This window comes from Taudactylus pleione, unplaced genomic scaffold, assembly GCF_031769625.1.
Source record: "Taudactylus pleione unplaced genomic scaffold, aTauple2 ptg000012l, whole genome shotgun sequence".
Taxonomy (NCBI): domain Eukaryota; kingdom Metazoa; phylum Chordata; class Amphibia; order Anura; family Myobatrachidae; genus Taudactylus; species Taudactylus pleione.
In genome coordinates this window covers 8,061,937-8,206,115 of record NW_028284415.1, presented here as the reverse complement: position 1 = coordinate 8,206,115, position 144,179 = coordinate 8,061,937, and the positions used below count along the sequence as shown (strand labels likewise).

Sequence of the window (144,179 nt, the reverse complement as noted above, 5' to 3'; positions counted from 1 at the left end):
TCTGCATAAAGTCACATACTCAAGAGACACCGATGCTGCAGCATCCAACTCAGAATCAGGCCCATTATATTCACAATCAGCAGATTATTCGGTCGTATTCCTGAAGTGATTTATATATATTCTCTGGGCTGTTATGATTGGTGGTATAGATGATCATAATAATAATTATTATTTTTATAATAATAATACTCCCTCTTACATCATTGTTCCATCATCAAATGTTGGACTAACAATATATTTAGTTTGCTATTTATGTTACATGTAAGTCACAATGTGGCAGAATTGAATGAAAGTTGGTTTGTATCGTGCATGTGTTCTCATGGCCTGATTCACTGTGGATGGCTATTGCGATCATAGCTGCGATTATGCACGCAGACCCACTGCGAAAATGTGCTAATGCTTGCAATTGCACTGCAGTCGCAGTCCAACATAAGGACACCCACTTCCCCTTACTCACATCCGTAATACCTTGCAAGTCTGCAAAACCATTGGTAACATCGAGTACAATCGGAGCTACAGGCACAATTACAACAGGTCTGACCTTACTCAGCATTTGCTAACCTCATTGCACGCAGTGAAAGGTCAAGCTGCGTAAGCCATCGCAGTGGCTAATTTATGCACGCCCCTGTAACGGTATTCAAACGCACTGAAACGCCTGCATATCCCCGACCACCCCCCTATCAACACTCCCAAATGATCACTTCCTGTCAATAACTCTGCAATGGGTCTGCGTGGTCACTGGGTCTGTGTGGGTGGTAGCGAGGTGTTCTCACATAGGTAAAGCTCAGTGACGGTGTGTTGGCGGTATTGCAGGCTATGCAGAGTTGGCTCTACGGGTATTTACACCTGTTTCAGATATTTCTTTTTCACCAGGTATAAGGTCAGTGCAAGTGCTCACTGATAATGATGACAGCTACAGTATAAAAAGGTTCATACGGATAGGGGCAGTCCAGCTGCAGAGATGCGCACAGCTCTGCACATACAATGCAGAGCAATTACAGACGAATTGCAGTCAACTCAGCGCCAATGTCTTTACCAGCGCCGGCAATGCTACATTCATAAAACAAAGAGACAAAGGAACAAGACCCATTCTTTTGAAAATACCTTTAACTTGTCAGGAACGTTGTTTCATAACTAAACGCAATAAATATTTAACTGACTATTCTATTGTGTATTGTTTATTATTTTCTCTCTCTCAATTCTCTTTTAAGCTGTCATTATCTGGACATTCATCTTAAGTATTTTCCAGTCCCTGGGGCTAAGGAAGAATGCACAGTTCTACGGGAAATTGCTCTATGTCAGCTTTACCAGTTGAGTTTTAGTTTATATGTAAATAAAAGTCTATTTACTCCAGCAGACTAGCACCATGGGACAAACACAGCCGGAGTCTGGACCGCACACTTCACACCTCGTAAAAATAGGAAAACATGGTAACACAAGCCAGGAAAGAACTGACATCTGGTATAGGCCCCACTGTGGGTTAGGGGAAAGGACAGATTTTTATTCTCTGGCAGTTACTTCATATATTTGTCAACTTTATTAGTGTCCAGAGCTCTGACAAAGGGACAGAATCCTCTAATTCGCTTTCTCTAAAAGGGCAATACATTTGTGAATTGTAGAATCACATTTATTCTTCATGTCTCATAACGTGATATTTCACACTACAAAATAATAAAATAAAGAGAGTGTACATTATACAGGCTTCAAATATGTGTCACATTTACTGACATGGTGCATTATATGTATACATTTCACAATGGAAAAGGGATACATTTTTGGGCATGTGACAGATTTATAAATGTCACATGTGCCAAAGCTCACTGACCACTATGGAAACTGGAAAGTGTCATGAATTCACGAGATTCACCCATTTTTACATACCACCCAACATGACCCATTCCAGGAGGGACACAATGCTCTGTTACTGGACTTCCCTCTTAATTTATGATTGCTATCACCTGTGTTGAACTAGTTAACTGTTAAGTAAGGGGCAATCATAAATTAAGAGGGAAGTCCAGGAACAGAGGGCCTGATTCAAACTCGGTCACTAGCAAGCGTTCGTACATTGCTGCCGATGTTTGCAAATGTGCGTATGCATCGCAGTGCGCGATCTAGTCTGAGCGAACGGGAAGCGCTCGCTCGCCCAGCAAAGACAGCCAAATGGAATGAGTGACAGGAGAGGCCGTTTGTGGATGGTAACAGGGGCAGGCCAGTAGTAACGGGGGAGTGGAGGTGCGAACGCAGGCGTGCCTGAGTGTTTCAACGCTGTTTCAGAGGCATGCATAATTAATAGGCAGCATCATTTGTACACGTCACCTGGCTGGTTTTTACACTGAACTGCTCGCAGTGCTTGTGGTAGGGTAAAGGCAACCACAAGCGCTGCGAATGCTCCCAATGGTACTCAATGTTACCGATGGTTGCATACACTTCCTGGAGATGACGTGCGCAAGTGGGCGTCTTAATACACAAAGTGATTGCATGCCAAGACATAGTGGGTGTGCTTATGCCTTGTCATGTGATCGCCTGCCTTGCTGGGTGTGTTCAGAATTTGCATACACTGGGAGCGAGCGTACGCATCTAGCGACCGGGTCTGAATCAGTTCCAGAGCATTATGTCCCTCCTGGAATGGGTCTTATTGGGAAGAATGTTTTTGTAACTTTCTAATATCATTGTTTAAGACTCCACTTTTCCATATCTTTCACAGTTCCACTGGTAACCCTCTTTTCAACAGGGGGCAATATTTCCAAAATGTTTGTCGTGTTTTGAGGTCTGCATTTTCCCAAACCTTTCATTCAATACAATCATTTTGAATAGCGAATTGACATGTAACTAGAGATGTGCGCCGGACCATTTTTGCTGGTTTTTGTTCTAATTCGTTGGCCGGTTTTGGTTTTGCAAAACCGCCGTGACTGGTTTTGGTTTTAGATTTTTTTTCCAAAAATTTACAAAAAAAAAGCTAAAATCACATACTTTTAGCCTTTTTTTTGTTAAGAGTATTGTTAATCTCAATAACATTCATTTCCACTTATTTGCAGTCAATTCTGACCACCTAAAAATATTGTATTCAATATTCAATTTTGCGACTGGTTGAAAGCTGCCATACTTGCTTCACCTTGCAAAAGATTGTTTCACAGTCAGTTTTTTTTAAATAGTAGTCTTTTTTTTTGTCCCCTTCTGGGGACATGCCTAGTGCTGAAGGATTCTTCTGAGGAATCCTGGATAAGGAAGGAGTCACCTAGCCTTAACAAATTGGATGCAGGACTAGCTCCAATCATTACTGTGGATATTGAGGATGAAGGTGTTGGTGGTAGAGATTGCAGGTGCTGGGATCTAGTTGAACTTGAGAAAAGGGAGCTAGCTAATGCTGCACTGCTTGTTGTTATTCTTTTAACACCAGTTTCTGATGTTGTCGAAAACTTTTTATGAGTTTGTTGCAAATGATGTAACAGGAAGGAGGTTCCTAGATGGTTAACTTCTCTACCTCCTACTTATCGTGGTTTTACAAATGCTACAGAGGGCTTGACAATTGTCAGGATTTGGGTTTAAAAATAATTCCACACAAGAGGAGCATTTGTTGGTCCTTTGCCCAGGCATGACAATGGCCTTCCTCTTATCTTGGCCAAGGGCTGCTTCCACTGGTGCCTGACTTACACAAACAACATCCTCATCCTCATTAGCCCTGGCACCAGCTACACAAATATCCCCCTCATCCTCTTGCACTTCCTCAGTGGCATCCTCAATTTTTATGTCAACATATATATTTGTGCTGCTTATCCCCACATTTGCAAAGGGAGCAGAAATTATGGAAGGCGGCTTCTCTGTAAGTGCAACATAATCGCACTTGTGGAAGCACTTACACTCTCCTCAGGGATTTGTGACATTTCGTTTCTGAACGCACAGTATGTTCTACTGCCTTAGTGGTGATTTTCATTTTTTTTACACCTCTTCTAAACTCTGAGTGATAAGGTCTTGCATCGTCATGAGAGGCAGAGGAAGATGCCTCACTGACACGTGCAAAACCACCACTCATAAATAAAGGCCAAGGCTTTCCTTGCTACTACATGTGGTGAATGACATGTTGGTAATTTTATGTTTTTCTGCACCACACTTTCCCTTTTTTTCTTTAGCACAGTATATATATTTTTTATTTTGGATGCCCTGACTTAGACCATGTATGCCCTTGAGCATCGGCTTTAGTAGATGACGTTGAAGGACTAGCGTCGTCATCATTACTGGTGGCAGCAGCTGCAGGGACAGTATTTGGATGCTCTTTTCTAAACGGAACGTTATCCATTTTTTTTTTTCATGTCACAGCTCTATACCTGCATGGACTGGAGCCACAGGGCTTATACTGTATATGCGCAAGTTAACAAAGTGCACCAAACAGTGCAAACAGCTCTATTCCTGCATGGAGTGGAGCCATGGGACATATATATATATGCATGTGAATAAAGTGCACCAAACAGTAATATATTTCATTTATTTTTTTGATGGCACAGCTCTATTCCTGCGCTGACTGGAGCCACTGACTGAGCTTGCCTTATATATTCACGCGAACAAAGCGCACCAAACAGTAAAATTATTTAATTTATGTTTTGGATGGTGCAGCTCCATTCCTGCCTGGACTGGATCCACAGAGCTTGCCCTATAAATGCACATGACCAAAGCGCACCAAACAGTACAAACAATACAATTTATTTTTTTGATGTCACGGCTCTATTCCTGCATGGACTGGAGCCACTGTGTTTATATATATATAATATGCACGCGAATAAAGCGCACCAAACAGTACAATTATTGAATTTATTTTTTGGATGGTGCAGCTCTATTCCTGCGTGGACTGGAGCCACAGGGGTTATATATGCACTTGAACAAAGCGCACCAAACCGTACAAACAATACAATTATCTTATTTAATTTTTTTATTTTATGATGTCACAGGCGCAGGTCTATACAAACAGCGTGGAATGGAGTCACAGGGCTTATATATATACGTGAATGTCTTACTGATGGACACAGCACTACCAATACAGCAGATTACAGCATACAGCAGCGTGCACCCCCTACACATTGACTAAGCACCACAGCCACTTGTGACTTGACTTGTGAGTCTGGACACAGCCTATACAGCTGAGTACAGCACAGCATACAGAAGCATGCACCCCCTATAGACAGTCATTAACTAAGCAGAACAGCCACTTGTGAGTCTGGACACAGCCTATACAGCAGAGAACAGCACAGCATACAGCAACGTGCACCCCCTATACACAGTCAATGACTAAGCAGCACCACTTGTGAGTGTGGACACAGCACAGCCTATTATTATTATTATTGTTATCCTTTATATATATATGGCACCACAAAGGTTCCATAGTGCCTTACAAAGTACATAAACTAATGAGTACACAAGAAAAACAATTATTAACAGTACAAAACAATGCAGGACAAGAATATGGTTTATAAACATTGCTGCATAACACTGAAATAAGCAGAAGGGCGTCAGCAAACAAGTGCTGTTTGGGGAGTTAGGAGTAAATTATAGTATAAGTAGGGGAAGGAGAAGCATGTGAGGGAAGAGGGCCCTGCTCGTGACAGCTTACATTCTAAAGGGGAGGGGCAGTCAGACAGGGGTGACACAGATGGGGTAGGTAGATAGCAGAGTTAAGCGCAGCATACAGCAGCGTGTCTGACAAGGAAATAACGCCGAGTCCTGTTCGCTGCGCCTTATTTAAAATCCAAAATTGCGATTCAGAGAATCCAACGCCGCAAGGATGATGTTTTGCCTCAAAGTGGAATCCGAGTCAGACATCTTGTAAAAATGAAAGCACCCGATAGCCAGAATAAGTTAATCACCAGACCTATAAAAGCAGAGTTGTGGTACTGCCCTTAACTAAGATGGTTGCAAGCTTAACATATAACTGCATTCCTTTACTAAGAAGGACATTAATGGTAGTTAAGTTAAATTATACACAGGATACACTTTTTGTTGGTGAAATTATTGTAACGTACTCCGGCACACCCGTTCAAATCTTCCTGTGATCTTTGGCAGCTGAGTTTTTTGTAGAATATTTTAAGACAGAAAATGTTGTAAATGAAGGCAGTAACCAGATAACAGCTATTGGAGCTTCTTGTGTTTAACCAACCTTTAAAACAAAACAGAACAAAATAACCTCCTCCTATGTACAGTAACTCGCTAAAGCTTCCAGAAACTGTAGCAACACAAAATAGTTTCCTGAGACAGGTTATCAGTCACATTCTTACACCCAGAAACATTTGAATTAAACATTCACAGACTGTAAAAAGGATAACTATAAAGAATATGGGCAAATTTGCTGTGATATTTTAGACTAATACCCCTTTTCCAGCAAAATTCCGGGTCTGACCCGGAGTTGGAACAGAGTTCCTGTACGGATCAGACCCGGAATTTAGCCGGCGCCGACTCGGGATATTCTCGAGTCTGTGCCGCTCACACCGGAGTTGGGTCTGCATAGACCCGGCTTTCCTGGCGTGAAAGTGGACGCTTGGAGATGACGTCATCTCCTAGTGCCACTGAAGCCGGACCAATCGGCCGGCTAGCAGCGCACTCCAGGTCATCGTGACTCGGAGTGTGCTGTTCTCACAGCAGGATTTCACGGGCTACACCCATGTTAAACTCTGCTATTTACCTGGGTTGGATTGCCGGGTCACTCGACCCGGCGATCCAACCATCTCCCCTTTTACACCAGGGAGCTGCCGGGTTAATCCTGCAATAACCCGGGTTTTAGCTCCGGTGTAAAAGGGGTATTACCAAGTTTCATGGTGGAACAGATCATTATGCTTCTAAATTCCAGTAAAATAATTTTCACATTCCACTTTTGCATTGAATTTGTTACCCAGCTCTGTATTTGTTATTTCCCACTTCACAGAATACGTGAAGCTGGGACAAGTCAATTACTCATGCTGTGTTATGTGATTAGGGGAGGACTAGGAAATGTAAGGTCTAAGTGCACAATATTGTGGTCAAATGTGGAATGAAGCAAATTTCACATAACATTTTTGAACATTTCACTCATATCTAACTGTACAGTACAGTATATACAGTAATGTTTTAACATAATTGTTGGAATTCTTTAATAAACAGTACAAAATACATGTTTCTGTCTCCCCTCTTCCAACACCATCAGTCAACTGAATTTATAAAAGGTGGGCAAGTAATGAATTCAGGCAAGAATCTCATTTACTGAAGAGCCTTAGGAACATGATAACATTGCCTCATTATTAAAGAGGCACTGAAGACTAATGAATGAAGAACTAATGTACACTATAATTTAGCAGCAAGCATGTTGTTTAGATATTCTACATGTATTTAAATCCCTCTATTTAACATGTCTCGAGTCCGAGATACAGCATTTAAAGTCTGTGATTAAAAGAATTAAAGTCCTGTTTAATGGAGCTGACTGTTTATAAAAAAAATCATTGGCTTGCAAAGCCCACTGTCTGCTGGGGTTGGTATCATTACTTGGACTTATCAACTGGCAGGATTTTACGTACTGTGTTATATTATTGCTTAAAAAGGGCAACACTGCAAACCAGGCTATGTTCAATATCAACAACATGGCTATCTCTCAGCCCATTCATATCCCTAAAAATTCCTTTTCACTGAGATATATTAAAATTTTAGGGTAGATTTATCAAAGCTTGGAGGAAGATAAAGTGGAGATAGATAAAGTACTAACCAATTAGCTCCTAACTGCAATTTTACAGGCTGTGTTTGAAAAATGACAATTAGGAGCTGATCGTTTGGTACTTTACCTCTCTCCACTTGGTATGCAATCGGGAAGCCGGCTGACATTATACCGACAGCCGTCATCCCGACTCATATCCCGGCGAGGGTGAAATGACCGGCGTCTAGATGTAGGCGCTGCTCATTTTACCGACGCCGGGAGACCAGCGCCTGGCATCCCGATCGAAGTGATGCCGGGCACCGCTGCGGACAGCCGCGGGGGGGGGAGGGTTAGGTTTAGGGCTCCCGGCGGGGACTTAGGGTTAGGCACCCCACTGGGAGGTTAGGGTTAGGCTAGGGGGAGGGAGGGTTAGGGTTAGGCACCCCGGGTGGGACTTAGGGTTAGGCACCCCACTGGGGACTTAGGTTTAGATGGCGGAGAAGGGGGGGCACTTAGAGGGGGGATTAGGGTTAGGCACTGGGGGAAGGTTAGGGTTAGGCATCCCTAAGTAGGGTTAGGGTTAGGGGGGTTAGGTTAGTTCATACTTACCTTGGGACGATCGGCATTTTCAGCCGTGTCGGCCTGCCTCTGTCCTATGTATTCCCTCCACTTTACCTCTCTCCAAGCTTTGATAAATCTACCCGTTAGCTTTTATGGGATGAGAGCTGAGAAAGGAATTTGAATCACAGAAGACTGCGATAAGCTAGGTATGACTTTAGTTATTCTAGTTAACCTAAAGCTAGTGTTAGTGGTGTGACATTCTTGCTGTAGTTTACGTTCCTGGTGTCAGAATTCAAGGGGCATATTTATCACAATCCGCACTTTTAATGTGGATGTGATAAATTCCTCTTTGCGTAAATTTGCAAAATGAAAATATATATTCTTGTAAATCTACTAACCATCTAACCAGACAATAGCTCGTACTGTTGAGAGCGGCTTGCAGCAATCTGATAGCATAAAGCTATTACACTGCTGCCCAGTTTGGAACCCCTTTGCACACTGCACATGCGCGGCTGGCAGCTTTATCACCAAGGGGGCGACAAGGAGAGAGCGGCTGCTGTTAGAAATGGAGGCAGAATATGGAGCTATCAGTTGCGGAACCTCCATGGTACATTTATGGGATACGTAATATTTGCAGATATGAACATTTTGACCTTTTCAAAATATAGACAGTCAGAATATCGACATTGACAATATATGCATGTCTATATTTTGCATATTGACATTTTGACTAGGGGTGTGCACCGGCCACTTTTCGTGTTTTGTGTTTTGGTTTTGGATCTGGATCTTTCTTCGTGTTTTGGACCTGGATTGGTTTTGCCAAAACCACCCTTCCGTGTTTTGGGTTCTGGGTTTTGTGTTTTGGATCTGTATTTTTTTGAAAAAAAGCATAAAAACAGCTAAAATCACAGAATTTGTAGGTTTTTCTGCTCCTATGCTATTATTAACCTCAATAACCTTAATTTCCACTCATTTCCAGTCTATTCTGAACACCTCACACCTCACAATAGTGTTTTTATGTCCAAAAGGTTGCACCGAGGTAGCTGGATGACTATGCTAAGCGACACGAGTGGGCGGCACAAACACGTGACCCATCTAGGCGTGATACTGCAGTGGCAGACAGGATGGCAGTTTGAAAAACTAGGCCCCAAACTGTACATAATGCAAAGAAAAAAAAGAGGTGCAAGATGGAATTGTCCTTGGGCCCTCCCACCCACCCTTATGTTGTATAAACAGGACATGCACACTTTAACAAACCAATCATTTCAGCGCCAGGGTCTGCCACACAACTGTGGCTGAAATGATTGGTTCGTTTGGGCCCCCACAAAACAAGCTGGCAATTAATGTGTCCCTGCACAAACTGGCTCTACGGAGGCAAGATGTCATCCTCATCCTCCTCATCCACCGATTCCTCACCCTCTTCAGTGTGTACATCCTCATCCTCACAAAGTATTAACTCGTCCCCACTTGAATCCACCACCACAGGTCCCTCTGTACGTTCTGGAGGCTGGTCTCCCTGGAAGAGCTGATAATTCATTTTGATGAACATCATCTTCTCCACATTCTGTGGAAGCAAACTCCTACCCCTTTCGCTGACAAGGTTCCCGGCTGCACTAAACACTCTTTCGGAGTACACACTGGAGGGGGGGCAACTCAGGTAAAATAGAGCCAGTTTGTACAGGGGCCTCCAAATTACCTCTTTTTCCTGCCAGTACAGGTATGGACTGACTGACATGCCTACTTGGATGCTGTCACCGATGTAATCCTCCACCATTCTGTCAATGGTGACAGTATCATATGCAGTGACAGTAGACATGTCAGAAATTGTTGCCAGGTCCTTCAGTCCGGACCAGATTTACAAACTTGGTCTTGCCTGCCCTGCATCACCGCCAGCGGGTTGCTTAGGATACCTAAGTTTTTTCCTGGCAGCCCCAGTTGCGGGAGAAAATGAAGAAGGAGCTGTTGACGTGTCACGTTCCGCTTCAGCTGACAGTGTGTTCACCAGCAGGTCTTTGCACCTCTGCAGGCTTGTGTCGGCCGGAAAGAGAGACACCACATAGGCTTTAAACCTAGGATCGAACTCGGTGGCCAAAATGTAGTGGTCTGATTTCAACAGATTGACCACCCTGGAATCCTGGCAAAGCGAATGAAGGGCTTCATCCACAAGTCCCACATGCCGAGCGGAATCGCTCCGTCTTAGCTCCTCCTTCACTTTCTCCAGCTGCTTCTGCAAAAGCCTGATGAGGGGAATGACCTGACTCAAGCTGGCAGTGTCTGAACTGACTTCACGTGTGGCAAGTTCGAAGGGCTGGAGAACCTTGCACAACACGGAAATCATTCTCCACTGCGCTTGAGTCAGGTGCATACCCCCTCCTTTGCCTATGTCATAGGTGGATGTATAGGCTTGAATGGCCTTTTGCTGCTCCTCCATCCTCTGAAGCATATAGAGGGTTGAGTTCCACCGCGTCACAACCTCTTGCTTCAGGTGATGGCGGGGCAGGTTCAAGAGTGTTTGCTGGCGCTCCAGTCTTCGGCACGCAGTCGCTGAATGGCGAAAGTGGCCAGAAATTTTTCAGGCCACCCAAAGCGTCTCCTGCACGCCCCTGTCGCTTTTCAGAAAATTCTGCACCACCAAGTTTATTGTGTGAGCAAAACATGGGACGTGCTGGAATTTGCCCAGATGTAATGCCCGCACAATATTGGTGGCGTTGTCAGATATCACAAATCCCCAGGAGAGTCTAAGTGGGGTAAGCCACTGGGTGATGATTTCCCTCAGTTCCTCTAAGAGGTTGTCGGTGGTGTGCCTCTTACTGAAACCGGTGATACACAGCGTAGCCTGCCTTGCAAACGAGCTGGCGTTTCTGAGATGCTGCGACTGGTGACGCTGCTGCTGTTGCTGCGTAAGGTGATACATCTACCCAGTGGGCTATCACAGTCATATAGTCCTTAGTCTGCCCTGTTCCACTTGTCCATATGTCCGTGGTTAAGTGGACATTGGGTACAACGGCATTTTTCAGGACACTGAGGACACTTTTTCTGACGTTTCTGTACAGTCTCGGTATCGCCTGCCTAGTGAAGTGGAATCTAGACGGGATTTGGAACCGGGGACACACTACCTCCATCAATTGTCTAAATCCCACTGCACTAATGGCGGATACCGGACGCACGTCTAACACCAACATAGCAGTCAAGGCCTCAGTTATACGTTTTGCTTCAGGATGACTGCTGTCGTACTTCATCCTCCTCGCTAAGGACTGTTGGAGGGTCAATTGTTTAGTAAAAGTAGTGGTGTTCCTACTTCCTCTCTGGGATGATGAACGACTCCCAGCAGCAGCAACAGCAGCAGCGGCAGCAGGAGGCGTAGCAATGCAGGATCCTCCGGAGGAATCCGGGATAGGAGAGTCAGTCATGCCAGTGACATGGCCTGCAGGACTACTTCCGATCCTGACTAAGGAGGAAATTGACGAGGAGGGAGTTGACGGTGTGGTTTGCAGGCGCTTGGATACAACAGGACAACGGGATTTAGGTGTCCCTGGACTGCTTACGGTCTTAGCCAAAGTTTCTGAACTTGACAGTAACTTATTATGAACGCGCTGCAGGTGCCGTATAAGGGAGGATGTTCCTAGGTGGTTAACGTCCCTACCCCTACTTATTCCACCTTTACATAAGGTACATATGGCAAGACAGTTGTTGTCCGGATTTGGATAGAAATATTGCCAGACCAAAGAGGTGGAATGTTTGGTCTTCTGACCAGGCATGACCGTGATGGGCTTTTTCATCCCACGGACAACAACTGTCTCCCCCGGAGCCTGATTTAAACAAACCACATCACCATCAGAATCCTCCTCGCCAACTTCCTCCTCAGCGCCAGCTACACCAGTATCCTCATCCTGTTGTACTTCAACAGTGACATCTTCAATTTGCATATCAGCAAGTGGACTGTGGGTGCTCCTTTCAGCACTTGCAGGGGGCGTGCAAATGGTGGAAAGAGCCACCTCTTCCCGTCCAGTGCTGGGAAGGTCAGGCATCGCAACTACCACCACACTTGGACTCTCCTTGGGGATTTGTGATATCTTCTTAGAAAGCACAGTTCTTTGCTGTGCTTTTGCCAGCTTAACTCTTTTGATTTTTTTAGTGGGAGGAGGGCTTCCATCGTCATGTGAAGCTGAACCACTAGTCATGAACATACTAGGGATCGACCTTAGCCGTTCCTTGCCACTCCGTGTCGTAAATGGCATATTGGCAAGTTTACGTTTCTCTTCAGCTGATTTAAATGTTTTTTTCAAGGTCATTTTCCTGAACTTTGTCATTTGGGATTGTATGCGCCCTCTATTATGACATTGGGCATCGGCCTTGGCAGACGACGTTGATGGCATGTTATCGTCTATGTCATGACTAGTGGCAGCAGCTTCAGCACTAGGAGGAAGTGGTTCTTGATCTTTCTCTATTTTATTTTTATCGGAGAAAGTTTGGTCCTCCATTTATGTTATATCGATTTGATATATACGTGCGGCTAAACACAGAAAATATTTTTTTATTTTTGCTGGAGAGTAGTGCACTTTGTGGGTTACACCACCCTTTAAGAAATGAGCCAGCCGGCTCTTTACTTATGGGACACAGGCGCACTCTTGGCGCTGCTCCTTTGTTGATGCACGTGCGGCTACTGCGCACACAATTCACAAACACACAAAAAATATTATTTTTTGGGTTTGAACTGGAGTGTACTTTGGGGGTTACAGCACCCTTTAACGGTCAAGCCAGCCGGCCCTTTACTTATGACACAGGCGCACGCTTGGCACTACTTTGTTGATGCACGTGCGGCTACTGCGCACACAATTCACATACACAGAAAATAATTTTTTTTTTGGTTTGGACTGGAGTGTACTTTGGGGGTTACAGCACCCTTTAATGGTCAAGCCAGCCGGCCCTTTACTTATGACACAGGCGCACGCTTGGCACTACTTTGTTGATGCACGTGCGGCTACTGCGCACACAATTCACAAACACAGAAAATATATATTTTTTTGGTTTGGACTGGAGTGTACTTTGGGGGTTACAGCACCTTTTAACGGTCAAGCCAGCCGGCCCTTTACTTATGACACAGGCGCACGCTTGACACTACTTTGTTGATGCACGTGCGGCTACTGCGCACACAATTCACAAACACAGAAAACATATATTTTTTTGGTTTGGACTGGAGTGTACTTTGGGGGTTACAGCACCCTTTAACGGTCAAGCCAGCCGGCCCTTTACTTATGACACAGGCGCACGCTTGGCACTACTTTGTTGATGCACGTGCGGCTACTGCGCACACAATTCACAAACACAGAAAATATATATTTTTTTGGTTTGGACTGGAGTGTACTTTGGGGGTTACAGCACCCTTTAACGGTCAAGCCAGCCGGCCCTTTACTTATGACACAGGCGCACGCTTGGCACTACTTTGTTGATGCACGTGTGGCTACTGCGCACACAATTCACAAACACAGAAAATAATTTTTTTTTTGGTTTGGACTGGAGTGTACTTTGGGGGTTACAGCACCCTTTAACGGTCAAGCCAGCCGGCCCTTTACTTATGACACAGGCGCACGCTTGGCACTACTTTGTTGATGCACGTGCGGCTACTGCGCACACAATTCACAAACACAGAAAATATATATTTTTTTGGTTTGGACTGGAGTGTACTTGGGGGTTACAGCACCCTTTAACTGTCAAGCCAGCCGGCCCTTTACTTATGACACAGGCGCACGCTTGGCACTACTTTGTTGATGCACGTGTGGCTACTGCGCACACAATTCACAAACACAGAAAATAATTTTTTTTTTGGTTTGGACTGGAGTGTACTTTGGGGGTTACAGCACCCTTTAATGGTCAAGCCAGCCGGCCCTTTACTTATGACACAGGCGCACGCTTGGCACTACTTTGTTGATGCACGTGCGGCTACTGCGCACACAATTCACAAACACACAAAAAATATTATTTTTTTGGCACTTGGGGGGAGCACCCCTGATGGACAGAGCACCCCCTGGACAACAGAGTGGACACAGCCCCTATGGAGAACTGACTGCACAACACAGTCCAGCCAGCCCCTATGGACTTTGAAGTAGTGGACACAGCCCCTATTAACAACAGCAGCACAGCACAACACAGCCAGCCCCTATGGACTTTGAAGTAGTGGACAACAGCAGCACAGCGCAGCACAGCACAGCACAACACTACTCTGCACTACACTACACTACAATACACAGCCCAGCCAGCCCTAACTCCCACCCTCCCTCTTCACTGTCTACAGCCGAGTGAGAAAATGGCGCCGACGCGGGTACCTTATATAGGTTCCAAAACCCGCGAGACTCGGAAGGCGGGATGATGACGTTTTGCCTCGATTTCAGATCCGAGTTAGGCGGGAAAAGTCGAGCCTGACTCGGTTCTGACTCGGATCGGGGGGGCTCGGGGGGGGTTCGGATTTCAGAAATCCGAACCCGCTCACCCCTAATTTTGACCAATTGAAAATACAGACAGTTAAAATTTTGACATTGGCTATATAAGTCACTGGAAATACTGTAACCTGCAGTCAAAACATAGGTAGGTGTACAGTATATGCTTTGCTTGTTATTTATTTAGTGCAACTAAGCAGGGGATTAGCGCTATTGTTCTTGTCATTTAACATTATTTATTATGAAGGGCATTAACAGCCGCAGCATTTGCGTCTGCGGCAATAAATGTACTGTTTGCTGGTGTGAAACTACACATGCCAGCATTCCCTGCCACAGTTTGAGCAGTACTACCATGATGGGGTTTAGCAGCCGCGACATTTACAGTCACAGCAATTAATGTATGCTGATGTAGAACTACACATGCCAGCATGCCCTGTTTCACAGTTTCATTGTAATGAGCTGCTAATTACAATCAGTATGACATGGCAGTTTACTAGTCACCACTAGTTTTTATTTTAGCTATGTTGACATTTTGGTTGTCGACATGATGATTTGTCTATATTTATATTTAAATGTTGACATTTTAACTGTGTCTACAATTATTTGTCAGTATGTTGACCCTGTCGACATTTCAAACTGTATATATTAAATGACAAAATTATGTCCATCTCTAAATTATGTACCTGTCAACATTTTGACTGTCTACATATTGAGCACACAGCGAAGGCAATCATGCACTGTTTGGGCATTTGTATCAGCGAGAGTACTGTGATGTGCAAATAAATGAGGCGCTCTAAGGCTGGGTACACACCTAAATGACTGGCAATCGTGCCGATGTTCAGGGCGATTTGCCTTCACCCTCGACATCGCATAATTTGACGGTACACACTTAAAAGATGTAATGAACGTCGAAACAATCACAGGAGCTCATTCAGACCCTCTCGCTAGATGCGATCGCTCGCTCCGAGCGTATGGAAATTCGGCTAAGTGACGTCAAGGCAGCCGCTCGCAGGGCAAGGCATTATCACGCCCACTTTGTTTTGGCGAGCGATCACTTTTTGTTTGTAGATGCCTACCAGCCTGTCTAAAGACGCCCACTTGCGTACGTCATCTCCAGGAAGTACATGAAACCACTGGTATATCGAGCACCATCGGTTGCGATCGCAGCGCTTGAAGTTGACTATACCCTTCCGCAAGCACTGCAAGCACTACAGTGTATATTTTTAGCAAGTGGCATGTCCTATGATGCTGGCTGTTAATTATGCATGCCTCTGAAACGGCGTTTAAAAACTTAGGCACGTCTGCGTCCGCAACTCCACTCCCCGGTTACTACTTCCCTGTCCCTGTTACCATCCACAAACGGCCTCTCCTGTCACTCATTCCTCTAGGCTGTCTTTGCAGGGTGAGCGAGCGTATCCCGATCGCTCTTATTAGTTTGCGCACGCGCACTGCGAACTATACGCATGCGCACATTTGCAAACATCGCCAGTAACGAGCGATCGCTTGCTAGTGAGCAGGTCTGAATCAGGTCCACTGTTTCATTCTTCATTAATATGTACAGCCTCACATGCGATATCAAGTGATTGACTGTGCAGTACGGCCAATCACACAATATCGCATGCGACAGCGGGAGCACGCAATTCGGGCATGCACACTGCACGATATGCCCGATTTGTCGTTCCGATTTGGCAAAATCGTGCCGATATTGTCCTGGTGTGTATGCACCCTATGACTGTCCAGCAGGGTTAAGTCATCTGGTTTGTTGGTGGTGCTGGGTTAATTCATCAAGATGGTTACCAAAAATAGATTTGCCTGGGTCTTTTAGAGCTGTGTAGCTTGCACTAGACTCTCTCCACATGATTTTGGTACTTAGGAGCTGATTCAGAGCCGCTCGCACTATGCGATCGCTCACACGATGTGTGTGCAAATTGCGTAGGCAATGCTATCGCACAGCAATGCATTAGCACGCCCAGTATTTCTTAGAGAGCGATCACATAGTGTATGCAGACACCCACCAGCCTGTTTTAAGACGCCCACTTGTTCACATCAAGTCCAGGAAGTGTATGCAACCATCGGTACATTGGGTAACATTGGATGCGATCGCAGCGCTTGAGGTTGACCATACCCTGCCGCAAGCACTACAAGCACTTCAGTGTAAAAACAAGGCAGGTGACGTGTACTATGATGTTGTCTTTTAATTATCCACACCTCTAAAATGCCGCTGAGATGCTCAGGTATGCCTGCGTTTACACTCCCACTCCCCCGTTTTTTATGGCCAGCCTCTGTTACCACCTACAAACGGCTTCTCCTGTCACTCACTCTGCTGGGCTGTCTATGCGCAGCAAGTGAACGCATTGTGAACTTTCACTAAGGCGCATTGCGGTGCATATGCATGCGCACAATGCGTACACAATGCATACACAAAGCAGCAAGCTTTTGCATCTTAGCGAGCGGATCTGAATGAGCTCCGGCGCAGACAAGTTTTCTGTCCCAAAAATCATGCCACTTGGCAGATGGAAAGCAGCTTGTCATAAACACTAAGGGCTCCATATACTAACGAAACATAACCCCTTTAGCGCTCGCTGAAGGGGTTATGCCACCTTTCAGCATTCAATAAACAGCATCGCTCTCACATCTTTTAGATGGCGAGAACGATGCAGTCCCCATTGCCAGCAATGGAGACCCGGCGGTGCCTTTCTGGCTTCAGCGAAGCCTACCAAGCACGGCCGGGTCCCCGTGTCATGCACATGCGCAGACGGACCATCGCGCATGCGCATAACACTGGAGCCTCGTTGCTGGCAGCGTTGGGCTGCCAGCAGCCCAGCGGAGGACCTCGCCGAGGATGAGGACTTCGCGGGACCTTGCCGGAGGGGTAAGTATTAATAAATACTAGTGGCATTTTCATTTGTATCACAGTGATACTAAAGGAAAATTGCTGCTGGTATTTTCGTTCGTTTATAAATGGGGCCCAGTTTTAAATAAGACCAATTGATTTCCTGTTCAATAATGTTGCAGTAGTGTATTGAAGGCCCTACATTGCTCCACAACTCCCCCGCACCCTGCAATGACACACTCATGCAGGGACTCAAGTGTTGGGTTTAACCATAAAAAATTAACATCAATCTAAAAAATGACAATGTGCCGACCATTTTTGTGTCGACCATTCCATAACCAAATATTTTAAAAATATATCACGGCGACCATGTTATTTGTGTCGACCATTTTTGTGTCAACATTTTCATTAACCCCTTAACCAAATAATTATTTTTAAATTAGTGTTGCCCATTTTAGTGTCGCCCATTTTAGTGTTGACTGTTTGACCAAACCCTAACCCTAAAAAAAAAAAATTAGAAAAATAAATAAAAATCATGTGTTGGCCATTTTTGTGTCAACCATGTTTGTGTTGAACTTTTGACCATGTCGGCCATTTGTATCCGTCGATCCATACTGTAAAAGTGGATGCATATCCCTGACCGTGCCGTAACTAGACATTTTGGTGCCGCCCCCCCATCGTAAACAGGGACAGTGCTCGCAAAAAAGGGCATGGTCTCATAGGGAAAGGGCGTGGCCACACCATAGTATCCCCAATTCACATTACACCACGCAGTAGTGCCCTTTATTTACATTGCATTACACTACACACCTGTAGTAGTGTCCCTTATACACATTACACTAAATTGTAGTAATGCCCCTTACACATTACGCCACTCAGTAGTAATGCCCCTTACATATTATGCCACAGAGTACAACTCCCCCCTCCTCCCTTACATATTATGCCACATAGTATAAATTCCCCCCATTACACATTATGCCAAGGCACAGCCCACCCCTGTCTGTAATAGTGTTAACAAGACAGTGGACTCACCTGGCAGCTTCTGTCACTGTCCAGTGTCCTGGTGTCCACACAGCGCAGACGCAGCTCGCTGCTCACTGCCTGACCCACCCAACAGCAGCAGCGAGACTTCACCCACGGAACGGTGGGAGCCATGGGCAGGGAGACGTCATGATGTAATGACTTCTCTCACGTCCCAATAGATACAGGGCTTGTTACCCTTGCTGGGACTCAGGAGGCGGCACCGGAGACTCAGACTGAATGAGTCACACTCTGTCACATGTAGGGGGGGAGCCAGAGGCTGTGGCTATTAACTGTCCTCCTGCTGGGTGCCGTGACCGCGCTTTGCGCTTTAAGCAGTGGCTAACCAGTGCAAGCAGAGACTGGATACTAGAGAGAAAATGAGTTCTGCCCTCAGGACAGTTGCACTCTGTCCGGTGGCACCGGCCACACCACCCTAGCTACGGCCCTGTCCCTGACAATCGGCCTAATCACGTTCGGGATACTTTTGCAGTATGTTTGCATGTCATATGTTCGTACAACCAATCTTTAATAATATTGCAGAAGCTCGTTGAACGGGACACAAATCAGCACACATACTGTACTGTACAGTAGTGCAATTGCCGTGGTGTTATGACGATATACCTGCTACATTAGCAGCTAATGAGTTCACAATAGTGCATCACAACTGCAAATGGTGATTCATTTAGAGACGTGTATGTACAATATACTGTAGTACTGTAGCTTGCTGTAAAAGGGATGCAAATTATTTTTTTTAATAAAAGTAGGTACATTTTTTTACCTTCCCCCAGGAACTTCTCGGATCCATTTACAATCAGCTACATAACTTGTAACTTCAGAGCTGGCTATGCACTACCCCCACCACACCACACATATAAAATTCATGATTACAGTGTACGTCACTGTATTTACCTTCCCCCATCCTCTGTAGGTATCTCGGCACCCAGCGCAGTCCTGTGCTCCCCCTCTGACCCTTCCCTCACTGCACCCTCCACATAAGCTTAAAATAATAATGGTAGTGGGTGGTTGTAAATTTAGGCTGCTCTATGAAACTCTATACATAAATATGCATCTAGGGGCATGGACATTGTAGCAGCATGGAAAACCGAGATACTGTGCTAGCATGGGACATAGCAGTATAGGCCGAAGCACGAGAAGGAAAAAATGGCCACCGACCATTGAATCAGAGGCGAGCAGGGCATAAAAAGTGAAGGTGCTGGTTTATGAGACTAGATACACATATATGCGATTAGGGGCATGGACGTTGTAGCAGCATGGAAAACCGAGATACTGGGCACAACCAGCCAGACCCGTAACTAGACTTTTTGGTGCTCTGTGCCAGAGAGAGCATTGGCGCCCCCTCCCCCCATTATTTAAATAGGGACATAAGATAGTGCACCTGAAAAAGGGCCATGGCCTCATGGGGAAGGGACAAGGAAGAGATAAGGGAGGCCAGGAGATTCTGGGGATAAAAGAAGAGGAAGCTACAAGTGTGAATGATAATTAACACTAAAATTGACAGGCCCGAATAGCACCCTCTGCCCCGCGGTGCCCTGTGCCATGGCACTGGTCACACCACTATAGTTATGGCCCTGCAACCAGCACTGGGCTCAGCTGAGCCGGTCCTGGTTTTAGATATAAAGGAGAAAAAAAGCGTAGGGGTCCCCTGTATTATCCATAACCAGCACCAAGCTCTTTCTAGCGGAGGAGTAATGCCACAACCAGCGGAACCCATTCACCGGGTCCATGGCACCCCAGGTCTGGACTAATAGTCTGGGGCTGTCCCTGGCAACTCCTGGAGTGGTGTGTGCCAGGTTGATTGTGTAAAATCATGTGGTGCAAATGAAAGAAGTAAAAATATTGGGTCTCATTCAGACCCGGTCGCAAGCGCCGATGCGCTCGCAACCAGGTCGATGGTCCCCACAAAGCATGCGCACGACGGAGCCGGCTCCGTCGTGCACATGCGCAAGACCCGGCTAGCGACGGACGCTCCATCGCTAGGGGGTCTCGTAGCAGACAGGTCGAGCTGTCGATGTTGAGTGACAGCTCGCCCTGTTTGCTGGGCGGGCCGGGGGCTTGCCCGGCCAAATGGAGGTGTTCCAGTCGTTTGGGGGCGGCCCCACTGACATCATTGATGATGTCAGTGGGGAACTTCCTGCTCAAACTGAGCAGGAAGTTCCCTGGGGCTTACGAGAGCCCAGACCCAATCTTAGGGTCTGGTCGTAAGACCCCATGGTCGCGATGGTGATGACCATCAGCCTGATCGCAAGCTAATCTGTGGGTGGTAACAGCAAAGAAATATTACAATAAATACAGGACACACACACAACATAATAGAAAGGTTATTAAAGCATACATGCACATCCACACTCACAATTACTCATACTCACCTACAGTACTTCAGGTGCGTTTGAGTCCCTGGACCCCAACACAATGTGCGTGGACAAAAAGTTGTATTACACGCTATGACTTTTTCCAGCGCCACGGTACATACCGTAGCAATTAATACTGAAAGGCACGACTCAAGGCATACTGTGTGGTGCAAGATGCAGGGTGCGCTATATGGCATATGGAGCAACAAACTAGCTGGGCCCCTTCTGTAGTTTTTCCTGTATTTCTTACTTGGGGATAAGCTATTTGCCATTTCTAGTGGGGGTTAAGCGATTTGAATTTTTGCCTGACTAGAAAAACATAATTAGGCTTAAAAAAGATATATATAATGGTCCCTCAGCAATTTTTTTTTACCTATCGCCAAGTTATTGTGTATGTTACTTATTCCCCTGCCCTCCTTTGCACCCCTACCCAACCTTCCCCACCCACCCATTTTTCTAATTCTTCCCTCTTTGTACCTATCTTTGTTTGGACACTGTCTTCAAAATCATATTCTTAAATTAACCCATTCAAACTTACTTACCTTACTTACAATTTTCCTTCTGGCCATTGCACTAGGTATTTTTTTCTGTTGCTTCTGAGGATGTATAGGTTTTTGCCGCTTATTTATTAGATGGCTATGTGGGCCTGCAGCTTCTGATAAATCTGTGTTTCCTTGGCCTTTTGAGTGTCACTCAACTCTAGGTTGTTGGAGTCAAAGGACGGCTTGGTGTGCCCAACGTGTTAGTTATTCATATCGGATGGGAGGACCTAGGTATTTGGACATATGTGGGTTTGAAGCATGTTATCTTTTCATGCTTCTGTTTCATTTTAGATTCTTGGCCTTTCTGTTTAATCTTCTGGTTTCATATAGTTCTCAGACTAGTTTGGAGTATTGTTCATTGTTGGGGCTTTGGACGAAACTAGAAAAAAGGTTAATTGTGCAGTATCTACATTTTTGTTAGCACATGAGGAATTGTGGTAAATACCCGAGATCCATTATTGTTTGTATGACAGTATCTGCAAAATGGGGTTTATTTAATGGAGGCGTGCCTTTCTATTCTGGAAAGCTTGTTTCGGATTATAGGTCAAGCAGTTTAGGTTGGTATATGATGGTGAGGCATGGTTTTGCTATGGCGGGAAAGTACAACTATTCATCAGCCCAGGTGCAGTTGGCTTGTTGGGTGCACTCACCTTCATAGAGATGGTTTGGATTGTCTGGATCACCCTCATGGGGGCAACAAATTTACCTTTCTGACTGGAATAGTTATGGTTCAGTTGGATATCCTAGTTTAATTGGTTAATTAGGCCCATGGGGAGGATACCTGCTGCAACGCTTGTTGTGGTTGGGTTTGCCACTTATCAAGGGCTAGCCGTTCTATTAAATGGTATAGTTTACTGATTCTTTCTTTTTGTGGTCCAATAAGGATCATATGGAATTTCAAGCCATAAAACTCACGGACATCTCAGTCGATAGTCCAGTAATTTAAGATTGCTTGGGTGTTAATGTGGCAGTTATTTGAGAGGAGACACATTACTTACCTCCAGTCCAAAGTATGGAATTCTGTTTGCTGATGCTCCGCTAGTCCTGTACCCAGAAGCTTTGGCATTATATGACATTGTTTCTACGTGATGTGGGTTTTATCCCTTGGAAGCACGAGTTGGAGGTAACAACAGTAATAAACGGCATCACTGGCAGGACTACTGACACTGCAAGCAGTACAGCTGCAATGGGCCAGGTCATCCTCCTAAGGCCCTCGTCTATTCTCAGAAGAGCAAAGGGGAACTTCTTGTGAGAATGCATCAATCCAGTGCATGCAGAGTGAAGCCCTAGATGGAGCTCTTTTGAAGAGGAGATGAGGGCCCAAAAAACTGAATCCTGTGTCCCTGGCCAGCTGCTCAGTGTGCCCATATGCTAAGATGGCCATGTGTATCAACGATGCAGTGCTCCACCCTTGAATGGGGTTGTCCAATATAAGACTAATTTTTAGGAATAAAATTTCTGCATCATATCCGTTCAACATGAATTTTTTAAACATATTTCATTACTAAAATGTGTTATTTATTTATTGCTAGTGAGAATCACTGAATTATGACCCACAGATCAGTCTGTAATCAGGGCAATCCACCATTATTGTCTTTGCAAGTTGCTCCAAAATAAAACAAGGAAAGACCAAGACAGCTGCTCATTTTGTTTTCAGGCTACGACCATGTTGTTGATTTTGTAATGGTTTGCAAGGTAATAACATGATCAATTTATAAGGACTGAATCAATTACATTTAATTTATATGAGCTAACTAGGCTACTGAAACGGGTGTGTGTAAATTTCCTATTTATGAGCTGACAGTAGGCCTGCACTTTGTATAGAGTTTAAATTTATGTTTTGGCAGTAGCAGATGATAGGAGACACGTTCTGGGGCTCAAACAAATGCTTAAACTTTGTAAATAAAGTCTAGAGCGTGGATCATGTACAGGACAGATCTCAGGCTTCTTAGCTGTGTTATAAGTGTGAGTACTCAGGGTGAAAGAAAATGCTTTGTGGCCTGACCATGAGGCACCCCATTAGACATGCATATGTTTCATGTGTCTCTAGTAGCAAAATATTTTATCTAGACGACAGTATGAAAGGACATATTAAGAAACACGATCCTCCCATGGTGGTCTGTGACCCTGAAGTGCGCGTTTTTTGGCAAACCCTTTGATTTTGCAAATTTTAATAATCATAAATCCATATAAAAGGCTGTCATGTTGTTTAAATATTTGCATTGCTTTGGCTAATTTATCAGGCTTTTATTCTCTTCCAGAACTGTACAGAGAACTGTGTCTCTACTGCTGTTTGTTAACAAATCTCCCTTCCATTGGACGGACATTTTAAACCATTATTTACAGGCCTGGATTACAGTTGAACGTCACGTCTGTGATTTGATTCTTGAAGTTAAACTACACTGTACTGAAAGACAGAAACAATGTCCCATGCCAATGCTAAAATATGTAGGTGTGTTTTTCACAGTCATGGCATTCATATCAAGATTGTGGATGACATCAACTGCATCATATAGCATTGTATTATAGAAAAGACTCTAGAAGGCTAAAGTTACACGTCTCTAAAGAAGTTTGTACAGGTTGAGTCTCCCATATCCAAATATTCTGAAAAACGGAATATTACGAAATACGGATTTTTTTTTGGCTTGACTGAGAAAATGAAACCTATGATCTTTGATGGTTCAATGTACACAAACTTTGTCTAAGGCACAAATTATTACAAATATTTAGTTAATATTTACAATTACCTTCAGGCTGTGTGTATAAGGTGTATATAACACATAAATGCATTCTGTGTGTATATTTGGGTCCCATTCCTGAGATATTTCATTATGATATGCAAATATTCCAAAACAAATTATATTCCGTTATCCAAAATACCCCCGGTCCCAAGCATTTTGGATATCGGTGACTCAACCTGTACTATTTCAAAACATAGAAACATATTATTTGAGTCAGAAAAGAACCATTTGGCCCATCTAGTCTGCCCCTTTTTTTACCTTTATGGTAACCTCAACCCTATTTGATCCTTAGTTCTTTTTAAGGATCAAATAGGGTTATCCTATCCCAAGCATGTTTCAATTGCTCTACTATCTTAGCCTCTACCACCTCTGATTGGAAGCTATTCCAGAGGCTATTCCACTTATCCATTACCCTTTCCATTAAGTAATTTTTCCTCAAATTTCCTTTGAACCTATCTGTCTCCATTCAGTGACACGCCCACAACAGTCCCATAACAGGCAGCATCTCAGTGCCATACCCCCATGCAGCGTCTCTTAGCCATACCCCTGTCGCTGCCTAGGAATGCCCAGTACATTTCTAATACATTTCATAAAGCATGCATCTAAATCAGTATTGTGACTAAGATGCATGTGCAGTAGAAAAACATTGCTCCTCTGCATCAGACATCGGCAGTGCATCCAAATCAGCCTCAGGAACCTGTGGTCCATTCTGTACATTTACCTTGGGATCCATTTCAACATGTCAGGAGCTAAACCTGCAACATGACTGCACCTGGTTCTGTAATAAGGGACACTATGGGCCTGGATGAGAGCCGCACTCAGTGCCAATGTTCACGTGGTTGAGTGATTTTTTGCTACTGTAGGTGCACAAAATTTCCTAAAAACTCCCACACAGAGGAGCTCATTCAGACCCGCTCACAAGATGCGATCGCTCGTTGGCAAAAAGGGGCTGTATATTTAAATTAAGCGCTCGCACTGCGTCACGTAAGGACGCCCACTATGTTGTAGCAAGCTACGGCAAAGTGCGCTCGCAAATGTCTGAAGATGCCCCCTTGCCACTCGCAACACACGTCATCTCCGGGAAATGTAGGATTAATCGGGACCATTGCGAGCCATCGGAGCTGCTCGCAGCCCTTGGGGTTGCCTTAGCCTTCAGCAAGCACAGTGATCAGCGCTGGCTGAAATACATGCAGGTGAAGTGTACAATGATGCTACTTTGCTAATTATGCACGCCCTTTAAACTGCGTTTTTGGCGGACAGACACGCCTGCGTTCGCACATCCACTTCCCCATTCACAAGCACCTTCCCCTGTTACCTCCCACAAACGGCACTATCGTCACTCAAAGCAGCGACCTGATAGTGGCTTACGAGTTACCAAAATCATATCGCAATGACTGGCTTGCGCACGCGCAGTGCGAATTAAGCTCATGTGCAGATGGGCGAAAATCACTCAGAGCGAGCGATCACGCCTTAGCGAGCGGGTCTGAATCCGGTCCAGAGTGTACACACAAAGATGCTGTTGTGATCGGGGGGCACAGTATCAGAAATGTCTTGGAAAGATGATATGTGTTCCTGGACAGTTACTGGGTGCAGGCACGGAGATGGTCCATTGTATGGGAGTGTTGCGGACGTGTTGGTGAAAATGGTTACATACACAGACGCTCAACCCTTGACATAGGAGACCATACTCGGATGGAGAAACTGCACTTGCCATAGGACTGGTGCAAGTTTCGATTGTGCATCTTATTGTACATCTAAACACAACAATCTGTAATTCAGTGTCTACGGATGCTGACAGTGGGTGTCAGTCCTCGTTTTTGTGTCCACCTGAATCAGCCCCTATATGATCTAGCTGAGCCTATACTCTCTGCCAGTCATTATGTTCAGTTTGGCTAGAGTCTGCATTTTTCTGGTTCTATTCTGGCTCAGTATTAGGTTAGTCTTTGTGCTGCTGGTGGAGTCCTTGGTCTTGTACTTCATTATTGCAGTCTGCATTGAGACATCGGTCTGTCTGTGGAAGATTCTCTTGTCTTGTACTTTTTTGGTTATGCTCACAGCTTTGCATGCAATTGTTTCATAGTCCTACTTATGTCCTATCACATATAGTTATCACCCCTGCACTGCTGCCCCACGTACTGAGGACACCGTCAGCGACCCCCACACTGCTGACACTCCCACACTGAGGACACCACCAGCATCCCTGCACTGCCGACACTGTCAGCACACAAGCACTGAGGACACCACTGGCACCCCCCACTCTGCCGACACCGCCGGCACCCTGCATTGAAAACACCCCTGCACTGCCAACAGAGTCAGCAAACCTGCACTGAGGACACCGCTGGCACCCCCGCTCTGCCGACACCTGCGCGCACCCTGCATTGAGAACTCCCCTGCATTGTCGACACAGTCAGCAAACCTGCACTAAGGACACCGCTGGCACCCCCGCTCTGCCAACACCTGCGCGCACCCTGCATAGAGAACTCCCCTGCATTGTCGACACAGTCAGCAAACCTGCACTGAGGACACCGCTGGCACCCCCACTCTGCCCACACCGCTGGCACCCTGCATTGAGAACAACCCTGCACTGCCGACACAGTCAGCAAACCTGCACTGAAGACACCGCTGGCACCCCCACTCTGCCGACACCGCCGGTACCCTTCACTGAGAACACTGCCAGCACCGCAGCACTGCCATTCCATGTACTGAGGACACTGCCAGCAACCCCGTTACTGCCGACACTGCTGTCACAGTAAGTGCACTATTGGTGTATCCAACCCACACTGTATCCGTGTTGGAAATTAGAAGCTGAACTGCCACTTGTTAGTGCCGCCCACTGTGTGACTTAGCTTAGTCAGCCAGCTAGCTGGATGCAACCTTTTGGCCTTAACTAGATGAAGCAAATAATATTGTGAGGTGGTCAAAATTGATTGTAAACTACTGGAAATAAATGTTATTGAGGTTAATTATACTGTAGGAACAAAACAGGCTCATTTTATGTGATTTTAGCTGTTTTATGATTTTTTAGGAAAAAAATCCAGATCCGAAAACAAAACACGGAGGTGAGGTTTTGTCAAAACCAATCCAGATCCAAAATCAAAACTAAAACCAAAACACGAGGGTCGGCGCACATCTCTAGTACATACATATGTGTATATGTTAATTTTTAATATACTAATAACTAGGGATGTGCGCCGGACCATTTTTGCCGGATTTGGATTTGGATTTGGTTCTAATTCGTCGTCCGGCTTTGGATTTGGATTTGGATTTGCCAAACTGCGGTGACTGGCTTTGGATTTGGATTTGGATTTGGATTTGGATTTTTTTACAAAAATTTACAAAAAAAGCTAAAATCACATAAATTGGTCATTTTTTTCTTCCTAGAGTATTATTAACCTCAATAACATTAATTTCCAGTCAATTTAGACCATATCACAGCTTATAATATTGTTTTCAACATTATTGGCCAAAGGTTGCAGTGAGCTGACTGGTTACTAAGCGACAAAGCAGCGGCACAACGACACAGACACCACAGTATAAAGCACATCTATGACACATTGCCACACAGCAGTGGCAGAAATGAAAAGTAGTGCACCCACCCAGTGGGGTACGGCCAGCAGAGTCACAGTACTTGTTTACAAAGTGGGCTACGGCCCTAGGAGTCACAGTGCACAATCTTATTAGCATTACACCGCACATAGGGCCTGATTCACATTACACCATAAAGTAGTGTCTCTTATTTATGTTACGACACACAGTAGTGCCCCTTTTACACAATGCCCACAGTAGTGACCCTTTTACACAATGCCCACAGTAGCGGTGTCCCTTACACAATGTCCCCCAGCAGTGGTGCCCCCTATGCAGTCCCCTTAGTAGTACGGTCCACTATGCAGTGCCCCCAGTTGAATGCTCCCCAGTAGTATGCCCCCCATTAGCAGGCCCCCCCAGTAGTATGTCCCCCATTAGCAGGCCCCCCCAGTAGTATGCCCCCCATTAGCATGCCACCCAGTAGTATGCCCCCCCAGTAGTATGGCTTCCCCAGTAGTAGGCTGCCCCAGTAGCAGGCCCCCCCAGTAGTAGGCTGCTCCAGTAGTAGCCCCCCCTGTAGTATGGGCCCCCCCTGTAGTATGGCCCCCCCTGTAGTAGGCCCCCCCTGTAGTATGGCCCCCCCCAGTAGCAGGCCCCTCAGTAGTATGGCCCCCCCAGTAGCAGACCCCCCCCAGTAGTATAGCCCCCCCAGTAGCAGGCCCCTCTGTAGTATGGCCCCCCCAGTAGTATAGCCCTGCCCAGTAGCAGACCCCCCCCAGTAGTGCAGACCCCCCCAGTAGTATAGCCCCCCCCCAGTAGCAGGCCCCTCTGTAGTATGGCCCCCCAATAGTGCAGATCCCCCCCAGTAGTATGGCCCCCCCAGTAGCAGACCCCCCCCAGTAGTATAGCCCCCCCCAGTAGCAGGCCCCTCTGTAGTATGGCCCCCCCAGTAGTATTGCCTCCCCCAGTAGCAGACCCCCCCCCAGTAGTGCAGACCCCCCCCAGTAGTATAGCCCCCCCAGTAGCAGGCCCCTCTGTAGTATGGCCCCCCCAGTAGTATAGCCCCCCCCAGTAGCAGACCCCCCCAGTAGTGCAGACCCCCCCCCCCAGTAGCGCCCCCGGACCTTTGACAAGTAAAAAAATAAAAAAAATAAAACTTACCTGTATCCCCGCTCCCGCGCCGTCCGCTCTGTCACACGCTGAGGAGGGAGCCGGAAGACGGAGCTCATGTGTGAGCTCCAGCCGGCTCCCTCCGTGCAGCAGCCAATGAGAGTCTGTGTGACTCTCATTGGCTGCTGTAACAAACACACAGCTGCCGCTGGCGGCTGTGTGTCTGTGTCTGTGTAGGGCAGAGCGCTATCACTGCGCTCTGCCCTACACGCGAGGAGACCTGATGTCGGATTCTCTAGTGAGAATCCGACATCAGGCGGCCGCCGTTCGGCCCCGAACGGGGATCCGAGTCAGGCGGTGAACACCCGAACAGGGTTCGGGTGGACTCGGATCCCCAATGTTCGGAGCGGTTCGGATTCCACAGAATCCGAACCGCTCATCTCTACTAATAACACTACAATGCATGGCTTTCCCTAGCTCCTATCTTTAATTTTCTGAAGGCAGCACTGGGAGCCTGATGAAACTAGAGGGCAAATGGATGAAGCAATAATGATAACCCCCATTTTTTGTACGTTTTCTAAAAAAAAAACAGGTCATTACCGCTTCTCCGAAATGTATAAAGATGGCCTCTGTTAATAATGCCACCACCAGAGCTAACTATGGTGGTGAAGCATTATGGATATACTCTTTTCACATAACACAAAGAACCATCTGAGGCTGCTGCTATGCAAGTGTGTAGCTATAGTACCTGTGGCTGATACGGGGCGTGGCCCCCCTCCTGCAACTAGTTACACTGCCAGCGGCAGTGCTTTCACCTTCTTAACCCCATCTGCTGTCACAGGCCTGGCTGGGGTCTCTCCTCACTGTGATGAGGCGTGACTGTAAATTTACCCACTCATCTATGTCTCATGTCTGCAAAGAGCATACTACCTGACTGATTTATTAGTAAATCATATCTTTCTTATATACCATGTTATATAATACACAATTAAGATTAGGTGAGACTATATGATATATAACTTTATTTTTCCTTTTTAATACTGACTATATTCTAATCAATCTTTTGTTTAATCATGTTTGTCAGCCAAGGAAGCAGAGGTGCAAATATTAGATCCAGCAACTATAGCCCCAACTGTGTCTCTCCAGCAACCACAGCCCCTCCTGTGTCTCCAAAAACCACAGCCACCATCTGTGTCTCTCCAGCAAATATAGCCCCGTGTCTCTTCAGCAACCACAATAGGAAGATTGGGTCGGAGGTCGCTGTGGCATCAGGGCAACCCTCACTCAACGCTGTCTCTGGTTACGTATTGTAACAATACAAAATATTGCAGACCTTGGTTGTTTTATCTGTAACCAAAACCATGGGAGGATACACAATTTAAACACAACATGACATAACACATTGACATTTTGAAATACACGTCACTGTTAGCCTTCAGGAAGTGTACAGTACATGATTCATCCTTGTAGCATCATCTATGAGCATCCTAAAGTAACGGTTACTGCTCATTAACTCCACTTCCATTGGTGCACACACGTCTGTGTGCACTAGTTCCATTGGTGTTTTTGATCTGGATGCTGACTTTGAAAAGGGGCAACGTGTTTACTTAGGGTTGGATATGGTGAGTATCCTGACAGGGGAAAAGTAAGTATGCTATCCCTCCCCCCTTCCTCATTTCTCTACCCTAACCCTCCCTACCCCACACCCTAACCCACCCTGGGTGCCTAAACATAAGCCTACCCACTCCCCTCCCCCCCACGGCTAACAGCTAAGGCCTCTCACTGTACTTATGATCAGGATGCCGGCTGTCGGAAACCCAGCATTGGCAACTCCAGCTCATGTCGGGATTCTGGCACCAGTCTTCTATCCGCAGTTCAAGATTCTGGTGCCGGGATTTTATCAGCCGGCATCCCGATTGTAGGTTTTTTAACTACATCCCATTTACTTAACCTGGATTGTTTATTAACTGCCCCGACACCATGCCATCTAGAAATGTATGTATTCTGTCAAACCCTAGGTGACCTGGGGCCTGATTCAGAGCCGTTCGCTATTTGCGGTCGTTCGTTCAAAAACAAGGGGTGGCTATTCAAATGATCCGTTTGCAAATTGCAGTCTGTTCACACCTCTAAGTCTGAACGAGCGAGCAAAACATACGCTCGTTTATTTGTTAAAAACGCCCCCTGGCCGCTCGCACCATACGTCATGTCCGCTATTTATTAGATTAATCGAGTACATCGACCAGCGTATGAACTGCTCGCTATTCTTGTGGTTGCTTTTTGCTACCACAATCTTGCGAGCAGTTCTGGCTATAAAATAACCCAGTGACGTGGTCAATGATGCTGCTGTATTAATTATGCACACCCATAAAACGCCCGTTTTGACCTTTAAGCACGCCTGCGTTTGGATCTCCACTCCCCATTTTCAAGCACCTTCCCCTGTTACCACCCACATACGCCTCATTCTGTCACTCAAAATAGCAGGCATTCGCTATATTGCGAGCACATGAATTTCGGCTGCACTGACTGGTTCACGCATGCGTATAACGATCCGTACGCATGCGCAGATGTGCGAACATCGCTCGGAACGAGCGTACTGCCGCTAGCGAGCGGCTCTGAATGAGGGCCCTAGAGTCCCATACCCCGGTTCCATAGACTGGTTGGAATCTAAAGCTCCCATCCCACAGCACTCCTCAGCGTCTCTAGGATATACAATTGTTGACACCGGGTTGCTGTTGCAACTACATTCCCTCTTTTATTGTAATAGCACACTATCCCTCTGTGAATTGGACCTTGTATTGCATTTTCTCCAGTACACTGATGGCAATCAGATTGATCCCTAGCTCAGGCATAAATAGTACTTCTTCTGTGACAACTGTTTTGCCCGAGATCCTCAAGCGCACAGTAATTGTCCTGACTTTCATGGCATTTAGAACTATAAAGTGGATGGTGATAAAGTAACAAACAATCAACTCCTAACTGTCATTTTTCAAACACCTGTAAAGTGATAGTTAGGAACTGATTAGTTGGTACTTTAACTCTGTCCACTTTATCTCTCTCCAAGGCTTAGTTCATAGACCCATTTTCTCCTACTCCCCTGATGATTATAGGATGGCATAACTTTAGTGAATTGAACCAACTTTCATTACAGCTGAAGTGCCTTGTGGATCCTGAGTCCATGTACCAGCAATCTTTGAAGTGACCGTCAGCTACATTTAATGTAGACTAATTATTTCTATCATGCTTGCATGATGAAATACTGTACTGCTTGGCTCAACTGCTCTACATTCTGAGGCCTTATGTACTATCTTATAACACTTGAAGCACTTGTACTTGTACAGAGAAGCTCTCTGGGTTTTACACCCTTTGATAATAGAATAGAATTCTCAGCATTGGTCTCAGCAGATATGCGCTTTTGAAACTGCAGTAGTTTGGCCCATACAATCTCCATTGATAGCTTGATAGTGCATGACTCCAAAGCTACTACTATAAAATCATACTCTGGTGTAAGGTTTTGCAACATCAAAATGGCTACTTCTTCGATGTCTACTTGGATGCCTACTGATGTCAATTTCTGAGAGAGAGACTGCATCTCATCTATATATTCTTTCATATTCGTACACGCACCAAGCTTATTGCCATACAGAGTACGCCCGAGGTTGATTCTTCTCATTAATCCTTTGTCTTCATAAGATATCTGCAATGCTATCCATATTTTGTGTGCTTTCACCTTACCATGAATAAACCAGTACACGTGCTGCATCCTTATCTTGGGGTTATCACCAGGATCGCTGGTGCTCTTGCACAACTTTTCCCACTTTAACTGCATCTGTTTAGTCAATTTCCAAGTAGCATACTGTAGTTCTCTGAGGACGTTAATTTGGAGAAACCTATACTTGCACCTGTACCGTACATTTTCTTGCAGTTGTTTTTCTGGTATCATTATTCTTCTCATGCTAGTGGCCTGGGCCAATTACCTGTTGTCAGAACCTAAAGATGTCGCTATAGGTGTCAGCTGATGAAAGTGTAGGGGTAGCCGCACATACTGACCACCTTCTCTGATAAAATGCTCCTGCGCAATACTGGCATGACTAGTGTTTCATTTCTCAGCTATTGATACCATGACTGACCTGGCATCAGATACTCTACACCCACATGAGTTATTGCGCTTTTTTGACATGTGTTATGGAGGGCCGTTGACAGCTGCGAGGCTTGGGTACTGAAGGGGCATGACCAAATCCAGGAGGCGTGACTATGCCCCTTCTGACAAAAATGATGGTAAATGCTATGTGTGGCATTATGTGCGCTGATACCGCTTCTCCCTGATGTATGATCGGGAGGTTGGGCGGTAAATGACCGAGGTGCTATGCGCCCCTGTCATTATCGGCACTGCTATCTACAAGATAGCACTAGGCTGATGCGATGAGAAGACGATCAAACTTGACTATCTAGAGGAAGTAAAAGTCGTAACAAGGTTTCCGTAGGTGAACCTGCAGAAGGATCAATATAGCGAGTATGGCCAGAGGGGGGAGTTAACGCTCCCCCTCTCCGGCCGATGAGATGTTCATACATCTCATCGGTAGTGCTTCCTGCTTTGCCTCAGTAAAGAGGTGAAGCAGGAAGCGTTAGAGCAGCACTTTAAGTGCCGCTATAATACATCTACCCCAATGTGCCCTAAAACTGTAGTGTGAAGTACCTAAAGGTGATGAATGTAAACGTTGATCAGATCATGATATTAGCAGTGACTCATTATGACCATCCAAAAACGTAGGTTTTTTTAACAACCCAGCTTTGTACCATTTTAGAGCAATATTAAGTTGGAATGTAAAGCACTGCACACAATAAGACTGAGAAAACTTGTAAACTATTATCCTTACAGTAATTTTTCTCCAGCACAGTCTTCATCTACTGTCACCCAACAAGGCATAGGCAGAGGGATAATGGAACTGACTTGGGAACCTGTTACAAAATGGATCAGGAAATGAATCGCAAAGTTCACTAAACGTATCAGTTCACTTCAATGGCTTAAACAATTTGGATTAAATAATGAACCAAAAAAACAAGTTTAACCATGGCAGGTTCTGCTATTTAAACCATGAGCGCTAACTTGAGTTTAGAGTTTTCCATTTCATGTGATATCTCCTTTACTATTTCTTCTCCTGCCAACAGTTAGGCTTTTACGACCTCGTCCTTGAGCTGCTATATAAATAAGAGACATCAGTGTATTATTTCACTGACTTTACTGATTATAATTTTACAGTTTATTACAGCAGACTTTTGTAGTCTTCAATTCCAAATCACTATTTACATTAATAATATTGTGTTGATCTCTAGTCCTGGACTGATTCAGCACGGAAAGAATAGGCGATATCTCCTAGTACAAATAACTCTTTCGATTCCATGTGCATTAGTTCAGCTTATTCACTATTATTGGGTTGTTTAATTGTCATTCAGTTTCTTCTGATGCTCGTATTCTCAGCCCACAGTACTTTCATAATGCAGATGTCTGCAGTAAGGCCTACAAATTACTCCTGGCTATATTCAGATTAAACCAATAGGTTAGTTGGGTCAGATAAATTCGGACATAATGTATGGGGACTGATTCTGACACCCACTTTTAGTGTCCTAGCACACTCTAATACCAATTGGTGCGTACTTAGATGCCACCATTGAAACTTGCACCAGTTCCAAAGCAGGTGCACTTTCTCGGTCTGACCATGACCTTCAAAGCTTGCATGTCCTACAAGCCTCCTCCCAGTCACCGCCCAGGAACACCCATCACTTTTCCACAACATTTCTGTTACTGTCTGTCCCGATTGTAATAGCACCTTTTTGAATACACTCAGTGTAATGACTGCACCTTAGGGATTTTCAGAAATTTGTAGCACAGACACAGTTGAAAAAAAAATTGCTCAACTATGTGAACATCAGAATTGTGTGTGTGTGGATTGTGTGCGGCTCAGAATCAGGCCCATAATCTCTGACTAATGGGTATATTTACTGTCAGTTTTGGCTTTTTGGTGGTTCTCCATCTGCTTTTTGGGATTGCATCTCACTGATTTACTAAAGCCCGACCATTTCCAAACTGCCAAAAAGCCATACTTTAGAACTCATTGAACATCGGTTCACAATCAATGTTTTAATTTTTCAAGTTTAGAAACCCTGTACCTAATAACTGGTGACGTCAGAAAACAATGACGAATCTGCACAAATAATTGACTTTCCACTGAGAGGAAATTTGGTGTGTGCAAACACATTCAATTCGTCAAGGTGTCATCATCACAATGCCTATAGAAAGGGCAGGCATGTGCAATACTGTGGCTGTAGCTAATATGGCATTTCACGGCTTGTCTATGCTCACCATTTACTTCCAGCATCCCACCACCTAACTAGAAGGAAGCAGAAGCTGAGGAGCACTAGCAGCTTAATGAGGTCCTGTGGAGCCTATGCAGGCCTAGGTTTTTTAGGTGGTGGTTAAACCTCAATGCCATATCTGATGGTAAGGTCATTAAGATTTTCTAATTCAGACATACCAATCTAATGAGCCGTATGCCTTCAATAATGAACATCTTGAACCAGACACAGCAATATCTAGATCTATCATAGACCTGCACAAGCTACTGTGTGCTCTTCATTTTTTGTCACTGGTTCCTTCCATCTAGAGTGGTGGGCAGAAGTCAGCCAATGTTCTCCTGACATCTCTCCAAGTGCTGACAGCCCTGAAGACCATCCCAATCTTGTCAATCTGCTTCCCCATCCAGTAGTCACATTGCTTTCTATAGGTGATAGAGTGGCTTTCTATTGGTGATGCACAAAAAAAGTGTTGTAGTAGGCTATCCTGTTACAATGCCTTTATCCTCAGAAAGTCATCCCTACGTACTCCTCTGTTGCTACAGCAGAGTCCTGCTAAGCATAAATATAATGAGGCCCACAAAACCATGGGAACTATAATATAATGCACTTTTGTAGTATTAAAAACTAGGTTCAGGTGCCTTAATAAGTTGGGTGATGTGTTATTATATTGTCCATCTAAGGACTCAGATATTGTGCTTTGTTCTGTCTATTGAATATTCTTGTATTAAACCAACCTGCTCTCTTACAGTAAATTATGTAATAGACAGTGAGCAGATAGGAGTCTTGTTAAAAATTGGCAACTTTCAAAGTACATAGGGTGGGAGGCAGGTGAGGCAGTCTTTGAACTACTTCACATGTAAGTGTACTTACCCTTTATGTTAACTTAAACAGAACATGAGTTTAAATGTACTGCATGTTAAAACATATATAACCTTCTAAACTATAAGTATGTATTACAATTAGACAAACAAGAACCAAGAAAGTACAAACAAAAAAGTTATTTTAATTGGCCAAAAATGCAGTACATAACCAATATTAGCTTTAACCAAGTTTTTTTATGTAAAGGGAAGTCTCATTTTGTACGAAATCAGGCATTTTAAGGCACAACAAAACTATTGTAAATTGGAACCTTAAATGAGTTTAAGGTGATTGTTGGAACAAACAACATTAAACACTATCACATTTTAATTTTAGGAAGTGACCCTAGTGAGTGGTCTTCAGGTTGGCCGTGTGTATGGCTTCGTCTGGTGTGAAGTCCACGCTTGGGCGAAGTTGGTGAGGCAAAACTTGATTGTGCAGTGCTGCTGGATGAATCTCTGGAGGATACTACAGGTAGGCGAGAAAATACATTTGTTGGGGGTTCTTGGCCAGCAAGTATAACTTATATGTAAGAGGTTTGAGCCTCAATAGTTGTGACAAATCTGTATATACTTGCATTAATGATCAAATGTTGTCTCTTCATTTGCCTAATGATGTTGTGATTTTAATGGGTCTATTTGGTCATAAAGTCCACTTGACTTAGCTGAATATCAGCAATAGCCTCAATCTTATTCTGCGTAGGATCTCTTGAAGGCGGGAGGGAGAGGGTGGTGCTGCATGGAGGGGAAGTATGGTTCTTTTGTGTTTCAGATGCTGGCTGCTTCAATGGAAATAGAGGTAGACTGATCTCATTAGAACTTTCCTCCTATTGTGCTGGCTGGATTTGTTGAAGCAAGGAAAGTCTGCTGCAAACAGCACATTGATTGTTATCTCAAATGCTAGTAAAACATTTCTCTCCAACATTTACAAATAAAAAGGTAAATAAGTATTTTATTACCCATGACTACTAAAAATAGCACCAAAAATTTGGCATTTTTGGTAAATAAGTGTCCTTAGCACCAAAAAACCAACAATCATAGGTGAACACAAACCACAACAAAAATAAATATTAATGATCTCCCTTCTGGTTTTGATGTGATAAAAACTGAATTTGCAAAGCTAAGTTAATATTTTTGCTCAAATTTGCTGGGGCATGGGCTTGGATGTGGCCATCTTAATGCGCATGCACAGCCGTCGGGCTACACATGTATCAGTGGAGCCCGGCAGTAAAAAAATTTGTGGAAGAGTAGCCCAAGAATAGCATTCTGCTGCGGTTCCCCACTAAATACAGATGCTTCAAATTTGCGGCTATCACCCAAAAACTGGTATTTTTAGGGGGTTTCCATCTTGATAAAATTCCCCAGAAACTAAGACCAACCTCAAAAATATACAAGAGAACAGAAAATAAGACAACTTACAAAACCAAAAAATCTCTTTGAACACCTCCAACCTTCAACAACCACCAGTCGTCATACCATATCCTTCCAAAGTAATCAGATGGATGGGGGCATTTTATAAGACACTTTTGATGTAAAAATAGCATGAGCGGCGGCGTCCCTCCCAGCTGAGACACTCGGTGTGGGGAGGTCTGTAGTGCTCGTAAAAAGGAGGTGTGGTCTCACAGGCAGGGTTGTGGCTTGTGGGCAGGGGCGTGGCCTCACGGGCCAAACCCCAGCTGCAATTACTACAGTGGTCCCGAAGGTGTGGACTGTCCTCGGGGACCACTCTTTGGGCAGTGCCGGCTCCCTCACTGTGTCAGGAGCCGAGTGCTGCACGTAATGCTACAGTAGTGCAGCACCCGACTCCTGTCACTGAGGAGGAGTCGGCACTTTGTTGTCACCCCTCAGCGGGTGACACCCGGTTGCGGCCTACAACCCCATTTTGATACCACTGAGCATGAAATATGTTAATACTCAATAGAAAAATAAGTGTTTATTGGTTTTTGGTTAGTTTTACAGGTGCATTTGACATAGGCTTCCATCAGGGAAAAAGCAAACCGATGAGGCTTTAGACTTCAAAAACTGATGGGCAAAATTCAATAGACAGTTAAAAATTATGCTTAGTAAATACTGTAACTTTTAAACATTAAAGACAGAGAAACTGCCATTTAGTAAATTTACCCCAAAGAGTCAGATTCCACGGCAGATCTTATTATTACTAGAGATGTGCGCCGACCCCCTAGGCCTGTTGGAGAAGGAAGGAACGAGAAGCCGGAGAGCTGTGTAGATGACTGTGACTCGAGCACGCCTGCCAACAGCACTCACAACCCCATGCTGAGATTCCCACAACCCACCTTGGGTTTGCGTCCCACAGTGATAATCGCTGATCTATGATAATTTTTTATTGCGGAAAAAAAAATTATATTTCAGTACTCCCCAAATCCTATCCAGCAGCAATGTAAACATACGTGATGTGTATGTTATAGCTATCTATTTATCTGTATTGTCAGGGCCGAAACTGGTGTTTTTGGCGCCCCCCTCCCGCTGGTAATTCCCCCGCAGCAGTGCCCCCATTGTAATGCCCCTTCAGTAGTGCACCTATAGTAATGCCCGCTAAGGTAATGCCCCTGTACTAGTGGCCATATGGTAATGTTCCCATAGTAATGCCCCTGTAGTGCCCATATGGTAATGCCCCCATAGTAATGCCCCTGTAGTGCCCAAATAGTTATGCCCCTGTAGTCCTCATATAGTAATGCCCTCTAGTAATGCCCCTGTAGTGCCCATGTAGTAATACCCCTAGTAATGCCCCTGTAGTGCCCATTTAGTAATGCCCCTGTAGTGCCCCCTAGTAATGCCCCTGTAGAGCCTCCTGGTAATGCCCCTGTAGTGCCCATGTAGTAATAACCCTACTTATGCCCCTGTATTGCCCATTTAGTAATGCCCCTGTAGTGCCCATGTACAGCACCTGCTAATGCCTCTGTAGAGCCCCCTAGTAATTCCCCTGTAGTGCCCCCTGGTAATGCCCTGTAGAGCCCCCTGATAATGCCCATGTAGAGCCCCCTGATAATGCCCCTGTAGTGCCCCCTGATAATGCCCATGTAGAGCCCCCTAATAATGCCCCTGTAGTGCCCCCTGTTAATGTCCCTGTAGTGCCCCCTGGTAATGCCCCCGTAGTGCACCCTGGTAATGCCCCCGTAGAGCACCCTGATAATGCCATTGTAGTGCTCCCTGGTAATGCTTCTGTAGTCCCCCTGGTAATGCCCCCACAGTGCCGCTTACACACACACAAAAAAAAAGCAATACTTACCTTAAACCCCGCTCCTGTGACCGCCGCCGTTGGGTCCGCCCGGCTGCTCCTCGGAACTATGGGAGAGACGTCAATACATCTCTCCCATAGTGCCTGTGGGGAGAGCCGGAAGCTGGAGTTCAAGAGAGAACTCCAGCCTCTGGCTAGCGCGGCGTTGCAGAGAAGAGCCAGGCGCCCGCTGGTAATAAAATCTCAGCGGGCGCCTACCTTAGAGTCTCGCTGCGGCGCCGGGCTGGAGGTCACTGACGCACCTGGTTCACGTGCACCTCCAGACCCCCCCTAGTTGTGGCCCTGGTATTGTATAATAGTCTGTTTACCTATTCCACAGTCTAAATACATTTTATTAATATCCATGTCCATTTTACTAGTCACTCGCTATTGGGAGACAGTTTACTTATCTTATGTTACTGTATTCTGTTTAGATGGGATCACAGGTTATTCTAGAAATTGTTATACAATAGCTTAGTTTAACTGCTATCATACATTTTTGTCAAGGGCAGTTTAAGAGAGGAGGGGCTCCATGTGCAGGTTCCAGGTGGGCCTCCTCCTCTCTGGGGCACAGTAGACCCTGGCATTGTGCATAGGTCTCCGGGAACATGGCATCTACACACTGTTCCTGGTGATTTCTCTACTGCATATGCTCAAAACTCTGGGAAATGGTCACTGCCTCATTTTCACTGTGATTTCTGGAGCTGCAGCACAGATGCAGGACTCAATAATCAAAAGCTGACTTTCTTATTTACAGTATTTGTTATCTGCATGCAAGTGTATAATTTTCGTGAGATTAGTGTTACAGTGATTATTTATTCTAAATGTTATATACGTAATAATGAAATCATTTGTTTGCATTCTTGGTGCGGTGGGTTTAATGTATAGTCTGATCAGTAGCGCTCCTCATTTTCTTTTCAAAATGTTTGTATAATGGGGCACATCCATCAGTGATGGATTGCCGCGATCCCCCGATGCGGCAACCAGGCATCGCGGGATCGCAGAAATCCAACATTTGGATTTTCGCGATTTGATGATCGCGATCAAAAAATTATCGTGATCGTCAAATCGCCGACATTTAAAATGGAAAATGTCTGCGATCCGGCAACGGATCGCAGAACATCAATGGTGGGAGGTCGGCGTTTCCATCCGGAAACGCCGGCACTTCCCATTGCAGCGCCGGATCGCAATATCCGGGGTCTGATGTATGGCCACCTTAAGACAAGCAGCCATTCTTGCTATAAGCATCTGTGATCAATAACTGAAGAGAGGTTCTATGGCTGATTCTGAGTCAGAGGCATCCGCTGTCACTCTTGTGTCCAGGCTTACCATTTTATGCTAATGCGGTTATCCGCCTGCCTATCCAAGTATCCGTGCATCTGCATGCGTCTGAGTCACATCACCCACTGTTTTCCATCTGTAACTGTCATCATTAGTATCAGCACTTGCACCCACCACTTGCTGGGTGCAAATTATCTGTCTGAGGGCCTGATTCACTACCGATCACAATGAATGCAATAGCGATTATGCACGCAATTTAACTGCGATAGTATGCTAATTCATTGCGATCGTTATGCCGCCGCAGCACTACAGAAGACGCCCCCTTTACCTTACACACACCTGTAATGTTTAGCAAGACTGCAAAACCATTGGTAAAATCGAGTACCATCGCAGCCTCACGCACACTTGCACAAGGTCTGACCTTACTCAGAAATTGCTATGTTCATCACACGCTATGAGGCCTCAGGCTGCGTATGGCATCGCAGTGGCTAATTTATGCACGCCCCTGCATCGGCGTTCAAACGCACTGGCACGCCTGCGTTTCCCCAACCACCCCCTGTCACCACCCATAAACAGCACTTCCTGTCAATCACTCTAACAAACAATAGAGGTGCTAAAAGTGCAAGAAAGGAAAAATGTGTTTATAATGTGATGCCCTGAAGCAGCCCAACCAAAGCAATCCAAGGGACCCACGCCCCAAAAATCAACCCATAGCTGCACTGCAGTATAAAAATTTGTAGGACTTACCTAGATTGTGCCTCTTACTAAAGTGCAGTCAAAATGCCAGATCCCTGCTTAAAACCAATAGAGGACAGGTGGGAAGGGGTGCTAGCCTAAGCTGTAGGAGTCTCATGAATTCAGGTGTAGAAAAGGGCCCTAGACTGCACGCCCTGAATATATATATATATATATATATGTGTATATATATATATATATATATATATATATATATATATAATATATATATTATATATATATATATATATATTGGGAGGTAAAACCTGTGGAGATTATTGTAGCAAACACAAAAAGAAGAATTACAAGTGCACAACTCCGACATTACTAATTATATATAATACATTTTGCAATAAATAAATAAATAGAGATTTTAGCATAATCATGGCCATGGTTATGGGCCTACCCACCACGTCCAGGTAACCTCCGAGGGTGGGTCACACATTAATCCACACAATAGTAGTGCCCCTTACACATTATGCCACACAGGTAATACCTCTTACAGCAACTCACCTCCACGTGTCCCCCCCAGAAGCCCCTCGCCTCCGGCTGTGTGCATCAGCAGCCGGCAGGTGTGGATTTGGTGCTGGGCCACTATTTACAGCTGGCGCTCCGGCAGGCAGCAGCAGACGTGGACAGACAGTGCCGGCGCCGGTCGCGAACCAATTGGAGCACCGCTGACAGCCGAGTCCCCTTCGGCAGCCCTGACTGGACTGGCCCACCTTGTGTGCGTGACTGGGTGCAGGGGGAGCTGCGAGCCACAAAGGCAGCTCAGGTACCATAGCAGCTGCACACCTTGCACCCACGGTAGTTACGCCACTGTTTGCATGCATGTTGGCAAACAGTGGGGTCCTTTTCATAATCAATGGAATGGGGTTATAGGCGAGGACAATGTAAACAAATATAGGCTGCAAGTGTACATTAGGGTCCAGTGTTCAACAAGGCAACATCGGGTATCCCAACTAGTGGAGATAGTGAGTCATGTATTCTGTGTGAGCGATAGGTGGCAATAGTGAGCCATGTATTCTGTGTGGGGCTAGAGGAACCTGCCTGCATAGGGTAGAAATCGAGGCTGCCTGGTGGACAGAGCTCAGGTGAGGGCTAACGAGGCAGACCAGTCATGCTGCTGGAGGAGACAGTCCAAGTGAAACTGTGGCAGCTACAGAGCACAGTGTGCCTGGAGGCCAGTGGGGGCCAGGCTTGGCCGGTGTCCAGACCTGCAGTCAGGCACGGAGGACCACAAATCTCTAAGACTGTTTGTGTGACTTTGTGGAGGTCATGCCAGGAGGCCAGTGTCCAGACCTGCAAGTCAGGCAGGGTGGACCATAAGAGAGACTCTGGGCCAAATGTAATAGGGTGAGAGTTTAGAAAATGTGAGAGTCCAAGAACAAATCAACAAAGCAAAGTTGCATGTTTTTCAGACTCAAAAATCTCTCACGATTTAAAATCTCATTTGAGAGTTTACTGCTAAACTCTCACATTTTCTAAACTCTCACCCTAGGCTGTATTTATACCTGTAAGAGACAGGACTGGGACTACAAGAGACTGTGTTACATTTGCAGTATAGTCAGGGTTCAGGCAGTGAGGTAGAGCCCTGCAAGGGGGCTAGTTTGTTCCTGAACAGTAAAGCACCATTTATTTTAATTTAAACCTAAAGAGCTGCTTGTGGATCTTACTCACTGCACCACTGACCTCTCTACTGAGCTAATTACCCCAAGTTGTCACAATATATATATATATATATATATATATTGTGATAGGATCACTGGTAAAGTGGTCTGTGACAGGGACATTTATCCCAGATTCCTGTCTTATGTGTTTTAAATCCCCAGGAGAAAGTCTGCAGTGTAGCAGGCTTGAGTCTCGGCTTTTTGAAAAGCCGGTTTGGGACCTGGGGGTTGTGGGTGAGAGGAGAGGGAGGGCTCCACCCACGGCCACTCCAGGTTTTGGTTCTCGCAGCCTGGTAACAGGCTTGATTGGGTTCCCACCTGAGGGTAGCCAATATAAGCCTAGTGTTGTCTCACCTGGGAGAGCAGGCAGGAAGTTTGCTCAGAGACACTTGAAAACCTATTTGTAAGTGTTGTGCTGTGCCTTGGTTGCTGGTGAGGGCATTATTCCCTGCCAGGTTCTGGTAGTGAGGGAACTACCTGTGAAGTTAGTGCCCCGACAGGGCTAGGATTTATGTTTATGTTTTCTTTATGTTGTTTCTGACATTGTACAATAAAGACTGGCACCGACCAGCTTGTACTTGCATCCAGACTGGTGTGCTGCTTCACTGGTGCTGTGGGTGTGTGTAAGAAAGGAGTCCTTCTACCCAGGAGAGGGAACCCCTAATCTGACTGTGTCACAATATATATATATATAGAATCCCCAACCCTAAAAATCCTGCTTTTGCCCTTGCCCAAGGCATTTACTCCTAAATGAAAGTATTGGTACAGCTGTACAGGTGCAATACCCTGCATTGCCTCAGCCATCAGACACCATTACATTCAAAGCACATAGCATCTCATACAAGGCTTGAAAAAAATACATGATAATTATGAGGATTGCGATGGACATGGCAATGTAGGGAGTGTAATGAAATCAGCTAAAACTTCAAATAAAACTCAACACTCATATGTATTAAATACATATGTACTACTAATGTGAATGCTGTCTACACTATATATTATTGATAAATCAGATTAGTGATACATATATATACATTTAGGACCTCATACAGAGCCGCTCGCAAAATGTGAGCGCTCGCTCTGAATGAGGGAGGCCGCATCTAAAAAATGATTCGGCCTCCTGGCCGCTTGCTAGGCTGTGGGTTACCACCCACAGCTTTAACAAGCGGCCAGGATGATGGTCGCGATGGTCAAGACCATCGCGACCATCGGGGCTTGCGACGAGACCCTTGTGGTAGGGTCTCGTCTGTCGTAAGCCCCAGGGAGCTTTCGGCTCTAATAGATGGTGATGTCAGTGGGGCCGCCCACAAATGGCAGGCGTTCTCTTGAGAACGCCTTTGTTTGTGAAGCTACGCCTACAAAATGGGTCGAGCTGTCGATCAACATCGACAGCCGCCCCTTTTGTAGTGAGCCCCGGAGCGAGAGAATCTCTCTCTCGCTCCGGGGCTTGCGCACACGCCATGCGGCCGCTGCGCGTGCACACAGCCAAACATCGACCCGCTTGCGAGCGCTCAAGCGATTGCGAGCGGGTCTGAATGAGACCCTTAGTATGTAGCTATGTGAATCAGGAGGGGGCATCGCGGCAAATGTTTTTTCTGGTTCCAGATTATTTACTCTGACACCAGGGGCACATTAAGATAGGAGGGGGCTGTGTGCACCCTCCTCTCCCCCCGGCGACCGGCTGTGGACTGATCGCAGCAGTAGACTCTGGGCACTAGTCTTTGCCCAGAGTCTACTGCGCATGCGCAAAACGCATTTTCAGGCATTTAGTGCACGGCTGTGACAGCCGAGGCGGGACTTCAGAGAGGTAAGTATGAGTAAATAAGGGTGCAGGATATGCGGAGTGGGTCCCATGTGTGCCACACCCTGCACCTATTATAGATATGCCCCTGCCTGACACCTGTAGTAGCCCTCACAAGGCTTCATCTAACAAACTGCCCCTTATTTCCAGTGATTTCTTCAGAAATATGGCACAGACAAAATCACTGGAAAACTAGTGCCAGCCATAACACAATCAAGCCATGTTCTGAGATATAGGATTTGCAATATTGGTCTCTCTTGACCCAAGGACCTATGTACACCATGCACATATTATGGATATAGTGCCTGATTCAGCAAAGAACGCACGCACCCGTCTGCTGCGAAAATATGCTAATCAATGCATACGCACGGAGACCGCAGCACAAGTTGCAGATGCCCAGCCCATACTAAGTTGCCCATCTTCCTTTACACACAGCACGCAAGATAGCGTAAACATTGGTAACATTGAGAACCATCTGACCCATTAGCATAATAGTGGTTGACCTGACCTGCCGCAGGATTTTGCCTGCTTCCTGTGTACAGCTTACAGTATGGCTGTGTATGCCGCCTCACTGCCTTAATTATACACGTCCCTATAACGGCGTTATAACGCCTGCGTTCGCCTAACCACCCCCCGTCACCACCCACAAACGACACTTCATGTCAATCAATTTCGGAAGGATCTGCGTACACAATCCATGTAGTCTGCGTGCCATAACCCGATTGCTCTGGCTAGTATGCACACGTGCCTTGCAATGCATACGCAGTTAGAAAACATCGGCCAAGTGCGTGCGTTCTCTCCAGTACGTTCCTTGCTGAATCAGGCCCACAGTCCTGGTGTTCATTGCTTGGTACATTTTTATTTATTTATTTTCCTAACAGTTATTTGCCTAGCACCCACATATTCCATAACACTTTACAGAGAATATTTCAGTTATTCACATTACTCCATGCCCTAGTGGAGCTTACAATCTATGGGCCTGATTCAGACCCGCTCGCGAGCGCATATCGCTCGCAAGTGAGTCGATGGTCAGGCAGTGCGCACGCATGAGCCCCAGAACGAGTGAGAAATCACTCACTCCGGGGCTCGCTACAAGACGGGGTGGCTGTCGATGTTGATCTACAGCTCGTCCCGTCTTGTAGGCGGGTCGGGGAGGTGGCTGCACAAACGGAGGCGTTCCCAAAGGAACGCCTGCCATTTGTGGGCGGCCCTACTGACATCGCACTGGGGCTTGCGGTGGACGAGACCCTACCACAAGGGTCTCGTCGCAAGCCCGATGGTCGCGATTATCGCGACCATCGTCAGGCCGCCCGCACAAGCTGTGGGTGGTCACCCACAGCTATGCGAGTGGCCTGGAGGCGGATTTAAAAAGAAAAATCCGCCCTGATTTAGAGCAGGACCTGTATTCCCTATAACCTGGACACACACACAAACATGCGCTATTTTTTTGTCAGCAGCCAATTAACCTACAAGTTTGTTTTTGGATTGTGGGACTAAATAAACAGATTAAAATTTATTAAAGAAAAATATATTTTTTTAAAAATGAAGCATTTTTTTTAAATTGTGCTAATCTAACAGAACAGATATTGCTGTGAAACTGGAAACCTCTCTCTACGATTCCTGCGTTTGCCCCTGGAATTGTGCCAAACGCTTCTTAAACTTTAATTTCAATTGAGCAGGGTCATCTTGCTTCTGTTTCCTGTTATTGTATAATATTTATTTGATTCATGATTCCATCAATGGATGAGTGCTATGTTATACTGTATACTAGCTTCTTATAAATAAAGTACAATAAGAATAATTCAGTTACTAGTAGACCTGGGTTGACAACCTGACAACTCTTCAAGTGGGAGTTTTAGCCCCAATAATCCTAACAGCCTTAATTATTTTAGTTGCAGAGTACAGAGATTGGACTCCATGCTGATGGTCCCCGCTATTATACTAAGCTGACTGTGATGCCAAACGAAAGTAACATTAGCAAGTCTGAGCAGAAATATATTGTAGGTTTAGATATACTGTATACAAGAATTTGGGCTAGTGTGCTTTGTATGACAGAGTATGTCAGACCAGTGCAGTAATAGTGATTTAATGCACCCTGTGCAGGCCCTGCCCCCTTTGCGGTTGACGCCATGATGATGCCCATAGGGGACGGGGCCAGCCAGCACCTAGAAGTGCAGCAATGCATGGAGCATCTAGAAGACGCTCTGTGCAGCTGTATACATGGCAGGGTACCTAAACTTGGCATCCAAAGGATGTTACGGGCGGCACTAACGCAGCTTTACTGGCTGCAGGGTGCCATTCCAGGGCGGCACCAGTCGTACACATCTAGTTACGGCCCTGTGTCAAACTATGACAGTGCTGCTTATAAGTCTCTGTCTGGCTCTGGTAACTACAACTATGATTACAGAAAAGTGGGATCTGAACTACCTAATTAATAATACAATAGTCCATATGCTTATTTTCCAAGGCCACTAGGATGCAGTAACCGTATTATTTTAGCATCACAGTTCATTAGTCCTCGGGACCTCAGTATATGATATAAATTATCAGAATTTGCAATTTCTTTTACTTTTTAGTTAAATTGTTGCTATGCTACTTATTAAAACTCATGTTTCAGTAACAAGTCTTGTCTGTCCAGCTCCGGTCTCTATCAGTAACTGTTTGTTTAGAGCTGCTTGTCTCCCACACTCCAGGGAAACATTTGATTGCCAGGCTCACATATATCTGCCAAGTATATGCCACATAAACTGTGCTTCATGAGACCTGGTTCCCTCTGATGACTTGTACATTTGGGTTCCAGGCAACCGTGTTCAACCTCTCAAAATGTTATATTGCTAATGATTCATAAGTTTACAAACTGTAAATATTTATTGTCTGATAAAATTATCTTAATTAATATTATAGTGAAATCATTCTCATTCCAAAAGAAAGCACTGAAAAAAATGAAGTGACATGATACTGCTTAGATGTCACCAATCAGGGGCGTCGGAACGAGAGGGGCGCACTTCAAAGTCAGCAGGTATGCAGCACCACACGTTTGATTTCCTGAAGAAAAAGGCCTTTGAGAGTTTCCTCTATTGCCAGTATTTATACCGTATATCTAATGCAGTTTTGCATGGATTTACTTCTAATGTTTTATGATGACTTGATTCAGGTCTTCCATGCAACTAATGCTGGGTACACACTGGCCGATATATTGGGCGATCAATTGATCGGCCAATATATCGTGACCCCATCAGCCACTGTGTACAGACGATATGTCTGTGAACGACGTCATTCACAGACATATCGCTTTGGCTGTGCTGCACAGCCGATGAACAGATATTTCTGCAGACATATCTGTCCATCAGCAAGTGTGCACAGGCGATCTGCGCCGAGAGGGGGGGAGCCGCGAGTGGGTACTAACTACTAATTATCTGGGTCTGACACCGCTCCCCATCCCTCTTAGGTCACAGCAGGCCAGCACACGCTGCTGTGTGCTGGGCTGCACTGGGAGACTGTCCGAGGCTGCTAAAGCAGCATCCGGAGAGTCTCCTATGCCAAAGGGTGGGAGCGATCACACTGATCGCGCCCTCCATTGACTGTGCGCTGGGCTGAGGGGCACACAGCGCCCCACTAACCAGCATGCAGCGCCGCAACGCAAATCATTTTCTTCTTTTTTAAGGGGGCGTGGCCAAGCCTTCCGCGATTAGGTCACGTCCCCTACCCGCCCCCAGGCCGGCCCGACCTGCTGCAGCATGCAGATGATGGTCGTTCAGTGTGTATGAACGACCATCATCTGCAGCAGTGGCGGAACTCCCAGAGACAATGGAGTTATTTGCCGCTGGACGCCAGCCCTGAAGGGGGCATCTGGCTCCATTGTCACACGGCCGTTCCGGGCACTGCTGAGGTGGAGCTGCATGGAGAAGGAGCGCCACTGATCGGCGCTCCTTCTCTCTGCTCTCCCCCCCTGGCGCCAGCGGCAGCTGGAGGATGGAGCTCACTCTTGAGCTCTGGCTTCCGGGTCCCGCAGTGCACTTCCATAGTTCTGAGGAGCGAGCGCCGTGGACGGACGGAAGCAAGCACTGGAGCGGGGTTTAAGGTAAGTGTTGTGTGTGTGTGCGTTCGTGCGCGGGGGGGGCTTACTACTGGGGGCACTACAGGGGGTATTACAGGGGCCTTACTACTGGGGGCATCCTATGGGGGCACTACAGCGGCCTTACTACTGGGAGCATCAATAGGGGGCACTATTGGGAGCACTACAACTGGGGGCACTACAGGGGCCCTTACTACTGGGGGCACTTCAAGGGACATTACTACTGGGGCATTGCAGGGAGCATTTCTACTGGGGGCACTACAAGGGCATTACAACTGGGGGCACTACGGGAGCCCTTACTACTGGGAGCACTGCAGGGGGCATTACTACTGGAGGCACTACTACAGGGGGCATTACTTTTAGGGGCATTATTACCAAGGGCATTACTACAGGGGGCATTATTACTACTGGGGGCACTGCATAGGGGGAGCACTACTAAGGGCACTATATATGGGGCACTGCATAGGGGGACCACTACTGGGGGCACTGTATACGGGGACCACTATTGGGGGCACTGCATTTGGGGACCACTACTGGAGGTACTGCATAGGGGGACCACTACTGGAGGCACTGCATAGGGGGACCATTACTGGGGGGCACTACATAGGCGGTTACTGCATAGGGGACCTCTACTGAGGGCACTGCATAGGGGGACCACTAGCGGGGGGCACTGTATAAGAGGAACTGCATAGGGGGGCGGCGGCAGCTGGGGCTGGCACAGGTGCTGGGGGGGTGGTAAATTTTAATTTGGGGGGTGGGGGGGGCACCAACATTTATCTTGCCTCCGGGCACCTGGGATGCAGTTATGCCACTGATCTGCAGATATATCTGCAGATCACTCGATCTGCAGATATATCGCTATAGTGTGTACCCACCTTTAGAGTAGGGGTGTGCACCGGCCACTTTTCGTGTTTTGGTTTTGGATCTGGATCTTTCTTCGTGTTTTGGATCTGGATTGGTTTTGCCAAAACCACACTTCCATGTTTTGGGTTCTGGGTTTTGTGTTTTGGATCTGTATTTTTTTTTTTAAAAAAGCATAAAAACAGCTAAAGTCACAGAATATGTGTGTTTTTCTGCTCCTATGCTATTATTAACCTCAATAACCTTAATTTCCACTCATTTCCAGTCTATTCTGAACACCTCACACCTCACAATAGTGTTTTTATATCCAAAAGGTTGCACCGAGGTAGCTGGATGACAATGCTAAGAGATACGAGTGGGCGGCACAAACACGTGGTCCATCTAGGAGTGACACTGCAGTGGCATACAGGATGGCAGTTTGAAAAACTAGGCCCCAAACAGTACATAATTCAAAGAAAAAAAAGAGGTGCAAGATGGAATTGTCCTTGGGCCCTCCCACCGACCCTTATGTTGTATAAACAGGACATGCACACTTTAACAAACCAATCATTTCAGCACCAGGGTCTGCCACACGACTGTGGCTGAAATGATTGGTTCGTTTGGGCCCCCACAAAACAAGCTGGCAATTAATCTGTCCCTGCACAAACTGGCTCTACGGAGGCAAGATGTCGTCCTCATCCTCCTCATCCACCGATTCCTCACCCTCTTCAGTGTTGTGTACATCCTCATCCTCACAGAGTATTAATTCGTCCCTGCTGGAATCCACAACCACAGGTCCCTCTGTACGTTCTGGAGGCTGGTCTTCCTGGAAGAGTTGATAATTCATTTTATGAACATCATCTTCTCCACATTTTGTGGAAGCAACCTACTACGCCTTTCGCTGATCCCGGCTGCACTAAACACTCTTTCGGAGTACACACTGGAGGGGGGGCAACTCAGATAAAATAGAGCCAGTTTGTACAGGGACCTCCAAATTGCTTCTTTTTCCTGCCAGTACAGGTACGGACTGTCTGACATGCCTACTTGGATGCTGTCACCGATGTAATCCTTTAACAGACAGACGCACGCTTGTCGCTGCTGCTTTAAGGATGCAGGTGCGGCTACAGCCAACACATTTCACAAAGACAGAAAAAAAAAGAAGAATTTTTTTATTGTTTGTGGAGCGCACTTTGAGGGTTACACCACCCTTTAACAGACAGACGCACGCTTGTCGCTGCTTCTTTGAGGACAGTATCATATGCAGTGACAGTAGACTTGTCAGAAATTGTTGGCATGTCCTTCAGTCCGGACCAGATGTCCAAACCGGCCCTTGACTTATGACACAGGCGCACGCTTGTCACTACTTTGTTGATGCACGTGCGGCTACTGCGCACACAATTCACAAACACAGAAAATATTTTTTTATTTGGTTTGGACTGGAGTGTACTTTGGGGGTTACAGCACCCTTTAACGGTCAAGCCAGCCGGCCCTTTACTTATGACACAGGCGCACGCTTGGCACTACTTTGTTGATGCACTTGCGGCTACTGCGCACACAATTCACAAACACAGAAAATATTTTGTTATTTGGTTTGGAGTGTACTTTGGGGGTTACAGCACCCTTTAACGGTCAAGCCAGCCGGCCCTTTACTTATGACACAGGCGCACGCTTGGCACTACTTTGTTGATGCATGTGCGGCTACTGCGCACACAATTCACAAACACAGAAAATATTTTGTTATTTGGTTTGGAGTGTACTTTGGGGGTTACAGCACCCTTTAACGGTCAAGCCAGCCGGCCCTTTACTTATGACACAGGCGCACGCTTGGCACTACTTTGTTGATGCACGTGCGGCTACTGCGCACACAATTCACAAACACAGAAAATATTTTGTTATTTGGTTTGGAGTGTACTTTGGGGGTTACAGCACCCTTTAACGGTCAAGCCAGCCGGCCCTTTACTTATGACACAGTCACACGCTTGGCACTACTTTGTTGATGCACGTGCGGCTACTGCGCACACAATTCACAAACACAGAAAAAATATTTTTTTTCTTAGCACTTAGGGGGAGCTCCCCTGACGGACAGAGCACCCCCTGGACAACACTACAGCACCCCTTTAGGACTGGGACACTGCACAGGACTTTGGAGTGGACACAGCCCCTATGGACAACTGACTGCACAACACAGTCCAGCCAGCCCCTATGGACTTTGAAGTAGTGGACACAGCCCCTATTAACAACAGCAGCACAGCACAACACAGCCAGCCCCTATGGACTTTGAAGTAGTGGACACAGCCCCTATGGACAACAGCAGCACAGCGCAGCACAGCACAGCACAACACTACTCTGCACTACACTACACTACACTACACAGCCCAGCCAGCCCTAACTCCCACCCTCCCTCTTCACTGTCCACAGCCGAGTGAGAAAATGGCGCCGACGCGGGTACCTTATATAGGATCCAAAACCCGCGAGACTCGGAAGGCGGGATGATGATGTTTTGCCTCGATTTCAGAATCCGAGTCAGGCGGGAAAAGTCGAGCCTGACTTGGATCTGCCTCGGATCGGGGGGGCTCGGGGGGGTTCGGATTTCAGAAATCCGAACCCGCTCCCCCCTACTTTAGAGTATATTTTTACCCTGCATGGTAAGCCATGGAATGTCACATGATGATGTCATGGGAATTCCTATTATTTCAGCACTGAGGGCCTGATTCAGGTTGGATCACAAGGCTGCGTTCGCAAGCAGCCAGCCGATGTTCGCATTCTGCACATGCGTATAAGATGCAGTGCATGTGTGTGAACCGGCCACTGCGATCGGGAAGCAATCGCAGTGAGCACACAGAGGGCCTGATTCAGAGCCGGACACTATTTGCACTCGCTCGTTCAGAAAAAGGGTCCGGCTACTTAAATTGAGCGCTCGCTCTTTGCGGTCTGTTGACGCCTCTATGTCTGAACGAGCGAACGAAACATGCGCTCGCTATTTTGTAAAGACGCCCCCTGGCCGCTCGCATCCTACGTCATCTCCGCTATTTATTTGATTAATCGAGTACATCGAAAGGCGTCTAAACTGCTCGCAGTGCTTGTGGTAGGATTTTCCTACCGCAATCATGCGAACAGTTCAGGCTAAGAAACAATCAAGTGACGTGGTCGATGACGCTGCTTTGTTAATTATGCACACCCTTAAAACGCCCGTTTTGACCGTTTGGCACGCCTGCGTTCGGCTCTCCACTCCCTGTTTTCAAGCACCTTCCCCTGTTACCACCCACAAACGCCTCATCCTGTAACTCAAATTAGCAGGCATTCGCTATTTTGCGAGCGCTCGATTTCCGACCGCACTGACTGGTTGGCGCATGTGCATCACAACCCATACGCATGCGCAGATGTGCGAACATCGCTCGGAGCGAATGAGCGGCCGCTTACGAGCGGCTCTGAATCAGGCCCAGAGTCCTCGCACAGTGATTGACAGGAAGTGACTGTATGAGGGTAGTGACGGGGGGTGGTCAGATTAATGCAGCCGTGCCTGGGCGTTTAAACGCCGCTACAGGGACATGCATAATTAAGCCCCTGTGATAGCATACGCTGGCAGAAGTCTAGATGGTGACATGAAGTTTAGCAGTTTGTGCGGTAGGGTCAGGTCAACCACAACTGTGCGGATGGGTCCGATGTTACCGATGTTTTTGCTGACTTTCGGATCATGTAATGGAAAGTGGACGGCTTTATACAGTGGTGGACACCTTCGTATAGTGCTGCGGTTGCCGTGCGATTGCAATGATTAGCATATTTTCGCAGCGAGCGGGGAGCAGCCTTGCGAACCAACCTAAATCAGGCCCTAAGTACACAGCATTCACATTTTATGCCATGTGTAATGATGATGGAACTCTGGGCCTGATTCAGAGCCGCTCGTAAGCGGCCGCTTGTTCGCTCCGAACGATGTTCGCACATCTGCACATGCATATGGGTCGTAATGCGCATGTGCCATCCAGTCAGAGCGGTCGGAAATCGTGTGTTCGCAAAATAGCGAGTGCCTGCTAATTTGAGTGACAGGATGCGGCGTTTGTGGGTGGTAACAGGGGAAGGTGCTTGAAAACGGGGAGTGGAGATCCGAACGCAGGCGTGCCAAACGGTCAAAACGGGCGTTTTAAGGGCGTGCATAATTAACAAAGCAGCGTCATCGGCCACGTCACTTGCACTGCGAGCAGTTCAGACGCCTTTCAATGTACTCGATTAATCCAATAAATAGCGGAGATGACGTATGATGCGAACGGCCAGGGGGCGTCTTTACAAAATAGCAAGCGCATATTTCGTTCACTCGCTCAGACACAGAGGCGTCAACAGACCGCAAAGAGCGAGCGCTCTATTAAAATATCCGGCCCCTTTTTCTGAACGAGCGAGTGCAAATAGCGTCCGGCTCTGAATCAGGCCTTCTGTGTGACCTCCTCCCGGCCTTGTATTGACAGTAGAGGTCAGACATATAGATGGTCTTGTCTGTAAACAAAGGGGGTATATTTACTAAAGTGAGAGTTTTTAGAAGTAGAGATGTTACCCATAGCAACCAATCAGATTCTACTTAACATTTATCTAGCACCTAATAGAAGATAATAGCTAGAATCTGATTGGCTGCTATGGGCAACATCTCCACTTCTAAAAACCCGCACTTTAGTAAATATACCCCATTCACTCTTATAATGCTCGACTACCCTGTTGACAAAATTAGAAACTATGGAACCACTGTTTGGCACCTGATGAAAAACATGGCTGTGACGATTAATCACAAGAATAATCGCCAGAAATAATATTTTGTGAACTATGAAGTCCTTTAATTGAACTGTGTGTGTCTAGAAGGGCTGAGGTATTACCCCACCTCTTTTAAAGATGAAGAGGGTTGATAATGATCTATGTCCTGTGATTTGAGGAGTGTTATATAACTGTGTGTCCTTTAGCTCTATAGACTGTATAAACATGGTATGTCCATTGCTATTTGGTGTGCAGGTCAGAAAGGGCTGGAATTAGCAAGTGAATGGCTTTCAGGTAACCAAATGATGTATATCCCTCACAGTGTGAGGCCATGTGTGACCAACTCTCCCTTTTTATGACCCATGAAGTCAGTGTCCTAGATCATAATCCCAGAACCAGACCTCCTGATACTTCAGTGCCCTACTTCAAAAGATTCATGTTATGCTATCGAGGCTGAGATAAGGATTCTGGTATTTACTATAGGTCTAGAAGGTGGAAGTTGAAGAGTGAGTTATATCATCACTTATCTTTAAAGCAGGGACCCTGTTAGTTTGGCCAGGTAACCCTGTATTGGAAATCTATTAATCTTAAACCCTGCTGACCTGATTGTGAGACCCTGTTAAGTATGAACAAAGAATTAGGGATGTATAAAAAGAGAATACCATCCAACATTCAATGTCCACTCCTTGGGGTTCAGACAGTCAGGTCTGGGAGTGCATCAGGATATTCCTGTGGGTGAGATCCCCCACCCCATCAGCAGTGCTAAGAACTTTAGTGTAAGTTGTCTTAGGGACTCTGAATTATTTCTCCCTTTTATTTTGTAAGAGAATATTTGCATTATAATCTGTTTGTCATTTTATTCATATTTTTGTAACTAAGCCTTGAAAATATTTTTTGGATTAAACACATTTAATCTAGCATATTCTCCGTGATTCTTGTTGAACTTGCGTGCCTGGATAAGCCCATGCTACATATTTGTGTGTCATTTGAATGTGATTTATTATTAATCTGTTGGGAGATCGCAGACCTCCGGAGAACAGTCTGCGTGGTGGCAGAAGAACCGTGTATTTTGGTAAGTGACCGCGGTGCGCCGGCATCACAACCAGCTGATCCAGATTGTTGTATCTGCGAGTCAGCCCGGGTTCGTGACAATGGCCTAACTTTGTATAATAAGCAACTAGACAATGATTTCATCAAGGTAAAAATAATGAGAGCATTAACATCTTAATATATACATAACTTTATGAACATGTCAAGCTTGTCATCTAGAGATCATTATTAAATGTGCCTAGATTTACATGCTAACATTCACAGTGAAAATACTACAGCTTTCACTGCAAAGCATTGTTACATTCCTTCCTGAATTACGATGCTACAGTATGAAGAATGTAAACCACTCACTCGTCATGTCCTCCATTGACTCTTGTAACCTCTTTATTTGCCATTCATTCATTAATTGACATCCTGACATCATACTAAGCCACCTGTCCCCATTCCAATCTATACAGCATACTGCCAATCAGTCCCTATGTCCCTTCATGTTGCAATTCAAATTTAGCACCATCCACTCACCTCATTATTTTTTTCTAAACCAGAATACATTAATTAAATGCAATTACCAAAATACATGAAAATATATATATTTTTTTTCTTAAAGAGAAACTCTGCCTTTTGATAGAAATGATTGGTTCTTCCTGTTGCCCATAGTTACAACAGCATATCTTCTATATAGTTAAAATTCTATCTAATCCATTGACTCATGATGAGTAACAGGCAGCTTGGTGGGATTTCGTCTGCTCCCCCAGCTCCAGGTTTATGTCCTTTTTTAAGTCAAATCTGGGGCCACATTTAGGACCTCATTCAGAGTCGGTCGTTGCGGCCGCACGGTCGTACGCCACCGATGATCGCTATACTGCGCATGCGTAAAGTTCGCAATGCGCGTGCGCAAACTAGCCGCTACGATCAGAAATTTCTCTCTCCTTGAACACAGCCAGGTCGGTAGTTTGCGTAACAGAATGAGGCGTTTGTGGGTGGTAACAGGGGAAGGTGCTTGAAAACGGGGGAGTGGAGATCCGAACGCAGGCGTGCCTAATTATGCGAACGGTGTTTTATGGGAGTGCATACGGTTTATGGGAGTGCATAATTAACAAAGTAGCGTCATGGCACATGTGACATGGGAGGTTTTTACACTGACATGATCGTAGAGCTTAAGAGAGGGTATGGTCAACCTTAAGCTCTACGACCAGTTTCGATGGTTCCCGATGGTCTCGATTAATCCTTATATGCCCGGAGATTACGTGCAATGCGTACGAGAAGGGGGCGTATTTTTTTTTTAATTCCGACCGCTTCCTCCCCTTGGTCGGCCAGCTACCGATCCGAACTTAGGGACACAACTTGCGAGGGAATCATTTGAATATCCGGCCCCTTTTCCCGTACGACCGTGCGGCCGCTTCGACCGACTCTGAATGAGGTCCTCAAACTCTGCATCATGTGATCAGAGCAGTTGTTTGTGCATCACATGACCGCACACTGCAGAAGGAGGAAGAGGAGAGTAGGGCAGAAGAGAAGTAGGGACTGTAGGGCAGTGAGCTCCCTATTTCATCTGCAGAAAAGATCACGATCCACCACCCAGACAGACGAGCGAGGAGCAGTCTTCGGGTAGGCTGTTAATTAGGGTCTATTAGTTGTTAGTTAGGGGTCATTAATGAACTGGTAGTGAGTGAGTGGGTACGGTATAAATGGGACAATGGCCCTCATTCAGAGGCGGTCGCAAGAAGCGATCACTCTCTCTGAATGAGGGCGTCCGCTTCCTTTTTTTAGTGCGGCCTCCTGGTCGCTAGCTAAGCTGTGGGTTACCACCCACAGCTTAGCGACCGACCACGTTGATGGTCGCGATGGTGATCACCATCGCGACCATCCGGGCTTGCGACGAGACCCTAAGGTTGGGTCTCGGCAACCGCAAGCCCCAGGGAGCTTCCTGCTCTGATCGAGCAGGAAGCTCCCCACTGACATCACTGCTGATGTCAGTGCGGCCACCCACAAAACGGTAGGAGTTCCTTAGAGAGCTCCTGAGCGAGAGAGTTTCTCTCCCGTTCCGGGGCTTGCGCACGCGCTCTGCGGCCGCTGCGCGTGTGTGCAGGGCTAACCATCGACCAGGTTGCGAGCGCATCGGCGCTTGCGACCAGATCTGAATGAAACCCAATATGTGTAGAAATCTGCTGGGAACCTTTTAGTATATATGGAATCTGAGCATGTGGGGAATTTTGTGACAAGTGCAGGTCTGAGGACATGTGAGAATGACAAGGTAATTTTGGTCATTTTTACCACCAGTGACTCTTATCCTGTCTGTATAACCACTTAATGGGTACGGGCTCATTGAGTATCCCTTCTCACCTTCACCCCTACTGTGTTACTCATTATTTCTTCTACAAGCCATAATATGTCCTACCATCTATTTTCCAATCTCTTCACTTTCTTTGTTTTATCATTATGTTTATGGTTATCTTATGTATCTATGTAATATTCTTGTAGTTGTGTTTTCGTAATTGTACCAGTGATGTATGTAGGGGGGATTTCTGAGTATCCACAGAACCCCACTAGACTGAATTTTTTTTCTGGAAATGGAGTCCCTCCCCCTCACGGCATAGAGCTGCGATTTGTGGGTCTATGGTGTGCAGGGTCGGCGCTACTACTAGGCTAGCTTAGGCCGCTACCGAGGGACGCCGGCCACTAGAGGGCGCTTCCGAGTCTGCCTAACTACAGAGGGTGCAGGGGGTGCGGTTGCTATTGGGCCCGGCGGCTTAAGGATCCCGCCAGCCCAGCGATCGCACCTCCTGCACCCTCCATTTGCCGGCCTCCCACTGAGATTGTGTTACCAGCGGGCGCACGGCTCCTTCTCTCCTCCCTGCGCCTGCGGCAGCCGGAGGACAGAGCTCACTCCTGAGCTCCGGCTTCCGCAGTGCACTATGGCAGTGACGTCATGATGTCACTTCCATAGTTCCGAGGAGCAGGCGCGGGGACGGACGGAAGCTGGCACTGGAGTGGGGTTTAAGGTAAGTGTTGTGTGTGTGTGCGTGCGCGCGGCCTTACTACTGGGGGCACTACAGGGGGCATTACAGGGGCCATACTACTGGGGGCATCCTATGGGGGCACTACAGCAGCCTTACTACTGGGGGCATCCTATGGGGGCACTATTGGGAGCACTACAACTGGGGGCACTACAGGGGCCCTTACTACTGGGGGCATCATATCTGTGAGCTGGGCAGAGGGTTTGGGAGAAAACAGGGGCGGCATTGTGAACCTTTGCCTAGGACACCCTGAAACCTTGCACCGGCCCTGATGGTGTGTGTGGTACTTATGCAATAAGTGTGTGTGCATGTTATAAACTAAACCATGCCCCAAAAATCCTTAATTTGCACCTGTGTACGGCACTGTGGACACCATGTTACATCCTATAAATAGGATTACACAACATTAATTAGTAATGTGATAGCAGCACTGTGACGTAACTTCTGTAGACATGCACATTTCAATCTCAGACCAAGGAGTCTATTTACTAAGCAGTGTTAGGAGACAGAGTGAAAAGTGATAAGAAAGTGATAAGGTGCCAGCCAATCAGCTCCCAACTGTCATTTTTGCAAACACAGCCTGTGAGATGACAGTCGGGAGATGATTGGCTGGCATCTCATCACTTTCTTATCACTTTTCACTCGGTCTCCTAACAATTCTTAGTAAATAGACCCTCAGATTTTGTAAAATGTCAAGGCCTCTATGCAGGTGTTCATCAAAAGCAGAATGTATGCAAATAGTGCAAAACAATCTCAGTATGCTCAAAATGGATGATGGGAGTGGGTTTGTGGGGTGTGTTTAATTACTAAGTGCAGTGCCGAATAGATTGAGAGTTGGTTATTTTTCATGAGAAAGAAAATGCCAATTCTTAGTTCTTACACACTGTTTATTTATAATGGTTTGGAGGGCAATATAAATACATGTTTTACTGGTTCCCTCTTGCAGTCAAGGTTAGATATACAGTTGTGTCTTAAAATTTACACATCTTATGTAGTGAATGATATTTATAAAGTGTAAATTAGCTCCTACGTTTATTGGTTCCTCTGAGCCTTACCAGGTGGTTTCTGCTGAGTAAAAAAAGGGACTGATTTGTCCACTTCTGAAATGTTACTGAAATTCAGAAATTTGCAATTTAATTTACAAATTCAATCTTCATTTACCCAAAAATTTAAAGTATAATTTAGGGGTGTGCACCGGCCACTTTTCGTGTTTTGGTTTTGGATCTGGATCTTTCTTCGTGTTTTGGATCTGGATTGGTTTTGCCAAAACCACCCTTCCGTGTTTTGGGTTCTGGGTTTTGTGTTTTGGATCTGTATTTTTTCTTTAAAAAAAGCATAAAAACAGCTAAAATCACAGAATGTGTTGGTTTTTCTGCTCCTATGCTATTATTAACCTCAATAACCTTAATTTACACTAATTTCCAGTCTATTCTGAACACCTCACACCTCAATAGTGTTTTTATGTCCAAAAGGTTGCACCGAGGTAGCTGGATGACTATGCTAAGTGACACGAGTGGGCGGCACAAACACTTGACCCATCTAGGAGTGATACTGCAGTGGCAGACAGGATGGCAGTTTGAAAAACTAGGCCCCAAACTGTACATAATGCAAAGAAAAAAAAGAGGCGCAAGATGGAATTGTCCTTGGGCCCTCCCACCCACCCTTATGTTGTATAAACAGGACATGCACACTTTAACAAAGCAATCATTTCAGCGCCAGGGTCTGCCACACAACTGTGGCTGAAATGATTGGTTCGTTTGGGCCCCCACAAAACAAGCTGGCAATTAATCTGTCCCTGCAGAAACTGGCTCTACGGAGGCAAGATGTCGTCCTCATCCACCGATTCCTCACCCTCTTCAGTGTTGTGTACATCCTCATCCTCACAGAGTATTAACTCGTCCCCACTGGAATCCACCACCACAGGTCCCTCTGTACATTCTGGAGGCTGGTATTCCTGGAAGAGTTGATAATTCATTTTTATGAACATCATCTTCTCCACATTTTGTGGAAGCAACCTCCTACACCTTTCGCTGACAAGGTTCCCGGCTGCACTAAACAGAGTCTTTCGGAGTACACACTGGAGGGGGGGCAACTCAGGTAAAATAGAGCCAGTTTGTACAGGGGCCTCCAAATTGCCTCTTTTTCCTGCCAGTACAGGTATGGACTGTCTGACATGCCTACTTGGATGCTGTCACCGATGTAATCCTCCACCATTCTGTAAATGGTGACAGTATCATATGCAGTGACAGTAGACATGTCAGAAATTGTTGCCAGGTCCTTCAGTCCGAACCAGATGTCCAAACTTGGTCCTGCCTGCCCTGCATCACCGCCAGCGGGTTGCTTAGGATACCTAAGTTTTTTCCTGGCATCCCCAGTTGCGGGAGAAAATGAAGAAGGAGCTGTTGACGTGTCACGTTCCGCTTCAGCTGACAGTGTTTTCAACAGCAGGTCTTTGCACCTCTGCAGGCTTGTGTCGGCCGGAAAGAGAGACACTACATAGGCTTTAAACCTAGGATCGAGCACGGTGGCCAAAATGTAGTGGTCTGATTTCAACGGATTGACCACCCTGGAATCCTGGCAAAGCAAATGAAGGGCTTCATCCACAAGTCCCACATGCCGAGCGGAATCGCTCCGTGTTAGCTCCTCCTTCACTTTCTCCAGCTGCTTCTGCAAAAGCCTGATGAGGGGAATGACCTGACTCAAGCTGGCAGTGTCTGAACTGACTTCACGTGTGGCAAGTTCGAAGGGCTGGAGAACCTTGCACAACACGGAAATCATTCTCCACTGTGCTTGAGTCAGGTGCATACCCCCTCCTTTGCCTATGTCATAGGTGGATGTATAGGCTTGAATGGCCTTTTGCTGCTCCTCCATCCTCTGAAGCATATAGAGGGTTGAGTTCCACCGCGTCACAACCTCTTGCTTCAGGTGATGGCGGGGCAGGTTCAAGAGTGTTTGCTAGCGCTCTAGTCTTCGGCACGCAGTCGCTGAATGGCGAAAGTGGCCAGAAATTTTTCGGGACACCCAAAGCGTCTCCTGCACGCCCCTGTCGCTTTTCAGAAAATTCTGCACCACCAAGTTTATTGTGTGAGCAAAACATGGGACGTGCTGGAATTTGCCCAGATGTAATGCCCGCACAATATTGATGGCGTTGTCAGATATCACAAATCCCCAGGAGAGTCTAAGTGGGGTAAGCCACTGGGCGAAGATTTCCCTCAGTTTCTCTAAGAGGTTTTCGGCGGTGTGCCTCTTACTGAAACCGGTGATACACAGCGTAGCCTGCCTTGGAACGAGCTGGCGTTTCTGAGATGCTGCTACAGGTGACGCTGCTGCTGTTGCTGCGTAAGGTGATACATCTACCCAGTGGGCTATCACAGTCATATAGTCCTTAGTCTGCCCTGTTTAAGTGGACATTGGGTACAAGGGCATTTTTCAGGACACTGAGGACACTTTTTCTGATGTTTCTGTACAGTTTCAGTATCGCCTGCCTAGTGAAGTGGAATCTAGACGGGATTTGGAACCGGGGACACACTACCTCCATCAATTGTCTAAATCCCACTGCACTAATGGCGGATACCGGACGCACGTCTAACACCAACATAGCAGTCAAGGCCTCAGTTATACGTTTTGCTTCAGGATGACTGCTGTCGTACTTCATCCTCCTCGCTAAGGACTGTTGGAGGGTCAATTGTTTAGTAAAAGTAGTGGTGTTCCTACTTCCTCTCTGGGATGATGAACGACTCCCAGCAGCAGCATCAGCAGCAGCGGCAGCAGGAGGCGTAGCAATGCAAGATCCTCCGGAGGAATCCCGGATAGGAGAGTCAGTCATGCCAGTGACATGGCCTGCAGGACTACTTCCGATCCTGACTAAGGAGGAAATTGACGAGGAGGGAGTTGACGGTGTGGTTTGCAGGCGCTTGGATACAACAGAACAACGGGATTTAGGTGTCCCTGGACTGCTTACGGTCTTAGCCAAAGTTTCTGAACTTGCCAGTAACTTTTTATGAATGCGCTGCAGGTGCCGTATAAGGGAGGATGTTCCTAGGTGGTTAACGTCCCTACCCCTACTTATTTCACCTTTACATATGGTACATATGACAAGACAGTTGTTGTCCGGATTTGGATAGAAAAATGGCATGACCGTGATGGGCTTTTTCATCCCACGGACAACAACTGTCTCCCCCAGAGCTTGATTTAAACAAACCACATCACCATCAGAATCCTCCTCGCCAACTTCCTCCTCAGCGCCAGCTACACCAGTATCCTCATCCTGTGGTACTTCAACAGTGACATCTTCAATCTGCATATCAGCAAGTGGACTGTGGGTGCTCCTTTCAGCACTTGCAGGGGGCGTGCAAATGGTGGAAAGAGCCACCTCTTCCCGTCCAGTGCTGGGAAGGTCAGGCATCGCAACCACCACCACACTTGGACTCTCCTTGGGGATTTGTGATATCTCCTTAGAACGCACAGTTCTTCGCTGTGCTTTTGCCAGATTAACTCGTTTGATTTTTTTAGTGGGAGGAGGGCTTCCATCGTCATGTGTAGCTGAACCACTAGTCATGAACATAGGGAAAGACCTTAGCCATTCCTTGCCACTCCGTGTCGTAAATGGCATATTGGCAAGTTTACGTTTCTCTTCAGATGATTTAAATGTTTTTTTCAAGGTCATTTACCTGAACTTTTTCATTTGGGATTGTATGTGCCCTCTACTATGACATTGGGCATCGGCCTTGGAAGACGACGTTAATGGCATGTTATCGTCTATGTCATGACTAGTGGCAGCAGCTTCAGCACTAGGAGGAAGTGGTTCTTGATCTTTCCCTATTTAATTTTTATCGGAGAAAGTTTGGTCCTCCATTTAAGTTATATTGATATATACGTGCGACTAAGGCGCACACAAACACAGAAAATATTTTTTTATTTTGTTTGGAGTGTACTTTGGGGGTTACAGCACCCTTTAACGGTCAAGCCAGCCCGCCCTTTACTTATGACACAGGCGCACGCTTGGCACTACTTTGTTGATGCACGTGCGGCTACTGCGTACACAATTCACAAACACAGAAAATATTTTTTTATTTTGTTTGGAGTGTACTTTGGGGGTTACAGCACCCTTTAACGGTCAAGCCAGCCGGCCCTTTACTTATGACACATGCGCACGCTTGGCACTACTTTGCTGATGCACGTGCGGCTACTGCGCACACAATTCACAAACACAGAAAATATAAAAAAAAATTTGCACTTGGGGGGAGCACCCCTCATGGACAGAGCACCCCCTGGACAACACTACAGCACCCCTTTAGGACTGGGACTCTGCACAGGACTTTGGAGTGGACACAGCCCCTATGGACAACTGACTGCACACCACAGTCCAGCCAGCCCCTATGGACTTTGGAGGAGTGGACACAGCCCCTATGGACAACAGCAGCACAGCACAACACAGCCCCTATGGACTTTGGAGGAGTGGACACAGCCCCTATGGACAACAGCAGCACAGCACAACACAGCCAGCCTCTATGGACTTTGGAGGAGTGGACACAGCCCCTATGCACAACAGCAGCACAGCACAACACAGCCATCCCCTATGGACTTTGGAGGAGTGGACACAGCCCCTATGGACAACAGCAGCACAGCACAGCACAACACTACACTGCACTACACTACACTACACAGCCCAGCCAGCCCTAACTCCCACCCTCCCTCTTCACTGTCCACAGCCGAGTGAGAAAATGGCGCTGACGCGGGTACCTTATATAGGATCCAAAACCCGCGAGACCCGGAAGGCGGGATGATGACGTTTTGCCTCGATTTGAGATCCGAGCCAGGCGGGAAAAGTCGAGCCTCTCGGATTGGCCTCGGATCGGGGGGGCTCGGGGGGGGTTCGGTTTCAGAAATCCGAACCCGCTCACCCCTAGTATAATTATATTATTGCAATTGCAGTGTATGGAGCATGAAGAAGCCGATCCGCAAGGATCAACAAGTCACATGTCTTATAAAAGAAGCTGGCAGCCCTCAGACACTCATTCTTCCTTGACTGTATTAGGGGAAATGTTCTGTGTGACAGTCTATAGTACACTTGTGTGTGCACAACAGTCACTTATTAGCTGTGTGAACAGTATTGCAGCATTGCTTGCTTTATATTTCCCTTGATTTTCATACACATTTTATGCCCTCGCTACAATGCACTGACCACAACAATACTCAGCGTCATTATCTATCTAGGTGTAAAAATACACAGTCAAATAACTGTGATATGAAATAATGCATTTGTCAAAATGCTAAAAGAAAAAGTTGATTATTATTTGTAACAAATTAAAAGATAGAATGAACCAGCCACTGTGTGTAATGAATGCAGTGGTGTAACTAAGGGAGGTCGAGCAGGGCGTGTGCCCTGTGCGCCATCGGACCTGCGGCGCTGGGGGCACAGCCGTCCAGGACACTGAGGTTCGGTCAGCACTACAAACAGTACAAAAACACCGCCGCCGGCCAGCGGCTGTGTGTTTGTTTTAATTAGCAGCAGGACCAGTGCACCCGCGCACGCAGGGGGGGTTTTCGAGTACCTAGAAACCCCCCCTGCCCGTTGCTCCATCACCGCCGGCCCGGGGAGCAGCTGAACAAAATAACTATTTTTTTCTTTAAAGAAGAGACACTGCCTGGGCTGGCTGTAGGGGGAGCTGCTGCAAGCTCCTCCCAGTCAGTTCCCATAGCGGCACCGTCACCAGAGTGGATGAGAGCGCTTATCACTGGGACACTGTTTGTGTCCAGTACTGCCAGCGCTGACGAGTCCTGGAGCAGCACAACGTAGGTGGGGATGCCGGGGGGGGGGGGGGGGAGGATTATGTTTAATAAATTATGGCAGATCACTGGAGGATAGTATTTAATAAATGATGTCAGAAGAGCGCTGCATTTGCTTTTGGGAGGGTGGGACAATGATGCCAGAGGACTGCTGCATTTGTGGGGGGGCGGGGGGAGAAGGATGATTATACTTAATAAATGATGATAGAAGACTGCTTTATTTGTGGGGGGGGGTGGATAATATTTAATAAATGATGCCAGAGAGACTGCTTTTGGCTCTGCATTCGTGTTTTTTAGGTGAGCGCTGCGGTGTGTGTATGAGTGTGTCTTGTCAGTGTGTGTATATGTGTGTGTGTGCGTGTATATGAGTGTGTCGGTCAGTGTGTGTATATGAGTGTGTCGGTCAGTGTGTGTGTATGAGTATGTCGGTCAGTGTGTGTGTATGAGTTTGTCGGTCAGTGTGTGTATGAGTGTGTCGGTCTGTGTGTATGAGTGTGTCGGCCAGAGTGTGTGTGTATGAGTGTGTCAGTCAGTGTGTATGAGTGTGTCGGTCAGTGTGTATGAGTGTGTCAGTCAGTGTGTGTGTGAGTATGTCTGTCAGTGTGTGTGTGTGTGTGTATGAGTGTGTCTGTCAGTTACGTTTAGTTCAAATGTTGAAATTGCACTGGTAGTTTAAATTTTGTTCGTACATACAGTTACACATTGTACATAAGCAAGTTTTACGCCTTGTTATTTATATTATTTATTGTTATTTATATTAGAACACTTGAAGTACACAATAAAGTGTATGTTGCAGGCTTATTCTGGTTAGACTTTTTTGTCATTGGTTCTGTAACCATTTATTTGGAAACCCCCTTTTCAAAATCCTGCGTTTGCCACTGCGGTGCTAGGCTTCCATGCGCCCAGCGCCATCCTGTGCTGCTTGGCCGCACCTCTTCCCTCCCCTTGAGCGCTTACCCAATAGCACTAGCGGGAGGGTAGAGGGCAGGTTCAGGCAGGGAGCAGGGCTGTGCTCCGGGTGACGGACCTCCTAGTCCGTGCTTAGAGTCGGTGCCCGCCACTGATTAGCGGTCAATGACTTTCAGACAGACTCTCATTGACAGCTGCGCCCATTGCCGGAGCCGGGCTGGAGCTCACTCATGAACTCCATCTTCCGGCTCCTGCAGTGGGTAATGGGAGAGACATCATGACGTCATGACATCTCTCCCATAATGCAGAGCGGGCCGGCCCGGGAGGACAGAAGAGCGGGGATTCAGGTAAGTGTTTTTTTTCTTTTTTTATGCTATACGCAACTAAACCCTGTGCTTTTGGGCACACGCGAGGCACGTGCTCCCAAACAGAGCAACAGTTGAAGTGCTCTATTGGGTGCACATTGCATTTGGGTGCTCAAAAAACATTTGAATCGGCCCTTCTGCGTCAAAATTTGCTCTACATCTCCTGTCGGCAACCATCAGAACTCATGACCAGTGCGACTCGCATGCATGCGCAGACTGAAAACAATGTCCGCTTGCGTGCAGCATTGACACTATGTGCAGCTCTGAATCAGGTTCTGTGTGGCATAATGTGAACTGGGGGCAATATATCGTGTTTAACACATTTGTGGTGCTAGGAGTATTTGCACTTTTTAATAACATCACCAGTATCATTTTAATAATTTTATTGCTAGGGACCTCAACAAGTTAGTTGTCCTGGAGCCCAAACAAAGCTTACTCCGGTCCTGTCTGACAACTGTGTTTTTAGGGGCCTGTTTGTGGCATAGCCGCAAATATTAAGTATCACCAGTGATGTGCAGTGAGGTCATTGGCTGGGGAGGCACACATGGAGATGGATTTGAGTGCTGGGGCCAAAGCCGTAACTAGACTTTTTGATGCCCTGTGCCAGAGAGAACATTGGCGCCCCCCCTGCCCATTTTTTAAATAGGGACACAAGATAGTGCACCTGGAAAAGGGCCATGGCCTCATGGGGAAGGGCCAGGGAATAGATAGGGGAGGCCAGGAGATGCTGGGTATAAAAGAAGAGGAAGCTACAAGTGAGAATGATAATAAACAGGAAAATTGACAGACCCAAACAGCACCTCCTGCCCTGTGCCATGGCACTGGTTGCACTACCCTAGTTACGGCCCTGCTGGGAGCCTGTCTCACCCACTACTACTCACTGTAACTCTCTCCTCACTAGACTAAGCTTCAGTGTCCATTGATTCTCCTACCTGCATCACTGTTTCTTCTCTTGCTGCTGCTGACTGAGCTGAGCTCAGATCTCTAAACACTGGTCATATGACACATTCAAGGTGTCCATCAGTGCTCAAAACACGCCCTGCATACTCAGAGGCCTCTGTTAGCTCTCTTTCTGTGCAGCTTACTGCCCGTTGTGTGGCCCTGCCCCCAGCTCTGCAAGCACTGTCTGACTATAACGAAGTGAGGCTGAGCTGTTGCTGCCTCATCTCTTATCTCCCTGCAGTCCCAGGGAGCTCCACAAAGCTGGTGAGTGTTTACTATAAAAATGATTACAATAAACCAAGATGTTTATAAGTATCTTTTTTGTATTATTCTAATAATTTTCGTATCAAATCTCAGGAATATGACAAGGGAGGCTCTGCCTCCCCTGCCTACCCTGACTGCACATCCCCGAGTATCGCCCCAATGTATGAAGGAGGGAACGCAGCAGATATCGACAATATTTGCTGCGATCCCTGCATTTCCGACAGCAGCCACAACCCTTATAGGTTTCTATGGGGATTGCAAAGCTGTCTGGTTTACCAAGCTCTGGCATGCAAAGCACTCCAGAGTTTGACCTCCGCAGCTGACGGCATCTGAAGAACCCTCCCCGGCAATGGCTGCCGCACATGTATTGTCAGTAGACCTCGCATGGCCATCAGTCTGGAAAGAGTAGTGTAGAGACCGCTAATGTAGTCACTTCACTCTGAGCACTTCGCAGGAACGGGCTACTTTCGGAGTCCCTGGCCTCGCATGTGCTATTTGATATATTCGAACTGTATTATCACATATGGCATTGCAATTTAGGGCGCTAATATTGCGCCCACATTGCATTGAGAATGTGATTATTGATAAATGGGCCCCTTATTTTATCTCCCTATGAAGCACTTAAATTGCCATGCAGTTGGTAGAGATGGCTACTGAGTGAGTGTCTCGACACAATGACTTGAATCATTTAGATGTTCGAATGATTCGAGTCAATGTTTGAAGTGTCGAGACAGCCACCCCTTTAGCCTCTCTGTCAGACACAGAGGGAGCCGCTACCGCCGGGCCTGGGGTGACTCAGTGAAGTAGCCAGTAGAATGTATAGTGGCGCGTGTGGGTTTGGCGGGGGGCGGAGCTAGCAGCAACTCACACTGCTACGCTGGGGGGATCAGGTCTGTGCTTGTGCAATGATCTGCAGTGCTGGGCTGCGAGGGGGGCGGAGCTCAGTACGAGTCAGCGGCTCACTGCGAGTCAGTGGCTCACTGCCGGAGCCCTGTAGGATATTCTGCAGTGTGTGGGTCTGGCGGGGGGAGCAGCTGGCAGACTCACTCGGAGTCGCGCTGCTAATGCCGGTAGAGGTTGAGTCTGTGATTGTGCACTGATCTGCAGTGCGGGGGGGGTGGAGCTCACTTCGAGTCAGCGGCTCTCCTTCTTCCTATTGCTCCACTGTATGTAAATGAGCCGTGTCTCGAGACACTTGACTGAGCTGAGCCATGTGGCTCAACTCAGAACACTGAGTCACTCTGCCTATGACAGTTAGTACTGTTTAACCAAACATTGGCTTATTTTTTTCTATTCATAAAATTGTATAAATAATAGATAACTCAGTAGTGCATCCCCTTATTATACTTATTTGCAAGAACAGTCAGTGTATTACTGTATAAGTTTAACAGAATATTTTGATACATGTTTAAATTAGAATTGGATATTAGACTACAAAGACCTGTTTTTTTTAGTTGGACTTGGTTACTAGGTGGGCACAGTGCCACATTAGCTGTAATTATTTGGGTGCTCAGAATGTGCTGGTAATAAGGATTTATCTCTATAGTTTTCATGAATTTTGTAAATATTCAATGCAGATAGGTGTGTTTATATGTGTTAAAGCAAATAAACAATAAAAATATACAAACACATAAAAGAGATAAGTAATTTAATTCCGATGATTCTCGTTTTCATGTTTTAGGATATACAGTAAATGAATTTACAGAAAATGGTCATAAAAGAAATTTGAAGATATTTTTTTATATTTCCTATTTGCCTGATGTACACTTCCAAGCAAGGGGCTTATCCAGAGATGTATGCTAAAGTATCGCACTAGCAATCCAGTATGCAGCTGCTGTGTGAAAACATGCTAATGCTGTAGCCGGCTGGAAGTATTTTGAGACACCCACCGTTGGCTTTGCAGATCCCAGCGAGTGCGTACAAATACGCAGTCTCCGTCGGAGAACATTCGATAAACGGTCATCTGATTAGCCCTATGGTCAATGCGAATGAGCGTCTGAACTGAGACATCGGAACCACTTTATCTACGTACAGAATCGCAGATGCAGGCTATGGCACGCCCCTCGAAAACGTACGGGATGGACCTGCATTGTTTGCCACCTATTTCCATTACTTCCCCCCCAAACAGACCCTGCCTATCAATCACTTTGCAAAGTAAAGCAGTACCGCAAAGGTACCTTGGCTGCATATACGCAGTGTGACCGTGACAACTGTGTAAATATCAAATATTGTATGTCTCTGAATCAGGCCCCATATCTGAAACCCTGCAGAATAAGTAGCATCCCTGTTTTATAGAAGCAGCTCAGCACAGCAGAATGCGGTGTGTAGTATGGTTTATATTAGGTGGACAAACAGACACATTTATTGCACTTATACAAATTAACTTTGGTCTCTGATTCAAGCAATGTTTGAGCTAGATGATTATATCTACAGTCTTATTGGGTAAACTATAATAAGAAATAATAGCATATAACAATACAATAATGACTTAAAATCTTCCCCAAGTTCTGTATACAGTATATCATGGTTTAGCATTAAAAATATGGGGCTTGTGCATGGCTTAATAAAACTGCGTACTGGAAATAAATAAAGAGGCTTATCTGAACTTTGGCTACAGTATGTAAACAAATCTCTAATTCCATTGGGTGTTTCTACTGGGAATGGACTAGTTTATAAAGTCCTTGAGTACTTAGTCCTGATTTAAACACCTTACAAAGAAACAGACGCCAATATAGGGCTGTCCTTGTGTCGTGTGTAATACTTAGAAAATGATATCCTCACATCGGGATCACACTGGCTATTATTGCAGTAGAAAGTGCTTGTGGAGTCCTCACTGTAGGCATCCTTGTTGCAGGACAAAATATTTGGAGAATACCACTCTGCGCTTATTCAAGATATAATGGTTACTTATCTTAATTGTATAATATCCCGATTTATATGGACCGGATTATTCTTCACAACAAATGCTTTTTGCAGTGGATAGGTGATTTGTTCTTCCGTTGGAATAAACATGTAATGGAATAAAACATAAAACAATCTAGTGCAGACGTTTTAGCAAAAATATCTTAATACATGTAGCCCACTCAGGTATACATTATTCCAAAGTCTGTAATAGTTTAAAACCAAAAGATGGAAAAGCACCGTCCTCCCCTGGTCTGGTCTAAACAAGCCGCTTTACACCTTTGCCGCCAAAGGTGGCAAAGGCGGTAAAGGAGTAAAGCGGCTTGTTTTGACCAGACCAGGGGAGGACGGTGCTTTTCCATCTGTGAGACTGGAGTATGACTGCGGGCAGTGACACTATCTATCGGGTCCTTACATTCACTATAAACCACTGGATTCTGGTAGGAGGCCACCTTCACCCTTTTTGGATGTATCAGCTGTGAAAGTTGTTAAATTCATTTGAAATTTCTGGATTTTACCATTTGGAATATACTTTATTAAAATTTCTTGCTTTGGAAAATTATCCTTTTGGTTCAAGTGTGACTTTTGGTTTTAAACTATTACAGACTTTGGAATAATGTATATCTGAGTGGGCTACATGTATTAAGATATTTTTTGCTAAAACGTCTGCACTAGATTGTTTTATGTTTTATATCATTACATGTTTATTTCCACTGGAGCACACATCACCTATCCACTGCAAAAAGCATTTATTGTGAAGAATAATCTGGTCCATATAAATCGGGATATTATACAATTAAGATAAGTAACCATTATATCTTGAATAAGCGCAGAGTGGTATTCTCCAAATATTTTGTCTTTTAACGTTTTCTGGTGAGGATAACATCAGGGAGTTTAATACCCTTTTCAGCAGCTTTACAGCGCAATTATTGGCTGATATCAACCTTGTATTTCTGTGTATCCTTGTTGCAGGGTTCTGGACTGGAAGTGACGGCACTAGCCAATTCCCACTTAAACAAGAAATGTATAACGGATAAATATGGTTCAGGCCATCCTACATGTGTCAACCTCAAACTTCATCAGGGTTATGGCCACCAGTGCCTGATGAAAAGTATATATTTCCCAGCAATAGGACCTCTCTGAGAACATATTTTGAATTAGAGCTTGGGCTGTACTGAACAACCTGGATTGGCTGTTTGTAATCCTGTGTACTAGAGTCTGATTGGAGGATCAACTTAAACTGTGCTACAAATCACTAGTCCTTAACATCTAGTCAACAGAGAGAATACAATTGTGTTTGAATTGCTGTGTCTGCCGCAGGCCTAAAAAAAAAAACTTAGATTTGACTCGTTATGCAAACTGACTGATTCCATAGCCCAAGCGAAAGATCTTCATGGGAATAACTAGATGTTGAGGACCACATAGAGATCTGGAAGCGTAAACCTTTCAGCCTTGTTTGTTGGAAATTTTAAGTAAATGCATAAAAAGGTGCTAAACTGTCGGTACTATTTCTCAGTCAAGCATTTTGTATGATACAATGGACAGGTGTTTATGTTAATGTGTGGCGTCCAGTTCGGCTTACACATTTGGTGGAAATATCTAAAACTTTTTAGTCATTTTGTTCAATTGTAAAAGACTTAATATACTCAATTTTACAATATGAGTTTCAGCTTACCTTCAAATACTATCACCTTCCCTTACCATACCTTCCTTCATATCATGCACGTAATCTCTACCACCACTTGCCAGCTGATAATTGGAAATTGCCAACAGTCCTGGTTATTTCAGCAGTTATTAAAATAATCTGGTACATCTATGGAATGTGGAATCTTGGATCATTAACCACTAGTCATATACTTTCTATAAAACCTGGGAATCATCGACCATCCATTTAAACTAATTTTGCCCAATACAACAAAGAGTTGCCATTAGCGGTAACATTGACTTTGCATTGGGAAAGCTATTTAACAAGTATTGCGGCAGATGGTGCTAACAGAGGAAAGTTTTTTAAAATGATTTCTTCTTTGAATAAAGAATTTGTAATGTTAAGAGGTTTTTAAAAATAAATATATGTATATTTTTTATTTAATATATATTTTTTATTTTTATTAGTGCTACTAGAAGCCCAAATTTGAGCCGGCTGTCTGCAAATATATACAGTGGAGTGGTAAGTTAACCCTTGCTGCTCCATCCACTATCGTCCAGCTGCTCTGGTGATATTAGTTTTGTAGATAAACATCCTTTTTGCCCACCTGTAAATACTTTTATTTTTCAGTTATGGCATAAGCTTGCCCATTATGTGACTACAATATCTAGCAGACATGGGGGCATTGTCATAATAACTTAAATGGCCCGTTACACATGCGGAAATACTAGTTTCTACATATTTAAGGTAACAGACCATTCATCATCAGGGGTCCGATAGGACCACCTAATATTCAACAAACTCTGAAAACTTAAAGTTTTCAGAGTTTGCCTGCGAGAACAAACACCATCTTCAGTCGCTAGTTATTATTTAGAGCTGCAAGTTGCTTAAGAAAATATTGCTTTCCAGTCCAATCGTTTGGTTCCAAAGCACAAAAACTTATTTATGTAAACAGAGAAAGATTTAACAATTAGAATAAAAAGCAATAAGATATATATATATATATATAAGTACATCCAATACATACGCATGCGCTACTGGTCCCAGTATGCAGTATTTCAATCCTGAACTCTGTGGGCACTGTGACCCAAAGGAATGGAGAAATGACTGAACACTGAGACCAGCTCACAGCATATATTCAATATAGGTTACAGAGAGAACAAAGAGACAAGTTGGCAGGTTTCCATTGGTTTTTGCATCTGGTCACTCTGGTCAATGGTTAGTTCATACGGTGTCATCAAGGGCATGACTCAGTTCTCCAACGGTCTATTTGTGTAGTTTTCCCGCCGAACAACTGGTTAATACTAGCTACAACACTGCATATAGATACTAACATTCAATGCAATAACTCCCTAACATCCAGAACTAGCGGACGCAAGATGCGACTCCTTTGCTGATAGGAACGGGAGTCTGCAAATTAACAGGGATTTAGTATGATACCAAACATGACATGTCCACTATGCTCTAAACCTTAGATCTCATTTAAGCACATATTATATCATAATTATTAATTAAAAATACCTTTAATAATTCTGGTTAGCAACTATTATGTGTGGAAATCATCTTGCACATATGCGTCTGCGTGTTGAAATAGCAACTATATACAAATGAGCGTCCATGTGTGAGTATTGTGCGTATGCATAAGAGCATCTATGTGTACGTATGTGGATACACATACGAGCGTCTATGTGTATGCATATATGTTTATGTGTTTGCGTTATGTGCATCAGTGTATGTGTAATGGATTAATATATATATATATATATATATACCCCTAACTTTATCCATTAACTGACATATTTAATATTATATTTGCCTGAACCAAATTCCAAGGTGTCATAGACAATAAGGTTGTTCTGCTCAGAGGTGACCAGCAGATGTTTGCTGGAGTCATAAAGTCAGATAGCTCATGAAAGGTTTTCCTCTGCTTATTTGGAGTGTAAATGTCAGTTTCTCTTAACTACAGTAGCATTGAACAAAAGGCATACAATTGCTAAAGATATTCAGACTTCTGACAATGGTCTTTAACTCTGCATTTAAAACACTCCTCTGCGCATACCAGTATCTGTGTGCATTTTAATTATTTGTTACAGACATACACACAGAACCTGTTTCCCATACACTGACTAAACCTTGCATTAATATATATATATATATATATATATATATATATATATGAATTTGTGCGCATCGGATTGCTGCCGACGCAGAGTAGTGTCCATTTTACTCGCCATCAGACAATAGACGACTAGATCGTCAGATAATAATTGTACAGCGATCATAACCAATTATTTGACTTTGACAGTGGGTAATGGGTGCTGACATATATTGGAGAACAGATGTGTGGCATAATGTATTGGAAACACAGCTGTATGGTATATAAAGAATTTGGGACACATGTGTGGCATATGTATTGGGGGCATTGTTTGGCATAATTCACAGCTATGTGGCATGCAATAAATTCAGGGCACAGCTGTGTGGCATATGTATGGGGGGCACAAATGTTTGGCTTATCTTTTGGGGGAACAAATGTGTGGTAAGTCTTCTGTATTGGAGGCATTGATGTGTTGCATAATTATGAAGTGAGGATACAGGTCTGTGGCATATCATGAATTTGCAACACTGATGTGTAGCATATTATTAATTGAGGACAGTGTTATGAGGTACACTATGATTTGGGGCTCTGCTGTGTGGTGAATTAGTTTGGGTCTTGTTTATGAAGTGTATTAATAATTTGGGACACTGCTGTGTGGCATATTATAAATTGGGGTCACTAATGCATGGCATATTATGAATTCAAGGGAGCAGGGGTGGTGGGTAAAATGTTGCCTAGGGTTCCCAAAATCCTTGCCCGGTCTCTGGGCTTGATTCAGACCCTCTCACTAGGATGCATCCACTCGTAGCTCACTGATTATCGCATTCCGCACATGCGTACACATCACAGTGCGCGTGCGCGAACCAGTGCGGGAGATCGGGAAGTGTTCGCTCACTGCGCATAGACAGCCCAGCAGAGTGAGTGACAGGAGAAGCCGTTTGTGGTTGGTGACAGCGGCTGGCCACTAGAAACAGGGGAGTAGAGATGCGAATGCAGGCCTGAGTGTCTCAATGCCATTTCAGGGGCATGCATATTTAAGAGGCAGTGTCATTGTACACGTCACCTGGCTGATTTTTACACTCAAGTGAATGCAGTGCTTGCGGTAGGGTATAGTCAACCTCAAGTGCTGCGTGCGCTTCCAATGATACCTGATGTACCGATGGTTGCATACACTTCCTGGAGATGACGTGCACAGGTGGGCGTCTTAAGACAGGCTGGTGGGCGTTTGCATACATAAAGCGATCTCACACCAAGACATAGTGGGCGTGCTTATACCTTGCCGTGCGATCGCCTGCCTCGCCATCACTTAGCCGAATTTTCATACGCTGGTTGCGAGCATATGCATCTAGCGAGCAGGCCTGAATGAGCTCCTCAGATCCAAGAGGGATTGAGGTACACAGCATCAAAGGGTGACCTAAGAGCCCACAATCTTTCTACAATGCTGATGGGCTTGGACCTGTGTTGTTTATCCCTCCCTCATTATCTGATAGTAATAATACTGATGGTAATAATAGCAATATGACTTTGGAATTGTACATTTGTAAGGACCCTGCGGACTTGCTGCATACAAGTTTTTAAACAATTTCTATAAACTCCCCATAGTGAGGTTTGGTTAAGTGAACTCCTGGCTTCTCAAGTAGCTCATGAAATTTCAATTCCACACAAAATTTGTAGTGGAACAAAATTTGATCAGGTATCAGAGTATGAATGAAAAGCTTAACATCTTTTACTATGTTTAAGGTTAAGGTAGTTTGTAAGTAATTGTTTATTCATTTATGGACTTTAACCATAAAATATTTATTCCAGGCCACCTCTGTGTCTCTGGCTCCCCAGAATTTGATTAGAAAGTTTAAGATATTTGAGTGTTTAATGTTTTCTTCTAAAACCCCAAAAGGACGCTGTGTTCTTTATTTTTCTTATCCACACTGGCAACCCTACAAAGACGCCAATAAATCCTGAATTTGTATCAAAAGCTGTTGTATGATCTATTACATAGAAAACAGGTCTCCTAACCAGCGCAACCATTGCTCAAATTATATATAACACGTACCAGATGGATACATTTTGTTTTATTTCCCTTTTTTTTCTTTTTGTGCAGCATATTGTACATATGTGTTAGAAACAGGATTATGTCACCATTAACAGGATGATACTGACAATAACCAGGAAATTTTATAAAGCTGAGAGGGATACAGGACCTTATTCAGAGGCGGTCGGAGGATGCAAGCGGTCGCTCAGAAACTGGGCGGCCGCTTACATCCTGACCGCCCGCCTCTGTTTCGGTCGTTAGGCTGTGGGTTTACACCCACAGCTCTAACGACCGCTCAGGTGATGGTCGCGATGGTCAGAGACCATCGCGACTATCGGGGCTTACGACGAGACCCTAGGGTAGGGTCTCACTTGTCGTAAGCCCCGGAGAGCTTCTGGCACTAGTGATGTCAGTGGGGCCTCCCCCAAACGGCAGGCGTTCCCATGGGAACGCCTCCGTTTGGGCTGCCACCCCCCCGGCCCGCCTTCCAAACGGGGCGAGCTGTCAATCAACATCGACAGCTTGCCCCCTTGACCAGCGCTGTCGGTCGTAGCGGGTCTCACGCATGCGCACGAGGGAGCCGGCTCCCTCGTGCGCATGCGCACTGGCCAAACATCGAGGCGGCCGTGCGGTCGTAGACCGTACGGCCGCCTCTGAATAAGGTCCACAGTATCCCTGTGTCCTAGGGATTCATAGGCTACAATCTAATTCACATTGGTTCAGTAAATAGAATGTCTGTCTCTGCTGCATTTTAATGACAGGTGGTCTCTTTTTAATTTCTTTTTTTTTTCTCCAAAACATATCTGTACCCATTGTTTTGTTTTTAAATATATAATGATTGCCTAGGCACATATATGGTATGGTGCACAAATACCTCTGATCTCTGTATATACTGTATACTGTTGGACGCAGCACTACTAAAACTGGACACAGCCAATACAACTGAGCTAATGCTTTTGTACTAGTAATAGCACCTTATCGATTTGATTCCAACACCATGAGTAGTTGTAGTTGGCGTCCCGACAATCAGGATGCCGACTCCAGAATCCCAACCGCTGACATCCCGACGGTGAGTATTAGGGTTAGGTTTAGGAGTCAGTGATAAGCACTAGGGTAGGGTAGGGTTAGGCTATGGGGGGGAGGGTTAGGCTGTGGGAGGGGAGGGTTAGGCTGCAGGAAAGGTGGGTTAGGGTGAGGGTTAGCGTAATGGTTATAACACTTGCAAAATTATATTGGTATTCTGACTGTCGGCATCCTGACCGCTGGGTCCCGTACCCAACTCTGAGCATCAACACACAGGAGGTCCCAAAGCACAAAACTGCAGAATCAGAGCACAAAGCTGTGTTTGGAAGAGCTATGAGTCACCATAGGACCTGTTGGGTGGAATGAGAATGCGAATGGACTGAGGGTGGATTGTGGATTATAACAGAGGGTGGGTGGAGCATTCGGGATCTGACAGGAGATATTATCCTTTCATATTTTTCATATTTTTTTCTTGCAAGTAGATGAAACAGTCCTGGATTATGAGGGAAAAAGGGGCAGGTGGTGAGATAAAGGTAGCAAAAAAGTATCGGGATAGAAGAATCAGGTGATATTGAAACAAAAGGTTAAAGGGCATTGTTGTAAAAGGAAAGGATGAATGTGTAGTGGTAATACTTGTGGTGCACAGGAGTGCAGGACAGAGCAATTCTGCAGGAAGCATGCAGCTGCTTTGTCTAGAGATGTAGGGCTATATTTATAAAAAGGAATAAAGACATAGGGGCCTATTGATCAACACTAAATTAACGTTTTTAAGGACATTTTCCTTAAATAACGTTATTTTAGTATTCATGAAGCCACTTAGCACAGGAGATATCACTGATATCTCCTTGCTAAGTCCCCCTGCGTTAATTTCCACACTCCCCATACATTAGTATGGGGATGTGGAAATTATGGTATTCATCAAATTCCAAAAACTATGAATTTTCGGAATTTGATGGCGGTACTATCTGCCACTGTGAGGTGGCGAATAGGTGAAACTTACCTGCTTCCAGCTGGACAGGTCCCCCGTTGTCTTCCTCCGGCGGTCTGGTGCGTCCTCTGGCTCCGGAGGCTGGTCGGACACTGTGTTCTCCCAGCAGAACACAATAAAGATTAGAAAAAAAAATATATATATTTTTTTCTAATCTGTACTGTGGTGTGCTGGGAGATCATGTGACTGACCAGCAGGACGGAGCCGGAGGCTGCTGCGCGGACAGGTAAGTGCTGAATGGGGGGGCAGGTGAGCGGAGGGAGGGGGACACAAACTTGCCGCATCTGTAGGTAGTGCAGCGCATGCGCTGTGTTAACAAATTTAACAGTGCATGTGCAGCACTGTTTCCAGCTGCGGTAAGTTAGTTTAGACAGGGATAACTATCTATTTCCTTAAAAGCTGTCATCGCAAAAATGACAGCTTTTCGGAATAGACAGTTATGGAGAGAAGGAATGATGAATTCCTCTGGTAATTAGGTAGAACTCCATGCGAGTTCTAAACCTAATTACCTCCAGGAAAAGTTTAGTAATGATGAATAGGCCCCATATTCTCCTGCTTTTTAGCAGGAGGAAACGGTTCCAAAACAGAAACAGCTGAGAATATTTTTAACCGCTTTTTGCTATTCTTGTTAAATAAAGCCCACAATGAGAGTGCTGTTGGAGAACAAAGGCAGCGGATCAGTTCAGGAAAGGGCAGATTTAGAAGAGTAGTATTAGTGATGAAGAGTGGATTTGGTAGAGAGTATCTAGGTGACAATCTGTGCGTTTTGGATTTGGATGCATGGGTCGGACAATATGTACAATTAGTCTGATAGGAGGATTTGTCACAAAGCGAGAAGGAGAAACTAGACTTGGAGCAGGAGCACAAGATGAGGCCAAGGTATTGTCCATTATAGTGGATGGGAAATAAAACCACTAGGTGAGAGCAAAGGAGAAGTAAGTGAAACAAGTTGGGTGGTGACAGAGGCAGTGAGGTTGTCAATGGGAATGTTTATTTATTTATTAAGCATTGGTTTGGGGTTTTTGGGTGGATCCAGGCGGGTTTGCAATCAGCAGATTACTAATCAGATGGGAATCCGCTGGGAACACTGACTTTACAACACAATAGAACATTGGATCACTGTAGATGTTTTTTAATTAGAAGAATAGAAACTCTGGATTTACTAAGCATTGGGTTTACAAACCGACCAAAATCCAATGGGAAACCCACCCAAAAAACTCTGGCAGTTGGTGTGAAGCACAGCACAGATCATTGTGATCTGTGAGAATCACTAAAATACAGCCGTATGAGCCATAAATACGGTAGGTCAGACTGCAGTGTAGAGATAGCACAGAGGGCATGATTCAGCAAGGAACGCAGTTGCTAATACGCACGCAATCGGCTGATTGTTGCGTTCTGAGCATGCATATGTATCACATGTGTGCATGGGTGGACTAGCCATTGCAATTGGGACTGCGATCACAGTGACTACGTAGACCCAACGCAGAGTGATTGACAGGAAGTGCCGATTGTGGGTGATGACGGGGGGTGGTTTGGGAAACGCAGGCGTGCCAGTGCGCTTGAACGCTGTTACAGGGGTGTGCATAAATTAGCCACTGCGATGCCTGTACGCAGCCTGAGGCCTCATAGCGTGCAATGAAGTTATCAATTCCTGAGTAAGGTCAGAGCTTGTCCAGGTGTGTGTGAGGCGGCGATGGTACTCTATTGTACCAATATTTTTGCAGTCTTGCTAAAAATTACGGATGTGTGTAAGGTAAAGTGGACGTCCTTATGTAGTGCTGTGGCGGCATTGCGTTCTCAATGAATTAGCATACTATCGCAGTTGAACTGCGTGCATAATCGCTATTGCATTTGCAGTTGTGTTCCATAATGAATCAGGCCCAGAGTAATGTAAGTAGTAAATACTAATAATTCTTTTGCATGTATGCGCTGTATAGAAATGTCTAAAAACAGATGTAAATCCATTTCTAAGTGAGCCCTAATTAGCACTCCCTCAGAACGCCATTATATTTTACTGAATGATAACACTTCTTTATGCTGCAGTCAATTTTGCAAATGACACTTTAGCATTTTAATATTCTTTAGGAAGGCAGGTTCAATGCTTAAAATGGATGTACATGTCCAGTGTTTGGATGTCAGAAACATTTTAGCATGAAATTAGCAGGCATTCTGAGACTTGTAGTCCCACCACAGCAGGAGAGCCACAGGTTGAATAACTCTTCTTAAAACTCATGTTGTGTTATAAACATCACTCTGAAGCCAACAGACACTAATCTCCAATGAACCATGCGGCTGTATGGCCTTGAACTTCGCAGCTCAATCAGGCTTGTTCTAATGCCACTTAAATCAGGATGTAAGAACAAGCAGGAGAATTCCAGGAATTCCATGATATAAACGATATTTTTAGAACTGTGAATGACTAGCGAGAGAACAGTGCTGTAGTATCTAAAGATAGGACACACAAGTCTTTTTCCACTGCTTATCACATTAACCTAACTGCACATTGGAATAACATATATACACACTTCCTAATCCTCTGTGACATTTTCTTGGTTCATTTATAACTTTTAGGCTAATTAATCAGCCCCAGTCATCACTTAGCTAATGAACTGCTGATGTTCCCTGCAGGAATTCAGTGGGGAATATTAAGTCAAATGTGTTCCACTTTTAAGTGTATCGTTGTGTGTGCTCTCATTGTGCCACCTTTATGCACAAATCATACATTAGGCTAATAATAACCAGAACCACTTAATTGTCCATTTACTTTGAAGGGGTATATTTACTAAAGTGAGAGTTTTTAGAAGTGTAGATGTTGTCAATAGCAACCAATCAGATTCTACTTAACATTTAACTAGCACATTCTAGAAGATAATAGCTAGAATCTCATTGGTTGCTATGGACAACATCTCCACTTCTAAAAACTATCACCTTGGTAAATATACCCTCTGAGACTTTTGAATTTTATAATTGTTACATAATTGTTACAATAAGTTGAAAATAATAAATCCGATCACAGCCCCATCTCCTTAATTTAAGCTTCTCAAATTTTCTTTAAAATTACTTTACTCTCTTTTACAACATTTTGTGTGTTGTAGGTGGTCTCTTTACTTGTACGTACTGTACCTTGCTTAGAGCTTCTCCAGGGTAACAAAAATTCTCTTGTATACCTGGGCTCTGCGGGTAAAGGGAGAAAAGGGGCCCTTGTACTGTACATGCAATCTGCTGATTGTTGCAAACCAGTTTAGTTGTTAGTGACACATGTTAACTTTGCAGTACAGTTCTTACAATAAATGGGTTTCCGGATATCTCTCAATAAACTTCTCCTTTGTTGAAGTCTTGAAGTACACACATTCCTTGCATTGAGGATATTCCCTCTAAATCAAGGTCAGATTTAGTGGTCAAGCAGCCCCTAGGCACAATAATATTGGGCGCTTGCTCCCATCGCCCTGGATTCTGAAGAGACTCTGCCCCATCCAGCTACCTGAGTCTTTTTTGGCCTTTTGTGTGCTAAGAACTCTTCCGCGGGCTCCAGTATTGCATATACAAATGTTCCCAGACTCTCTCTGTAAGGAATCTAATCTTCCAGGCTCCTTGACTGCACATGTGCCCACTCCTCCTTACACACTTCCTGATCTATCATGGAGAATGTAGTCTTTGTTCTGTGTACAAATACCAACAGCTGAATTGGGGTGCTGCAAAGCTCTGATGTAAGGGGACTGCTGTGCCACCCCAGCTAGCGGCACCCCTAGACATGTGCCTCATGTGTTCTCCAGGCACGTGCCAGTGTGTCTCTAATCAGTAATTTTCTCATTGTCCCCACTGTCAGTGCTTGAATTAGGTTACTTTAGGCAATGTCAGTACTACTATAAATCGAAGTGCTTGATCTAAAACATGGTCACTTGACATACTCAAATGTATGCCCCTCTCGGTCGAGGTGAGATCCCTCAGACTCATTAGATCCGCGGTCGCCAACCCGTCGCTCGCTTTGGCCTGCGCATTCTATCATGCAGCCCCCTGCTCCCCGCTGACAGTTCTCAGGCATCAGAGGTAGAGTCAGGCGCTTTGCAAGGGGGTGTTGGGCCTGTCCATCCACTGTCCCGACTGGACAAACCATCCAGCAGCCCCCTGCTTCCCACTGACAGCTCTTTACAATTTATGTTTGAAAACTAAAATCTGACTAATAACCAAATTTTCATAGAAAAACAACAATGCATTTATTAATACAGTGATATTTATTTATCACTGTGTTACTAAATGCATTGTTGTTTTTCTATGAAAAATTTGGTCATTAGCCAGATTTTAGTTTTCAAAAATAAAATGTGGAGAGCTGTCAGCGGGAAGCTGGGGGCTATTAACCAGATTTTAGTTTTCAAAATTAAAATGTGGCTCTTTAATACCCCTTTTACACCGGAGCTAAAACCCGGGTTTTTTAAGGGTTAACCCGGGCAGCTCCCTGGTGTAAAAGGGCAGGGGGTTGGATCGCCGGGTCAAGTGACCCGGCAATCCAACCCAGGTAACTAGCAGGGTTTAACACGGGCGTAGCCCGTGAAACCCTGCTATGGGAACAGCGCACTCCGGGTCACGAAGACCTGGAGTGCGCTGCTAGCCGGCCGATTGGTCCGGCTTCAGTGGCGCTTGGAGATGAAGTCATCTCCAAGCGTCCACTTTCACTCTGCAAAAGCCGTGTCTATGCAGACCCGACTGCGGTGTGAGCGGCGCTGACTCGGGAATATCCCGAGTCAGCGCCGGCAAAATTCCGGGTCTGATCCGGATAGGAACTTTGTTCCAACTCCGGGTCAGACCCGGAATTTAGGTGGAAAAGGGGTATAAGATGTCTCATTTTTCTCAAGTAGCTCCCACCCCAATTAAGGTTGGAGACCACTGCATTAGATCCTATCCAAGCCAACTAATGCCTCAAACTGATATCAGAAAAGGTACTTTATAAACTCTGACCACACACTCTCAATCTGGTCATGGGTCTCACCCCTGTGCCCTCTTTCCACCGCCAAACTATGGAGCCTGAAGGTGAGGTGGCACAAAAATGCTGGAGGCACTCATCTGAATAATTAAACATTATTATTATTTATTAAATGCTTTGTAATATGTGGGTGCTACATAAATAAATAATATTAATAATAACAATAAGTGTGTTGGATATTGTTCAAACACTACAAAACCTGCCAAATTGGAATGTTCACTGGAACGCAGGTAAGTATTATTATCCATCCAAGTTGAATTTTCATTTCTGCTTGTAGCAATCATTTAATCAAATCTTTGTAAAATTGTTTTATTTTACTACTATAACATTATCTGTAACCATCTTCGTTCCACATAATTTTTTAATTAATTTGCAAAGGTCTGTCTTATTTTAGCCCACAGCTCCTACAAGTTTCAGATCTCCGTAGCAGAAAACAATTCAGCTTCCATGCATATAAAATAAATGAATTCAACATTAGACATGGCTGATGCCATACCTCTGTGCTTAGCGTTTGCCTTTGAAATCTTTAATTTTGTACCTTTAATGTTATCATCATCAAAATCTGGTGTATAAATATTTTTTATGAAATCCACCTCTATCAGAGTTGATGTGAAATTGATGCTGACTCCTGGCTGGAAGTCAGCCTGACATGTGTTTTGACTACTAGTCCTAAAAACTCCCTACTCTATTTCTATTACACTTCCCCACTGAACTATGTTCCGATGCACAGTAGTACTTGGTTACAGGGACTAATCCTAACTTTTTACCCTATTTATTTATTTATTTATTTTCATTAAGGAATGACTGATAAAATAGTTTCTGTAAAGGTGCTAGTTAGTGGAAAGATGACTCTCCCACAAGAGCTGGGAGATTAGCATAATAGTAAGGGATATGTGACATATTTGGGGATGTTGTCATTGTGGGTGTGGTCTAGTCCAGAAAGGGCTGAAATATTTACAGTGGCAGGCACAGCCTCCTGAGTCTGCTCATAGGGCTCAATCCAACTAGTTGCGAAATGCGAGCAGCGAGTTTGTTTCTTGAAACTCGCACACTTCGCAGCGAAGCACGCTCCCGAGAATTCTTCAAACCAATGAAACATGCCTATTCGCACTACTCCCAGCGGAGGGGTGCGAATTGACTGCCAAATGAGATTTGCGAGAAATGCTCTAAAATGTTGGGAGATCATCCTGGACCCCCAAAACTGGATAATTTCGTTAGCAGGACTGTATAGAAGGCTGTTTGTGGGCATTAGGAAGTTAATGTAGGTTTTTAAATGGTGTCAAATAACTGATTTGTGGGGATTTTTTTAAATGCAAGAAAATGATAAAAAACAAACTTTATTCGTTTAATCTCAAACTAATTAAACGAAAATGAAAAAAAAAAAACTAGGAAAAAAGGTGACTTTGGGATACTTTGAGGGCACCTTCAAAAAAAAAAATTATAAAAACAATTATTTTTCAACTAAAAAATTATTGTAATTAAATTTGGGGTGCCTAAACTAACGAAAAAGTTGATTTGGGGGTAATTAGAGGACATTTTTTTACCCCAAAAAATTACATGTAATTATTGGACTAATTAAGCTAATTGGAAACTTCCAAATGCCTAATTACTCATTAGGGTGTGTGTCCAAGAGGTTCAGCACAGTGTCCCGACATTTTAACCTTAAAATAAAGATTTTCCTTTCCATCTCTCCCCTCAGGGAGTTGCGAGTGGAAAGTTGCGAATTCAGTCTGACTGATTCAGTGCAAGTTGCTAATTGAATTGCAAAATGAATTCGCTATGCAAATTCAAAGTGAAAATAGCAACTCACACCTCGCAATTCGCACTTTATAGGATTGACTCCATAGTCTGCACAAAGGTCACAATTATAAGACTACTCCTAATTTATATTGAATAATCTGAAAAGTAATCCCCTCTCACTCTAACCTTAGCTATGGCTGCCTGTTTTCCTCACCTGCTCGGTATTGTTTCTGCTTATACCATGATCACACGAGCTGTAGAATGGCAGGAGTAGGCCAGGTGGAGAGCCTTATCCGTCTGGATCGGACGACATATCGATCATATCATCTAGTGTGTACCTGCTATGTCGTTGAAGATGTGCGCACCTGCGCGTCAGCGGCGACATCGTCCGTCAGACCAGCATGCAGGTCTGACAGGCGACATCATTAGCAAGAGCCATGCTGCTGTCTGTATGACAGCACCCCGCCGGGTCCCGTCGCTTCCGAGGTCGGTACACACTAGACATCATCTACACCTGTTACGCCATCTGCGTCGTTTCCATCAGAAATGTTTTTGCAAAATTCAGAAACTTTGGCTAACAAAGTAACAACAAGTAGCATCTGCTAGTTCTCTTCTCCCCACTAGATCAAGGCACCTGCCATCTTCACAACCAACACCTTCATCAACAATATCCTCAATCATGAAGCGATTGCTTTGTTTGGGCCCCCACAAAACAAGCTACCAATGGGCAGCTGACATTGCTGGCAATGATCTCTATGTGCACAAACTGGCTTTACAGAGGCAAGATGTTGTCGCCATCATCATCCGATTCCTCACCCTCATCAGTGTGTACATCATCTTCACACAATATTAATTTGTCCCTGTGAAATCCACCATTACAGGTACCTCTGTAATTTTTGGATGTGATTGGCAGTAAAGGTCTTCCTCGTAGAGTTTGTAGTTCTGTCAGGACTGCGACTATTTCAGTACATAAAGATAGACTACTTTTGCCAAGGTTCCATTGTGGTCGTTGGAGGAGCTATCTTGCTTGCCGGCATGCTTCTCATTCAGGGGATAGAGTGTTAAAGTGATCATCTGTTTCCCAGGTGTCGTCAGGTTGTGGGATTCCTAGATAGCTCATTATTTCAAACCTGATTCCATTGGGGTCACATGTTCTGAAACTTCCTATGGATCACAGACCTCTAGTATAAAGCCTGTTACTAACTGTGTCTCAATGTCTGTGCAACGTTGCTTTCAGGTCTTTTCTTGGACTCCTGCCAGATCCCCGCTGTGCCTGTGGATTGCTCTGGACTTTGTTGTATTCCAGATGAACTTCTGATGTCAGTCACCCGCTGCACTACAGGGCCCAGCATTCCTATTGCTTAAGTATTGCTTATTGCTCCATCACTGCAGTTTCACCGTTTTGCTGCACTATTTACTTTGCCTGTTGTCTTTCTGTTCCTGTGGATATTGAACTCATCCTTGTTACAGTTGTCAACTGCACCATAACAGTGTCATCTCTGCATCGCGGGGCTCAACTCCGCTCTGAACCCTAGCCACACTACAGGGCCCAACCCTGCTACAATCTTCTCCGCATCACGGGGCTCAACCCCGCTACAATCTTCTCCGCATACCGGGGCTCAACCCCGCTACAATCTTCTCTGCATCACGGGGCTCAACCCCGCTCCGAACTCTAGCCCTACTACAGGGCCCAACCTTGCTACAATCTTCTCCGCATCACGGGGCTCAACCCCGCTACAATCTTCTCCGCATCACAGGGCTCAACCCCGCTACAATTTTCTCTGTATCATGGGGCTCAACCCTGCTACAATCCTCTCTGCATCACGGGGCTCAACCCCGCTCCGAACTCTAGCCACGCCGCCGGGCTCAACCCTGTCCTGGAATCTCATCGCCTTACAGGGCTTAACCCTGCTCCAACTTCAGTACTCCACAAAGTTCAAGTTTGCTTCATCTCTCACTGCACCGCAGAGCTCGGCCCTGTCCCGGAACTATATTATTCTGCAGGGCCCGCTCTGCTCCGGATTTCCATTACTACAGAGTTCTCCCCTGGCAAAAGTCCTCAATGTCATCCTGAGGTGTTGGCCTCATTCTGGACTCAGGGTTCCCTACCACGTTAGTTCTTATATGTTAAAGACTGCATATATATGTATTTGGGGATTTTCTCCTATACTTATTATTGCATATGTGAACCTCTGTGCTGTTTGAGACTTTATTTGAGACCTTGCTGATTATAATTCTTTTGTGAATAAATTCTATTTTACTTTTATTCTGTGCTACTGAGTTTCATGGAAAGGTCATTCCTAAGACCACCCCAGTTTATTGTGCCTAGTAGTCCTGCCTCCCTCCAGGAGTCTCAAGTGTCGCCAGCCGTGACAAGTTAGTTTTGATGGACATCATCTTTTCCACATTTTGAGTAAGTAGCCTCATACGCCGATTTTTCCTGCCAGTAGTCAATGCCTATTTGGACGCTATCATTAAAAAATTTCAAATAGTCCTCAACCATTCTTTGAATGGTGACTGTATCAGATGGAGTCATGGTAGAGGTCTCATTAATTGTAGGCAATTCTTTTAGACCCAATCAGATGTCAAAACTTGGTGGTGTTGACTCATCTGCATCACCAGTGGGTCTTTTGGGAAAGTTTCGTTTTTTTCTCGGCTGGCGCATTTGCTGGAGAAACTGAAGGAGAAGCTATTGCTGCATCACGTGCCACTTGAGCTGACAATTTGCTTACCAACAGCTCTTTGCATCTCTTCTGATCTGTTGGCTCGATTCAGACCCACTCGCTAGATGCGTTCGCACGCAGCCAGCATATGCAACCCAAGGCCAACCCACAGCAAGGCAGGCGATTGCACGGCAAGGCATTAGAACGCCCACTGTGTCTTAGCGTGCGATTGCATTGTGTATGCTGACACCCACCAGCCTGTCTTAAGACGCCCATGAACACGTCATGTTCAGGAAGTGTATGCAACCATCGGTAACATCGAGTACCATCGGATGTGATCGCAGCACTTGTGGCTGATCATACCCTACCGCAAGCACTGCGAGTGATTCAATGTGATTTTCAACCATGTGTCGTGTACTATGATGCTGTATCTTAATTATGCACACCTCTTAACGGCATTAAGATGCTCAGGCACTCCTGCGTTCGCACCTCCACTCCCCCATTTTCATCGATCAACCTCTGTCACCACCCACAAATGGCATGTCCTGTCACTCACTCAGCTGGGCAGTCTGTGCGCAGCGAGCGCATGCTTCCCGATCGCTCGCACTGGTTTGCGTTTGCATGCGCAGATTGCAAAAATTGTCTGGCTGTGTCCTTTGGGAAGAAAAACACGATGTATGACTTAAGCCTATGATCCAGCACAGTTGCCAAAATGTATAGATCCGATTGTAAGATCCTGACAATCCTTGGATCCTGGTGAAGCGAATAAAGTACTTGATCTACAAGCCTGACATACTTAGCGTAATAGCTTTGTTTCAGCTCCTACTTCAGTTTATCAATCTGCTTTTCCAACAGTCTAATTAGGGGAATTACCTTACTCAAGATAGCAGTGTCTGAACTCACTTCACAGGTGACTACTTCGAAGGGTTTTAGCACTTTGCACAACAGGGAAAGTATTTTCCACTGAGGTTGAGTAAGGTACATTCCCCCTCCTCTTCCTATGTCATAGTTCATTGAGTAGCTTTGGATGGCTTTTTGCTGTTCCTCCATCCGCTGAAGCATATAAAGGGTGGAGTTCCACCTTGTAACTACCTCTTGCTTTAGCTGGTGGCAGGGCAAATTCAACATTTCTTGCAGGTGCTGCAATCTTCTACATGGGCATGGTGAATGGTGAAAATGCCCCGAAATTTTTCGGGAAACAAAGAGCATCTCCTGTCATTTAAAAAAAAATTGCACCACCAAGTTGATTGCGTGAGCAAAACATGGGACATGTTGGAATTCACCCAGCTGTAATGCTCTCACAATATTGGTGCCATTGTCTGAAATAACAAATCCTGAGGACAGACCAAGCTTTGTAAGCCATTTTGCAATGACCTCCCTGAGGTTTTTTTTAAAAGGTTGTCAGCGGTATTCCTCTTAGTGAAGCCGGTGATACACAGAGTAGCCTGCCTCTGAATGAGCTGCTGTTTCTTAGATGCTGTTGCTGAAGGGCTGTTCCAGTCTTGTAATCTTGCGTTTGCTCTGTTCCGCTTGTCCACATATCTGTGGTTAAGTGGACAGTGGGCATTTTGGAGGACACTATTTGAGTTTTTTAACGTTCCTGTACAGGCTGGGAATTGCTTTTCTAGTGAAGTGGAATCTAGATGGGATTGGTAGCGGGGACACAGGACCTCAATTAACTCTCTAAAACCCACTGCATTATTGGCGGATATTGAATGCACATCTAATACCAGTATAGATGTTATGGTGTCAGCGATCCGCTGTGCAACTGGGTGACTGCTGTCATACTTGCTCCCCCTTGCAAAGGATTGTTTAACAGTCAATTGTTTTTTTTTAAACTACTACTAGTAGTCTTCCTGGTCCCCTGGGATGAAGATCCACTACCAGTGGACTTATGGACATTAACATTAGTTAATGTGAGAAAGGCCTTCAGTTGCTTAGAGGTTACTTGGGTTCCTCTGTGACATTGAAAAACTATTGCTCTTGGCATGATCTTTGTTGGTCAACCACTCCTGGGGAGGATAATCATGGTCTGGAATTTCCTCCATTTGTACACAATCTGTCTGACTGTTGATTGGTAGCGTCGAAACTCTTTAGAGATGGTATTGTAACATTTTCCAGCCTGATGAGCATCAAGAACTCTTCTTTTGAGGCCCTCCGAAATCTCCTTTGTACATGGCATGATACACTTCCACAAACAAGTGTTGTGAACATCAGACAAAGACAGGTTGTCCACTCACACCTGTTTATCATCCCATAGATTGAAAATAGCTGACTCTAATTTCACCTTCAAAATATCTGCTAAGAATAAAGGTTCACATAGTTTTGCTGCTCACAGAAATGTGATATTGGATCATTTTCCTTAAAAAAAAAAAAAGAGCATGTCTAATTTTTTCTTCTCATTTGTTTGATTTGGTTCTCTTTATCTACTTTTAGGATGTGTGACAATCTGAGGTAGTTTTAGGCCAAATTTCACCAGAAATATAAAAAATTCTGAGGGGTTCACAAACTTTCAAACACCACTGTATATCACACTCCAGTGTATACCAGCACCTGTACGAGGAACCCAAACAGAAGGCCGCTACCTTGCGAGGGTCCCTGGTAAAAACCACCGGTATGTTAGACTCCGCACCTCTGTACTGGGTCTTTGCCATTCCCAAGTATGGGCAATGCCCACTGTTCTCATGAGAATTGTGACAATAAGGTTCTTGAAACACGACTGTTTAGAGAGACAAAGAAGGCTGTACTGTAGGTTTAGAGCATAAACGTAAGTCGAGCAGGGAAGATAAGGATATGGTTACTCTTAGTGATGGTAACCTTAGGAGGCAGAGGTGGAGAAAGAGTGAGGGATGTTAAAAGAGAGAAGGTGATGGTCCGAGAGGGGTAATGGAGACCTGATGTACTGTAATCAGAGATACAATGAGTGAAATACCAGAGTGAATACTCCTCACCCACTCTCATGGGAGGGTGAGGAGGTCCATAGAGAGGGACCAAGTGATTATGTGAGGGTAAAGAGTTTAGAGGCAGAGGATTCTGTGGGGACATCGATAAGGATATTGAAGTCACATGAGATGGGGACAGAAAGGTCTGAAGAGAGGAAGTGGGGGAGCCAGGAAGCAAAGTTGTTAAGGAATTTGGAGGGAGGGCCAGGGAGACAGTAAATGACAGCATTATCATTCTACAATTAATAAACTGTCCCTCATAGACTCTAATTTAATAAAGCGAGGGACCAACTGTGTGAAGAACAAGCTTCATACAAGACAGCATTTGCATTTAGATTAGCAGGAGGAACTATGCAGGTTTTAAAAATAAGTACACTTACTGAATAACACATTAGCACAATATGGAACACGTAAATCATGTGCATGGCAACTTGTGTTCTTGCAAAGCACTAACATCCTTTTATATACATTTAAAACAATATTTTAATTTTATGTACTATTTTCTTCCATAACACACTTTGAAAACCTGGCTGATTCGGTCTATCCTCCTCCCCTAGTTTAATCCTCACGCTTTGCCTCAGAAATAAATAACACTGCAGAATTAACAGGCTAGGTGTCACGCATGTGGTTTGTGTTTACAGAAATATATACAGTAGTTCAGTGAATGTTAACAGCCCTGATCCTACTTCATACAGACACAACACATAATCTGCAGCCTCTCTGTGTTTTAAATCAGCCACGTGCTGCCTGTAACTACTCAGTCTAAAGCAACTGTCGGAAAAGCCACTCTGCTGTTGCCTGGTGACACTCTAATACCATGCCTAAACAATAATGTAAATATCACACATATGTTTGTGTGTGCTAGCTGTACGTACAATAAACACAGTGTGCCTGCTATTCTTCACGCTGTTTCTCATGCTGAGGAGTCTATGCTATAATAATGTCACTTTTTTCTTATGGAAAACAGTAGAAAAGGGATAACATTATTTGAATAAATTCAAAACGATCTTGTGCTGTTAGAGTGTAACTTGAGATTTTGGACCTGATTCAGAGACGGGCAGTGTCGATGTTCCTGCAGTTCAGCGATTTTTTTGCTACTGCACATGCACATAAAGTCCTAAAAACCGTTACTGCTCACGCAATGAACCCAAGTGTCCGATGGAATTAACAATTGCTTAATGCATCACTAACACTAAAGAAGGGGTTTGAGATCTCTGGGCATTTCAGGGTGGAGACTGGGTGTTGAGATAAAGTGAATGCAAAAAGGGGCGGTTTCATGGGCTTGTTAGGGGAGTGTCATGGATATGTCTGGGAATGCCGCTGCAAATGCAAATCCACCGCCTTAGAGGCCTTGTTTATTTGGATTTGAGTAGCTAGAGTAGATCCTAGGCAACTTCAATGTTGTTGACGTGACCAATGTTGCGTTAATGTTGGAGTATATACAGTCTCCATTGCAATTATACAGACCAGGGAGGTGTCTCAGTGCTCAAACACTCTATCACAGTGTGGAGTACAAAGGGAAGGCTGGGATATTCCCATACTTGCCAACATTCAGCTCCCTACTTCCGGGAGGAGCTGAATGCCTGCATACAGCAGAGGGTGCAGCTGAGCAATGGGTCCATTTTGGGGGCAGGGCCAGGAGCGGGCAGCACGATCGCATCATCATGGCCCCGCCCCTACTCACAATGCTGAAAGTAAAGGCATTGTGAAGCAGGGGACGGAGCCACGATGATGCGATTCAGCGCAAATTGCGTCATCGGGCCCCCCCCGCTGCGGGGGTTTCTAGTAGGTAGTTGGGGGGCAGATGGAAGCCGGGAGGCTTGCCTGCCTTTCCAGGGGGTCTGGAGAGGCACACAATATTTGGGAGGCTCTCATCCAAATCGGGAGGGTAGCCAAGCATGGATATTCCGCAACCGCTATTGTGCATTACCAACCATCTCTGTACTAGGACCTAAGACCCCTAACAGGTTGGTTGGCAGGGGCATATTTATAATGGGTGCAGGGTGCACGGTGCACACTGGCCCCAGTTGTCGCAGCCCTGTATAAAATGCTTTGAACATGGCCCCTATGGCCATTTTTCCGGCGCCTTGCACATTCTAATCTTTGTAAGCAGGGTGGGGGTGTGGCCATGTTATGGTTGCATAACAATCCCCCACGTAGCTATGCTTAATGTTTCTGAAAAGTTCTCCCCCAATGCTCTTCCTCCCTCAAAAAATCTATGCACCAGTGGCAGGAGTGGCAGGCATCCACTCACTGTTGTTCTGCTGTATAACATTCCCAGTAGTCAGGACAAATTTCCAACAGGAGCTGCCACATTGCCTGCCTGTCCTTCATACTTAAGTCTGTCTGCCTATTAGATATTAGGTAAAGTAATGGACAAACTGATGCACTTTAAGGGTCGCAGGTGTGGCCCTTTATCCTTCATAAGGGCAGCATATTAGCCTTAATCTGAATAGTAAAATAAACAAACCATTCAAAAACCCTTTATTTGTCATGCATTGGAATTTCCAAGGACAAAATAGTGCCCAATATTAGTGGCCTATACTGGAACTTCTAAAACAACTGACCTATAAAAGTTTGCAGTTAGGTGTTGCCTAACAGCATCGCTGCCACAGAAAGGATACAAATGTAATATGAAATTCACATTGCTTGATAGCAACATTACAAATAAAAGGTTAATCAAATAAATAGACAACATCCTTGAATAACACACCAGGAAACATTATTTATTTATTTTATTTCAAATATATTTTTATTAAAGCTCCATAAATCAACAAAGAAGCATGTCTGTGTGTCACAGTAAGGCATAGAGGCCCTGATTCAGAGCCGGATGCTCTGACAGAGCGCTCGCTCTGAATCAGGGCCGTCCTTCTTAATTTTTAGAGCGGCCTCCTGGCCGCTCGTAAAGCTGTGGGTGACCACCCACAGCTATAGCGAGCAGCCAGGAAGATGGTCACGATGGTCAAGACCATCGCGACCATCGAGCTTGCAACGAGACCCTTGTGGTAGGGTCTCATTACCGCAAACCCTGGAGTGCTTTCGGCTCTGTCAGAGCCGAAACCACTCCCACTGACATCAGTTGTGATGTCAGTGGGGCCGGCCCCAGACGGCAGGCGTTCCCATGGTAACGCCTCCGTCTGGGCAGCCACGCCCCTGGCACGCCCACCAAAGGGGGCGTGCTGTCACTCACCATCGACAGCACGCCCCCTTTGGTACGAGACCTGGAGCGACGACTTGTCCGTCGCTATCCGGGTCTCACGCAAGTGCACGACGGAGCCGGCTCTATCGTGCGCATGCGCACTGGGCCAACATCGACCCGCTTGCGAGCGCTCGCGTGCGGGTCTGAATCAGGCCCGCGCTCGCAAGTGTGTCTGAATCAGGCTCAGAGTGTATAAAACATCCACATTGGTACTGTATGTTGGAGAGAGGTTGGGCTTCTATCTAACAATAGTGAAACTATTTTAACTAGGGGTGTGCACCGGCCACTTTTCGTGTTTTGTGTTTTGGTTTTGGATCTGGATCTTTCTTCGTGTTTTGGATCTGGATTGGTTTTGCCAAAACCACCCTTCCGTGTTTTGGGTTCTGGGTTTTGTGTTTTGGATCTGTATTTTTTTGAAAAAAAGCATAAAAACAGCAAAAATCACAGAATTTGTAGGTTTTTCTGCTCCTATGCTATTATTAACCTCAATAACCTTAATTTCCACTCATTTCCAGCCTATTCTGAACACCTCACAATAGTGTTTTTATGTCCAAAAGGTTGCACCGAGGTAGCTGGATGACTATGCTAAGCGACACAAGTGGGCGGCACAAACACCTGACCCATCTAGGCGTGATATTGCAGTGGCAGACAGGATAGCAGTTTGAAAAACTAGGCCCCAAACTGTACATAATGCAAAGAAAAAAAAGAGGTGCAAGATGGAATTGTCCTTGGGCCCTCCCACCCACCCTTATGTTGTATAAACAGGACATGCACACTTTAACAAACCAATCATTTCAGCGCCAGGGTCTGCCACACAACTGTGGCTGAAATGATTGGTTCGTTTGGGCCCCCACAAAACAAGCTGGCAATTAATGTGTCCCTGCACAAACTGGCTCTACGGAGGCAAGATGTCATCCTCATCCTCCTCATCCACCGATTCCTCACCCTCTTCAGTGTGTACATCCTCATCCTCACAAAGTATTAACTCGTCCCCACTTGAATCCACCACCACAGGTCCCTCTGTACGTTCTGGAGGCTGGTCTCCCTGGAAGAGCTGATAATTCATTTTGATGAACATCATCTTCTCCACTTTCTGTGGAAGCAACCTCCTACGCCTTTCGCTGACAAGGTTCCCGGCTGCACTAAACACTCTTTCGGAGTACACACTGGAGGGGGGGCAACTCAGGTAAAATAGAGCCAGTTTGTACAGGGGCCTCCAAATTGCCTCTTTTTCCTGCCAGTACAAGTATGGACTGTCTGACATGCCTACTTGGATGCTGTCACCGATGTAATCCTCCACCATTCTGTAAATGGTGACAGTATCATATGCAGTGACAGTAGACATGTCAGAAATTGTTGCCAGGTCCTTCAGTCCGGACCAGATGTCCAAACTTGGTCCTGCCTGCCCTGCATCACTGCCAGCGGGTTACTTAGGATACCTAAGTTTTTTCCTGGTAGCCCCAGTTGCGGGAGAAAATGAAGAAGGAGCTGTTGACGTGTCACGTTCTGCTTCAGCTGACAGTGTGTTCACCAGCAGGTCTTTGCACCTCTGCAGGCTTGTGTCAGCCGGAAAGAGAGACACCACATAGGCTTTAAACCTAGGATCGAGCATGGTGGCCAAAATGTAGTGGTCTGATTTCAACAGATTGACCACCCTGGAATCCTGGCAAAGCAAATGAAGGGCTTCATCCACAAGTCCCACATGCCGAGCGGAATCGCTCCGTCTTAGCTCCTCCTTCACTTTCTCCAGCTGCTTCTGCAAAAGCCTGATGAGGGGAATGACCTGACTCAAGCTGGCAGTGTCTGAACTGACTTCACGTGTGGCAAGTTCGAAGGGCTGGAAAACCTTGCACAACACGGAAATCATTCTCCACTGCGCTTGAGTCAGGTGCATACCCCCTCCTTTGCCTATGTCATAGGTGGATGTATAGGCTTGAATGGCCTTTTGCTGCTCCTCCATCCTCTGAAGCATATAGAGGGTTGAGTTCCACCGCGTCACAACCTCTTGCTTCAGGTGATGGCGGGGCAGGTTCAAGAGTGTTTGCTGGCGCTCCAGTCTTCGGCACGCAGTCACTGAATGGCGAAAGTGGCCTGAAATTTTTTGGGCCACCCAAAGCGTCTCCTGCACGCCCCTGTCGCTTTTCAGAAAATTCTGCACCACCAAGTTTATTGTGTGAGCAAAACATGGGACGTGCTGGAATTTGCCCAGATGTAATGCCCGCACAATATTGGTGGCGTTATCAGATATCACAAATCCCCAGGAGAGTCTAAGTGGGGTAAGCCACTGGGCGATGATTTCCCTCAGTTTCTCTAAGAGGTGCCTCTTACTGAAACCGGTGATACACAGCGTAGCCTGCCTTGGAACGAGCTGGCGTTTCTGAGATGCTGCGACTGGTGACGCTGCTGCTGTTGCTGCGTAAGGTGATACATCTACCCAGTGGGCTGTCACAGTCATATAGTCCTTAGTCTGCCCTGTTCCACTTGTCCACATGTCCGTGGTTAAGTGGACATTGGGTACAACTGCATTTTTCAGGACACTGAGGACACTTTTTCTGACGTTTCTGTACAGTCTCGGTATCGCCTGCCTAGTGAAGTGGAATCTAGACGGGATTTGGAACCGGGACACACTACCTCCAGCAATTGTCTAAATCCCACTGCACTAATGGCGGATACCGGACGCACGTCTAACACCAACATAGCAGTCAAGGCCTCAATTATACGTTTTGCTTCAGGATGACTGCTGGTTTGAACTGGAGTGTACTTTGGGGGTTACAGCACCCTTTAACGGTCAGCACCCTTTACTTATGACACAGGCGCACGCTTGGCACTACTTTGTTGATGCACGTGCGGCTACTGCGCACACAATTCACAAACACAGAAAATATACATTTTTTTGGTTTGGACTGGAGTGTACTTTGGGGGTTACAGCACCCTTTAACGGTCAAGCCAGCCGGCCCTTTACTTATGACACAGGCGCACGCTTGGCACTACTTTGTTGATGCACGTGCGGCTACTGCGCACACAATTTACAAACACAGAATATAATTTTTTTTTGCTTCAGGATGACTGCTGTCGTACTTCATCCTCCTCGCTAAGGACTGTTGGAGGGTCAATTGTTTAGTAAAAGTAGTGGTGTTCCTACTTCCTCTCTGGGATGATGAACGACTCCCAGCAGCAGCAACAGCAGCAGCGGCAGCAGGAGGCGTAGCAGTGCAGGATCCTCCGGAGGAATCCCCGATAGGAGAGTCAGTCATGCCAGTGACATGGCCTGCAGGACTACTTCCGATCCTGACTAAGGAGGAAATTGACGAGGAGGGAGTTGACGGTGTGGTTTGCAGGCGCTTGGATACAACAGGACAACGGGATTTAGGTGTCCCTGGACTGCTTACGGTCTTAGCCAAAGTTTCTGAACTTGACAGTAACTTATTATGAACACGCTGCAGGTGCCGTATAAGGGAGGATGTTCCTAGGTGGTTAACGTCCCTACCCCTACTTATTCCACCTTTACATAAGGTACATATGGCAAGACAGTTGTTGTCCGGATTTGGATAGAAATATTGCCAGACCAAAGAGGTGGAATGTTTGGTCTTCTACCCAGGCATGACCGTGATGGGCTTTTTCATCCCACGGACAACAACTGTCTCCCCCGGAGCCTGATTTAAACAAACCACATCACCATCAGAATCCTCCTCGCCAACTTCCTCCTCAGCGCCAGCTACACCAGTATCCTCATCCTGTTGTACTTCAACAGTGACATCTTCAATTTGCATATCAGCAAGTGGACTGTGGGTGCTCCTTTCAGCACTTGCAGGGGGCGTGCAAATGGTGGAAAGAGCCACCTCTTCCCGTCCAGTGCTGGGAAGGTCAGGCATCGCAACCACCACCACACTTGGACTCTCCTTGGGGATTTGTGATATATTCTTAGAAAGCACAGTTCTTCGCTGTGCTTTTGCCAGCTTAACTCTTTTGATTTTTTTAGTGGGAGGAGGGCTTCCATCGTCATGTGAAGCTGAACCACTAGTCATGAACATACTAGGGATCGACCTTAGCCGTTCCTTGCCACTCCATGTCGTAAATGGCATATTGGCAAGTTTACGTTTCTCTTCAGATGATTTAAATGTTTTTTTCAAGGTCATTTACCTGAACTTTTTCATTTGGGATTGTATGTGCCCTCTACTATGACATTGGGCATCGGCCTTGGCAGACGACGTTGATGGCATGTTATCGTCTATGTCATGACTAGTGGCAGCAGCTTCAGCACTAGGAGGAAGTGGTTCTTGATCTTTCTCTATTTTATTTTTATCGGAGAAAGTTTGGTCCTCCATTTATGTTATATCGATTTGATATATACGTGCGGCTAAACACAGAAAATATTTTTAAATTTTTGCTGGAGAGTAGTGCACTTTGTGGGTTACACCAGCCTTTAAGAAATGAGCCAGCCGGCTCTTTACTTATGGGACACAGGCGCACGCTTGGCGCTGCTCCTTTGTTGATGCACGTGCGGCTACTGCGCACACAATTCACAAACACAGAAAATAATTTTTTTTTTGGTTTGGACTGGAGTGTACTTTGGGGGTTACAGCACCCTTTAACAGTCAAGCCAGCCGGCCCTTTACTTATGACACAGGCGCACGCTTGGCACTACTTTGTTGATGCACGTGCGGCTACTGCGCACACAATTCACAAACACAGAAAATATATATTTTTTTGGTTTGGACTGGAGTGTACTTTGGGGGTTACAGGACCCTTTAACTGTCAAGCCAGCCGGCCCTTTACTTATGACATAGGCGCACGCTTGGCACTACTTTGTTGATGCACGTGCAGCTACTGCGCACACAATTCACAAACACAGAAAATATATATTTTTTTGGTTTGGACTGGAGTGTACTTTGGGGGTTACAGCACCCCTTCACGGTCAAGCCAACCGGCCCTTTACTTATGACACAGGCGCACGCTTGGCACTACTTTGTTGATGCACGTGCGGCTACTGCGAACACAATTCACAAACACACAAAAAAAATTATTTTTGGTTTGGACTGGAGTGTACTTTGGGGGTTACAGCACCCTTTAACGGTCAAGCCAGCCGGCCCTTTACTAATGACACAGGCGCACGCTTGGCACTACTTTGTTGATGCACGTGCGGCTACTGCGCACACAATTCACAAACACACAAAAAATATTATTTTTGGTTTGGACTGGAGTGTACTTTGGGGGTTACAGGACCCTTTAACGGTCAAGCCAGCCGGCCCTTTACTTATGACATAGGCGCACGCTTGGCACTACTTTGTTGATGCACGTGCGGCTACTGCACACACAATTCACAAACACAGAAAATATATATTTTTTTGGTTTGGACTGGAGTGTACTTTGGGGGTTACAGCACCCCTTCACGGTCAAGCCAACCGGCCCTTTACTTATGACACAGGCGCACGCTTGGCGCTACTTTGTTGATGCACGTGCGGCTACTGCGCACACAATTCACAAACACACAAAAAAAATTATTTTTGGTTTGGACTGGAGTGTACTTTGGGGGTTACAGCACCCTTTAACGGTCAAGCCAGCCGGCCCTTTACTTATGACACAGGCGCACGCTTGGCACTACTTTGTTGATGCACGTGCGGCTACTGCGCACACAATTCACAAACACAGAAAAAATTTTTTTTTTATTGGTTTGGACTGGAGTGTACTTTGGGGGTTACAGCACCCTTTAACGGTCAAGCCAGCCGGCCCTTTACTAATGACACAGGCGCACGCTTGGCACTACTTTGTTGATGCACGTGCGGCTACTGCGCACACAATTCACAAACACACAAAAAATATTTTTTTGGTTTGAACTGGAGTGTACTTTGGGGGTTACAGCACCCTTTAACGGTCAAGCCAGCCGGCCCTTTACTTATGACACAGGCGCACGCTTGGCACTACTTTGTTGATGCACGTGCAGCTACTGCGCACACAATTCACAAACACAGAAAATATATATTTTTTTGGTTTGGACTGGAGTGTACTTTGGGGGTTACAGCACCCTTTAACGGTCAAGCCAACCGGCCCTTTACTTATGACACAGGCGCACGCTTGGCACTACTTTGTTGATGCACGTGCGGCTACTGCGCACACAATTCACAAACACATAAAAAATATTATTTTTGGTTTGGACTGGAGTGTACTTTGGGGGTTACAGCACCCTTTAACGGTCAAGCCAGCCGGCCCTTTACTTATGACACAGGCGCACGCTTGGCACTACTTTGTTGATGCACGTACGGCTACTGCGCACACAATTCACAAACACAGAAAAAAAATTTTTTTTATTGGTTTGGACTGGAGTGTACTTTGAGGGTTACAGCACCCTTTAACGGTCAAGCCAGCCGGCCCTTTACTTATGACACAGGCGCACGCTTGGCACTACTTTGTTGATGCACGTGCGGCTACTGCGCACACAATTCACAAACACACAAAAAATATTTTTTTGGTTTGAACTGGAGTGTACTTTGGGGGTTACAGCACCCTTTAATGGTCAAGCCAGCCGGCCCTTTACTTATGACACAGGCGCACACTTGGCGCTACTTTGTTGATGCACGTGCGGCTACTGCGCACACAATTCACAAACACAGAAAATATTTATTTTTATTTGGTTTGGACTGGTGTACTTTGGGGGTTACAGCACCCTTTAACGGTCAAGCCAGCCGGCCCTTTACTTATGACACAGGCGCACGCTTGGCACTACTTTGTTGATGCACGTGCGGCTACTGCGCACACAATTCACAAACACACAAAAAAAAATTTTTTTATTGGTTTGGACTGGAGTGTACTTTGGGGGTTACAGCACCCTTTAACGGTCAAGCCAGCCGGCCCTTTACTTATGACACAGGCGCACGCTTGGCACTACTTTGTTGATGCACGTGCGGCTACTGCGCACACAATTCACAAACACACAAAAAATATTTTTTTGGTTTGAACTGGAGTGTACTTTGGGGGTTACAGCACCCTTTAACGGTCAAGCCAGCCGGCCCTTTACTTATGACACAGGCGCGCGCTTGGCGCTACTTTGTTGATGCACGTGCGGCTACTGCGCACACAATTCACAAACAGAAAATATTTATTTTTATTTGGTTTGGACTGGTGTACTTTGGGGGTTACAGCACCCTTTAACGGTCAAGCCAGCCGGCCCTTTACTTATGACACAGGCGCACGCTTGGCACTACTTTGTTGATGCACGTGCGGCTACTGCGCACACAATTCACAAACACACAAAAAATATTATTTTTTTGGTTTGAACTGGAGTGTACTTTGGAGGTTACAGCACCCTTTAATGGTCAGCACCCTTTACTTATGACACAGGCGCACGCTTGGCACTACTTTGTTGATGCACGTGCGGCTACTGCGCACACAATTCACAAACACAGAAAATAATTTTTTTTTTGGTTTGGACTGGAGTGTACTTTCGGGGTTACAGCACCCTTTAACGGTCAAGCCAGCCGGCCCTTTACTTATGACACAGGCGCACGCTTGGCACTACTTTGTTGATGCACGTGCGGCTACTGCGCACACAATTCACAAACACAGAAAATATATATTTTTTTGGTTTGGACTGGAGTGTACTTTGGGGGTTACAGCACCCTTTAACGGTCAAGCCAGCCGGCCCTTTACTTATGACACAGGCGCACGCTTGGCACTACTTTGTTGATGCACGTGCGGCTACTGCGCACACAATTCACAAACACAGAAAATAATTTTTTTTTTGGTTTGGACTGGAGTGTACTTTGGGGGTTACAGCACCCTTTAACGGTCAAGCCAGCCGGCCCTTTACTTATGACACAGGCGAGAGCTTGGCACTACTTTGTTGATGCACGTGCGGCTACTGCGCACACAATTCACAAACACACAAAAAATATTATTTTTTTAGCACTTGGGGGGAGCACCCCTGATGGACAGAGCACCCCCTGGACAACACTACAGCACCCCTTTAGGACTGGGACACTGCACAGGACTTTGGAGTGGACACAGCCCCTATGGACAACTGACTGCACAACACAGTCCAGCCAGCCCCTATGGACTTTGAAGTAGTGGACACAGCCCCTATTAACAACAGCAGCACAGCACAACACAGCCAGCCCCTATGGACTTTGAAGTAGTGGACAACAGCAGCACAGCGCAGCACAACACTACTCTGCACTACACTACACTACACTACACAGCCCAGCCAGCCCTAACTCCCACCCTCCCTCTTCACTGTCCACAGCCGAGTGAGAAAATGGCGCAGACGCAGGTACCTTATATAGGATCCAAAACCCGCGAGACTCGGAAGGCGGGATGATGACGTTTTGCCTCGATTTCAGATCCGAGTCAGGCGAGAAAAGTCGAGCCTGACTTGGATCGGCCTCGGATCGGGGGGGTTCGGATTTCAGAAATCCGAACCCGCTCACCCCTAATTTTAACATGTCATCATTAACTATAAGTGCGCAAACACATACAGCTAAAGTTCTGCTGCTTGTATCGAGAACAGTACAGTGATCATCCATGGAGAAATCCATCAAACACAAGGGTATGTGTAAAAAGGGTGAAATAACGCCATTAACGTCCATGTTTTAAGGGTATCCATGCTTGAGCACAGATGACTTAATAAGTACATTCAATTGGATTTAACCATTCTAGATTCAAGAGTGGATATCCTTAAAACCTGAACTGTAATGGCGGAGTTTGGGAACCTATGAGGTAGTGTGTTCAAAGCATTTTTTTCAGTGCAATTTTGGCAGCTAGTGTGAGGGTGTCATTAAACTTATTCCAGCATTGCAATTACATAGGTGATTATTTTTCTTTGTCATAGGAGGCCTTCAGACGGTCCATTAAAAAAAAAATAGAATGCAATTTGCCATTTGTAAGGGTGGAGGGATAGTATAGTATACATTGTTGTAGAACTGCTTTCTTGCCCACTGCTGCCAGGAGCTAAATAAACTTTTGTGTAAGATCGGGTACCGGAGGCTGATCTGCTAAATAATATAGAATAGCCCAGTGTGGAGAGTTAGTTAAAGTTATACACAAAGTGGTCTTACCATAGGTGGTTAGGTGTTCCTAAAAAAGAGCAATTGGGAAACAGTGCCGTAAACTGTAAAGATCCAATTTACGTAAGGCCATGTCTCCATTCTGGAAATGTAACTAAACAGTAGAAGAGATTGCATGATTAAGGATAGTGGGAATATAGTCAGGCTGCAGGCAATATGAAAATAAAAAATCTGTGGGGTGTCAATGTGGAGCTCATTCAGTGTGGAAATGGGTGAATGGAGAACATAGCCCAGTCCCATGGGGTGCAGAATTTGGAAGGCTAAAAAGATGTCCACGTGTTTACTTGTATTCCGGGTCTATTGTTTAGTAAAATTAAGTTGGCTAGATATATAATGGCAAATGTAAGATTTGGTGATTGTGTTGTCTACTGTAGCTAGCCTAGTGCATGTTTTTGTCCTTTCCAGATAAATATATTAAAACGTCTATTAAGTGTTTGAAGGTCAGGGTGATGAAAGAGAAGTGGGGGTGTTTTACAAAATATGGAGAATTTTAGGAACAAATTACATTTTAATAAAATTGCAACAGCTCAAGTAATTAAGATGAAGGTTTTGCCATGAGAGGAGTTCTTCTTTTATGTTTTAAATATAGGTATGATATTTTAAGAATATAAACGATTAACGCCCATATTCATTTGGAATCGGTATCATTCCCAGCAGCGCCTGGCCGACAAAAGCAGAGTTCCCGGCAGCGGAAGCCCGACAGCACTGGAAATCCCGATCGTCGCTAAGGTAAGTATAAACTAACCTAACCCCCTAACCCTCTTTAGGGGTGCCTAACCCTAACCTCCTCCCAAGTGCCTAACCCTAATCCCCCCTCTAAGTGCCTAACCCTAACCCCCACTTCCCCGCTGCCTAACCCTAAGTCCCCCCAGGTGTGCCTAACCCTAACCCTCCCTCCCCCTAGCCTAACCCTAACCCTCCCGGGGGGTGCCTAACCCTAAGTCCCCCGCGGGTGCCCTAAACCTAACCCTCCCACCCCTCGGCTGTCCGCTCACGGCGCCCGGCATCCCTTCGATCGGGATGCCGGGCACCTGTCTCCCGGCATCGGGGAAATGACAGGCGTCTAGATATAGACGCCCGGCATTTCACCCTCGCCGGGATATGACAGTATTAAGGCAGCCGGTTTCTCTATTGTATACCATTCAGTTTGGAGCGAAAAGCCGGAATCGGCGAAAAGTCAATGCAATGTAATAGGCGAAAAAGTTTAGCCTATGAATAGCAGGCAGAAAAAAGTGCAGAATTGGGGTTTTGGGGTACAACATTGCTGGAACCCCCGTGCAGCCTTAAGACAGTTCCCTAAAGGTAAACTGCGTCAATTTTTTTAAAATAAAGAATTAAGAACACCCCAAAAAATCACTTTCAATTTGGGGGTGGAAAAAAAAAGTTGGGGGACAATGTTAAAAACTAGCGAACTAGACTCCAGGGGGGTCCCCAAGTATGCTCCAAGTGTTTTTTTCATTGCAGGTGCTTGCGGCAGGTGGATTTTTCGCTATTTTTTAAACTTTACTTTAGCAACTTTGAAATATGCTGGCCCCCATTTTGAAGTACCCCAAATTTGGCTGGGATAAGTTATTTTCTGCAAAAAAACTCCTGAATACTATTCTTCACCACTACAAAAACGCTATTTAGCAGCTATTGAGCCCGTTTGAAAACACCAAATACCTTCAGCAAGCCAAATCGGGGGTAATCATAGCTAACCCCCATGTCAGAGCATCTTTTGGTGGGTGTCAGGCTGATTTCCCCAAATCTGACATGACTTTCTGCTTGTTTAAGTTTCACCGGGTCCCGTTATCGCGTACTTTCAAATTGAATACAGGGATACGCGGGCACGCGCGCAATACTTTTCCGCCTGCAAAACAGGCGCAGTTGGCGAAAAGTCCGGGAGGCGGAAAAGTATTGCGGGTCCGCTCAAATTGAATACGGCTCCATGGTAGAATCTCCCCCCAAAAAAGTGATTTGTATCTTGACTTCACAAATGAAAAGGAGTAATGCCAGTTCAGCCTCTATTGTAAAATATTAAAACTCCGCCACAGCCTTTGATTGAACAAAGTTTATAGTTAAACTAGCAAAAGATGTGAAGGCACTAATGAGGTCTACAATAAGGGGAAGGCAGAGGTTTGAGGATTGGACAGCAGTAGGCATTAGCAATAATCTTGATTTACCTGGCGACAACTTTAATACTATGAAAATGGGCCTGTGAGAGTAATAGCCTAGGTATGCAACCGGGAAGCCAGCTGACATTATACCGACAGCCGGCTTCCCGACTGTCATATCCTGGCGAGGGTGAAATGACCGGCGTCTAGATGTAGACGCCGCTCATTTTACCGACGCCGGGAGACCAGCGCCCAGCATCCCGATCGAAGTGATGCCGGGCGCTGCTGCGAACAGCCGCGGGGGGAGAGGGTTAGGTTTAGGGCGCCCGGGGGGGACTTAGGGTTAGGCACCCCCCCGGGAGGTAAGGGTTAGGCTAGGGGGAGGGAGAATTAGGGTTAGGCACCTCCCCAGGGGACTTAGGTTTAGGCGGCGGGGAAGGGGGGGATTAGGGTTAGGCACTGGAGGGAAGGTTAGGGTTAGGCACCCCTAAGGAGGGTTAGGGGGGTTAGGTTAGTTCATACTTACCTGGGGACGATCAGTATTTTGTGTCCGGCGGTAATTCGTATGAATTCCATAGCCTATGAGGGGAATTCAATTAGAGGCGACAGTGATAAGTTTTCACATGTGTTAACCTATTGTTACGACCCTGTGGTCGCCAGAGACAGTCTTGCACAGCCTTGAGGGCTGGAATGCCTTGGCAAGATGCGGCCGGGTGGTTGCCTTGGTGGTTGAGGAAGCTAGCTCCAAATGTGGCTTATAGCCAATTAGTTGCGGTGCGGCCTTTCGGCCGGTAGCAGCCTGTGGGCTGGGAGAGGCCTGTGAGCCTATTAATGGAGATGCAGCCTTTGGGCCGGTAGCAGTCTGTGGGCTGGATAAGGCCTGTGGGCCTATTAGTTGAGAAGCAGCCTTTGGGCTGGTAGCAGCCTCTGGGCTGGATGCTGCCTTGAGGGCAGCGAAATTTGGCAAGAAGACGCTGCGGTGCACCAGTGCCGCCGGGATGACACCAGTGGTTAGTACGCAGGATTGCATACTCCAAAATGCCCAGGTGCACTAAATGCCGCCGGGATGATACGAGCGGTTGTACACAGGTTTGCGTACTGAGGATGCCCAGGTGCGCTAAATGCTGCCGGATTGACACAAGCGGTTGTACACAGGATTGCGTACTCAGGACTCCGAGTGCGGCCCTTGCTGCCTGGATGACACAAACTGCACATAATGCAGGTGCAGACCGTGCCGCCCAGATGACACAAATGGCAGGTAGAGCAGGTGCAGACTGTGCCGCCTGCATGGCACAAATGGCACGTAATGCAGGTGCAGACCGTGCCACCCAGATGACACAGATGGCAGGTAGTACAGGTGCGGACAGTGCCGTCTGGATGACACAAACGGCAGGAACAATGGAACTGGCTGGATACTGGAACTCGACTGAAACAGGAGACCAACACAAACCGGAAACACGTGATTACGCTATCACCGGCATGGAGTGAAGGGCTGGCTGGAATTTATCAGAAACAGGGCCCACAGAGCCAGCCTCCCTTGATGACTGACCAGTTAGCACATGGGCTGTGAACACACAGGAGAATCAATTAGTGAAACCTGACACTGCACACAGAAAGGCAGTAATTAGTGCAGAGGCTCAGCAGCAACCAAGACTGGAACTGCAAACAATATGCTTATAAGCACAGATCCAAAAAGGAGGAAGGAGGAGATTTCAGCGAACACTTGCCCGGCATTCACCCCGCACAGCATTGGCAGTGCGGCGGCTTGTAACTCCTATCACACATACCGCCTGATAATGTCACTTAATGCCTGTATACGGGTGGAAACTTATCGTGCATTCCAATTAGAAAATGGGTAATAAGTGTTTCACCCGATAATTCTTGTTGCTTTTACACTAGTTAAGTACAGGTGATAATGGGGAAATCTGCCTGTACCCCACAAAAAGGCAAAGTGATATAGGTTAACTATATAGAAGACCGAAACATGTCGACATGAAAGGGTTTATTACTGCTTGAGACTTCTACAAACCCGCTTTATGCTCTTAGAATACCCAAACCAAAGGTTTATCACTAGGACCAAGGTAAAGAAGCACAGAGGGGAGCGGCCGCTTTATACAGCTAGGAGTGCCGGAGCACAATATTACAGAACTGCAATACATTACCTGCAGATCCGGGCCCTGGAGCGGTGAGGAAACCGCAGGCTAAACCAGTCTATTTAAGCCATTACAAAAAGGACTATACCTGTGGATACATACAGGTTGAGTCTCCCATATCCAAATATTCCGAAATACGGAATAATTTTGGCATGACTGAGATAATGAAACCTTTGATTTTTGATGGCTCAATGTACACAAACTTTGTCTAAGACACAAGTTATTAAAAATATTGTATAAAATGACCTTCAGGCTGTGTGTATAAGGTGTATATGAAACATAAACGAATTTAATTTCTGTACACAAACTTTGTTTGAGCCACAAAATTATTGAAAATATTGTATAAAATGACCTGCAGGCTGTGTGTATAAGGTGTATATAACACATAAATGCATTCTGTGTGTATATTTGGGTCCCATTCCCAAGATATTTCATTATTAAATGCAAATATTCCAAAATATGGAATATTCCGTTGTACGAAATACCCCTGGTCCCAAGCATTTTGGATATGGGAGACTCAACCTGTATATCGTACAGATGGGTAAGCGCACTTAAACATTTAGTATATACTGTGCTAGTGAGTTAGAGACTATTTCTCTTGAACTTTCAAGATTGTTGCCTTATTATCCTCAGTATTTAAAGGCTTCTTTGGATACAAGTATTTGAGGATCACATGCTGCAGAAACACAAGCTACAATTGCTATTTTGCATTTTATTGTTTTATATATGTGTGTGTAGTGTAATGCTGGCCATACACTGTCAGATAAAAATATCTGTCTGACCGACAGACCAATTTAAAAGCAACAGATATCTTGCCCATACACTGACAGATAAAAATATCTGTCTGACCAACAGACCAATTTAAAAGCAACAGATATCTTGCCCATACACTGACAGATATTTTAACACAACCAACAGATTTTTTCAAACAAAAATCTGCCAGGCTCTGTCATATTTTTGTTCCCTCACAGGGGAGGGACAAAAGAATTTGCACTTTAGCAACTATAAAATATGCTGACCCCCATTTTCAAGTACCCCAATTTGCTGGGCATAGTTATTTTCGCCCCCCAAAAATTCTAAATGCTCTTCTGCATCACTTTCTTCAAAGTCGCATTTATGCACTTGCCGCGGCAATTATAAACCACGACTTCGTTCAGTAGTTATAAATGGGGGCCCCATAGTGATCCCCCATGTCTACACATCTTTAGGGGGGGTCCCTAGAATATTTCCCGAAAATTCCCGTTTTTGTTGAACCTGTAAAAAAAAAAAAGTACCAAAAATGTACAAAAAAAATTACATAAGGTCCCCCCCAAAAGGCAAACCAGCCCCAGGCTTGCCAGCCAGTGGTGGTTTCTAAAAATATGGGGAACAAAATGTGTAGGGTTCCAACGTATTTTAGAAACCAACACCAGGCTGCAGGGACTAGTGCTGGTTTTAAATATAGGGTGCAAAAAAGACGTGGGGTACCCCCTATATTTAAGACCAGCACCAGACCCAACCGACCGGGGTGTAATGCCACAGCCCGGAGACCCAATCACCGGGGCTCCAGGTCCAAAGCATTACACCCCAAGTCGGTCAGCGCAAGCCAGTGATCTCGGGGGAGTCGGATACCCCCCAAAAAAGGGTCCCCCCTCTCCCGAGCACCACAGGCTTACGCTGATGCCTGGGGCTCATCCCCATACCCCTGGAGCGGTGGGTATGGGGGTAATAGGGGGGCCAAATAATGTAGCACTATTGTACTTTACAGTGGAACTACAAGTGCCTGCCATTTTGCACTTGTGGAACTACAAGTGCCAGCAGACATGCGGCGCGTGTAATTTCACTGTAAAATAAATAGGTAAAAAAATCCAAAACACACACACCGCGACAGTATAAGTTTATTACACACACCTACCCATTCACACATACTTACCTATACCAGATGTTCTGTCCCCTTCTTCACGTAGAATATCCCAAAAAAATGGGCCTGCAAAGAAAGATTTCATACTCACCTACATCCAGCGCTGGTCTCCGCAGTAATCCATGGGTGTTTAAAAACAAAAAAACGTCCTTACCCGATCCACGGAACACAGCTATCTGTATGTGTGTTGTCACACATACAGATAGCTCCCGAATGGCAGCTCTCGGCTCTTCACGGGGCATTGCAGTCCCGTGAGCCAATCAGCGGTTGCGCTCACTGTAGAGCGCCCGCTGATTTGCTCCGGCAACTGACAGTTCCCACGTGGTCTGAGTCACACCACGTGGGAACTGTCAGTAGCCGGAGCCAATCAGCATGCGCTCTACAGTCAGCGCGACCACTGATTGGCTCATGGGACTGCAATGTCAGAACAGCGCTGTCTTACCAAACTACTCACTGCCTAGACTTCAACTAATCTATGACGCCGGAAGTGAACAGCGGCTACCCGGAAGTTCGTCGGCTCAGCCATAGCTCTGCAGTCGCTGGGGATAGGAAGGTGAGTCAATGCACATGCAGAGAACTGGGGGAAAAGTTGGTCGCTCGGGCAGTGACCGCATACACTGCCCGATGCGGCCGACTACAAACTTGTAAATATCGCATCAGTCCGACATGCTGGTCGATTCGGCATGCCAGACCGATCGATATTTTGATCTTGGTCGCCCCCACACACAGTACAATTATCGGGACGATCCGCAGATATCGGCAGGATCGCCCTGATAATTGTATAGTGTATGGCCAGCATATGTGTTGTTTAGGTGGTACATGTTTATTACAAAATAATAAATAGAAATTTATTGAGAGAAGCCTTGTTCAATATTTTTTATATGTTCAGTCAAGCAATACTATTAATGTTACTTTAGACACACCAACTGCGCAGTCCTATTCCTGATGTTTTCTAGAGTATATTTCTAAAACAGTCATATACTGTAATGATAGAAGGCATGTGTTCTTTTTAAATTGCAGGTGCATAATAATTCCTGTAAGTATACTGTATATTTGTGTAATTTAAACACACTTAAAAAAACCCATCAAAATATGCCTCTAACACCCACCTGCAATATTAAAAACGGAATGCAGTCAGGATACCGGCAGGCTCTATAGAAATCCCGACGCCTATAATTAGCTCCACTACAAAATACTGACACCCGGCATACCGAACGAAGGTAAGTCAGGTGTCTTAGCGTCTAGCCGGGGTGGGGGGAGGGTAAGGTTTAGGGACCCCCGAGAGGAATTAGGGTTAGGCACCCCCCGGGAAGGCTAGGGTAGAGAAAGGGGTGGTTATGGTTTGGCACCACTAAGGGGGTTAGGACTAGGCACCACCCCCCCGGGAGGGTTAGGTTTAGGGTGCAGGGAGGGGGGGTTAGGTATAGGCACTAATGGGGGGGAGGTTAGGGCTAGGCACTAGTGGGAGAGGTTATGGTTAGGAACCAATAGGGGAGGATTAAGGGGGGAGAGAGGAGGGTTAGGTTACTTACCAGCCCCAGTCGGGAATTAGGTCCGTCAGGGTTCCGCTGTAGGTATTTGATTCGGCGGCTATTCAGCCGCCGACATTAAATACTGATTCCATTAAAAACACCTGTCCCATTCATACAGCACCCCCATATACCTGTCCCACATCAATTAACCCATTTTCCTGCACTTCGTACATTTTCACCCCAGCAATGACATGTCATTCTTGGCCAAATTAAGTTAATTACAAAATGTATTTAGTCTAATTAGTCATTAAAGAGGGTATCCCAGTGGTTCTGATCCAAGTCCCAATAGTTTTACCTAAAAATTGGTATTTTCCCCAACTTTTCACCTGATCAAGAGCTGGTGAAAAATCTTTGCGTTAATTCCTATGGAGAATTATCGGGTGTTAATTTAATTTGCAATTAAATTGAGCAATAACCACTTTTCACACGAAAACTACTTATCGCCTCTAATTGAATTCCCCCCTAAGAATGCGATCTGGGGGTAAATGAAAAAACAGCAGTAAAAGGGGGCATCCCAGCCTAGTGCTGTATTATAATCCAAAATATACCAAGCTTAGATTATTAATAGATGGTCATTATAAAAAGTTTGAATAATATGACCAAAATTATGGAATTTTAGTAATCTAGAAAGATGTAATCATTCTATTTTGTCAAAGGGATTTTTCACCTTTGACAGGTTGTGAGGTGATGAGACATGGTAGAAAATATTGCAATGGGGATATGACTGTAGTAAGAATTTTGCAATCTTAGGCCCTCATTCAGAGCCACTCGCTAGCGGCAGTACGCTCGTTCCGAGCGATGTTCGCACATCTGCGCATGCGTACGGTTTTTAGTACGCATGCGCGAACCAGTCAGTGCGGCCGAAAATCGTTGGTACGCAATATAGCGAGGGCCTGCTATTTTGAGTGACAGAATGAGGCGTATGTGGGTGGTAACAGGGGAAGGTGCTTGAAAACGGGGAGTGGAGATCCGAACGCAGGCGTGCTTAAAGGTCAAAACGGGCGTTTTAAGGGAGTGCATAATTAATACAGCAGCGTCATTGACCACGTCACTTGGTTTTTTTTAACTCAGAACTGCTCGCATAATAGCGGTTGAAAACACCAACCACAAGAATAGCGAGCAGTTCATACGCTGTACGATGTACTCGATTAATCTAATAAATAGCGGACATGACGTATGGTGCGTGCGGCCAGGGGGCGTTTTTATCAAATAAACGAGCGTATGTTTTGCTCGCTCGTTCAGACTTAGAGGTGGGAACAGACTGCAATTTGCGAACGGATCATTTGAATAGCCACCCCTTGTTTTTGAACGAACGACCACAAATAGCGAACGGCTCTGAATCAGGCCCTTAGTTAAGAAGGAAATATTGCCCATAGGAGTGAACAGCAGAGGTCTCTTTTCACGGTTTTTGAATCACTATAATGCTAGCTTTAAAAGTATTAGGGTAGCTTTAGTGGTGAGAATATGTTTATAAAGGGTGGTTACGGGTCTAATTCTAACTTTAACATTTTAAAATATTTGGCCCCAAAGCTGTCAGAACCTGGTGAATTACCAGTTTTTAATTATATGAAGTACCCCTTGAGTGGTAATAGGGACATTGAGAATTGGCCTCTACCTGGTGGATAATTTTGGAATGAGCCTGTTGCAAAAATTCTTAATCATCCCCTTATGCTGTATTCAGAGATTTATAATACTGCGAAAACGTATCGCCGACAGCATTAGAATGAGAAATGTGTTTATCATTTCGCCTAAGAGTAACAAGATTGTTTGCAGGAAACGTTTGCAATGGTCGCCAACAGTTTTCAAGATTGATTACACCATCTGTGATACCAGTAGACATTGTATTGTAATATAAATAAGTGTTACAAACTATAACAAAGACTGACAATTCAGAGTGGCCAGATTTTCCACTTGTTTTTGAAAGATAGGCAAAAGGCTATATAATTTATAATGCAAAGAAGTAGGAAACTTTTCATAGTTAGGAGTTTATTTAAAAAATAAAGCGATAATGTTTGCCATATTTATATATTTTTAAGTGCTATGAGGTAAAAGGCTATCCCGGCGGGGAGATTTCAAACATCTTTGGCTATTTTATTTATTAAATGAAGTAAAGGATTTATTTTCGTCCTCGTTTGTCAATGCCGCCTACAGTATATAAGGTGCACAATGAGAAAATTCAGTACGAGGGTTTTGGAAAAAAAGAGAAATATAACTAAAGAAGTAGAGATACATAGGGGTACCATATATTTACTACTTTGTGGGTTTAAGAAGTGGAGTTGTTATCCATAGCAAGTCAGCAACCAGTTTCTATTTATCATTTATCTAGCACCTTCTAGAGGATAATAGCTAGAATCTGATTGGTTGCTATGGGCAACAATTCCATTTCCATAAACATACACTTTAGTAAATACACCCTGTAATGTCTCGGAACATTTTAAAATAGTCCACATAATGACTCAAGCTATCTAACATTCATTGCGATAAAGAAAGTAAAAATCCCATGGAAAAGAGGGAATTACTTTAGAATCATGTCAAATTAATAAAGCCATTGGCTATACAATCTTAATACACTAACGCCAAAGGGCCTTAATATATGTTGAACTGTCAAGTTTTTTTTTTAAAACTAGGAACATATTTTCATCTAAGGAACTTTATGAGAGGGTAATGGAATTACACCATCGAGCCCAAAGGGGACTCTTAGGGGTATATTTACTAAAGTGTGGGTTTTTAGAAATGGAGATTTTGCCTATAGCAACCAATCAGATTCTAGCTCTTATTTGCTGGAATGTGCTAGATCAATATTAAGTAGAATCTGATAGGTTGCTATGGGAAACATCTCCAATTCTAAAAACCTGCACTTTAGTAAATATACCCCTTACAGTCAAATCTTCATTAGAACGCCCAACCTTGGAAGCTAAGCAAGGCAGGGCCTAACATATACTGAAGTGCCTAGGGTGCTGGGCTCTGGGGGTTGCCACAGAGTCTGCCTATCACAATATTAAGGATGTCCAAGGGAGACATTTTTGTTGTACTAAATGCAGATGGCGGCTTGGGAACTTCTAAGACGCTGCTTCCTCACTTTCTCCTGGGGGTCTGAAAAGTGGGTTTTGGTGGCAGTGGGGGAGGTAAGGGGGCAGTTCAGTAGGCTGAAGTTTTGCCTAGGATGCCGAGAAACCTTGCATCTGCCCAGGCCGCACTGCCCCATCCAGTCACTTGTCTTAGTAGCCATCATTACTATCATCATGCATTTGTAATAGCCCTATAGTTGGTGCAAAAGTTCACATGGATCTTTGCATATGTTTAAGTTTGAATAGTTTGCAATTCTGCTTACACACCAACAACACGCTCCCAGAAAACTTGCCTAAGTGCAAACGCTCACTTACGCTGACCCAGAAATAGTTGGAGACTCAGCTGAAATATATATAACTCTGCATCACCAGTAGTTGCTCACAGTTGCGTATACTCGGCAGGCCTGCGCAGTTGGAAAATGGCAAGATCTGTCCGCAAAATGGCCTTGCATGCAACTATGAATCAGCCCCCAAATGTCTGGTTTGTTTATTGAACTCTTAATCTGAATCTTTGTGAAAGATACTGTATGCATGTATTTCTTACAATGATTTATATAGCTTTACATCAGGAGCTTATTGAGTCTGATACCCGATGCTGTGAGCCATGAAATTAATCACTTGTTGGAAATGTTTCTTTCACTAGAAATCAACCTAAACCGTAGATTTAAGTTGAACAAAACTTTATTGTCACAGCCAGGCGTTACTCTCATACTTCAGGAATGTGAGATGAAAGTCTTAAATTAACAAGAAGAGCGGTCATGTAGAAGGAAACATTCCACACAAAACACAAAGAACTGAACAGCTTTCCAAAACCTACTTGACTGCAGGTCTGACCAATTCAAAGTCAATCATATCAGTTGATTAAGTTTGCAGCCTACAGGACCCATATGCTCTCTTTAGAACTGTATCTGGGCTTCCACAGATGGTATATAGAAATTATGGCGGCATAACCAGCGCTCTCAATCCAGCCGCAAGTGTCCAGCCCAGGGTCTGCACACCTTACTTAGCCGATAAAAAAAACAAGAAGGCCACCAAAAGCTGAAATCAGTCTCTAAGTCTCTAAGGGGTAAATTTACTAAAGTGAGAGTTTTTAGAAGTGAGTTTTAGAAGAGATGTTGCCCATAGCAACCACTCAGATTCTAGCTACTATCTTCTAGAAGGTGCTAGTTAAATGTTAAGTAGAATCTGATTGGTTGCTATGGGCAACATCTCTTCTAAAACTCACTTCTAAAAACTCTCACCTTAGTAAATTTACCCCTTAAAATGTAAAACGTTCAATAGTGGATTATCTGTAATGTATTCATAATAGACACAGACTCCTCTCCTATGAGACAGCTCACCTTTAATAGGTGTAAATTTTCATTGAAATGTATCTTTAATCTTCCACTCCCTGGACTAGAGTCCACCAATTCCACGTTCACTGGAAAGTAACCTCAAAATACAGAATTGGGACAAGAAAGCTTCTCATAGTGGTTAAAAGTATAACAATTTATTGATATTACATCTATTAAAAAATAAGAAGGGTTCCTCCGTACCGCAAATGGCCTTCTGAGGCAGGCACACTTAAAGACAAGAAGTGATAGTAAAGGTACATCACCTCCTCTTAACCATGTGGACTTCCCCAAGAACTCCAAAGGTAGCAGCAGTGGTCCTCTCCTTCACTAACGCGTTTCAGAGGACTGTCCTTTTTTTGTTAACTGATTATTGGCATATCTTTATAAGTGTTCCCACAGTCCTAGCCACTGCAGTAAATTACAAGGGCCTGATACAGAGATGGACGGAACCGCACAGCCGCACACAAGTGGCTATGCAATTCTATCCATTTCAAATGCAAATGCAGAAGGTGGTGTCATCTCCTTGCTGCATCTGCGTGATCGCAGCCTGAGATCACCATTGCAACAGTCGGTCGCGATTGTTGTTTAGTCGGCCAGGCTGCGGTAGCTGAAGCTTATCGCAGCCTGACCGGGTCCTGGCAGCTTGCGAGGCCAGGAAGTCTGGGTGCTCACACACAAACCCTGGCCTCGTCCCTCCCGCATAACGGGGGCAACACATCCCCATTTCCGGGAACGCTGCCCAGGAACGTCCCCGCTCCACCTTCTAAACGCCACAGCCTCTCAATCAGGTTGCGGCTAAGAGGCTTTGTGAGCGAACTCGCAGACTGAAGGCTGCACATGTGCTCTACTCCTCCTTCCATCGGAGATGTGCGCTAACCATCGGGTTAGCGTGTCATCTCTGAATCAGGCCCAAGTACAGCTACAATACTAGTTAAACAGGATTCCCCATGCATTGGCTTTGGGAAATCTTCATCAGACCGCAGTGTTATCATGTACCAGTGGTAACATTCATGTTTACAGAAAAAGTTACTGAGTAGGATTTTGATGTATATTATTATTATTATTATTATTATTATTACTGAAGCTAGCTAAAACATTTTTGTGTTACTGTACCTTTTATGTTTATGCATAGTGCAAGTAAATATTTATATATATAATATATACACACACAAACACACACATACGGGTGATGCCAGGCTTTCTGTCACCCAGGGAAAAGTCTCAGCTGTGCACCAACACCTTCCGCTCATTGGATAATAGTCACCCTTGGTTTGCTTGAATACAGATGTCAGCATTGTAAAGTAATCTAAGTTCCTAGCACATAACTAGAACTACTTCTGCAAATAGTGTAACATTTTAGAGGGATATGCTCCAAAAAAACTAAACTAAAGGCGCATATCCACTTCACAATATAAATGGACGATTGAACTATAATGACATCATTATCGTTCAATCGTTCATTAATTGTGCAGTGAATATGCCGGCAACGACCAGCGGTGCGTGCTTCCGCTGGTCGATGTCGGCATCTGTCATTGCCTCAACATACTGCCCAACCTCAGGTTGTGCATGTTCGGGGATGAGGGAGGGTGCCTGCACTGAACCACATATCATTCTGTGGGGGCACAATATCCACTGCACAGTATGATGAACGATTGCACGATAACGATGTCGTTATCGTACAGTTGTTCATTAGTCGTGTAGTGGATATGCGCCTTAATACACCACTAAATAGGTAAACTATGAGTAGTTTATTGAATAATATAGGGGCCTATTTATCAAATAATATTTGCATATTCCCCCAAAACACCAGTTTTTGGGTGATACCTGCAAGTATTAAGGATCTTCTGAATTGTACTAATATCTGCTGCAGTCCCTCCATTTCCGACAGCAGCCGCAGCCCCCATAGGTTTCTATGGGGCCAGGGCCGCAAGTAGGGGGGGGCTGGAGGTGCACGTGCACCGGGTGAGCCGCTGTACCTGGTGCCAGTGACCTCCAGCCCGGCGCTGCAGAGAGGCTCCAAGCCGGACGTCCGCTGGTAATATTTATTACCAGCGGGCGCCCGGCTCCTTCTCTGCAGCGACGCGGTGTAGCCGGAGCCGGAGGCTGGAGTTCTCTCCCGAACTCCAGCTTCCGGCTCTCCCCACGGGCACTATGGGGGAGACGTCATGACATCTCCCCCATAGTTCCAAGGAGCAGCCGGCGGACCGGATGCGACGCTGGATGCAGGAGCGGGGTTCAAGGTAAGTATTTTTTTTTTAATAAGCTGCACTACAGGGGCATTATTATGGGGGCAGGGGCATTACCACAGGGGCATTACTATGGGGGCATAGGCAATAAGGGGCATTACTAATGGGGCATGAGCACTACAGGGGCATTACTATTGGGGCATGGGCACTACAGGGGCATTACCACAGGGGCATTACTGTGGGGGCATGAGCACTACAGGGGCATTACTGTAAGGGCACTACAGGGATATTACTATGGGGGCATGGGCAATACAGGGGCATTACTATGAGAGCATGGGCACTACAGGGGCATTACTATGAAAGCATGGGCACTACAGGGGCATTAATATGGGAGCATGGGCACTACAGGGGCATTACTGTATGGTGGGCACTACAGGGGCATTACTATGGGGGTATTAACATATGGGCATTACTATGGGGGCATTACAATATGGGCACTACTGCAGGGGGAATTACATGGGGGGCGCCAAATTACTGTCTTGCCCCTGGTGACAAAAATCCTAGTTTCGGCCCTGATGGGGCTGTGAAGCTGTCAGAGTTACACATTCCGGAGCTTGCCTCAATAGGATAACAGCATCTCCAGATGGCACTATCCTATAGTAGCCTACGGGCAAGAATTACCGGGAATGGGCGCCGCACATGCATGGCCTGCTGACTGCGCATGTGCAGGACGGCCCTGGATCTAAAATGGAATTTATTGTTTTTACACAAAGCAGGAACTTTGGGGGAAAAGATAATTTCTTATTGCCGCGAATAGCAGCAATAAGAGATTTGAATCTGAAACCTTATAATTAGTAAATATGCCCCTTAGAAATAATTGTAGATCTTTCCCTATATGATCTATAGGGAAATAAAAATTGTAGATATTTCCCTATAAGATCTATAGGGAAATAAAAATTCGAAATGTATGTTGTCATGGCCTAATACTGGTATACAAATTGCAAAATAAAGACACAACAACATATTTCATAATAAATAGTCAAATAAAATATGCAAAAATATAGTAAAAAAAGGACAAAGGCCCTCATTCAGACCCACTCGCAAGCGGGCGCACGTACGTTAGGCGTACGTACAAAATTATTTAAATTCAATGGCTTGCTCGTATTTTCGTTCGCATCTAAAATTCCTCCCTAAACTCAGGCGACCCCTCCTCTAACTAACGAGCGTGCGAAATAGCGAGCGTACATCCCCGAAATGGCTTGAAGGGAACGCACGCACAAGTGAAACCGGAAGTGGCCTTGTCAGATGTCGATTACCTGCTCCTTTATTCTGCCTACCTCCCTCAATCGTATCATGCCAATCAATGTATCAATTAGCTTAATTGTTTTTTTTTTTTCAACACAATGCAAGAAACTTTACTCTTGTCCGTGTTTGTGTTTACCCGCAGAATACGTACGGATGGAACATTCGCTTTTATTGTTCAAAAAACATGTGAACCACAATTAAACAATTGTTCTATTGGTGTGGATCCCCGCATATTTTCCGGGATTCATTTCTTTATTTAAATTTGCAAACGCATGTCACTGCATCAAGCCTATCATAACTCTCCAGAGATTTCTGGCCCTGTTGAACACATGACTCATACACTAACCAATAAAATTGCTTCTGTTAATTTCCAAAATACATTAGCCAATCAGAAATTTTTTGCACACTTTATCAAAAATGTTTTGTATGAAAAACTCCATTGCCATCATGAGAGCCTCCGCATTCACCAGGCGCGAGCTGCTGGTGCTTACGGAGGTGATGGATCGCCGTATCACCAGCCAGCCTCCACCCATCACCAACCGGCAGAAGCGCTCCGCGTATGCGGAGGCACGGTCCCGCCTGCGGTCCTTGGGTTCACGCCGCAACATCGGGCAGCTGGAGCGCAGGTGGTCAGACCTGCAACGGCGAACGCCCCGCTTGCTGGCATGCTTTCGCATGCAGATCCTGGAAAGTAAGTGTTATGTATTGTGGTTTTCATGTTTGTGTTTGTGGGGCAAACTGCGTGTGCATGTTTTCCTGTCTGTCCTATTTATTATTTGTCCTCATATCTGCGTGTGCATGTTTTCCTGTCTGTCCTATTTATTATTTGTCCTCATATCTGCGTGTGCATGTTTTCCTGTCTGTCCTATTTATTATTTGTCCTCATATCTGCGTGTGCATGTTTTCCTGTCTGTCCTATTTATTATTTGTCCTCATATCAGCGTGTGCTTGTTTTCCCTCTATTTCTGTTTTTTTCATTCTACTCCTATTTGCATGTTTTTTTGTTGGTGTTTTTTTTTTTTTTATTTGGGCCCCGGATTTGCCCAGAAACTTTGTTTGACATATTTTAGGAGGACAGCCAAGACTACGCCGTCACCGTCCGGCCAGACGGGTTCCCGGCCACTATCCCCAACCCCCAGCCAACACTCCACCCCAAATATTTCCCCTATACCCCACTCCTCCCCAGCCTTCCAAGACCCTCTCCCGGAACTGTCGGGCCTCCTTCCCCTCCGTCCCACTTCCCCCTCTCCTCCACCCACCCCTCTTCCAATTACCCCCTCCCCGGAGTCCGTCATTACCCCTCCCCGTTCTTTGGGGAATGAAGGCTCCTCCGAGGAGGAACATGGAGGGACTTCCGGAGCTCCCGTTTTGGCTCCCGGTATGTTTTTCTTTCACATTTTTTTTAACCACAAACTGTTTGTATGTAATCATGTGTCGTGCCTTTATTCGTGCTTGTTTGGTTTACTTTTGGTGATTTAGCAGTTTTCCTTTACCTCTTCCTGCTGATTTCAACATACACATATCACACCTGTGGGAATTTGTACATAGGCCTTGTATTTTTGGCAGCACCCCCTTTTTGTTTTGGTTTTTTTTTTTTCGGTTTAGGAGTGATTTCGTTGTGTTTTTGTTTTTTTAATGTGGATTCCCTATTGTTTTATTAATCCACACACTTTTCTCACCCACAGAGGAACAGAGGCGTCGACAAGAGGTGGACGATTGTGTTGGCCAGATGCGCCAACATGTCATTGGCATTCTTGTGGGCCTTGACCGGCTGTCTGGCATCCTTCGCCAGTAGTTTTTTTTGTTTATTTTCATTTTGTAAATACATTTTTTAGTTCTAATATACGTTCTGGCTCATTCTTTTTTTCCAAAACAAAAATAGTTTTCCCTGACATAAGTAGACTGTTCCTGCAAGGATTTCCCTTTTTTAAAAGTTAGATTGTGTTTTGTATTTGTATGTTAAACAGCCACAAGAAACACATAACAGTAACAATGTCATTTCCCTTTTTGGGTGTAGTGTCAATTAGATATTTCGACATTTTACAGGTTCCTAGTTAGTGTGCAAGCTGCTTAGGCCAATCTTCAAAATCCAAAGGTTTGGACAGGCTTCCTTTTGGTGTGGGTTGGGAACCTGAAAACATATTTCAGTTTACATCAACTGGTGTCAGTACTGGATTACCCCTTAGTCAAATGTAAGGTGTGTTAACCTGGTTACACTTGCTGTTAACGTCCAAAAAAAGGAAGACCATTTCACTCTCCAAACATTTATTCACAACATAAATGAGAAATCAAAGTGGTCAGTCCCAAAAAAAAAAAACAGTGATAATCTCAAATACAACACATACAAATAAAATATTTAAATAAAAAAAACAATCAAGAACTGGTTGACGAAGGACCATGCCAACATGATTCCACAAACTTGGCGTTGCGATATGGGTTCCAGAATATATGCCCAAAATCACCAGATCCAGGTTTGGTAAGGGTAGCAGGAAGTAGTGAGCGTTGGAGTGGCAAAGATTATGTGAACAAACAGAAGATGGTGAAAAAAATAAAAATAAATTAGATGTTTGCAAACAAACACAAACACATTAGGTATAAACACTGTAGTTTGGGTCAAACTTACCTAAAAAATCTGGCCACCACATCATCGCGTATGGCCCCCCACATACTGACCTCCGACCAACCTCGGGGGGGCCATCCTCAGGTAAGGCATCCTCTGGCTGCATTGGGACACCACTCCTTATGGCGATGTTGTGAAATATCCCACACAGGACCACAATTTTCGACACCATATCCGGCAAATACATGAGCTCGCCACCAGAGCGGTGGAGGCATCTGAATCGGCCTTTTAAAAGGCCGATACAGCGCTCCACCACTTGCCTGGTGGCTGTAAGTGCGGAATTATACTCACTTTGTGGGCCTGGTGTGGGAGCCAAATAAGGAGTGAGCAGCCAGGACATGCAAGGGTATCCACTGTCTCCTGTGAAAAATGAGACAACATCAGGAACACTGTGTATCAAGCTTAACATTGTTATGTACTAAAGGTCTCCACTTACCCAGAAGCCACGCATCACCAGCTTGTAGGTTGGTTAATTTCTGCCATATCCCTGATTGCCGGATGACGAAGGAGTCATGTGCACTTCCTGGTAATTTAGCATTCAGGGACAGGATCTGGAGGGAGGCATCACATACCACCATTACATTCAGGGAGTGATAGTGTTTCCTGTTTCTAAATATTGCCTCCAGCCGTGCTGGAGGCTGAAGTGGTATGTGAGTACCATCCACAACCCCTATGATGTGTGGGAAGCCAGCTATTTGGTAAAAATTGGCCTTGGCCACACTAAGGGCACCCATATCCAAAGGCATTTGAATAAAATGATGGAGGTGCTTGAAAAGTGCCTCCATCACTGCCCTCAGGATCCGGGAAAAGGAGGATTGGGAGATGCCCGCCACTATTCCCACCGTTGTTTGAAACGATCCTGAGGCACAGAAATGTAACACCGCCATAAATTGCGTCAGTGGTGGTATTGCTGTTGGACTGTCAATTTGCCGCTCAAGATCACTTTCTATTAATGAGAGAGTGTCTATGATGATTTTGGGAGGTAGACGGTAGCGTCTTAAAACCTCTTCATCGGGCATTCCAAAAAGGGTGACACGTGTTCAAAATATCTGGGGCCTTGCATGCCTACGATGCCTACGCCTGGGATGAGATTGAGGTTGGTCGGCTTCCGGGAGCATGGCCAGAACAATCCGCCCCAGATCAACCTGAAATTCAAAGATTTCGAAGTAAGGCTTTTGACCCACCCCAAAACTATATTAAAACAACTTAGCTTGATGATACCATCCATTGCTGCTTACATGCCGGGGTATTGTCATGATACGTCCAAACTGAAAATAAACACCAAAATTACTTGACACATTTCACTCTGTGCATTTTTGTTTATACATTTTGTGCTAGACCAAAGTTAAAATATGCCAAACACCCATTTAGCAAAACCGCAAAGCGACATTTAACACAGTACATCAAAACGGGTCGAAATGTTGGCTCAAAAAGCGAAAGATAAACCACCAAAAAGTTAGAATGATTATTAAGCTGTTTAAAATGCGCTAATTAGTTCGCTAATACAAGTCACAAGAGTAACTACTAAAAATGCGCTAATTAGTTCGCTAATACAAGTCACAAGAGTAACTACTAAAAATGCGCTAATTAGTTCGCTAATACAAGATAAAAAATGGACTTACCAAGAGCAAATATCTAAGATGCAAAATCAAAAGGTCTTTGGGGTCGAAAATAAACAAAATCTAAAATAGAAGAAATTAGGGATCCAAAAATTACAAAATATACGAAACACAATGAAACAACAATTGAACAAAAGTTAGACTTCACAAAACTTACCAAATCAAGAAACGAGGTCCCAAAAATATAAACCAACAAAGATAACGGAAAAAAAAACGCAAATCTAACCAACAAACGAATCTCCAACCTCCAACTCCTTTCTACGCAATCAATAAACTCCAGCCAAGATAACCTCCAACAATCCAAAAACGCCACCTCGACTTGAGACACACCAAGCCATAAATAGTGTTTTGTTTCCCGCACAAATTAAGGAGGGATCATAGGGCCGCACAATCAATGATGCGGCCGCAAAATAAGGACGCATGTATAAATACGTCACGAAAACACATTCAAATTCTGGTGTATTTCTTGTTTGGACCTCAGACATGGCGACAGACCAGGGAAAAAATGCACAAGAGTCAGGCGGTAAGTCTTTCATGCATTTTCTATCAACAATTAATTTGAAACATAAGATTAGCCAAGTTGTGATTTTGTGAATTCTGTAAATTTACACAAATAGGTGAGGAGGATGACATGGAAGAGGCTGCTGGGCCCAGTATTCCGGCCAAAGCGGGCAAAAAAAAAAGGCAGCCACATTTCACAAGAAAGGAGATGGAGGTTTTGATCCAGAAGTGTGTGGACATCCTGCCACAGGCAGACAGGAATATGAGTCTAAGCCAGAAGTGGAGAATGTGGGAAGAGGTAGCCGTTGCTGTCAATAGAGTGGGTGATTATGTCCGTCTAGCCCGGGATGTCAAACGGCGGTAAGTAAACCCTTGCCCCCCCTAAAAACAAACCCCATTTTAAACCAAAGGATAATGGCTTCCATTTTTCCCCACAGATGGGGCGACTTCAAATATCGCCTAAAGCAAAAACTTGCGGACAGGGCTAGGCATGCAAGGGGGACAGGTGGGGGTCCCACCCCTGTGTCATTGGAGTTGACGGATTTAGAAGAGCTGGCACAGGGGTGTGTGCAGCCTGTGGAGGTGTTTGGCGTGTCCAACATGGATACGGACATGCCAGACTTTGCGGCTCCTCATGTTGGCCCAGGTAAGTATTGTGATGTCACCAACTCTGAAATGCTATTGTGCCAATATGTAGATTCTAATGTGACTCTTTTCTCATTTTTCAAACAGAGACACAGGCGGATGAGTCTGCTCCAGAGGGAAGCCTTGGCCGCAGAATTTCTGCTGGCTCTGCAGGGGAGGAACCAGTACATCCGGCTGAGGACCCTGCAGAAGCCAGTCCAGGGCGTGCCCCCTCGCAGGCAGTGGGCCTCCTCACAGAACTCAATTTCAAATCGGATTTCCATACGGAGATTCTGCAGAGGATGGACGCCAGTCTGATACGGGTGGCTGAGGCCCTGGAGCAAAATGCTGCGGCCAACGTGACCATTGGTCAGGCCCTGGCGGAAAATACCAGGGCCAACATCCGCATCGCCGATGCCCTGGAGCAGCTCGTTCGCCAGCACATGGTGGAGCCGACCTCCCTACCTGCCGGAACATCAGGATCCTCCACCTCTGGCACAACATCAGCCAATCCTCCAAATGTGCCTAGCCCTGTGCCTAGTCCAGAGGCCACAACATCTGCCTCTGGACAGGCCAGCCCGATGGCATCCCGGACCCGGTCTGGCGCCCACCCTCCCCCATCCAAACGGGCGAAAAAACGGTGACAGCAATGGTGACTTTTCCCACACTCCTTCTGTGCTTGGCTCATATTCCTTTCTGGTCAAAACTTCCCTCTCCTTTCTTGTGAAATGTTTGTAATTTATTTTTGTACGTTTATGTTATCAGTTATTGATTATTTATTTTTGATAAAAAGTATCTTTGCCAGAAAAAAAGAAAACAAAATATTATGCCAATTGGTTTGTGTTTAAACAATAAATTTATGATAAAAATCTGACATTGTATTGTGACATTATTGTACAAATGGGTTACATTTAATCCTGGCCCTAAAGGCAAAAAAGGACACAAAAAACCATTTCATTTGTAAAAAAAAAAGGCCTCTTGAAGGAACGTTTAAAAAATCACATAACGATGCAAATTCCACATTAAAAAAAAAAAGGGGAGCTAATTAAAACATGATGACATTATTGTCACAATAGGCCATAAACAACAAATTGAGGCCAAAAAAACCCCAAAAAAATGTACGCCAATTGATTGTGTAATCCTGACATTAGCAGGTATGATTTCCACCTGCGTACGGTTTTGTGCTATCCCAATAAACTGCTTTCCAAACACATACCAAGCCGGTTTTCAATACAACACTAATTGCTTTTGTGACCACCCGCGATTAATCGCTGCAACATCATGGAGTCCCGGGACGGAGGAGAAGGCCATCGCCAATGTGGTCGAGTAATCCAGACCCTAAACTATGCGAGCATTTTGAAGGGAAAGAGGATGTTCCAGTGATGTATGTGACGGTCCGAACACATTTGACGTTCGCATCTGCTAATGTATGTACGCCCCAAAAACGCCTCGCCACGCCTGCGTTTTTCCATCTCCACCCCCGTCAACACCCAAAAACGCCCTGTTCTGTCAATTACATTTGACATGTCACTTCCTGTACGCTATTTTAGGAACGACAGAAAAAAAGCTCGCAATCTGCCGTACGCACATGCGCAGTGTAACACCGATGCATGCGCGGTTAGTCAACATCGGAACGCAACGAGCGTACTGTTGGTAACGTGCGGCTCTGAATGAGGGCCAAAGTTCACTTCACTCAATAGGATTAGATATTAGAAGCTCCTGTAGAATCCTGGTGGTCAGTTACTGTATAAGTTTCTCCCAGGTTCCAAATGTATATTTAAAGTGCCCTGTAGCTCTATTCCATTGTGACCGGAGGGCCAGATGCAGAGATGATGCAGGAGGCACATGTAAAGAAAAGACACCTCTTGCATGCAGCATCGGATCACCATCGCCACCATCGGTCACAATGGTCGAATATATCTGCCATTTGAGTAAGCTGAAGCTTACCCAGACTGGCCGTCAGAACTCCTTTGCTAGGGCCAGGGCATCTGCATCCAAAGACGTAGAGCCTGGCTTCGACACACCTACAAAACAGGGGCGACACGCCCCCTGTTTTGTTGAATGGTCCAGATCGCTACCCCCACTCTGTCCACCAAACACTGAATTGTCAATTATGCTGCAGCTGAGGGTGGACTGCAAGCGATCACACAGGAATCATTCTGCACATGTGCAGAATGGACAAACCCACAAATATCTGAGATGTAAGTAAGCCAACAGGTTTATGTACATCTCGGAATCAGGCCCTGATGTTCTTATATTATCATACAGTGCCTGCATTGCAGACAACTGCAAGGAATACAACAGAGTAGAGAAAAATCGGCTGTACCACTCACCCCTCCTGGGTTGCAGAGTTACAATGCTGTACTTGGTGCAGGATCCAGTGTATTCAGGTACTGAGATCTCTGCTGCTCCCAGATCAGTGTTAGGAGGGTTTTTGCCAGCAGCTGCCTGGCTATGGCTTGGTGTGTCCTGATGTAGACCCAATGAGTCACACCAAACTATAAGTGCTTCAGATGCCTGGGGGTGGGGCTTAGCGTGACCAAGGAGCTCCCACACTGGTGGCACATTTTCAGGTGACCAGGGACAGAGCTTGGTGCGAATGGGGGCGGAGCTTAGCAAGACCAGGGGGTGCCACACTGGTGACGCCGCGACGGATGGCCAGGGACGGAGCTTAGCGCGATCAGGGGCGGAACTTAGCATGACCAGGGGGCTGGTCTCCAAACAATGAGCAAATTCAAACTTGGATGCAACATGGTTCATATGAAAAGAGCAACTTTGAAAATACAATAGATTGTATAAGTCAGATTTAAGACAAGAATAACATGGTAGCAAATGAACCTGATGACAGGCCAAGAAGGAAAGGGGAAATTGTAAAAGAAATATAGATGAGAACATATGAGGAAGTGTAGAAGACAAATGTTTGAACATTATATATTTAGAATTTATATGCAAAATTATTCAAATTAGAAGACTAATAAACAGTGGCGTCACAAGGCGGGTGCGGTGGGTGCGGGCCGCACCGGGTGTCACCCTCCAAGGGGGTGACACCAAAATCCGACTCATCCCCACCCCCCCGCTCAGCAGGTCCTGCACTGCAGGGAGACGCCAGGCTGGAGAGGCGCTCTCCCTGCAGCAGCTGCTGAGACAGTTTTTGCTTCTGCCGGCTGCCGCTGCGCCTGTCACAGTGAGACAGCCAGCGGCAGCCTTCTATACAGTAAGTGCGGCTGAGCTCCTCATGCAGTCCCCTCCATGTGGGGCGGGCGTGCAAGCGCTAGAGGACAGGGGGCTGATTACTGATCAGCCTGGCTGAAGCCGCTGGGGTGGATGGATGGCAGCTGAGCTTCTGCTCCTCGCTGCTGTCTGATAGATCGTCACGCTGGGAACAAGCAGGGACAGTCTACAAAACATTTTTCCAGTGTTCAAGTGTATTCAGACACTGTTGATTACACTTGAATACTGACAAGTAGTTTGTACACGATCCCTGCTTCTTCCCAGCGTGACCCTCTGACCTCTCAGTCAGCGAGGATGAGAAGGAACTGGGAGACAGCAGCAGCCAGCACAGTGTATACAGTAGGTGTAATGGGATGTAAATAATTCAATGAGGGAGGAGGGGGGGCATTACCTGTCATTGTGTGTGTGTGTTTGTTATGTTAGACCTGTGCCTGCAGGGGCTGTGTTGTCCCTGTCCTTTATTTCCTACTCCATACCCCTAACCATAACCCCTAACCCTCCCTCCCCAATGCCTAAACCTAACCTCCCCCTCCCCGCACCCTAAACCTCCCCCCTAGTGCCTATCCCAAACCCCCCCAGTGCCTAACCCTCCCCCTCTCCATACCCCTAACCATAACCCCTAACCCTCCCTCCCCAGTGCCTAAACCTAACCTTCTCCTCCCTGCACCCTAACCCTCCCCTCCTTGTGCCTAACACTAACCTCCCCCTCCCCGCACCCCCTAACACTCTCTCCTAGCGCCTAACCCTAACCCTCTCACCTCTAGTGCATAACCCTAACCTTCCCCTCCTAGTGTCTAACCCTAACCTCCCCCTCCCCACACCTTAATACTCTCCCCTAGTGCCTATCCCTAATCCTCTCCCCTAGTGCCTAACCCTAACCCTCTCGTCTAGTGCCTAACCCTTTCACCTCTAGTGCATAACCCTATCCCTCCCCACCTAGTGCCTAACCCTCCCCCCTGGTGCCTAAACCTAACCTCCCCTCCCTAAACCTAATGCCAGGTACACACTAGAAGATATGTACATATCAGGCATATCGGCCAGTGTGTACCCGCTATGTCACTGACGAGGGTTGCTCCCACGTTTCGTCAGCGACATTGCCCATCAGACCTAGGGGGATGATATACTTATTCAATGGGGGAGGGTGTATTTGTTTTTAACTTGGGGAGGTAATACTGTCTATGCTGGGGATGGTGATTAATGTATGTGCGTGGGTATAATTATTGTGTTTCTGTGTGTATAAGGGGTGTATTCATATTATGTGTTATATGTGGGTCAATGATGGTCTCTGCATTATCTGGCATTCACTGTGACTCTCTACATTATCTGGCGGTTACTACGACGCTCTCTGTATTATCTGGCGGTCACTGCAATCTACGGGGCACCACTATTGGAGGGGGGGGTGTCACCATGAGTTATAGCACCGGGTGACACCAGCCCTAGTGACGCCTCTGCTAATAAAGGTACATAAACTGGGCATGAAGAATCACAGACACCCATGAGAGCAGACGCCAGACACACAGTTTAACTTTTTTCTTCATTAAGTGTTACTAAATTGCTTCCTTTAGTTGTGGCTACAGTCCACTCCAATCTTCATAGTTCTGAACCAGCCCTAATAATAGAGGTTTCCTATTCTGTTCAAATATGTTTGTTGTTTTGATGTCTAGCTGTAACAAGCCTGCAGAGGGGGAATTCTACACAACCAAAATATTTGCTATGACGGGTTTTACCAGTTTTACAACTAACCATAAATTGCATCTATGTAAAGAGAGTACATGGACTTTGCAAGGGGTATCATTCCAAAATATGAAGAACAAAGAAACAAAACAAGACCACCTAGGACAGAATGGAGTTTCTTGATTTTACAAACATGATTCTTCTATTTAGTACAACAATAATGCACTTACATGTACCACTTTGAAAATAAAAACATCAGTGGTCTGATAATATATCTTAAGAAAACCAGTGGCTTCGTAACTTGGGGAAGAAGTACTAAGCTCTGAAAAGTGATACATTGGAGAGTGATAAACTACCAACCAATCAGCTCCTATCAGTTTTCAAGCACAGCCTGTAACATGACAGCTGGGAGCTGAGTGGCTCGTATTTTATCAATCTACAATGTATTATTTTTCAGAGCTTAGTACATCTCCCCCAGAGGAATAGCAAATCAGACATGTCTCAAGCCAGAATCTCAGAAACTTGTCCTTCAGAGCAGAGGCCTCTCCTCCATAAATACTACAGGTGCCAGGTTGCTTAGCAGAGGTGTATCTGATCAATCCTGTATTGTGCAGCCTCTACCATGTGACCAACAGAGCCGTAACTAGACTTTTTGGTGCCCTGTGCCAGAAAGAGCATTGGCGCCCCCCTAATTTTTCAAAGGGACATAATGCACTCAAAAAAGGGACATGGTTTCATGGGGAATGGCCAGGGAAGAGATAGGAGAGGCCAGGAGATGCTGGGGATGAAATAAGAGGAAGCTACAAGCACGAATGATAATAAACATTTTTGACAGGCCCAAACAGCGCCCCTTGACCTGTGGTGCCCTGTGCGATGGCACCGGCCGCACTACCCTAGCTACGGCCCTGGTGACCAATACATGGTAACATCATCACTAGAATAATGAATCTGTGATGTTTCCTCCAAGGGAATTTCTGTCAATTATTTTAAACATTTCAACAAATATAATCAGATACTACCCTATTGAATTTGAGGATAGAATAGAGGATGATAACACAGGATAATAAATTATGTTGATTCAACTCCCAAATATGTGGGTTACTGCTAACAAATATTCTTCTTAACTTTGTTCTACCTCTACCCTGTTCAGCCATGGGACTGCATTCACCTTATGGGGCCCATCCACCAGCGATGGATTGCCGCGATACTGCGATACTGCAACCCAGCATCGTGGGATCGCAGAAATCCACATGTTGGATTTTGCTGATTTGACGATCGTGATCAAAAAATGGAACATCGATGGCAATCAGAAATTTCCGATCGCAGCCCTGCATCGCGGCGATCCGTCGCAGATGTATGGGCACCTTAAGTTTCCATAAAATTAGATAAATGGAAATGCTGTCAAATGTATTTATCAAAAAATTAATGTTTATCATACTTTAATTATTTAATGTTTCAAAACTCATAACACTAAATATAAATTTGCATTATATATTTTTTACAAATCATAATAGTATGTTCCATTTCTGTTGAAAGATTGATCCGCTTTAAACAGAAATTTTATAATGTGTTTTTTTATTTCTCTATCTGGTTAACTTCAAATTGATGCAGCTTAGAAGTAAGGGCTGAAAATAATTGATGCCTGCTTTTTTATTGCATACTTTGGTTAACTTTTACTTCCCATATCAAGCCTAACAGAATGACAAGTGCACACAATACGCTACGTAAAGAAGCATTATGGAGAGCAGGGAGGATTATCATAGTTTACAAGTTTAGCAGGAAAAGTGCAAGGTCTGGGGGCACAGCGTGAAGCCGTATGACACAAAATACATACACATATATCACCAGATTTACTAGGAACGTCTGTGAGATCCATGCTGGCAGGTGGATGGCCCGAAAGACACTGAACACATTTCTCTATCTTATATATACACAGAAGGAAAAAAATATATGTCTCTTTTTCCATAAAAGGTCTTATATACAAAAGAGAGAGGGGACTTGTTTTTTCCCCAGATCTAGTACGTATGAATGGGCTACATTCCTTCACTATGAGCTTGTTGAGCAAAAGCAGCTTTAAACAGTCACATTCCGACTCTGCAAAACACAAACAGTAGGGTGTCCAACAAGTTGTGTGAGTCATAATAATACATAACGAGTTTATAATTACCTAGTGCAATGCTTGTTTTAGTGCATGTACAAAGCACAGAATTATTTATCTCAAAAAGCTTCTCTAGCGTAATGCAGCTGAAGCTGTTGGGTGAAGTAAAGGGGGACCAATGCACCAGGGGGAGATGAAAGCATCAGTAGGATTATATTGTCCTTTGTAAGATTACAGGAATTTTACAAGTGGAAATCTCTATGTTAGAATGTTTATTTTTTTCTGTAGGTTAGACCCTGTTTTGTCTAGGGATAAGTTGGCCAAACCTACAGTAGATGTGTGACATATTACTGAGTGGAGATATGCCTGTATTGGCAGTTTACCAAAACTACAGTAAATTAGGTGGAATATCTGAATTAGTGCTTGTCCAAAGATAAAAGTTGTACTAAATGACTGAAAGCAATTACCCTTACCTAGTGGCTTTAGTAACAGTGTATTATGAATAAGTCAACTCGCTAAGAGTTCAAAGAACCATTTGGAGGCATTCATCATGCCTCATCAACTAAAGTATCACTTCCTAAAAACTGCTTATCTATGCTGTCTCCGCTCCCAGCAAACAGCCTCTGCCCCATGTCTCCCCTCTCCCTGCCTGCAGCCTCTGCCTCATGTCTCCCCTCTCCCTGCCTGCAGCCTCTGCCCCGTGTCTCCTCTCTCCCTGCCCGCAGCCTCTGCTGTGTCTCCCCTCTCCCAGCACACAGCCTCTGCCCCCTGTTCCCCCTCTCCCTGCCCCAGCCTCTGCCATCTCCCCGCTCCCAGCCCACAGCCTCTGCCCCGTGTCTCACCTCTCCCTGCCAACAGTCTCTGCTGTGTCTCCCGTCTCCCAGCAAACAACCTCTGCCCCGTGTCTCTCCTCTCCCTGCACACTGCCTCTGCCCCGTGTCTCCCCTCTCCCAGCACACTGCCTCTGCCCTGTGTCTCTGCTCTTCTTGCCTGCAGCCTATGCCCCATGTCTCCCCTCTCCCTGCACACTGCCCCTGCCCTGTGTCTCCCCTCTCCATGCCCGCAGCCTCTGCTGTCTCCCCTCTCCCAGCACACTGCCTCTGCCCCATGTCTCCACTCTCCCTGCCTGCAGCCTATGACCCATGTTTCACATCTCCCTGCCCACAGCCTCTACCGTCTACCCTCTCCCTGCTTGCAGCCTCTCCCTGCCCGCAGCCTATGCCCCATATCTCCTCTCTCCCTGCCCACAGCCTCTACCGTCTCCCCTCTGCCAGCACACAGCCTCTGCCCCATGTCTCCACTCTCCCTGCCTGCAGCCTATGCCTCATGCCTCTCCTCTCCCTGCCCACAGCCTCTATCATCTCCCTTCTCCCAGCACACAGCCTCTGCCCCATATATCCTCTGTCCCAGCCCATAGCCTCTGCCATCTCCCCAGTCCCAGCATACAGGTCATGCCACATGTTATCTCTGTCCCAGCCCACAGCCTCTGCCCCATGTCTACCTTCTCTCAGCCTACAGCCTCTGCTTCTATCCTCTGACCCCGGTGTCTCCTCTCCATGCACTGTTTCCCTGCGGTGTCTCCTCTCCCTGGTGGTGTCAGCACCCCCCCAGCTTCTGATGAGAGCTACCTGTGGTATTGAAGGTGGAGGGATGGAGCAGTGACAGCCATCGGAGGTATGAAGATAGCCTGCAGGTGGTGTGGAAAGGAAGAGGTAGAGAGCTGTAACAGACCGCCACCGGAGGCAGTGTGGATAGAATCTGCACTTTTGAAGGTTTCGGGAGCCTGTTCACCATCTCAGATTGGCATACAGTTACACACTCAAGATCCAAAGAAAATGCTTATGCGGAGCTTGATGAATGGCATAATTTCTACTAGGGATGTGCACCGGACCATTTTTGCTGGATTTGGATTTGGCTCTGATTCATTGTCCGGCTTTGGATTTGGATTTGCCAAACCACAGTGACTGTTTTTGGATTTGGATTTTTTACAAAAATGTACAAAAAAAGCTAAAATCACATACTTTGGGCTTTTTTTGTTCCTAGCATATTATTAACCTCAATAACATTCATTTACAGTCATTTACAGTAAATTTAGATCACCTCACAGCTCACAATATTGTTTTCACTATTATTGACCAAAGGCTGCAGTGAGCTGGTTGGTTACTAAGTGACAGAGCAGCGGCACAGACACTGCAGTTTAAAGCACATCTATGAAACATTGCCACATAAGCAGTGTAGCAATGCTGTTAGCCGCGGGGATGGGGAGGATTAGCATTAGGCACCACAGGGAGGTTAGGGTTAGGCTTTGGGGGGATAGGTTAGCGTTAGGCACCACTGGGGGGGTTAGGGTTAGGCACCAAGGGGAGGGGTTAGGCAATAACGGGGAGGGTTATGGTGCGTGGTGGGGAGGGTTAGGGTGCAAGAAGAGAGAGCTAGGGTTAGGAAGAGAAGGGGGAGGGATAGTATACTTGCCCGACCCCTGTCGGGATTTCGAGCATCGGGATGCCGCTATCAGCATTTTGACAGCAGGCATCCCAACTGCCGGGATATCATACCCAACCGAAGTACCTGGAATTCTCTATAGCACATGAAGAAACATGAGGCTAATTCAGAATTGGGAGCAGAGCAAAAAAAAGGATCAAATTTGCACTTTGGAAAAACCATGTTGCACTGCAGTTGGGGCACATTTAAAATGTGCAGAGAGATTTAGAGTTGGGAGGGTAGTATTCTAGCTGAACTCTAAATTGCAGTGTAATAATAAAGTAGTCTAATGCAGTTGTGCACATATTGTTCTGAGTACCCAGAACCCCCCCAGCCTTCAAAATGCCAAACTATATATTTTTATTTTTCAGAGGCGGAGACAGCTGTGTCTTCGTCTCAGCACAGTTCACAATTATATATATATAAAAATGTAACTGGATCAGAGCGCCTGAGGTGCCACACAGTAGAAACTATTGCATACAGGTGTAAACTGCAAGTGCTGATAGTGCATGAACAATAAAATTTACATATATGGTAAATGACTCGTTTGTAAGGAATTGTGTCGCACAGACAGATTAATAAAGATATAAAAATACAATTAATGGATAAAATAGGTACATATATAACATACAGATAATGTTAAAACAAATAACGAAATCAGACAAGAAAATAAAAGCATGGATAAGAACATAAAAGTATATTAGATGAGTACTGAAAAACAATAAATGTCTTATCTTATTTTTTGAAGGAGTGTAGCAGTGAGGTACATGCTCCCAACGCGTTTCATCTCCTAATGGACTTCTTCAAGGGGATAGTGTGCCTTAGATGTAATCAGCTATTTATACCCTGTTATGGGGATGAAAGTCCCGCACTTTACCAAGCACAATGTCACTTCCTGTGACGTCACTTCCGGTTTATTCTGAGAAATATGGGGATAAATTACTTATTAGCATTATATTCCTGCTGGAGTCTTTAGACATAGTTAGATATTTAAACCATATCTCTGTGTGTATGAATAACGGTGGGAGCAGCGTGTGAATAATTTCATTAGCGCTGCCCCACTTCCGGTAGGTGCGAGTCTGTCTTCTTCGCGTCTCTCCGGTGAGGTTAGTCTTCTGTTTTCACCCGGCGTTTTAACCTGTGTATCTGCTTTGCAGCATATCCGGTACAGCTCTCAACCATTTCCATCTGGCTTCGTGTCGCCAGATGTAAGTTCCGTGGCCATTCTGCTCCCGGCAATCTTGTCCCTCTCCAAAGCGTATGCGTGACATTTGGCAGTCATATTGTTGGTGGATGTCAGGTGGTACCATTCTCTGTTTGAAAGGCATACATCATCTACTGGATGGCTTCCTGGATTGCAAGCTGTTATGTAGCTATTATGGGATGTATGTTTTCATAATTTTTGGAGGCTGCAGGAGATGTCATTAATAAAGGAGTCATGATTTGTGAAACATCAGTGGTCTAATTTTTATTTCTATGTTTAAGTGGTATCTTAAAATCTGTCGAGTACCTTTATGATAGGTACTACATATTAGTTAATAAATCCTGTGCATATATATATATATATATATATATATATATAAACCTATAAGGCGGAAGATAACAACAAAACAATAATATAGTGAACGATATGGATTTAAAAACAGTCACTAAGAAGAACATCTATAGGTATGTATACACAATCTTGTGTATCTCCAAATAGATATATTACATTCAGTGAAAGCGCAAAAGATCTCTCAAAGAAATTCATGATGAGACACATAAATATAGATGTAAACATCTGTGCATATGTGTGTGTGTATGAAATGCACACTTGCTTTATAGTCAAGTATGAATTTCAAACTATGAAAAGGAAATCTCAAAATCTGGACTAAAGGGAAGATCCAAATATTACCCCATTGAATCAAAAGGAAACCATGTCAATATATTCAATGAACTGGTCAAAAAGGATTTATGCAACATAGACCTACCACACAATAACAAAAGTAATCTCAAAAATAGAGAAAAAGAGGCTATCAAAAGATTACAAGAGAACAAAGAAATTGTCATAAAACCGGCTGACAAAGGGGGGGGGGGCTGGTAATAATGGACTGCTAATTTTACCTAAAAGAGGCTTATCAGCTGCTAGGCAACAGAACATCTTACACACTTCTAAATAGCAATCCCACAGATGAGTACATTGAGGAACTAAGGTCATTACTGGTATTTGGACTTCACAGAAACCTAGTTAATAAAGATGAATTTCAGTACCTCATGTAAACCAACCCTACAACCCCCATATTTTACTTTCTTCCAAGATCCACAAGTCTCTAGAAGAACCACCAGGATGACCCATCATAGTGGGCATTGACTCCCTTAGGCCCCATGTATCAGAATACGTTGATATTTTTCTAAGAAAATATGTGCAATCTTTGGACTCATATCTAAGAGATACAACAAGCATCCTACAAATCATGCAAGGCATCAAATGGAATGAGAACTATATATGGATTACAACTGATGTCCAATCACTCTGCACCTGCATTGAACATTCAAAGGTCATCCAAGCATGTAGAGATTTTCTGGACAAGGATGAGTCTGTCACCCCATTACATAAAAATTTTATATGTGATCTTATGAAGTTCATTTTAAATCACAACTATTTAAAGTTTTTAGATGATTTTTACCAACAAACATGTGGCACGGCGATGGGGACTATCTTCGCCCCCAGTTTCGCTAATCTTTTCATGGGGAGCTGGAAGACAAAATTTATGTACATGGACAACATCTATAAAAACAAGATTAAACTATATAAAAGATACATAGATTAAATTTTAATTATCTGGGATGGATCTGAGGACTCTTTTAAGAATTGTTTCACTCATATTTCCTTTGACATGAACTTGAAATTTACCACAAAAATTAATAAATCATCTATAGAATTCCTAGACCTGGTGCTCACAGGAGAAGGAGAAGAAATAGTGACCAAAAACTACATTAAAGAAGTCGACTCCAACAGTTATCTCCATTATAAAAGTGGACATCTAAAAAATAGGAAAAATAACATACCTTTCTCTCAATTCAATAGGCTCAGACGTAACTGCACCAAAATTGAGACATGTAATGAACAAATGCAACTCTACAAGCAACACTTTACCGAAAAAGAATACCCAGCTACCATCATAGAGGAAGCAGCAAGCAAAACTCTGGCCATGGTAAGAAGTGAATTACTTAAATACACCAAAAAAACAGACGACAAAAAGAGAGACTTCATGCCCTTCATCACAACATTTAATGCACAAGAACAAAAGATCAAAGATTCTCTGAATAAACATTGGCATATACTGAAAATGGACCCTATCTTAAAAGACTCCTTACCTCCTAAACTACCTATTGTTTTTAAAAAAGCCAGGAATTTGAAAGATATTCAAGCTCCCAGCATGCTGCATAACAACAAGTCAGCGATTTATCTAATTATCCTGGTTGCTATAAATGTGATAACTGTAACATTTGCAGATACTTACACCCACAGAGGAAGATTTTCAAGAACTTTAATGACTCAAAGGAATACAAAATAAAACAGCATATCAACTTCAATACCACATCTATTATCTATGTACTAGAATGTGCATACGGGATTAAGTATGTGGGAAAAACAAAAAGAACTTTAAAACTCAGAATTCAAGAACATGCCCGAAATATAAAACACAAAGTGGAAGGACATATGGTATACAAACATTTTACTGAACATCACGCATCTAATCCTGAAGAAATTACCTTCAAAGCTCTAGAACATGTCACCCTAGGAGAAAGAGGAGGGGATCTTTCTAACAAACTATCCAGAAGAGAAATGTTCTGGATTTTTGAGTTACAAACACTACACACCCAAGGTTTCAACGATAGTTACGAAATTTCTCCCTTCATATAAACAGTTTGAGCCCACTATGCATGGGTGGTGGTGCCAAGGTGTCACTCTGCAAGAAGGTACATGTATCTACAGCCATACCACACTGAATATGCCCAATCCCGTCTGATCTTGGAAGCTATAAAGTGTGAGCCTGATCAGTACCTGTATGGGAGACCAACAGAGAATATCAGGTGCTGTAGATCTCTCCCTTCTGCAATACTGACCACATTCATCACTCCCAATCCTAGGGGCACACTGTTTATATAGATCTGCATCTCTAATGATACAATACTTTATCTAAGATGGTCAGCACAACAATAAATCTATTCAATTAGGAACCTATATCACCTAATGGATGATCTCCATACAATACTTATTATCCAGCACAGAATTGTTCTAAACAACGTACTCTGCCTCTCAATAAACTCTTCCCACTACATTCTGGTTGTGATCTATGCACTTAAGTTACTCATACAGAATGAACTCTCCATCTATACTGTATGTACACAGTAACACATCCTTCAAACCTCATTCATACTTGACTATAAAGCAAGCATGCATTTCATACACACACACATATGTACAGATGTTTACATCTATATTTGTGTCTCATCATGAATTTCTTTGAGAGATCTTTTGCGCTTTCACTGAACGTAATATATCTATTTGGAGATACACAAGATTGTGTATACATACCTATAGATGTTCTTCTTAGTGACTGTTTTTATATCCATATCGTTCACTATATTATTGTTTTGTTGTTATCTTCCACCTTATAGGTTTATATATATATATATATATATATGCACAGGATTTATTAACTAATATGTAGTACCTATCATAAAGGTACTCGACAGATTTTGAGATACCACTTAAACATAGAAATAAAAATTAGACCACTGATGTTTCACAAATCGTGACTCCTTTATTAATGACATCTCTCCAGCAGCCTCCGAAAATGATGAAAACATACATCCCATAATGGCTACATAAAAGCTTGCGACCCAGGAAGCCATCCAGTAGATGATGTATGCGTTTCAAACAGAGAATGGTACCACCTGACATCCACCAACAATATGGCTGCCAACATGTCACACATGCGCTATGGAGAGGGACAAGATTACTGGGAGCAGAATGCCCACGGAACTTACATCCAGCGACGCGAAGCCAGACGGACATGGTTGGGAGCTGTACTGGATATGCATAGCAGACACACAGGTTAAAACGCCGGGTGAAAACAGAAGACTGACCTCACCGGAAGTGACGCGAAGAAGACAGACTCGCACCTACTGGAAGTGGGGCAGCGCTAATGAAATTATTCACACGTTGCTCCCACAATTATTCATACACACAGATATATGGTTTAAATATCTTACTATGACTAAAGACTCCAGCAGGAATATAATGCTAATAAGTAATTTATCCCCATATTTCTCAGAATAAACCTGAAGTGACGTCACAGGAAGTGACATCGTGCTTGGTAAAGTGCGGGACTTTCATCCCCATAACAGGGTATAAATAGCTGAATACATCTAAGGCACACTATTCCCTTGAAGAAGTCCATTAGGAGACGAAACGCGTTGGGAGCCTGTACCTCACTGCTATACTCCTCCAAAAAATAAGATAAGACATGTATCGTTTTTTTCAGTACTCATCTAATATACTTTTATGTTCTTATCCATGCTTTTATTATTTTCTTGTCTGATTTCGTTATTTGTTTTAACACTGTCTGTATGTTATATATGTCCTTATTTTATCCATTAAATTGTATTTGTATCTTTATTAATTTGTCTGTGCGACACAATTCCTTACAAATGAGTCATTTACCATATATGTAAATTCTATTGTTCATGCACTATCAGCACTTGCACTTTATACCTGTGTGAAATAGTCTCTACTGTGTGGCACCTCAGGCGCTCTGATCCAGTTCTATTGTTTTTAAGTAGTGTCCCTAAGGGGTCAACCACCTCTTGCTTATTATTGGTTTGAGCTGACACCCCGTTTCCTTCAGGGGGTGCCCCCCCTTTTACATTTTGTATATATATATCTATATGTATATATATATATATATATACACTTTTGGGTTTCTTTCATCTACATTTACATGTATTTGTTTCTCCTGGTATTAACAAGGATGAACTATTGATCACTCCATTTTATCTATACACCTATTTACACTGTCACGGTAAACCACATTTCCTGGCGCGCCAAGAATCCACTAGCTCTATATATATATATTATATATATATATATATATATATAAATATATATATAGAGCTAGTGGATTCTTGGCGCGCCAGTAAATGTGGTTTACCGTGACAGTGTAAATAGGTGTATAGATAAAATGGAGTGATCAATAGTTCATCCTTGTTAATACCAGGAGAAACAAATACATGTAATATATATATATATATATATATATATATATATATGAAACTTGTACAGTAAGACTTTTGAGGTTGCTGTTGCCCAATATAGAGAAGTAATTTTCAAGCCTAGTCCTCATGGAACTCTAATAGTGCATGTTTTCCAGATCACCTAGCTGCAGCATCGGTGTGTTACTTAACTAACACAATGGATTTACAAGTGGTACTAATTATTGGGTGTACACTGTCAGATAAAATGCCTTTCAAACTAACAGAAATTGTATCTGACAGCCTGACAACCTGTAACTATCACAGGCATACACTGTGAGCAGGGCCGGCTCCAGGGGTTGGAGCACCCTGTGCCGGCCCCCGCCGCACGCGATCAAGAATGGAGGCGTGGCCTAATTACCATAGGCCATGCCCATGCATGACGTTATTAGGAGGTGTGTCCGCCTCCAAATAACGTCAGGCTGGGGGGAGCCTCACCAGCTGGGCGTACCCCTAGCCCTCTGCCGTCACTGAATGGATGCCACGCGCATGCGCGCAGCATCCATTCAGAGTCTCTGGGGTCCGGCACCACTGCACAGCTGTGGCAGTGGGGGGTCCCCAACCTCACGATTTAACCACCGGCGGGCCACTTCGGCCCACAGGTGGAACAGCGGGACAGTGATTCCCGCTGAAATCGGGATGTTGGGGAGGGGTGTGCCCTCTATGGGTGGCGCCTCAGTGCGAACGCTCAGGTCGAACACCCCTAGAGCCGGCCCTAACTGTGAGATTCTCACAGTGTATTGACCCCGATATCTGCACTCCTCCCCTGGGAAGGTGACATTTCCCAGTTCCTTTCCTGCGAAGAAACATGGGAAATGTTTGTCGGACGGCCGTGGCTGAACATACAATGCCCAATGTGGCCGATATTTGACTTACAAAACATTGCATCAGACGGGCATACTGGATGATCCGGCATGTCCGACCAATCCATATTTCAGCTTTGGTCAGCCGCGCACACAGTACAATTATCGGGGCGTTTGGCCAATATCGGGTGGATCAGCCCGATAATTGTATAGTGTATGCCCAGCATAAGGGCACCATGAGGACAGAGTTTGAGGAACACTAATACAACAAATCTTTCATAATTTAGATAACTCTAGTGTAAGAAGGAAAATAGAACATTTTACATATTTGCTCAAAAATGATGTATTAATGACTAATTACTATGTTTTGTACCAGGTATAAATAATTGCCAATCCAGAAGTGGCCAAATAGATGTAAAGTACTGTAACTGGTACTACCACATTTGCCATAACATTAAAGTGGGTTGATCACATCATTCAGCAGAACTTGTTGGGCAGCCAATCCTGGAGTTCATTTAACAGGGGAGCAGTCTAAGGGGCAGTGGCGTAAGTTCAGCCCAGATGCCCGGAGGCAATTTATAATTTGGTGCCCTCCTCGTAAGACAGAGAGATATGGGTGAGGGAGCGCCGGACATATCACACTGACAAAATAAGCTGCTGAGGAGCAGCAACACCAATGAGTAGGGACAGGCTATAGATAGACGGAGGCGGCAGCTGATGGTCTGACACAGAGCTCTCCACTAGTGTATGGTGGCTTCTCCGGTGCCAGGAAGAGGTGCCATGTATTGGGCAGCCATGATGGTACACTCCAGGTACATACTGTAGTTACAGCCCTAAGTGGGGTGAATATATTGTGGGCAATGGAGGAGGTGCCCCTTCAGTGCTGGAGCCCGGGGGCAGGCTCCTCCATTGTCTCCCATAGTTCTGCCCCTGCTAAGAGGGCGATTCAATTAACCATGAGCGTAATATATTGCGGGATATTTAGGCAGAAAATGTTTGCTTGTATTAATTAGCACTTCATAGAGGTGAGAGCAAAAATCAAGCAACATTTCCTTCCTGGTACACACCTAAAGATTTTCTGAAATTAATGGTTTTGATGTTAATAATACTATAGGGACAAAAGCAGGCCCAAGCTACATGATTTTAGCTGTTTTTATCAATTTTTAAAGAAATCTAAAACCAAAACCAAATCCGAACCAAAACAATTGAGGGTGGTTTTGGCAAAACCAAAACACAGGGGTCAGCGAACATCTCCAATTTCACCCATCGCATTGCAACATGGTTTGTTCCGGAAACAAGGTTTCTTGCTTTTTGTGCTTTGCTCCCAACTTAAAATCAGGCCCATAAGAGCTAGTGTACTTAGGTAACTCCTTACCGAGTTCTTCATGTGGTATTAGCAGTGCTCCCATATGTCCTGATATTCCCAAATCAGTCATCCTTGTTACCAAGTGGAATTCTGTTAAGGCATTTTTACAAAACGTTTAAAGATTTGCTTTTAAATCTATAAAAACATTGAATAAAAATATTTACAGGACAGGCCGAAAGAGTGCCTGCTACAGTCAGTAGCTACAGTATACAGCCCATGTAAAGCATCACCACTATTATTGTAGTATTTCCTGATAAGTCCTTCTCTACTAAAATTCCTTCCACACACCTTACTGGAGATTGGAGTTCTCTACTTTCATCAAACCTTTTTGATGTAGCCTGGTGCTGGAGGAGCCCTGATTATTACCACTCATGGCTCGCCTCACAGATATATATTCAAACAAACTTTCTCTAACATTAAAGTTTTTATCCAAAGTTAGAACATTAACTTTTCTGCAAACAACATGAACAAAGTATAAATGCTGAGGCTTAATGATGATTTTTCCATAAGTCACCCATAGTTTTATTATTTTACACAACACTCTTAAGCTATAACTTAACTAATAAATAAGACACAGACAACTGTATAGAATTGGTAAAAAGAGGTCACAGCCAAATTTATTATATGAAATTAGAATTGTTAATTAGTCCTGGTGGCGAAAAAGCAGTGCTACCTCGGTCCACAGCTCATAATTAATTGATCGCTTTACCAAAATGGGGTGGAGTTTTCCCCACCCCCTGCGCAAGCTAACCTGGGTAGAACCACCCCCCCTTAACTAGTATAGTGCTGGCCCCTCCCTAGGATGAAGACCTGGTTCTCCCTTAAGGTAGCAACCGACTCGCTTTTCTCAAAGGGGGAATGCTAGCCAAGCTCTGCTGCGCTAAATTGAGCCGCCGAGGAGCACTGCTTTCCGCCTGCTGTGCCTCACCTGTTGGAAAAAGAAACATAGCATATTCCAACGAGAAACGTATTGGCACACGCCAATTTTCTCAACTAATATCTATTGGTACAAACCAATTCCTCACCATGAATAAATATTGGTACAAACCAATTCCTCAATATGCCTTTCTCAAAATGGCAAGAGGCAGTTGACTCCTCCTCCAGCCTTAAAATACAAATGTTAAACCCCGCCTCGACGGGGCAGCTAATAGGCTAATCAAATAATGATTGGCAACTGACCTCAACCAATACAAACTATCAACAAAACCAGCTCTAACTAGTACTGTACCAAATAAAAAACAGTGTGCTTATATCTTCTCAAGCTTATTCAAGCATTCGAATATTCTAAGTCACCCATAGTTTTATTATTTTACACAACACTCTTAAGCTATAACTTAACTAATAAATAAGACACAGACAACTGTATAGAATTGGTAAAAAGAGGTCACAGCCAAATTTATTATATGAAATTAGAATTGTTAATTAGTCCTGGTGGCGAAAAAGCAGTGCTACCTCGGCCCACAGCTCATAATTAATTGATCGCTTTACCAAAATGGGGTGGAGTTTTCCCCACCCCCTGCGCGAGCTAACCTGGGTAGAACCACCCCCCCTTAACTAGCATAGTGCTGGCCCCTCCCTAGGATGAAGACCTGGTTCTCCCTTAAGGTAGCAACCGACTCGCTTTTCTCAAAGGGGGAATGCTAGCCAAGCTCTGCTGCGCTAAATTGAGCCGCCGAGGAGCACTGCTTTCTGCCAACAACGTGGACAAAAAAGGAATGGACACGTAACGCCACCAAACAAAAGACACAGACCCTACTAACTATACCAATGAGGCTAGAATGTCAGATACGAAAAACCCTAAACCTTCCTCAGTGAGGTGCACTCCATCTGGCCTATATAAATGTACCTCCTCATATCGAAGACGAGGGTGCTTGATAGCACGCCCGCCCAAGCCAACCACAAACCGTGAGACTGCAGCATTCAGCTTCCTTCTTACTCTGTCTAGGGCTGCCCCACCTTGTGTACCCCGCCAGAACCTCCTTGGAATCATCTCAGACCAGCAAAGTTTAACTAGTGGCCAACGCTCCGCTACTAATTTCAAATCATGCTTAATGGCAATGATCAATTCCACTCCTTTACACGTGCCAAGGTCATTACCACCCAAGTGCACGACCAGACAGTCAGGGGTCCCCCACTTACTCTCTGACTGCCATAGCAGGTCCAAAAGGCCGCTCCACCTAAAACCTCTCAACCCTATCCAACGGACCTTAAAATGGGCTAAACTGGCCCCATTATGCCTGCCAGCCCAGTAAACAAAAGAATGCCCAACAATCCACACCCGGCAATCTTTCTCCAAAAAACATGTGATGGGAAAAAACAGTATAACATAACGTTAAT

At 45.0% G+C, this 144,179-nt stretch overlaps 1 pseudogene; it reads left to right on the top strand.

Moving 5' to 3' along the window:
- The first annotated feature begins 137,344 nt into the window (after nt 1–137,344).
- LOC148542453 (5S ribosomal RNA) lies at nt 137,345–137,462 on the top strand (annotated as a pseudogene).
- The last annotated feature ends 6,717 nt before the right edge of the window (nt 137,463–144,179 follow it).